The sequence below is a fragment of the Amblyomma mixtum genome, chromosome 8, assembly GCF_055824585.1.
Source record: "Amblyomma mixtum isolate Tamu chromosome 8, ASM5582458v1, whole genome shotgun sequence".
NCBI classification, from domain to species: Eukaryota; Metazoa; Arthropoda; class Arachnida; order Ixodida; family Ixodidae; genus Amblyomma; species Amblyomma mixtum.
In genome coordinates, this window is record NC_143019.1 from 90,727,409 (window position 1) to 90,871,587 (window position 144,179).

A 144,179-nucleotide genomic window follows, 5' to 3' on the forward strand; every position below is an offset into this window, starting at 1 on the left:
TTTAAACATGGTATTTAAGACAGTGAAGCAATGTTCTTTGTATATGAGCCATGTAAAAACCATGAAACAGCCGAAAACCCCAGTCCTGTTGTTGGCCCAGTTTTAAAGTGGACTACAATCTCGCGCTATCCTCTGCACATTGTCGTCTTCACAAACTTCCACCTGCTCCATCGTGCAGCAGTGATGATGATGATGTCCTCAGGCTTAATGGCACATGCCCACCACAGCCCGCTTGTCATCGTGTTCTACGCTGCAGCACAAATCCGTGTTTTCGCACTCATTCGAAAGTGGTGCACATTCTGTGTGGATTTTTTTTCCGTGCCCCATACTTCCAATTTTGAATGAGACTTAAATTATGTACGGGATACGTGCACCTTTGCAATTTTTAACAGGGCATTCGATTGTCATTTTAGACAGCTGTGAACCTCTTCAATCTAGTGGACTTTCTTGGGATGCCTTAGCTAAGCTTTAGAGGGTACGAAAGGTACTTTGCATGCTTGTTTTCGGAGATGAAATCTTTGTGCTCCTTTTTTTTTAGGCTGCAGCCACCTTTTTTCATCTCTCTCAAAGAGCCCTTGGAATGGACTCCTTCAAGAATTTCATCATGTTCATGGTGGCAGCACTAGCGCCTCTGATAACTGTCCCTTGCCGCTGTGCACGAGATTGTCGGCTAAATCCGCAGGAGTGCGGTGCGATGCAGGTAAGATAAAACAATGGTGTTTTATCTTCTGAAAATGAATAAAACTCATGTGTAAAAACTTCTTCCGAAGAATATACCATTTTGAAATCAACTTTTGAGCAATGAATATCCATGCACGCCGAAGGGAGGGCAGAGCGAGGTTTTCTTAGGCACTGCGCGTAGAGACACCGCGGGGCGGATTTGTGACCAAGGTTTTCGTATAATATTGTTGCTCCAGTTCTACTACGCAAAGTTTTGTAGACTATTATTCTCTCTTAATTTGTAGGGATGCACGTATAGTTTCAGCATTACGTCGAATGATGGCAATACGAAATTGTCTACTTGCGGAAGACACTGGCTATAAGCGCAGCCGGGTAAGGCGAGCTGGAGAGGAGCAGGCAGAACTGCGGCACATGGATGACAAGCAGTTCTGTGTTTATGGTGTTCTCAGTTGCCATGTGGTGTTTACGGCATTATAATGTCCAGGTTTAGTGCAGCCGTATAAAGTAATCTTTCTTCGCACAACAAGCAGCTTCTCTTTGGAAAGGGAAAGAAAACCTTCACAGTTCACTGCGAGTTATTCGACACTGGCTGTGCATTTGCAGACCTCTAAGCATTGCAAGGGAGGAATGCGGACATTAACAGATTAATAGGTGGAAATTAATTTCATTTAAAACATGAATACATGTTTTGCTTAGGCTACTTTAAAATCCTGTTCTAAATCTCGGGCATCCAGCCAAAATAGGTGACTTGAATGTCTATTGAGCTAAAACTAAAGTAAATGTTCGCGCACCTGCGAATGTGACATTTCGACGATGGTACGACATAGTTTTAAAAATTATTTTAGCGAGAATCAAGAACACTGAAAATTTAACAAAGGTTCATAGTTGCAATATGATAAGATCTGCTGTAATTCTACTTGCACAAACTTTTTGATGCTCAAGATGAAGAGCTCGATGGTGATCTCATGATTGCTGTTCGGAATCTGGAACTTATATTAAGGATTTCGCAACTAACTATCATTGTGCTGGTGGTTGCCTGCTGGTGGCTAACTGATTGAGCACCCTTACATTTTGTCAACCTCTGAAACACGTGTCTTCTCATCAGTGCAATTCACGTTTCAAACTACCCTAGCTATTGTGAGCTTGCTCACGTGCACTACTTCCCTTCCGCTAACTATGATTCATTTTTGCATATAGATTGGTGGCTTATCTGAAATATTTCATTCAGCCTCCCCTTAAAATGCCAGATAACAAGCTGGCATCAAAGTGCTAAAAATATCGGATTAAACACTGTGAAGAGAGAGATATTTTGTTGCCCACAATGAAGCCTATATCGTCAAGCTGCGACTAGAGCAGCTTTTTTCCCCGTCCAACTTGATCTTCTAAAGAGAGTAAATAATTTTTAACCTCTGGACCAAATATACAGTCAAGTTTATATCAACAGAATGGCGGGTTAGGCAGTGAAACTGGTCAGACGCGACAGTTTCGAGAACTAGGTGGTACATTAGGAAATGTGTTGAATAAATGAATCTACTCTTGATATAAACTACGGCATTGTAACTATTAAGCGACCATTGTCATCAAAAACGGAGCTTTCTAATCTTCGAAAAATCAAACAGTACAATAAGGCTCTACCGGCTGATTTAGCGAGTAAAATATTGAGGTCGACATCAACAAAATGACCCGGATTGCAGAGGCATGTGGTGCACTCAATTTGAGATCCACACATCACTTTGCAGGGAGGGAGTTTGAATAAAAGGCCGATAATGTTTTTAAATTCTCTTTGCTCAGTACAAACAGCATTATTGCTGCAGAACAAACGTTAAAATACTGAAAATGAGCGAGAAGACCATTCCTTTACTATCAACTACATTTAGATGGAGGTGTCGTGGTGCCCTCTGTGTCCCTTTTCAGTACGTGCCAATAAACGCCTGTAGTGTTACAAATGTGCTATCTGTTTAGAGTCTTCGATTTTCTACATGACAACAGTTTAAACCAGTTGTCGTGCTTAGTACCACTGCTGCATTGACTGCGCAGTGTCTGAATCTAGAGAAAGAGCAAAGTGAACTGAGTGTTTTGGGAAAATTTTTTTGCCCATCATAATGAACAGTGAAATAGAGAAAGCACATTTCTTTCTCACGAGAACATAATACAAGGCGGCAATATTTCATCATTTTATTAGCAATACGATGACAAAACACAATATAAAACATGTAGGATGTCGATCTGGCGCTGTCTGCTGCATTTATTGCGTTGATGTGGTCGCAGGTCCTCTCAGATTTTGCTGTGCTCAACGACCTTGCCAGTTCGGAATCCAAGCCGCCTGTGTTCTGCGAAGTTTTCCAGAGAATCTCTTTATCCGAGGACGGCAGCACGGCTCAGTACACTCTGGTTTTTACGAATTCCGGAGACAGAACTCCGTGAGTTGCAATCACAGGCCAGCAGGAAGTTTGAGAGCTGATATATCCTCCTTATCTTCGATATTACGTTGCCGTACAGGACAGTAAATGCTGCAGGTGCAAGAATAAGGCAATACGCGCAAGGCGCATACTCCAGACTGATTTTTCAGTGGAGAAATAACAGCATATTTATGTAACTACCGTATAAACAGAAATTATTTTCAGCTCCAATACAGGGAGACTAAACATATCAGTGTGGACTCGCAGCTGACCTAAGGTCGGATGTCACTTCGAGCATGCGTTTGACTTTAACCGCAACATTCCGAATTTTGTTGCGAAGGCAACACTACGCTAGTCGCTGAGCCATTTTGCGGAGCCGAGGAAATGCCATACTGCGCATTCGCGAGGAGCAGTGACGTCACACGTCGCACAACTGGCCCGCCGCCGCCGTCACTGCGAGGGTAACTCAGAGGTGTCGCTGCCGCGCTCGCCAGATGTCATGCGCAGTAGCGGCGCATAGCTATTGTTGCGGGGCCGCCGACTAGAGCACGCTAGCTGTGCGTAGTGACGTCAATTGCTCCTCGCGCATGCGCAGTACCGTCGTGGAAGAGTACTGGAAGCGGCGAGACTGTGGGCAATGTAGCTGAGGCAGCAATATATGGCTACGCGCAGATGTTTTCGCAATCCTCCAGGTTAAACCAGAGCTAAGCCACAACCAATTTATTTCAATGATGACAGTGTGCATGCTTCCGTCGAAAGTTTTTTGTTCTCTCAGCACTTGAATCTAGCCGCAGAACATTTGCTGTTTTAAAAGGGCGCGTTTATCGAGCAAGCAGTTACCCCAGGGATAAAGAGAAGCAGTGAAAGCGGGCGCGTTACCTGCAGCGGTCCCTTATCAAGGAGTGTGCGGAATGCTTCGAATGGCGCACTGCCTACGTCGGGCGCGAATGAGGGGACAGTTATTCCTTTCTCAGCATTCTGCGTTCTTGCCTTCGATCTAGATGCATATGTAGACTTCAAAGATGGGCATTTAAAGGAAAAAACAGTTTAAGGAATGCAAGGAAACAAAAACATATTTTCCAAAGTGAACAGAAAGCACAATTATTCGATTCACAAGCAAAGTGGATGGATTTCGACCGCGAATGAGGGAGTTTTTTCTTGGCTAATATTAAAGGCAGTAGGGTTTCCTTAAGGCGGAAATGTTTAAAAACACCTGCAGTAAATAAAATGGGCGGGCTGTTCACACTCACGGAAGAAATGCATCGTGCCCCAGGGACAGCAATTTTCCTCGTCGGAAGATTTGTTGTGAACGTGTTAGAGGGGGTGCGACAGTTTAATCGACGTCTTCAGCATAGGGAAGGTGCATTAGCGTAGACATATGCTGGTTTTCCGGACGTCGACTGTTCACGCGCAGTCTCCGCGCCTGCCCCCCCACTCCGCTCCCCCCAAGCCAACGTGGAAGCGCAAGAGGCGTCTCCGGTAAGCTAAAAACATGTGGTGAGTCGCTCACTGATCCGATTCATAGGCCGTAGGCATGAACAGCTCTTTGGTTCGTTGCTGGGAACAGAGTGTAAATTGACCCACTATATTGTGAGCTGTCTTCCTTGGAAAGCAGTGAATAGCAGAAATAGCAGTAAGCAGAAATAGTGCACTATTGCATGAGAGTTCAATGAAAGAAACAAAAATTGCTTGCCAGGTACTGTAACCGTCCTATGTGTGAAGGATCATAGCTAGACCGTCCCGAAGAACGGAGCTCTGTCGGTCGTAGTTCCGGGGTTGGGCGTCAGCACTGTTGGATCCCCGAAGTCGTGCCGGAGTGCTCGTTTAAAACTAACTTCGCACGGGTTTGCTGCCGGCGCTCACCGTTCCTTATATATAGGACGCGCCGCGTGTATTTTTCCCTTCGCGTCAAAGCAAGCGAGCACGAAACTTCGATATTACAAATACTCTCTAATACTCCCACCGGGCTCACTCGGTCATCGCTAACGCGGCCGGGGAATTGTCCAGAGACTTCGAGCTTTTCTTCTCCCGTCAGTCGCCGGCACGGCTGTATGAAGTGGAGACTGCTGCACAGGACAGGCGCAAAGCTTCGCGCTTTCTGTTTCTCGTTGTGGAGTTTTCTCTTTGTTCTGTACCTTCGTACGTCGTGTGCGGTAGCGTTCATTTCGCGCAAAGCCGGCTTCATTAATCTGCTCCGAATGTGCACCTAACTTAGTGAAATCTGGATTCTGTCTTTAGTTACCGTTTTCTGGTGGTAGTCAGTGCTTTCCTAGGAATGCTGCTTCAACAAAATAAAGTTGTGTGCACCTGGATAACGAAAAGTTTCATAAATCCTTAAATATTATAGGTACTAAATACGTGGCTTTCCTGGAATTCGCACAATAAATATGCGTCAGGCAGGGTGCGCCAATTTTAGTTACACGTGTTAATTACAAATACATGAAAACAGAAGCGCGTCTCTAAATGATGATAGAGGTAGGCGTCTAAACATATTTTTTGGTAGCTGCCACTTCGAATGAATACGCTTCAATTGTTTTGGAAACTGTTTATTTCGTCAAAATGTAGATGCAGACGGCTAGCGGCGACCTTAGCGCCCACTCGGTGGACAAGGCTTGAATGCCCGGACCTGAGTTGACACAAGTGGTCTCTCATTGCTCAAGAAAAAGAAATTGCACTAGATCATCCGGTGCAGGTTGTTCTTTACACTGCCATAAAATGCGATCATACGTGGCTGTTTCGGCAAAGAACCTGCACACGGGTCAAAATAATCCGGGTACATTTTTGCAAATAGATACGGGGCCAAGAAAGCACCTCGTTCGCGGTCTCCTGCAGGTCGCCTCTTGTGCCTTATTTATTATTTTGTCAGGTGGTAAAAATTGGTGGCTTTCTAATTCGAAATCTCGGTGGACCGTCCGTGTCCGTGGATTACTCCAAGGGGGAGCTGTCATCTTTTCACGATATCGCAAGCCAATACGCGGCAAGGAAAGGACCGCATTCGACATGGCGCAAAAGACAATCTGCGATCGACTGGCACCTTGAGAATCTCTTTCAATCTCTTCCAACCGATGCTGTAGGCCACTGGTTCCAGGAAAAGTAGGCCACAGGGTCCATAAAATGATTCCAATGAAACCATAGGCTATAAGTATGGCACATGAATGTATGCACAAGGAATAAACACTGAAGAAAAATAGCACGACTGTAGAGAACGAGGTGGTAGCCTTAACATTGGTATTATAGGGCCGGGTGTGTTATTGAGGCCACGTCCAACACGACGACTATCGAGTGATAGCTTTCAAGGCAAAGGAAAATTGTTTCATCCTAGCTGCAGGATACTAAGCTGGCGCCTTTTTGTTTCAATTTTCCGACCACAAAGCCACTGAATATATTCATAATATATGGCCGAGTAAAACTCAGTGAGAGTACAGGCAATGTTTGAGTACTGTGACTGCTGTTGACTCATTTTTTCGCCTTCTTCGTTTCTTCATTTTATTGCAGACTATATGACACATGTACCTTTCAGGCTGCGAACAGTACGCTGATATACATGAGCTGCGCAACCTGTGAGTGGTCTAAGTGCAAAATTTTACCCTTAAACACGTATGGACACCTAATTTTGGTGGCGTATTTTCTTCTCTAGAATGATGCGGAAGACACTACTCTGCTTGTATCGCCACGTGGTATTCACCTACGACCGCTGAATAATTTATAATAAAATTTTTCTCTCAGGCTGTTTCGGTTTTGGTTTGACCCGAACGATGACTGTGAAGTCAAAGTCGGCTTATTCGACACGTAGGGAAGAAAAATATGCAGTATAATCGCTGCTTCTAATTAGTTTTCATTATTTCTCTGGATGCTGGCTGGCTTTAGCATTACAGTGAATTAAAACTACGAAGCAGTGATTACATAGCAGTTTTTTCATGCGTCGCGTGGTCTATACGCACTTTTGTTGTCGGTGTCGTCCTTCGGCCGTTGAAATCAAACCAATATGAGAAAGAAATTTGATTATAATGCATTTAGCGGCATTAGAAGAATATCATGTAATAATCTAGGTATCATGATGCCTTAGGCGGCATTACAAATAAAGTCACCCTCTCAGCAATGAGGCATCTATACCGAGGAGAGGGCTGAGTCGGGCTGGTTGGTTCATGTTGAATGGTGCGGCAAAACAGCGCTGACGGACGGGACGGAAGAAGACGAGACAGACACATGCGCTGAGCACATACAACAGATGAGCGGAGGCAATAGGCAGAAAGGAAAGTGCCCGATGCACAAGAAATGAATTCAAGGGGAGGGCTGAGTCGGGCTGGTTGGTTCATGTTGAATGGTGCGGCAAAGCAGCGCTGATTCGTTCTGTTGTATGTGCTCAGCGCATGTGTCTGTCTCGTCTTCTTCCGTGCCGTCCGTCAGCGCTGTTTTGACGTACCATTCAGCATCTATACCGCTTTAGGAGCATGCCAGTAGTGATTGGCATTGTTCTTTCATTGCTGCTCATTCGTAGTGTCAAGTTTATTTTCATAAGAAAACATACTAAAAAACAAGAAATGAAGTTAACGATCTGGTATCTTAGGAATTACAAACAGAAGGGAATACTGACCATTCCCGTGCATATGTGTCCGAAAACCGGCTAGCAGAAAGGAGGTGAGTATCTTTCAGAAAGCAGTGTATTCAAAACAGAACCACAGTCGGCCAATGTATGTCATATCTCAGCGAAAGTGTGAACGCCAAAGTGCTCTATGTGATGAAGATATAAATAACACCGACGATTACCAAGCATTGAAAACAATATAGATGGGCAGTTGTTTTATTTATCTTCAAAAACTGCTACGAGAAGGAACATAAATTTGGGTTCCATCAGACGAACGGATTTTTTCAAAAATCGTACCCTTCTGAAAAAGCGCATGCCTTCTGGCACGATTTGCCAGAGGACGGCAGCAAATGTTGCAAGGTGTATCTCTTTCTTAAAGGCATACAGCTTAGAAATGAGCACTGAGTTGAGAAATGAGTTCAGAAATATTGATGCTAATCTTCTTTGGAAAGGCAAGAAAACGCAATTTGGCACCAGCTTCAACACAACTCAAGGTTTAGTTGGCGAAAATTTGTGTATATTGGACTGCGACCGGAGCTTTCGAATCGGAACAGTCATTTTGTCTTAGGCATGACACCATGCCGCAATGCGCCTTAAGTAAAGTTTGTTTTATGAAAGAAACTAAACGCGGAATTTAGATTCCTCCTGACAATACTCATCATATTCAATGTTGCTTTAAAATTCGTGCTTTCAACTAAATCCTAAGAACATGAGTCTCTGATACATTTCTTCTTCACCGTTCTCACAGATTTCAACTTCGTCTACCACTTCATAGTCGACTATGTCAACGAAGATCATTGCTTTGTCGGCCACGCTAACTTAACTGAGAACAGCGATTCTAGTAAGTACACAAGCTACGTCTACGGCTTGTAACGGGACCCTGCTGAATTACGTAGCACCATTTTTGGCTTAAACGTCAACACGCAAGGCAGTCTCAGAGAGAGGAAGAGCAAACGGACGGTACTCTGAAGGGCATTCAGACTAGCTACCACCGAGTGGTCAGAGAAACTATGCTGGCATAAGCGCAATCATAAAGAAATGAAGTCTTGGAATTTCGTCTACACTTCGAAGTCAGTTTCTCCTCATCAAATTGATGATACAGTGAATCAGAGCACGTGGGGACGACTGTATTATGATAGCAGCTGATTGTTGAGAATCAGAAAAAAAAAGAGGCAGCCGTCTCGCCTATTATGACTAGCCGTCTAAATAGGTGCTAGTCTAAATTACACCTTCCATAGCCTAACCACTAATGGCGCGGCGGCCATTGGAATTGGTTGTCTGCGCTCAGGTATAGCACTTCTATATTTGCAGTTCTGTGTAGCTTACCAACTCGCGGTGTCTTGGAAGATAATAACGCATGCCAGCAAAGCAGGAAAAGGCGCACAAGAGAACTTTCTCTCTGCATCCAAGTGTCTACAAAGGTCTGACCGACGTAGACCTTCAGTAGCGGCTTTACTATTACTACGTTAGGGAATTGATGATGCGCCTTTGAGCTCACGTTACACACGTAGTCCGTGCAATCGAAAAGCTGACCAGCTAATAGCCACAAAAGCTTGATAGCTTCTCATCACGAAGATGACAAATCTATGTGGATGTTTAGAGACCCGTATTAAGGGAGACTTCGATGTGGTGTTATTGTCGCGATGACTTTTTACTACAAGTGATTACACACCTGCATTAAATTGCCTTAAATAGGTTGCATTTCCTTCCACCATGAAATAGTTCTCGAAAGCAAGCAACTTTTATATCAAGTTCTGCATAATTCTGAAACATTAGAAAGGTCAGAACTTCAACCAGTAATTGTGTTGTTAAGAACCTGCGATCTTCATCAATATACCTCGAGTTTTACTGAATACTTTAAAACTCCAAAAATTACTGACTTGGGTAATTGAAAGAAATTATCTTCAGGAACAAACAGCAAGCCACAGTGGAAGTCTGTTAGGATAGTAAACTGCAACAGTCGTAGATATTGTCACGTAGTGGTTACGGCAGGCCAGGCAGTGAGGAATACAGCGAAAGAATGATTACAAAAGAAGCTGTGTATTGGGCTGACTTGCTTCCAAAAGGAACTGAATGACTCGGCGGCGGCGAAACCAAGAAGCGTGCTCGGCGGTTGTCCAAAAGAAATGTCTGCAGTTCTTGGCAGCAATAAATGTAAACAATTTAAAGCTGAGAGGGAGCATTCTATACGAGCAACCAAGAACAACTATGACAATGTGCAAAAATGTGGTAGTAGTTGTTCGTGGCCACGATCAATCGGTTCGGTCGGATCTCACGTAACAACAAAATAATAAAGCCGCCTGTCGGCTGCTTTCAGCAAAAAAGAACAAACTATACAGATGCGCGGCATCATTTCCTTCTGAAATAAGCATCAGCTCGAAAATTTACCTTGAAAAAAAAATCCAAAATAACAATAAGTAAACGCAGAAGCTAAAAACCAGTAGGACTGAAAAAAACATTTGCGTGCGTTAGCGTCCACAATAAGTCTTTAGCGCACCATGTGCGAAACTTCTTCACGGGAAGGGGGCCTCTGTGATGGTGTCGCTCTGACGGGAGACACTTCGTAGACAACCTCTCGAAGTCGACGAATAATCTTGTATGGGCCGCAAGGCACTCCTCTATCGTCGAATACATATCCTCGAAACAGACTGCGATCGGCTTGCATACGCGATCTCTTTATTCAGTTCATCGTTTTTCTGAACGAGAAGGGCGCCTAGTCCCTCGCGGTGCTTCCGTCGGTATGAATTTCAAACTAGGCGTCTTCATCAAAGCGCATGAGGACCAGAGTAGATTATAAGCAACGCTGAATGTCACTGAAGGCTTCCGCTTGAGCCGCTTCCCTTATAAACGGCAAGCCTGCTTTTGTCATTCGGGTTAGAGGCTCTGCAATGCGGGAAAAGTTCTTGACGAATCGTATGTAATGCGCGCTGTCCAAGCAATCTGCGCAGAGTTTTTTTTTTTTTTGGTCGGCCAGTGGCTGACACTGGGATAGCGGCTGTCTTCTCTGGGTTCGAACGTGCTCTACCTTCCGTTACAATGCAGCCTGGAAACAGCAACTCTTTATAAGCGAAGTTGCAATTATCTGCTTTCAAGGTTAGTACGGGCGACTTGATTGCATCAAGCACTGTTCGAAGCCTTTTCAGGTGGTCATCAAAGTTCAGGACACAGACGACAACGTCATGTGCTACACGAGACAAATCTGCCAATTCAGGCCTGCCAGTACTGGATTCATTATCGATTGGAAAGTTACTGGCGCGGAACTTAGTCTGAGTGACCTCATCCTGGTCTCGAAGAGGCTATCAAGTGTGGTGAATGCGTCCTTCTCTCGGTCTCTTTCATCGAATTCTATTCGCCAGTAGCCGGTCGAGTGTGTCGTCGATACGGGGGAGGGGTAAAGAGCCTGCGTTTTCAGGTTGTTCCAGCAGGAGTAATCTAGGCGGAACCGAAGTATGCCGTCCTTTTTTCTCACCTAACAACCGGTGCCTCCCAAGGGCTCTTCGACGCCTGGATGACGTCGTCACGAAGCATCTCTTCAAATGCACTTTATCCTGGATAGCTTGTCTTTCTCGCGGCGACACACAGTACGGTCTTTGCCGAGGAGGTTGGGCGTGTTCGTCGTTGTAATGCGAAGTTTGGCGTTTGTCGGACTTTCCATGACGACGAAAAGCACTCGCTAGCACTTTGAAGAGCGTTGCGTATTTGAACCTGTTGGTGTAGCTGCAGGGCTGAGTTGATGTCGAAACTGGACCAGTTATCTTGGTCAGGCCAATTTTGTGCGGACCGTCGAAGAGGGCGAAGGCGTCTCGTAGGTCGGATATTTCGTCCAAGAAAGCAATCATCATTCATCTGTTAACATGCCCGTCTTCTTCGCTGAAGTTCGTCACTAGTACGTCAGCTTGTCATTGCGAAAATGTGCAATGCCTCAGTGATATAGACATTGAGCCATGGAGGGCACTTCCCAACCAAATTGAAGAAACAGAGTGGCAGATTCACTGTGGAAGATACAGTCACGGTGAACAGCTCGAGCATCTGGATAGGTAGCCGGCGCTTCAAGGCAAGGCCACCCAAAAAGACGGAGGCATGGGTTAAATCAAACACCGCAATCTCGAACAGGCTAGTACCGAGTCCGAGAAGCCATTTTGCGCAAGCACACGTGCAGTGCAGTTGTCTCTTCAAAGGAACTGGGGTTGTCTCTTCAAAGGAACTGGCCGCTTCTCCAAGTATTGGCAGCACAGAATTCCTTGAAGAGGGCAAGCGGGTCAACCATGGCAATTTCGTCGGGATGTCACAATCTTTGAGTAATACACATACCAGCCTGGCAGACCTATTCCGAATCATTTACACACTATGTCCACAGTGTACGCTGTGCCTCTGCAGGTGCCAAAACAGGTGCAATAAACGCAGGTGTCCAGACGAAAAGGCTTAGATGACACACTGGTCAGTAAGGAGTGGGCTTTACAGTGCTAGCTGCTTTAGATGCTAGAAGGCAGAAAGTTGTAACTGCTATCCGTTCATCTTGAAAAACGTAGGCGGTGCCTCTGAGACGCGAACACACCAATGCGTTGCGTCCTGTGGTTTCCTTTTTTGTGTGTCTTGATGTAAGCACCTGGATCTTGAAGATACAGTAACAGAAGCATTTGGCACGTTTGCTTCGACGGCCGTCGTGCTCACGCATCAACTAACATCTAGAAGGCCGCTTCCTATCCCCACACCAAACATACTGACAACCACAAGAATATGAGCAAATCTTCCGGCTCGTGAGCAGATCACTAGAAGCAGGCTATCCCTCCTTCGATTCTCGTGGAAAGACAAACTGCTCAACTAGCCTCTTACCGGTCCCGCTAGCCCTGACCGTGATGTACAGTACACTTCCATCCTGTTTCGGAACAGCCTAGATGTCGTATAAGCTATTGTTTTGCCACTGGAGATATCAGGTTATCTAGTCATTTACGCTGCTTATGGTTGTTGGCAAAAAAATGTATAGAAAATAACCCTCATTATCAAAAATGAAGCGTGCTCTGGAAAAAATCGAGAGTATTTTAACTCTTCTAAACCTAGTTAGACATAGCGAAAGCTCATTACACTTGGCTACGCTTGGTTAGGCGCTTGAAACGCCTCCAAGGCCTTTCAGGCACACTGTCAGCCGCGCTCTCATATTTGGCGAAACTACATGCGACAGCATCCTCGCATACTGAAGCTAAAGCTGAGTCACGTGCATAATCACATGGCCCCATCCGGCGAGGCGGAGGTCGGCGCACCGCGGCTGCAGCTGCGGCGAGTCACGTGATCTGGTGTCACAGCCTCTCCTCCAGAGCTCCTCCTTTCAAGGTCAAAGTGGAACACCCGGTGACTTTTGCGAAGCGTGCATAGTGCAATTCTCGCTCCAAAACGTTTACTCTAGATCTGCCTCACATTCTAGCCGCGTGGTATTCCTGCCAGCAGGTAGAGCGTACTGGTCCCTCCCTTCATATTATGAAACACATCACGCCAGTGCCGAACACTGGTAGCCGAAATAGCCTTTTTTTTTACCTTCGCTGACATCCCGCCATTTTTTATGATCGCGATATTACGAAAGTGCCGCTATTATTTTACCTTCATGCTACAACACCTTCAGCTGCGTGTGTGTTGCCAAGGCAACTGGCTAAAATAATTGACATTCTGACCTAAAAGAGTGTATTACCAGGTGTTCATTAAACTGAATCAAATAATTCATGTTCAATGCGCTTTTTCTCCTCGTTTCAGAGCACTACTATTTGCTCGCCAATCCCGACTCGGATATCTCAGAATATCATGCGTGCTTCAATAGGATCGATGCGTACTCTGGCGGCATCGTCACTTCTATGCGAGACGGAAAAAAATGCGAAAAGGTTCCTCCGAAGCTACCCTGAGGAACGAAATACATGCTGAAAACCTCCTTGGTTTCCTTATGTATAACGGTGCTTCGGTTTAAAAAGCGTTAAAAACATTACGCAAAGTTTCTCTACCAGTTCTGGTATACTACTACATGTGTTTTATTACACTAGTGCTGGAATAAATGATAAGGCACTTGATTGCTATCGTCGCCTAAAAGGTATGCTATGATGTGCAATAAAAAGTGCGCTACATTCGTGCTTTTCAATTCACGACTTCAAGTGACTGTGATCATTACTGCTATAACGAAGCTAGTGCGATTTATTTTGCCGTGCATAATGAATATCGCTTGCTGATAAAAATTCAATGCAACTAAAAGTTAAAATCATAGCACCAAAGCAAGGTGCTAAGTTGAACTGCTATGGGACGTTTCTCCGAGCGCAGTGAAAACACTCGCACATAGCAAAATTAGCAACACTCTCAATTAGCAACACTCGATTTTAAATGTGGCCCATCGTTTGCCACCTTCATTCACTCAAATATAGACACACTTTTAGCACGTGTCGTTGCTAGTGTGCATCCAGCATCAGTGAAGTTTTGCTGAAGTTCGCATTAAACACGCGCGAACCGATTTCATACTTTCCTTTGTAACGAACAACTGCGTACTGGACTGCCCTGGCCACTTCAGTCATGTAATAGGAGCCTACTTGAAAATCCACACCTGAATTGGTTCTGTGAGCACCCAGCTTAACACTCACATTACCTTTCAAAAAATAACACCTTTGCAGATCCCCAACTGCTTGGTGAGCTGCGGGAGCTCTAATTTGGCACTATCACGGTGGTTATTTCGAACAGCCAAAACAACACAAGTATGCAATGTGTTGGATGGCCGGGAAAAGTAATTAGAAGGCTTCACCAGTGCCACACCTTACTATACGTGGCAACGATGACTTCCTTAAGAAAGATGAATTTATAATGCTGGAGCAGAATCGAAAAAAGAAAAATCTGCAACCTGATTTCATAATAAGGCGGAAGATCGAGCGCAGTCAGTATTGTAATCAATTCTTTAGCCTCCTCGCTTGAAGCGAGTATGAGGGGGCCTCCATTGGGCACAGTCTGGCCAGTTGTCTACATTCGTTTGTATAAATAACGAGGCAAACTTCTTTTATATATGTACCGTCATTTCCTGTTGTGTTTCGCTACTCTTAAACTTCGTGAATATGTGCAGCGCTGTGACAGGCAGATATCCTTCCAAACTATAGAATGCTGGTTATGTGAGACCGCCGGATGGCACTTGTCCCGTCCTTACCGTGTTCTGGCCCTCGTTTTCTTGCGCCATTTTACTCTATTTAAAATCGCAAATAAAACATTTGTAGTTATGCACATCGCATTCTTCTGCACTATATGGAGCATGTTTTGTTTGTATTTTGTTACAGTGTCCCGAATAGGATATCCATAAACCAGTGTGAAAATACAAACTCATTATTGACCAATACTTTAATGCTTCAAGACAGGAGAAAGCGTAGCCACGACATAAAGGCAACAGAGTGAGCGGGATCGGAACGAATGTAATTAAGATGTGAAGGACGTATTTCGCAAAAAATTTGTCCACGGCATTTCACTTCGGACTTTATTTCTATGCCAGAAGTGTATCTATGCGTGTATCTATGCGTGTATCTGCGTGTAAAATGCGTGTACCTATGTGTGTAACAGAGTTTCGCCTTGTAAGCAATCTCTGTTCATGAAGTGCGCGCTCTCCAACTCTGCCAAAATAAGCAGCTCATAAGGTTTGCATTACCGTTCAGGTAAGGACGAAGCAGGGAAAAACTAACACTTAGAATCAGTGTGGATTCTTATGTGACAAGTTATATTTATGTTAAATATGTAATTAATATAAATATTATGTAATCAAGGCCCTAAAATGACGCCTTATGGAGTAGCGAATCCGAGTGTTTTGAATTCTCGCTCAAAACCAATAATGTGAACCCGATGCCGAGGCTTACTTCGAAAGCTTCCCAAAGAGCCAAAAGGTACCACAAAAACAAAATTATTCATTTTTTTTTACTGGAGATACGTGAATAATGTCATCAAAATTTTTGAGTGGCTGACAGACAGAGCCAGCACGCTTTGTTCGCACCCGAATGATAATAATCCATTATGGTGTGTTATTTCACCTTTGTCCACCGTTTAAAAGTGAAACATGAAGAAGGAGATCTTATGATGTTGCTCTTGTTTCAAAAACAGCTCAGTATTTCACGAAATAGATTTTAAATGCCCTTAGAGGAAACAGGCAAAACAATATATTGTAGAGCGCATTTATTACTACCCTCGTGATTTGAAGGCGTAATAATTTAAATGTTTTCTTTTTGAATATTTATTTATTTTTCATTTTCTAAGTCTTCCGTTGTATTGACACACTTCCACATGAGCACATAGTAGTAAGGCGAAGCATATATTGCGTTCAGGTTTTTACGCCAAGCAGCAGCGCGGTTGTTTATTTTTGGACGTAATGTTATTTCTGCCAAACGATTCTTCAACTGAGGGACGTGCAAGAACAGCCAAACTTTAAAACAGAGTGGCTCTTCTTGGTGACGTGCACAGCCTTGCCTCCCATTTAGTGTTCTGTTGCTTTGTCTTTATGAGATGTCTTTCGTGGCGTTTCCTATAATCTTTGTAAATTGATCGTGAAAACAGAACGTATTTTGAGTATAACAAATGGCATTTGTTTTAAGCAAAAGCGGTTTTGCGGCCTATTCTCTGATAATTTGGAGGAACTGCTTTACCGCAACATTTGTAACCAGTGTAAGTCGCAGGATTTGCTCTTACTGAAAGAAGGCTATACAGCAAGCGCATCTAGAAAGAGATTACCACAGCTGTAGCCCTGTGGGTATAGCATACCTCTCGCATGGGGCAGCTGCGGGGTAGGATCGCCGGCGCCGTCAGGCACCCATCGGGGACGTATTGGGTGAAATCTTTCGCCTGGCCTGGTGCCCAGCTTATCTAGAGTAAAATGCTTGCAAAACGGATCTTTGAGCCTGACTGTGCAGACGGAAGTATCTCCTCTCCTGGCCGTCTTTGCTCAACGCTGGCCTTGCGCCATAAGAATATTTCATCATCATCATCAATTCGTGGGTATTACCTAGTCTTAAGAAAGCAATATTGCGTGTAGAAGCATAAATAAGTTAGTGATGGAAACAAATCAATCAAAAATATAATTAAGTTGATCCACTACGACAAACGCGAGTAGTCCTTCACCGCTTGTGGGTCTTTTATATATTGCTATTGAGGACGGGGCGTCGTTTGTGCCTTGGGTTGGTTTTGTCAATCATTATTTCATTTCAGGATCCATCACTATTTTTACCGCCACAGCGCTTAGACGTTTTTAAGGTCGTGAACTTTGCTTTGGTGAAGTAGGCTATACATTCCCATTTTGGGCTTGGTCGGAAATTTAGATCTTCGGTGTTTTTTGCCTGAAAAAACCTCATAAGGGACACTGCTGCGGATAAAAGATTTTAGTCTGCATTAATTATTGAATAATGGGCGCGCTGTATGACAGTCTCATTTATACGGTGGGGAAACATTGAAAACAAATATATTTAATCAGTTCAATGACCGTTTCATACGCAATGTGAGCACTTGCCCTAATTTTCGGGATTGAGACCACTTTTTAAAGGCTATGAAAGTGGCAGGTACTGCTAACACCATTGACTTTAACAAAAAATCTATGCATAGATTTGACTCACGGATAGAATGAATTTTTGTGAAAAGCTTATTGTTCTCCACCCTCCCCATCGTCATTCTAGATTCAAATAACAACGCCAAATTGAAGAGTTGCTCATAGGAATCAATACAGTGCATTTATTAAGAAGCAAGATGCCTGTTTTGCATGCCTCACTGCCCTTAAGCTAATTTATTTTGAGTGTTGTCTTTAACCTTAAAAACCAATACTAGAGAGTTATAGCATATCGTTACCGTGTTTACGTTACCGTTTACCGCGTTACCGGACGCCGGAGTTTCCGGTTAGCGCTGCGCACGCTAAAAGACGTTTTAGCATAGCGTCTCTCCGGTCTCTCCCGTAACAAGTTACCGTGAGGCGAAAACGAATGATGATGATGGTAGAAGCCCCAGCATTAATTACAAACAGAAATACGCATGCATTGAAAGCATTTCATTGCAGTGAGGTGCTACATGCTCTTTAATCATCTCTTTCTCTGTATATAAAGACGTGCTCACTACTTTTCTGCTAACGGCCGGCTCAGTGGCTTCAAAAGTACCCTGACCAGTAGACAAGTTTACTACACAGCACGCACTAAGCTTGTGTACGTAGCGCTTACTGCGTTGCGAATGCTGTAAAAACGCAGCTACAACACCTTCTGTTTGCCGCGCGCAGCGTCGCTTCTTTGGATGTTTGGATGCACGACTTGGATGTAAACATAGTGGCGCCATCTGGTGACAGTAAGTCAAAGCGCTTGAACTCTGGCCTGGAGAAACTTTTTTTTTCTGAATTTAGTGGTGAATATGACAAGCATTACCAGAATGTTTTTGTTGTTCCAGGAAGAAAACTATGAAAATAAAGAGAAGAATGTTAAAGCTGGCACAAAAGCTACAGTGTTGTTGCTTCCTTGGCTACGCGCTTGGAGGAAGGAAAATTTGCGACGCGGATAGTTAGGCTTAAGTGCTCGAAAATCACAGAATTATCTCAACAACATGGGCTAGTTGTCACTTAAACCTCGACGTATGGGTGAGAGTATGCGAAATAAAAGCGAACCGCTACCATTTGAGTGAGCTGTCGCATCAAAGAATCCAGCGGTGACATTCATTTATTCCGAAGCGGGCGAGCAGGGCGCCGCCATGTTTGTTTACAAGCGAACGCTAACTCTCTCCGCAACGCTAAAAAGTTTCCGTAAAGTGTGGGTTCAATCCAACCAGCGCAGTACTCACACTTTTAGCCTGCTGAAAGCAACAACGCTACAAGTCGCACGCATGATCACCCGCATCACCAACAGGCGACATGGCATGCGTGAAGAAGACACACTAAAACTAGTCAGAAGCCTAGTAGTTAGTCGAATCACGTACAGCCTACCCTACCAGTGCCTCAACAAAAATGAAATACAACAAGCGGATGCCCTGCTACGCAAAGCGTATAAGACAGCGCTCCGACTACCACGCAACACGTCTACAGAAAAACTCATGGCCCTGGGATTACACAACACCTTTGAGGAGCTACGAGAGGCGCAGCTTGAGTCGCAAAAACTCAGGCTGTTGCAAACAACGACAGGAAGAGCGCTCCTGCAGAGGCTCGGATACCGCGAGCAGATGCGAGAAATGTCGAGGACGGCAACGATCCCCGACGAGCTTCGCAAGACCCTCAAGGTAGCTCCAATACCAAAAAACATGGATCCCAACCTCCATCGAGGCAGAAGAGAAGCGAGGGCCGAATTCATTGAGAAAACATACGCTCCTCAAGCCACGACCGTGTATACAGACGCGTCTTGGAGAGGAGGAGATACCAAAATCGCTGTAGCGGCGGTGGTCGATTCGTCTTTACGCGAAATGACCAGCGCGTCTCTCCGAGGCTGCACAGCCGCAGAGTCCGAGGAAGTAGCCGTTGCTCTAGCGGTGGCGGAGGGCTATAGAACCGGGCGGTCACTAACAATACTCACGGACTCTCAAACAGCCTGCCGAAATTACATGAATGGCAGGATTGGTCGTCACGCGCTCCGTATACTCCTCGCAGTGAGCGACAGAATTAAAAACCAGGAAGAACAAAACGACAAGATCCCACACAAAATTGTGTGGGTACCGGGGCACACGGGGGTGACAGGGAACGAAGAGGCCGACAGGATAGCTCGAGGATACATTACTTTCCGAGCATCCGACGAGACCGCCGAACTCGCGCCAGCACCCAGGGAATATTCGGCCATACTACAAAACTATAGAGGCAGAAGAATGCGATATCCCCCACCGCACAAATCTCTCAGCAGAGAGGAAGCTGTCACTTGGAGACAATTACAAACAGGCTCTTTCCCAAACCTACATATACTAAACAAAATGCACCCTACGATATACACGGACAAATGTCCCTAGTGCGACGAAAAACCTACTCTATACCACATCACATGGGCCTGCCAAAACATACACGTGGTCCCCAAAATACAAAACCCGAGTGCGGAGCAGTGGGAGACTCTGCTGTCCAGCGACCGCTGTGAAGACCAACAAGGTCTGGTGCAGCGAGCTCAACGGGCGGCAGTGGCCAGCGGAGCCCTGGACTGAGCGCAACCGACCACTGATTAGAGGCGGACGACTTCGACAGAGAAGGCTCCTGGGGGTAGAACCAAGACGTCTCTGAAGGTGCCCTCAAACCGCAGGAAAAACCATTAGTGTAAATAAAGTTTTCCCTTCCTTTTCCTTTCCTTCCGTAAAGTGTTACCGGCCCGGTAATGGGCGCGCATGCGCAGATGTCGCCAGCCGAGCCCGGTAAACGGTAACCGAGCCCGGTAAACGGTAATGTAAACACGGTAACGATATGCTATATCTCTCTAATGCCACACCCTACCTATCGCTAACAACTGTTCTAAAAAGATTCCGAAGGGGGTTACTTTCTGCGGCCTTTCAGTACCTGTATATTCATGCCCTAAGAGCACAAGCAACCCGAGTTAGGAACGGTCACAAAATACACTGAAGCTAAGCTGTACAAGCAAAAAAGCCGACAAAAAACTTACTCGCGCAAACTGTATTTCAGTAACAACTTAGACTAAAATTAAATATTCAAAACAGAGTGCCTCATGCAACTGCGCAATGAACTCGAGGTTCATGATACAGGAGGAAAAGGGCGCAAAAAAACGTGGACAAAGCAGACAAACACGACAGGACCAGCGAGGTGCTTACCCTCGAGGTGCTTACCCTCGCAAAACACCTGGATGGAAAAACTGTCTAGCAGCTTTAAGCTCTGAGTCATGGGTAGTGTCAAAGCGCTGCAAGCAAAATTCCTGCTTTCGCTACTGCGGCCCTACTGCTGTGGCTGTCAGCTGTGAAGACGAAATTATGCATCCCGGTAACATCATAAGAACCACTGGAACATTTTATTGATTGGAACGCTTCTGAGAACTTCGGAAATACTAACGGACATGAGTTCTTGGAAAATCTGTGAAATGCTAAGACGTGCGAAGACTGTCAGTGGCCAAAACCAGCAGAACTCTTATATCCTAGGCGACCACCCCCAAAACCTGTCTTAAGATTTCAACATGTGGGATCGAACTTCGTTTTGCGCGGAATCCGACGAGTGGCCCTTTGCAGATACCTGTTTCTTGATCTGCGGCACGTAAGCAATACTTCTTTACAACGGCACTGCAACTTAAGTCGAACTTCTGTCGAACACATCCAGCTCCTGCATTACTCCATAGGGTGCAGAGTATTTTTACGGCCGAGCGAACTTTAGCCATTGCGAAGTGCAGTAATACAAGCTAGCAACCACACATCATTCGATGACCAGCGGCGTTACAAAGCCCATAACGAAGATCTGCCATAATATACTTTCCATGTAAGCCAGCACCGAACACGAGACTGAAACAGTATCGTGGGCTACTAGGGCACCCATCTCAAAGAAAATTTTTACGAGGCAACATGATTTACGTGAATACATATCGTACATGTCCGACAAGCTCAGACTTGTCCTGATGAAATTTTTCCGAACATTATCAACCATGACGACCTTAAAGTTTTCTCGTGCCTTAGTGCGCCGAAGTCGGTCGGTTGGCTCAATACCTCGGCTTATACTGTCTGAGGCGATTTCTACGTAATTTCTCGAAGCTCAACCCGATCGCCTAAAGTACTTAAGAGTAGTTTGTTTCTGCTAGAAGGCTGAGTGAAAATGAAGAGCGTAGCTTAAAGCTTGTGCCCTGTATCCTCCATGTCGCTTTTATTAGAAAATATTTAGCCATCGTAGCAGACAACATTTATTCGTGCTGTCAGTGAACGTAAAAACGATGACTTTCAAATGAGGCTAGCGCGTAAGGCCATTCGGCGAGTTAGAGAACACTACGATTTCACTCACGTGGAGCTGTTGCACCAATCGGCGCCATCGACGTCGGGAAGTCGAGGGTGCGGATCGTAGCAAGCCTCTTCTCGTGACAAATTTGCCGCGGATGTTTACTTTCTTGAAAACTTCATTTTTCAGCCATTATATCTGGTGATTTTTGCCGGCGCGCGATGGTAGCATGAAAACAGCCGAATGCAACCAAGCTTTCTGTATTGCATTTTCTTTGTCGCTCATTTATTTCTACCACTCCGCGACCGTTGGGCTCAGTACGGAAAGCAAGTTATCACCCCTACGCTCAATATTTGCTTTAATATTGTCCAAGGACAGTTAGCGCCCACCTCCGCCGTGCCATTAATGCGACCCTTGAAGACGTCGCGCGCAATGTATCTTGTTAATTATCAGCCCCCCCCCTAAATAGAATGATGGCGCAGAGACAGTCAGTACATTACTGAACGATCCCCAAATGACCATTCTGATATCGACTCCTACTCCACAGAAGTTTCTTTTTTTTTTTAGTCCAGTTTCGGGACGACTTCACAGTTGCTTTCGATTTAGCAAAGCCATTCCAGTTTACTGCCTATAGCAGCGTCCATGTCTTCTATGCACCAAAGCCATGCATCATTCAAACAGTTCGCCTAGAATCTTTACCTCCAGAAGTGACGAGACAGCGCAACACAAAGCTATAAAATAAAAAGAAGCCGCAAGCTCATGGAACAAGTTTTCCGATAACTGATTGATAAAATCGTTGGATGACTCAATGAATCCCTCTTTACGTAGAGGGGCAGAAAAAGTAAGATAGTGCGAGATTATTACGCACTGATTTCGCGAAAGTTGTAATGGAACAACGCTAAATTTCTGCATTTGCCTTTCATATATTCCAGTGCTTTTTAAGTGCGTGTGGCCGTGTTCTAAATAGGGGTTCAATTATCAGCGGTCATATACCCGGTGTTTCAATTTATACAACACAGATTTTTCTGTTGAAAAGCGTGAGAGATAAGACCATTCGTTGTGTCGGTATGTGCAGGTTAATTCTGCAGCGTGGTGGACGCTATGTACTTGACACAGATATATAACTATACATTTGACCAAAGAATTCACCTAATCAGCATTTGGATTTTGATTTTAGGGCCAACATTATGTAGCCATATTCAGGGCTGAAAGGACCGAGGGCTGGAAAGACCGAATTTTCCTATTTTCAAATGTGGCTAGAGTTAATGAACCTCAAAAATACGCATCTGAATGTCATTGAGTTGTATGTCACGCATTGCATATTTATAAAATACCTCTGCTCGTAGTCGTGTCGCGGAAACCACTTGAACTGTTTTCATTTCATGAAGCACGCAAACAGGTTCTTTAAAGGAGGGAAAAAAGTTGGGCAAGTTGGTAAACATTCATGATGGGTTTCAAAGCGCGACAAGAAGGAGACGAAAGTAAAAGAACACACACGACAAGCGCTTGTTCTGAGTGTTCTTTTACTTTCGTCTCCGTCTTGTCGCGCTTTGGAACCCATCATGAAGGTTGTTTATGTTGCATCAAATGTGCAAGCGGCGACATTTTATCACTGCGTATGTTTGAAATACATCTCAACTTACTATAAAATGCGTACTTTTGAGGTTCAATATTACCAACGATATTACCGATGAAGATAAGTAAGAAAATTTAAAAGCTGAGCTGGGCCGCCGCGGTGACTGAGTAGTTATAGTGCTCGGCTGCTGACCCGAAAGACCCGGGTTCGATCCCGGCCGCGGCGATTGCGTTTCTGTAGAGGCGAAATTCTAGAAGCCCGTCTACTGTGCAATGTCGGTGTGCGTTAAAGAAACCTAGGTTGTCGAAATTTCTGGAGCCCTTCACTACGGCGTCTCTCATAGCCTGAGTTCTTTGGGGACGTTAAACCCCATAAACCATTCCAAACCAAAAGTTGAGCTCGACTTCAGTATTTGCCCGAATTCAGTTTGGCCTCATGATCAGGGCCACTAAAATAAAAATAAAAAGTCGATTAATTATTTTTTGTTTTTTTTTCATGTTTATAGTATAGAGAACAATAATGTACCAAATGTCCTCCATGCTGTAGAATCTACCTCCACAATCTACCGGACTTGTTCAGAGAAAAATCTGTAATGAATAATTCGAAACAATTTACAATCTCACTGAAGCAGCGTGTAGGCTTGCATGGCGAAGACTGTAGCGAGCACATGCGCATCTCTCTGACCATGACTCCTACTGCTATGTTTCTGAGCAATATATGGTGCATATATATACACAAATGAAGTCTGTGTGAATAAGTGCCTAATGCGCCATCAGTCGCCTTGTTTTCTCTTGGCAACCGAAGAGATATACCTGAGGCTACTGCACTACTCTACCCTTATGCTTTATCACCCGGTCTCTCATTTTCATCCTATTGCAACGCGCTTTGCTCTCATATCCTTAGGAGGAGGTTAAGTTCTCACACTGGAGAAAGCACGAACATTAACTGCTCCACCACACCACCGAGGTCGAAAAATGATGTCGCCGGGTGTTACATTTACTGCTAACCTTCCAAGTAGTAATTTCGTTGCCATCATAATCAGCAGCCTAACCACGTCCACTGCGGGACACAGGCATCTCACATATACCTCAAAATAGATTTTCTATTGCGAGCTACGTCCCATTATGCCCGTAACGCTACAATTTCGTCTTTCCACATGTCCCTCTGACTCCCCCTGCGTCGCCCCCTGGAGTCCACTACGTTACCCCAGAGGAACAGTGGCCACATAATCTTCGGCTTACGTGCTCTTCTCATGTATATATGGCTTTCTTCATTTCCGCTTGGATATCGTTACTCGCACTTGTTTCCAGATCCACTGTTCCGTCACAGTAGCTTGTAAATTTGCGCATTGCATTTTACTGTCCAGAGCGCGCTGCACTTTTCTTAATACGCTTTACTATTTTCGTGAGCGGTGATGTTTCTACAGCTATTATGCTCTATACGATATTTTTGATTTGTACATAACTATAACAGATGAAATCTACTTTCCTCTTAATAGAGATTGGTAAGGATAAGTATGTAAAGGAACCTGGCAATGTTCCTATAGGGTAAAATGATCTGGAAACTGTGTCTTTCACGGTTTCTGTAAGCCCAACAGCTAATTCCCTTTTTCTTTTACTGCGAAAGCAGTATTACTTTACGCCGTCCCCCCCCCCCCCCCAAAAAAAAAAGAGAAAAAATGTGGCTCCTAGAGGTGAAGCCTCTATTCAGGCGATGACTCGCAACACAAGCGAGGAGTCGAGTGGAGGTGGAAGTGATCGGTTCGAGTACCAGAACACGAAGACTTTTCCTCTCACCATGAAGTTCGTGGGAAGCTCATTAGCTTTCATTTGTACTCATGTAGCCGCGCATGAGTGACGTCAATGACTTACTACTCTCTTTTACGTTTCCATTTGCTGATCAATTCGCTCTCTCCACAATACATGCTAGCCCTCCTTTTCAGCTCATTTGGTAGGGCGACTGCTCCGGCCAGGCAGTGGTACAGTAATCACGCAATGAGGGTGTAATCACGCAATTTTTAATTTGTTTACAGAGCCTCGGGAAAACATGCATATTATACCTAAAACAAATTTATGCCCAGACCGAGTACGAAACGGAGCGGTACTCACTCTTGGTGTTGTGTTGTATATTGCCTTTTCTCTAGCTCATTGTTGCTTAGATGTTTTCTGTAATGATGTGTTTCCTATGTGCTCCTAATTGAATCTTTTCTTCTGCTTCGCTTCTTTTGCATGTTGATAAACCACTGCCTTCTAAATGTTTGTAAACAGCTTCTGTACATAAAACATCGCATCATTGTAATAAATACAATGCGGAAAAAAATGCGGCGATAGCCTTGTGCTCTCGTGCAGTGGCCAGTGAAGCTCCTCTATTCCCGGCGCCATGCGTTCGCCTCCTAGTCACGCCAATGTTTCTGTTTATTTATTCATTTGTTTGTTTATTCCCTTGCTTGGTTACATAGACAAGTGCAACGCGCCTCAACCTAATCTTAAGAGCTGCACTCTAAAAAATTCTTCTTGGTCTGGGGCTTTAAACTGGGCCCATATTAAAAACATACTTGACCTTACAGGATGCTTCAGAAAACATTCAAATTACACACTACACCCTTGAAGCACCACCATACACGACACCACTCAGCAACACCACACTAGCAAACGAGCTTAGCTCCTACCTTCTATCGACCATCCTACTTGCCCTTCACCCAAATTCACCCTCTATAAACACCTTCCACTACCCACCCTATATTCCAGTAAACCCCGATGCCAGACAGCCACACACAGTAACCAGAAGAAGGTGGGTGAGTGTCCGATCCATATTGGACCCCAGCGGACTTGCGCCACTTCCCGGCACCCTGCGAGTATGGAATGTGCCTGGAGGAGAACTATCAGACAGGTTTTTCGGAGGCGACACCCTTATTGTGACTTGGCTCCGATACAACCTCTCATTGGTGTTGTACCCTGCACCCAGCATATACTACGGACCATGGTCGCACCAAGGTCTTCGTTTGGGCGGCTCTTTCGACAAAAACAGCAGCGATATTGATTTCCAAGACACAGTGAGAAGCCAGCTGCATCTTGAAGCTCAAGCGCCCTCTAAGCTCCCCTCGCCAGAAGGGTTCCAACCTACCCCCCACCATAAGTATCGACGCAGTACATCTGTCCACGTTCGCCCTGTAGAAAAACTGCGAGCGTGCAGGCCAAGTAATTACCGAGGGAAAATTTCAACTGCATTTTTGGAATTTTTCCTCGAGATGTCTGATCATTCCGTAGCACTTTGGCTGTCAGTGTCCATGCTGAAATAAAAAAGCAAGCCATCTAGAACTAGCTGCGCTGGAACATGACGCGGGCTACCCGAGTTAATTGGCAGCGCTGGCCTTAAATAGAGAGCTGTTGCAGTCTAGAGAACTCATGCTAGACCTCCATCGCGTGGACGAGTGACACACCGGTGTGTATTACTCCTGTCGTATAGAAACGTTATTGCTTAATTGGAAACGAAAATAGAATCAGAGCTACGAAGTATTCCCGGAGATTGTTTATTTCTCGTGTTGTTCAATGCGCGCCCACTGCTCTTTTAGTGCGAAAGCACTATTTAGGAGTTCAGAGCCTAGCAAAATCCTCGCTTGCCGATGAATTGCCGGAGGTTCAGAGCCTAGTAAAAAGAAATCGTTTAATCAACGACGGTTGGAAGCCGAACCCAAGGCGGCTTGAAAAGGTGAGCTTCAAAAGCGGTTGCGCAAGCCCACGAGGCTATAGTCGCTATTTCTTTTTAAGCATGCTATTTTTTATAGTGAGGCAATGTATTTTGAACATGAACTATATAAAAACCTTCAAACAGCCGAAAACCCGACTGCTGTTTGTCCAGTTTTCATCTGCACTACAATCTCGCACTTTGCTTTGCTGAGTTTAAACTTCACAAACTTCCTCCTGCTCCACCCGGCAGCACTGCCCGGTCGTCGTCGTCTTCTACGTAGCACAAATCCATGCTTTCACCAACATTCGAAATTATTAAATGTTCGTAGATTTTTTCTCCCTGCCCCAAACTTGCGATTTTGCATGCGACTAAAGTTACTTCAGGGATACGTGCCCTTTTGCAAATAATAACTGGGCATATCGTTGCCATTTAATTCAGGAGTAAATCTCTTTACACTATACTGGCCTTTCTTGGGATCCGTTAGCTTAGCTTTGCAGAGTATGAAAGGTTCTTTTTGTGCTTGTTTTCGGAGAAGAAGTATTTGTACTTCTTTTTTCAGACTACAGCCAACGTTTCTCATTTCTCTGAACGAGCCTTTGAAATGGATTCATTCAAGATTTTCATCATCGTTTTCACGGCGGTGGCACTAGCACCTCTGATAACCGTCCCTTGCTGCTGTGCAAGAGATTGTAGGCAAAATCCGCAGGAATGCGGTGCGATGCAGGTAAGATCAAACAATGGTGTTTTCTCCGCTGCAAATGGACAAAACTCATATCTAATAGTTTCTTACGAAAAATATGTCATTTTAAAATCAACTTTCGGGCATAAATTCGCGCAATGAATATTCATGCACGCCGAAGGGAGTGCTGAGCAAGGTTTTCCATCGCACTGCTCGTAGAGACATCGTCAGGCATATTTTTGCCCAAAATCTTCGAACTGTAATGTTGCTGCAGTTCTACTATGCAATCATTCATAGACTATTTTTCTTTCTTAACTTGTAGGGACGCACGTATGGCTTTAGCATTGGGCCGGATAACGGCATTGCGAAGTTGTCTACGAGCGGAAAACATAGATTACAAGCGCAGCCGGGTAAAGCAGCTGGAGAGGAGGAGGCAGCTTTACAAACTGCGGCATGTGGATGACATGTGGTTATGTATATATCGTGTTCTCACGTGGCTTGTAGTTTTTACGGTATTATAGTATCCAGGCTTAGTGCAACCGCATACAATGAAATTTCTTCGCAAAACAAACAGCTTCTTCTTAGAAATAAAAAGAAGACCACATTTCCCTTCGAGCTATTCGACATTGTATGTGCAATTGGTCACTTTTAAGCATTCGTAGAAAGGAATACAGCCATTAAAATCATTAGGTTGAATTTTTTTTATTTAAAACAAAAACGTTTTTTTGCTTCCGCTACTTCCAAATCCTTGGCTAAAGTTCGTGCATCCCCCCAAAATAGGTGACTTAACTTCCTATCGAGCACAAACTGTAGTAAATGTTCAAGCTCCTGTGAATGTGGTCTTTCGAGGATGCTGTGACATATTTTAAACACATTATTCTACAGAAAATCAAGAAAACTGAAAAATTTTAGAAAGGTGCCTAGTTGCTATATGATATTTGCTGTGATTCCTCTCGCGCAAACAGTTTGGTGTTCAAGATGAAGACCCCGATAGTTATCTAACAATTGCTGTTCGGAATATGGAACTTATATCGATGATTTTGCAATTAGCTATAGTTATAAAGGTGTATACCTGCTAATGGCTAAGAAGTTCAGCACCCTCACGCTCTGTCATGCTCAGAAACAGGCGTCTTCTCATGAGAGGGTGTCTCTTGTATTATCAACATTACATTTCACTTTCCGAACCACCCTAACTATTGTGAGCTTGTTCACACGCACTACTTCCCTTCCGATGGCTATGATTCATTTTTGCATGTATAATGACGGCTTATGCGAAATATTTTTTTCAGCCTTCCTTTAACTGCCAGATATCAAAGAGCTCAAAAATGCCTTAAGCGCTGTCAAGAGAGAAATATTTTCTTGCCCACATTCAAGCCTATATTGTTAAGCGGCGACCAGCGCAGCTTTTTGACCCAGCCAATTTTTTGTTGCAAGAAGAGTAAATAATTTTAAGCTCTGGCGAAAGGTACTGTCATGTTGATATCAATAGAAAGGCGGCTTAAGCAGTGACACGGTTCAGACGGTACAGTTTCGAGAACTAAGTGTTACATTATAAAATGTGTTGACTAAATGAATGTACTCTTAATATAAATAAATTACGGCATTCTAACCTGTGAGAGACCACTATCATCGTGAATGGAGCTTTCGGATCTTAGAAAAACCAAACAGGGCCATGAGGCTCCACCGGCTGATTTCACGAGCGAACTGTGTAGGTCGACATCAACAACTGACCCGGATAACACAAGAATATTCTGCGCCCACTTTCATCCATACTTCTCTTTGCAGGGCGGGAGTTCGAATCAAGGGGCGAGAATGTGTTAAAAAAATTTTTCTCAGTACAAGCGGCGCTATTGCTGCCGCAGGGCAAACGTTAAAATACATAAAATGAGCAAGATGATCATTTCTTTGCAATAAACTATGTTTGGGTGTCCTAGTGTCCTGAATGTCCCTTTTCAGTACGTCCCAACAAACGGCTGTTGTGTTACAGATGTGTTAACCTTTTAGAATCTTCGACTTTACATATGACCACAGTTTAAGCGAGTTGTCGTGCTTAGTACCACTGCTGCCTTGACTGCGCGGTGTCTGAATCTAGAGAAAGAGCAAAATGAGCTGAGTGTGTTTTGTCAATTTTTTTACCCAACATAATGGTCTGTGAAATAGACAACATGCCTTTCTTTGTCACGAGAACAAAATGAAAGGCGGAAATATTTCGTCATTTTATTAACAAGATGATGGGAAGTCACAGTATAAAATATGTGAGATTTCCATCTGGTGTTGTCTACTCCAATTATGGCATTGATGTGGTCGCAGGTCCTCTCAGATTTTGCCATGCTCAACGACCTTGCCAGTTCGGATCCCAAGCCGCTTGTGAACTGCGAGGTTTACCAGAGAATCTCTTTATCCGAGGATGGAACCACGGCTCAATACACCATGGTGTACACGATTCCCGGAGATACAACCCCGTGAGTTGCCCTCTGAGTCCAGCGAGAAGTTTGAGAGATAAAATATTTTGTTTATCTTAGACATGTCAATGCTGTCATCATCATCATCATCATGCTCCAGGCACAAGAAAATCCTAATAGGCACAAAGCGTATATTCCGGACTAATTTTTCAGCGAAGAAAGCACAGCATACATATGTGACTAGCTTTTAAGCAGAAAATATTTAGCTCCAGTGTAGACAAACTAAACACATCAGTCTGGACTCGCACCTGACCTTAGGCCGGATATCACTGTGAACATGCGTTTGACCCTTACCGTAACGTTCCCAAATTTTTAATGACGACAGAGTTTACGATTTTGTCGAAAATTTTTTGTTCTGTGAACACTGAGATTTAGCCGCAGAACATTTGTTGTTTTGGTTTGGTTTGGTTTACCGGGTTTAACATTCCAAAGCGACTAAGGCTATAAGAGGGCTCGTTTTTCGAGCAACCTGTTACACCAGGGAAAAAGAGAACCATTCAAAGCTGGCGCGTTACCTGCACTGGCCCCTTATCAAACAGTGTGCGGAATGCATCGCATGCCGCGCTGCCTACGGGGGTGCGAATAAGTTGAAGTTATTCCTTTCTCAGCGCTCTGCGTTCTTGCCTTCGAGTTAGATGCAGATGCATACTTCAAACATTTTCAAACATTTAAAGGAAAGAGCAATTTGAGGGAAGCAATAAAACAAGAAAATTATTCTCGCAGTGAACGAAAGCATAAAAAAAGCACAAAGGCTCGATTCACAAGCACCGTAGAATGATTTTGACCGCGGATGAGGGAGTTTTTTCTTTGCTAATATTGAAGGCAGTAGGGTTTCCTTGAGGCGAAAATGTTTGAAAACGCCTCCACTAGACAGAGTGTGAGGGCTGTTCACGCGCACGAAAAAAATGCATCCTGCCCCAAGGAAAGCAATTTTCGCGATCGGAATATTTGCTGTAGATATTTAGAGGGGTTGTGACCGTTTAATAGACGTTTGTAGAATACCGAAGATGTATTGGCGTAGACATATACTGGTTTTCTGGGCGTTGGCTGCTCATGCGCAGAGTGCCCGCCTGGCCCCACCCATGATGAAATCGTGCAGGCGCAGGAGGCATCTGGTAAAACTTGTATACATCTACTCTTATACGTCGCCGGTGTGATAAAACAATGTGCTGTGTCGCTGGCTGACCCGATTCGTAGGTCATAGGCACCAACAGCTCTTTGGTTCGCTGTTGGCTGCAGATTGTAAATTATCCCATAATTTTGTGAGATGGCTACCTTCGAAAACAGGGAGTACAAAAGATAGATAAAAACTGGCCTATTCCTAACCACGGCCATAGCCACCCTGTAGCGCCGCAGAGGACGATGACACACGATGAAGAAACGAACAACACGAACAGTATGCGTGTGTAGTCATCCTCTGCTGCTCGAATGTCTTGCTATGATCGTGCAACAAGCCCAAAAAGCCACCCCTAAGCGTTCTCCAGCCTTGTTTTGGCGATTGCACAATAATCTCGCCGCGCTAAGCAAGCACGACCTAGCTCCACCATACATACTGCATATCCGAATCTAAACTGATATGTCATGACGTTTCACGTCTCACCCACCGCGCCCGCTAAACTAAGCAGCGGATCTTGAGTAGGGGCACATGCTGCTAAACCACGCGTTAAGAAACGCATCAACCTGGCGAGGTGGAGAGCTGCCACAGCTATCTTTTGAAAACGACTCTTGCGACCACGAACTCAAAATGGATGCAAGGGCTGCAGTTCTTGTCTAAATCATGAAATAGGCGGTAACAAGAAGCAGAACCAAATGTAAAATTAACCAACTTTTGCAGTCATATCTTTGTATGCTAAGCTTAGAGGTTACGCTTTCTTCTCATCAAAGCCAAAAAGAAAGAGTGTCACAGCTTGGGACAAAGGTAATATTTTTTTTTGTTTTAAAGAAAACCTTCGCATTCGCATGAGAAGCGAATTAGGTCCTGGTGGTATCCCCGAAAAATGCATTGCTGCTTGATTTGTCATTTTACCACAAATTTAGGACAGCCACCTGTCAACGGCCTTACCCCGCGCGGCATATGGTGCTTCTGAGTAGGAGATACTTTCCAATAACTGCTCAATTAATCAGATAAATGCATTTTTTTTTGTTGGAATAGATATTCTAGGTAATCTCCCGTACATATCAAAGACGGCGGCTTTCCAAAGGCTCTCATAACGCATTTTAATAATCATCAACATTTATCAGTGGGTATGTTAAAACAACAGATTTTTATGACCGTGTGATGACAAAAAAAAAACTCTACAATCTTCTATTTAACTGCGCTCTTCTAGTAGCTTTAAATAAAGCAGAGGCTGCTCTGTGAATAGTTCATACGGTATTTGTCCACAGAAATAGATATATCGTTAAGCAGTGATTCTAACAAGACGTCTAGCCCTACTCACGCTTAAAGGGACAGTGAGGAGAGCACTATTAATATTTTTTATAGCAAAACCCGATAGTTCAGTATGTCATGGCTTTGTTGCCACTTGGCCGGCAGCGAAAGATGCATTTATTTCTAAGAAATTTGGATTCGAAGTTGAAAAAGTTTTTCCCGCCGCTCTGATTCAAACTTGGGATTCTCCTATGACGACACAGGACTAAGTGACGTGAAACATGACGTAACGCACACTCCGTGATTTCTAGCGGCCAGCGCTGCCTAGCAGCAGCCGAAACGAAAGCTACCGCCGGCCGCACGTTGAAGGCATCTATCGGCTATTGCGGCCGTCGCTACAGTCGCTTCGCTTACGTTTGCACTGGCGTTTTGCCAGCGTTACGATGGATCTCGTTCTCGAAGTCGTCAACGAAGTTCTCGCAAATAGACACCTTTAGCATACCGTGTACCTTGTTACCGCAAGTGGAATACTGGGAGCCCCCCTAACGCCGGTGAGCAGGCGCTGATTGGTCCCGATGCTTCAGGCGCGCGCGTAGCTGCCGGGCACGTGGCGCCATCTGGCGACGTCAAGGAGATTTGCGCATGCATTGGCTGCGCCTGAGTGATTTGTGGCTTCTCGGGACCTAGAGTTGCTAGGACCATTGGTTCTAGCAACACTGTTTTGTCCTATGACGTCATCACGCTTGTACTTGCGAGTTTGGCCTGTGGCGGCGATACCTGTATTTTGGTTCTTGCTCTTTTCTACGTTACAAGAGCTTTGTTGTCAGTATGAGTGGCGTTTTTGTGATCAGGAGCTGGTATTCTGCCGATACAAGTCAACATCAATTTCTCCTTTAAGGGGTCTTGTCGATGCGCATCGCGGTGCAGCCGTGTAATTTAACGCTTTACTGTAGAGATGAAGCAGTTTTCGAATCGAACCGTCGCTGTCGTCACGTATCTTTTGGCCAGAGAAACGCACATCCATTATAGCCTTACCATTCGCCGTATGCTGCCGACGAAAGGAACTTGGCCATTGTCCCAATTTTTTGGTAACTCACCTATCGAGACGTGCATATCCTTTACGATGCAGTTAGAGAATATTTGCGCGATTGACATCGAAAGCTCGATAGCCGTATGATCCTCTGAACCCTTTTGCTTATTTCTTACGCTTATTGACGGGCTATACGCAATGCGGCAGTGAATTTTTATTCGCCTCAGTGTTGGGCCACTTTGAAGTGAATTGCGATCATTCTTAGATTCTGAGTTGAGTGCAACTCTTAACGGTAATAACGTGAAAAAACACTCCGCTTTATTAACACTTCTCACAGATTAAAATGCTGGCCGACCTGACCACGCAAAAGCATGCGGTTGAAGGTTTATTTCCTTCTCGTGCAATTGTTGGTAGAGCATAGATTCAGGACTGAATTGCCATATGAGGCTCAGCTTCGATGCCCATATTTACGGTTGTTTGTAAGGAGGGAACGTCTGTCGTCGTGCTGAGCCCGCATTTTATTAGTATCATCTAGTAGACTTGTCGACGAGCCCAGAAGATCTGAAATGACCAACGGCCATGCGCGGTATGAACAATGCCCCAACAGATTCTTTTCTCATATGTCTCTGCGCCCATTTGTAAAGAAGGAACCTCTAAGCCAGGGCGGTTCGCCGGAGGGCTTTAGTTCTCGTCTATGCTTATGAGATGATTTCCAGAACCGGGCGAGCATAAGAAGCTAAAACGGACTATAGAAGGAAGATCTCATTTTACATGTGCATGGTGCCAGGCATTGATTTCGAGAACATTAAGGCATTCTAGCACGCATCTAGCACTTTCTTTGCATAACAAGCTTCTCTAAAGCTTGTTCGAAAGGGTAACGCATGCGGCGTCGCGAAATCTGCCACAAGGCGAGATTCAGAAGTTTTGAAAGGGGGATTGTCGACAAAACTCTCGAGGGCCTCAATCTTGCGAATAGTGTTTTGTGCGCAAACTAACCTCACAATTAATGATCGGCTATGAGAGCACCCTGCAGCGAACGGCTGTATCTAACAATATGACATGATCACACCATTATACTTAGTGGCTACATTAAGCGCCATGTGGAAGAACTGGACGCAGTCTGCCATGCGCAGAAGTAAGAACAAGGTTTGTCAGCGCCCCTTATCTAACTCCAAGTAAAACAAAGTTCTCATTTTTGTTCGCAAAAACAAAAGAAGGGCGCGGTTCTTGCGTTAGCCATGAGTGTATTCTGTAGTATGGCCACGTTTTCTCCTCGTATTTCAAGGTTTTTGTTCTTATCAGCCCATTTGCTATTTTTTTTGTCTCTCGAATTTTAAGGACTGTTCTAAGAACAAACCATTTTTACCAGCAGCTATAGGGCCGTGCTGCTCAGTGTAATTCCACAGCGCAGGCGCTCGTTGCCTTTCCCACAGAAGCCTTATTCACAAAACCAGACTAGTTCTCCTTGTGGCCCTCGCTGTTTCTTTTTTTTCCCCCACGGGCTGTTTATTCGTGCAACGGTTCATGACATGTTTGCGAAAAAACGCACTTTGCGCTTGAAACATTATGCGGAGTGTGCATATGTTACGAAATCGCTAAAATTTAAATTGTATTTTTGGACGAAATCACATTGCCATGGAATTACGACGAGAGCATGTTCATGACCCCATAGATTACTTCTTGCATACAATGGCTACTATTCTTAACAACGTGATCGGCGATGCCCGCTGATACTTAGGGGGATCCTGAACATGGCGAAGAGCCCATCCTACGATACCTGTGATAAACGTACAGTTAACACTGTTTCCTATCCTTCGTAATTAGTTCTCTAATGTTACATACGAACGGGAAATGCGTGTACCGATACATTCATAGACTCTGTAGTGGCAGCTCTACTTTCTCAGGAGATACCACCCGTTTTAGAAGCTTAGCCGGATTAAAATACCAAATGACAAGGTAAGTGACCATGTGGTTCACAGTTTTCACCGATCGCCAGCCACAAAATGGGGCGGTCATATGCTCACTACTCGCTCACTCAACAACAGTCTTCGTACGGCAGGTAGACTATGGTGAGTAACTATAAATCGCTCTTAAGAATAGGCGGAACATGTTCTCCAAACATTTCAAAACGTATAACGCTATAGGAAACATGAAAAAGTATGCATTGAAATATTTGGCAAAGAAATGGTGCACTATTGCATGAGAGAGTTCAATGAAAGTGTCAAGATGTGATAAGTGCTGTCGCGTGAACAGAGAAACAGCGAGAATGGCATTTGAACGAAAATCTTTATTTGGGTTGCTTTGCGCCCGCAAATAACTGAACCACTCGGCGACGGCGTAGCAACAAGCGCGCTCGGCGGTCGTCGAACAAAATGCTCGCCGCTCTAAGCCGTGCTCTCTTTAAAACTGATCGCAAACTTTCGAGATAAAGCTTGGAAAGTTACTAGAACGTAGAATCGGCTCCGCCTGGATGCAATCATTTGAGATACATCTAGGGGTGTCTCGCATCACAAACACGACGATAAAGCAGCGTGCCGGCAGCTTACAAGAATGAACAAACAAACCGCATTACTCCCGCCTCAAAGTAGCATCGACTCGACGCTTTAAATCACAAGGAAACACTAAACAAGTGAAATGGATTGTGCGAAAATAAACACCGAGTGTTAAAACACAGCGTCATTTAGCGCGCATGATATAGGCGGACGACATGGACCACTTCTGCTCGTACGCGGCGTCGGTGGGATGCAGTCATTTGGTCAGGGACGACTTCATAGTCCAATTCACTTAGCCGACGAAGAACCTTGTACGCGTCGGAATACCGGCGCAAAAGCTTTTCACTTAATCCGCGGCCCGAATGAGTGTCCAAACGCAGACTCGGTCGCCTGGCTTGTATTACACGTTGCGCCTTCGTAGGTTGTAGCGTCTGGCGTCGGTCCGCTGCTCTCAAGTCTTCGGGTTTCTTCCGCGCGTTGAAGGTAGGCGGCGGCGTTGACGTTATATTCTTCGGTAACATTAGGCAACATGGCGTCTAGCGTGGTCTTGGTCTCTCTGCCATGGAAGAGCCTAAAAGGCGTAATCTGGGTGGTCTGCTGCAATGCGGTGTTGTATGCGAAGACGACGTAAGACAGAATAACGTACCAGGTCTTGTGTTCGGCATTGACGTAGATGGTGAGCATATCGGCGATGGTTTTTTTCAGGCGCTCGATCGGTCCATTGGTCTGCAGGGGGTAAGCAGTTGCACTACGGTGGCTGGTTTGGCTGTAACACAGGATGGCTTGCGTCCGTTCCGCCGTGAATGCTGTTTTTGTGCCCGTGATGAGCACATCGGGGGCGCCGTGTCACAGAAGAATGCACTACACGAAAATTTTGGCGACTTCTGCAGCTCTTTCATTCGGTAGCGCTTTTGGCTTGGCATAGCTGGTCAGGTAGTCGGTCCCTATAATGATTCACTTATTTGCAGATATTGACTTCGGAAAAGGGCCAAGCAAGTCCATGCCGATATGCTGAAAGGGCTTTGAGGGGGGTTCAATAGGATTCAAAAATCCTGCTGGTCGGGTTGGAAGGGTCTTTCGTCGTTGACAATATCGACAGATTTTGACATAATGTGCGACAACGGTAGACAGTCGGGGTCAGTAATACTTTTCTTGAATGCGGAGGAGGGTGCATGAAAACCTGAGATGTCCAGCTGTCGGGTCGTCATGTGAACCCTGGAGAACTTCTCCGCGCAGACTTTCAGGTACAACAACGAGCTGGGCTGTTTTGTACGCTGCAAAGTTCGTCTTCACGAGAACATCATTCTGTAAACAGAACGAAGAAAAACTTCGCACGAACGAGGCGGGGGGTGAAGAAACATTTTCTTCCAAGTACTCGATGAGGAATTTTACTTCGGGGTCAGACCGTTGCTGTTGTGCAAAAGAGCTGGAACTGATAGGTCCCAGGAAGGCGTCCTGATCGTCGTCCGGCGGCGGTGCATCTACAGGGGTTCGTGACAGGCAGTCGGCGTCAGAGTGCTTGCGTTGGGACTTGTAAACGACAGTGACGTCAAACTCCTGGAGACGCAGGCTTCATCGCGCGAGGCGGCCGGAGGGGTCCTTCAAAGTGGCGAGCCAGCACAGTGCGTGGTGATCGCTGACCACCTTGCATGTTCGTCCGTGCAGGTAGGGGCGGAATTTCGACGAAGCGCAGATGATGGCAGGGCACTCCTTCTCAGTTGTCGTATAATTAGCCTCGGATTTGGACAGGGAATTGCTAACGTACGCGATGACCTTCTCGACTCCGTCAGTTTTCTGAACGACGACAGCGCATAGGCCCACGTTACTTCCATCGGTATGAATTTCAGTCCCGCGGTTTTCATCAAAGTGCGCGAGGAACGACGCTGAAGTTCCTTAAAGGCTTCCACTTGCGGCGCCTCCCATTTAAAGGGTACCTCTTCTTTTGTCAGGTAGATCAGTGGCTCGGCGACCCGCGAAAACTTCTTGACAAATCGCCTGCCATGCGCGCACAGTACGAGGGGTCTGCACACAACTGTATCTTACCGGTACTCACCTATGGGGCAGAAACGTGGAGGCTAACCAAGAGGGTTCAGCTTAAGGACAACGCAGCAAGCCACGGAAAGAAAAATGATAGCTGTAACGTTAAGAGATCGGAAGAGGGTGGAGTTGGTGAGGGAAGAAACGCGGGTTAATGATATCCTAATTAAAATCATGAGGAATAAATCGGCTTGGGCAGGGCAAGTAATGAGAAGGCACGAATGCGAAGGCCGCTGCGGAAAGTGCTGACGCTCTGGCTAGCTGCTGCTAAGAGCGGCGGCCGTTCACTTTACCACGGTCAGCGGACACGCTCCGTTTGCTCGAAGCGAAGTTGAGAGCGCTGCAATATGGTAGCGCACGAGCGCAGTCACGTGATATTTTTTTATACATCGCAGGCCTTCCTTAGATGCCGGAAAAAGACCCCGTAGGAGATATGATGCGACAATAAACTGGATCGGTTGTTTATAAACCTGCTCTACAACCTAACGTAACGGTCTTGGCACTAAAATGAATATTTAAAAATTTGCATAATTCATCTTAGTTAATTCGCTAATTAAGGGCAATAAAAAATATTCTGAGGAGCGCCACATGACGGCAAACAATATATCGCTGGTTTCAGCGGGCTGCTGTTTACCGCTTTTTTAAATCCTTGGTTCAAGTTACGTGAAACACACTGAATATTACAACTGCTCTCTAATAGTACCACAGGGACTCACTCGGTCATCGGTAACGCGGCAGGGAATTGTCCAGAAAGTTTACTCCTGTGGTCAGTCGCCGACACTGCTGTATGAAGTGGAGACTGCTGCACAAGACAGGAGCAAAGCTTCGCGCTTCCGTTTCTCATTGCCGAGTTTTCTTTTTTCTTCTATACCTTCGTACGTCGTGTGCGAGCGCGTTGATTTCGCGCCGCGCCGGCTTCCTTAATCTGCTCCGAATGTGCGCCTAACTTAGTAAGATCTGGGTTCTTTCTTTGGTTAGCGTTTGCTGGCAGTAGCCAGTGTTTCCTAGAAATGGTGCTTGAACGAAATAAAATTATGTGCAGCTGAATAACCGAAATATTCATAAACACCTGTAATTATTTAAATACGCTGTTTTCCTGAGATTCCCCCAATAAATATGCGTAGGGCCGGGTGCGTCAAATTTAAGCCTCAATTAACTAATCATTGCTGCGGGGTTATGGCCCAAGAATTGCGATAGGCATTTGCAGAACGGCACACGTGGTAGAACTTAACTGCTTCCAAATATTATTATCGCATTATTCGTCCTGTACTGTTTCATGTGCAGCTAATGAGTTCAAGATTTTAATTACATATGCATCAAAAGAGAAACGCGTCTCAAGTGAGGATAGAGACAGGCGTTTAAACATGGTCTTGTGTTAGCTGCCTGTTCGAATGAATACGCGGGAATTGTATTGAAAAACGTTTAATTCGTCAAAATGCGGATGCGGACGGCTAGCGGCGACCTCAGCGGCCCACTCGGTGGCCAAGGCTTGAATGGCCGGATCCGAGTTGACACGTATGGTGTCCCATTGCTCAACAGAAGGAATTTGTACTAGATCCTCCGGTGGAGGTTTTTGTTTACACTGCCAAAAAATGGCATCATACGTGGCTGTTACGGCTCAGAATCTGCACTCGGGGTCACATTCATCTGAGTACCTTTTTCTCAATATATACGGGGCTAACAAAGGACCTCGAATGGGGTCTTTTCCAGGCCGTCTCTTGCACTTGATCCAATGTTTAGTCAGGTGGTGAAAATTGATGCCTATAAACTTTGTGACGTCGGTGGGCCGTCCATATCCACTGGTTACTCCAAGGAGGAGTAGGCATCTTTGCACGATATCACAAGACAGTACGCGGCAAGGGAATGACGGTATTCGACATCGCGCTATACATAATCTGCAATTGACTAGCACCTTGAGGATATTGTTGCATTTTGTCCAACCGATGCTGTAGGCCACTGGTTTCAGGAAAAGAATCTATGTGAAAGCATAGGCTATAACGGGTGAATATTTGTACGAGAAGTAAAGACGCAAGAAAAAATAACGCAACCGTACAAAACGAGTTAGCAGTGTTGATAATGATATTTTAGAGTAGGGAGTGTCATCCAGGTCACTTCCAACACTAGAGCTCTCGAGTTATAGCTTTCAGGACAAAGAAAAATGGTTTCCTTCTAGCAGCAAGAAACTCAGCTGGCGCCTTTATGCTTCTATTTTCGGATCACAATAACATTTAATATATTCACAATCATTAACAGAGTTAAACGCAGTGAGTGTAAAGGCAATGTTTGAGTTCTGTGAATGCTTTTGCCGCCTATAATCGCCTTCTTTGCTTTCTCCATTTTATTGCAGAATATACGACACATGTACCTTTCAGGCGGTGAACAGTACCCTGATGTACATGAGCTGCGCAAACTGTAAGTGGTCAAGTGCAAAAGTTGCCCTTAAATGAGTTCAGACACCTAATTTTGTTAAGATGTTTTCTTCTCTACAATGATATGGAGGACACTCCTCTGCATGAATAAACACGTGGTACACGTCTAGGAGCCGTAAATAATTTATCGCGGCGGTCGAATTTCGATGGAGGCGAAATTCTCGAGGCCCGTGTACTGTGCGATGTCAGTGCACGTTAAAGAACCCCTGGTGGTCGAAATTTCCGGAGCCCTTCACCACGGTGTCCCTCATAGCCTGGGCCGCTTTGGAATGTTAAACCCTAATAAACCATAAACCAATCAAAATTTTCTCTTATGCTGTTTTGGTTTCGGTTTCACCAGCCAAACGATGACTGCGACGTCAAAGTGTGCTTAACGTGATGCATGAAAATTTGCAATATAATCGCTGCTTCTAAGTTCGTTTTCGTTTCTTCTATTGACGCAGGCTTTATTTAGCACTGCAGTGGAATGAAACATCAAGCAGCGATTATATGGGAGTTTTTTTTTCATCTCTCACACGACCTATAAGCGCACTTTTTCATCATAGTCATCATTCATCTTTTGAAACTGAATCAGCAGGAGAAAGACATTTGGTTTTAATTTCTTAGGGGCATTGGGAGGATACTATGTAATAATTGCAAAGAAGAAACATGCTGTAGAAAAATAAGGCGTCTATACTTCTCTAGGAGTATGCCAGTAGTCATTGTCATTGTTCTGTCATTGCTGCTCATTCCTAGTGTCAAGTTGATTTTCATAAAAAATAATATTAAGAAAACGAGAAATGGCCGTGACCATCTGGCATCTTATAAATTGAAAACACAAGAGGATACTGACCATTCGCGTACACATGTGTCCGAAAGCAGGCTAACAGAAAGGGGGTAGGTAGCGTTCAGAAAACAGTATACTCAAAACAGAATCGCAATCGGCCATTCTATGTCAAACATCAGTGAAAGGGTGAACGTCAAAGTGCTCTGCGCGATGAAGATATAAATAACTCCAAGGAATACCAAGCACTGGAAACAATATGGATGAGCAGTCGTTTCAGTTATCTGGGAAAACTGTTAGGACATGCAACATACGCGTTTGTCCCTCCCGATGAACCGATTTTTACAAGAAAAATCGTACCCTTCTGACAAAGCGGCTGCCTTCCTGCAGGATTTGCAGCCGACAGCAACTGTTGCGAGGTTTAGCCCTTTCAGAGAGGCATATGACTTTGACCTCAGCACTTCGCCCAAAGGATGTATTTAAATCCGGACAGATTCTTTAGGCGCCACTGTCGAATGGAACACGCAGCTGAACCGCCAGCCGTGTCTGACATGGAAGTTATCCGATTTTAATGGGTCATTTGTCGCTGTTATGTTTCATCAGAGTTTACGCCTGTGGGTCTTAAACACTAGAAAAGTTTTCTTTTTGTTTAGTGTATCTCACTCGATAAAAATGATAAATATTGACACTAATCACCTTTGAAAAGGCAAGAAAATGCACTTATACACCAGCGTGAACAGAACTCAACGTTTAGCTGGCGAAGATCTGTGTGCGAGTACACTGGACCGAGACAGCACCTTTCGAGTAGGAACAGTCATTATTTCTTTTAAGCAAAACACCACGTCGCATCGCGCCTTAACTAAAGTTTCTTTTATTGACGGAAAAACACCCGTAATTTTAATACTTCCTAACAATACTCAGCATATTCACTGTTGCTCCAAAATGATTGCTTTCAACTCAAAACTCAATCCTAGGAATATGTGAGCCTGTGATAAATTTCTAGCTCACCGTTCTCACAGATTCAAACTTGGTCTACCGCTTCATACTCGACTATGTCAACGGAGACCATTGCTTGGTAGGAAGACAGCGCAAAAAACGACAACCACAGGGGAGGACAAGACACAAAAGCGGTCTTCCTACCAAGTATGAATTACCAACTAACCCAGCACCATGTTTTATTGAAGTTCAAATTGATGGTGCAGTAAAACAGAGCACGTGGTGACGACTGTAATATGATAGCAGCTGTTTGTTGTGAATAAAAAAAATAATAGGCAGTAGACCCGCCTACTTAGACTAGCCGTCATCACGCTGCCGAAATAAGTTGTATAGCCTAACCACTAGTGCTGGTTTCCTGCACTCAGGTGTGGCCCTTCTATATTTACAGTTCTCCGTAGCTTACCAACCCGTGAAGTCTCGGCACATAATACCGCAGGTCAGCAAAGCTAGAAGAGGCGCTCAGGAGAAATTTTTCTCTGCATCCAGGCGGATACCCAGGTCCTGCCGATATAAACCTCCGGTGGCGGCTATACGACTACGTTAGGGAGTTGGAGATGTGTCTTTGAGCTCATGTTATGCACACAGTGTATGCAGTTGATAAGTTGTCCTGGTAATAACCATAAGAACTTAACAGCTTCTGATCAAGAAGATGACCCATTCATAGGGATGTATAGGGGCGCGTATTGCCGGAGACGTCGATGTGGTGCTATCACCGCATTGACTTCTTTTAAGAAGTGAATACACTACTGCATCCTATTTCCGGAGATAGTTTGCATTGCCTTCCACCTTGAAATAGAGAAAGCAAGCACTTTATAGATCAAATTGTACTTAATGCTGAAGTATTAGTCAGGTTAGAACATCAACCACTAATTGTGTTGTTAAGAACTTGCGACCTTCGACAATATACCACGTGTGTTACTGAATACCTTAAAACTCCTAAACTTACTGACTTGGAGAATCGAAACAAATTATTTTGAGAAACAAACAGCCGGCCACAGTTTAGGTCTATTAAGGCGGAAGCCTTTAATGTCTCATCGTTGTAAGCAGCAGTTGTCGACAGAAATTGTCACGGTTTTCAAGTGGTGGAAACGGTCGTGACGTCACAGTGCGCGAATTTCAAACGGGGCCAATTGTACTTTGGCTAGTAACCATGCAACAACCACTTGACGGGATCGTATAGTGATGCTCCAATTAAGTGGGACTGAGCTTAGTTAATTGCTTAATTACCCAGTTAACCTAATTAGCTTTACCAGTCAGGCCATATAAATAAATAACACCGATTAAGAAATTGGTCGAGCTCAGGAATCGAACCCCGGTCTTCGGCGTGAGAGACGAGCATGCTATCCACTCCGCCATGCCAGCTCGATGGTTTGGAACGAACAAAGGCGCGTCCAGTGAATACGGTGTCTTCACTCACTCTCATCCTCCTCCATTCCCTTCCCGCGAGGTTTAGGTGTCCACCGACAAATGAGAGACAGATACATTTCCTTCCCTCAAAAACCAATTTACTGACGAGCGAGGCGTAGAACCGAATGGGCGATGGCGTTCTATGGACTCCTTGGCAGCATTGCAAGACGCTGCCACTTCCTCCCTTCCTCTACGGTGCGGTTCAGGTGTCCACCCAGATGACAGAGGATTACTGCGCCATTTCCTTCCCTCAAAAAGCGTTGCGTTCAAAGGGCAAGGCATCGCGCTGAACGGGTGGTGTTCCGTGGACTCCCTGGCAGCGCTACAACGCGCTGTCGCGTTCCACTCCTAAAGGCGAAGCTTAAGCGTAATTAATTAGCAATTAATTAGTATTCAGGCATTAATCAGTAATTAACCATTAATTAGTGATTTGTAATCACTTAGTAATTAGTAGTCAATTATATGTGACGCCACCGGTGCCACAGAAACAGCGAAGGTGGTGCGGAAAACGCTTCCGCCTCTACCCACTTTAGACAGTCAAAGTGCCCCCTGAATTTTTATGATAGTAAACTGCATCAGTCCAACACATTTTCACGTAGTGATGGCGTCAGGGAAGGCAGTGAGAAAGACAGCGAAAGAACGGTTCTGAAAGAAACATTTTATCAGGGCTGACCTGCGCCTACAAAGAACTGAATGACTCGGCGGCGGCGGGAGCAAGAAGCGTGCTCGGCGGTAGTCGAAAACAATGCTTGCAGCTCTTGGCAGCGATCAATTTAAAGCTGGCAGGGAACGTTCGATACAAGGAACCAAGAACAATCGAGATATGTCCGGTCGCAAATCGCGTAACAAAAAAAAAATAATAAAGCCACCTGCCGGTTCCTTTAGGCGTGAACAAGCAAACTATAAAGATACGCGGCATTACTGCCTCTTTAAATAAGCATCGGCTCGAAGATTTGCAACAAAAGAAAGAAATGCAAAATAACAGAAGGCATCACAGAAGAGAAAACACTTGGACTGAAAAAAACGTAGCGTACGCTAGCTTCCATAATAAGACTTCAGCGCACGATGTGCGCAGCATCTGTGAGGGAACAGCGCCTCTGTGATACTGTCGCTCTGTCGGGAGACACTTCGTAGACAAGCTCTGCAATTCGATGAATGACCTTGTATGGGCCAAAGTAACGGTGCAGAAGCATTTCACTAAGTCCGCGGCGCCGAACGGGCGCACGCACAAATACATGGAAATACAGGGTCACCTTGCTTGCATTCCGCGTAAAGTAAGCGTAGGTTGTACAGTCAGGCATCGATGCGCTGTTGACGTTTGATCCGCAATCAGCAACTCTTCGGGCTTCTTCATCGCGCTGAAGGTTGGCGGCGACGTCGATGCTATCTTCATCGTTGACGATTGGATCGTGGCGTCTAGTGCGGCGGTTGCCTCCCTGCCATGAACGAGCCTAAACGGTGTCATCTGGGTGGTCTTTAGCACTGCGATATTGTAGGCAGAGACGCCGCGAGGGAGGATGGCTTCCGGGTCTTGCGCTCGCCGTCCACTTGCATGGCGAGATTGTCAGTGATAGTTTTGTTCAGACACTCCGCAAGACCATTCATCTGCGGATGGCACGCAGTAATCCGCCCTTGGCGTGTGCGGCTGTAACTCACAATGGCCTGGGGCAGCTCGACCGTAAACGCCATTGCTCTATCCTTGATTAGAACTTCTGGGGCGCCGTTACGCAAACGGATCTGCTCGACAAAAAATTTTGCGACTTCAACCGCAATACCACTCGCCAGAGCTTTTGCTTCGCCGTAGCAGGTCAGGTAGTCGGTCGCTACGATGATCCACTTATTGCCCGATATTGACGTAGTGATTTGGCGCAGGGAAACCATTCCCATGTGTTGAAAGGGCTTGCTCGGCTGGTATGGGCTTGAAAAGTAAAGCCTGGCTGATCGGCGCCTTTTGTCGTTGACATTCGTGGCATGTTTCGAGATAATGTGCGACGTCTGCGCATAATTGCCACCAGTAGTATTTATCTCGAATGCGACGTAGAGTGCGGGTAAACTCGAGGTCCGCAGCCTGCGGAACCTGCACACTTTCTTCTTGTAAGCTTTTCTGAAAGCCGAGGAGGTGTTCTGTCTTGAAGTTCTGCTTCGCAAGCGTACGACTTCGCAGACACAGAGAGGACAAACCGCTCTTGTACGCTGCTGGGCTTGAGGAAAGTTCTTCCACATACTAGATGAGGACTGTAGGTCGCCGTCCGAGCGTTGGTGTTGCGCGAAGTCACTGGGGCTTATTGGTCCCAAAACGGCATCCTCCTTGTCCTCTTCCAGTGGCGTCTCGACTGGAGCTCAAGAAAAGCACTCGGCATGGGAGACCTTGCATCCAGATTTGTTGACGACTGTGATCCCGACCTCCTCGAGGTGCAGGCTCCGGCGAACAGGGCGGCGGCCGGAAGGGTCTTCCACGCTTTCTTCAGTCCATTTTTTCTAACGAGAATGAAGCCTAGGCCACGCTGCATACGTCGGTATGAATTTCAGCGTCGGCTTTGTCATCTAACTGCCCGAGGACACGAGGGTACTGTAAGCGACGCTGAAGTTCATTGAAGGCTTCCAGTTGAGGTGCTTACTGTTTAAATGGGACGCCTGGTTTTGTCAATTGGGTTAGAGGCTTGCCGATGCTGGAAAAGGTCTTGAGAAATTGTCGGTAATACACGTATAGTCCGAGATATCTAGGCACAGCTTTCTTGTCGGTCGATGGCGGCGACTGCGAGAGCGGCTGTTTTCTGTACGTTTGGGCGTACTTCATCCTTTGTGAAGATATTGCCTAGAAACCGCAGCTCTGTTTAGAAGTGGGACCTTTCGGCATTCAAGGTTAGCCGGGACGACTTCATTGCCTCCAGCACTATTCGAAGCCTTTGCAGGGGGTTATGAAAGTACAAGGTGAAGACAACGATATCATCTGTGTACACGAGACAAATCTGCCATTTCAGACATGCCAGTACTGTATCCATTGCCGATTCGAAAGTGGCAGGCGTGGAACACAGTCCAAATGGCATCACCTTCAACTTGAAGAAGCCGTCAGCAGAAGCAATCGAGGCAGAACCGAAGTATGCCGCCCTTCTTTCTCAGAAAACAACAGGTGCCGCCCAGGGGCTCTTCGACGGCTGGATGACGTCGTAGAGAAGCAGGCATTCAAGTACATTTAGTCCCGGATGGCTTGTCATTCTCGCGGCGACATACAGTAGAGACATTGGCGAAGAGGTCGGGTGTGTTCGTTGGTTCCAATGCGATGTTTGACATTCTGCGTTTGTAGGACTTCTGATGACGACGAAAATAACTCGCTGAACCATACAAGAAGGTTGCGTATTTGATGCTGTTTCTTCAGGTGTAGGGCTGGGTTGATGTCAAAAGTGGGCGAGTTCTCTTCATGAAGCGAATCTTCTGCGGATAGTCGAAGAGGGCGAAGGCGTCTTGTACGCAGGATATTTCGTCCAAGAAAGTAATCGTCGTTCTAATGTTAACTTGCCCGTCCTCTTTGCTGAAGTTCATCAGTAGTTCTTCAGCTTGTCGGGGAGAATATCTGCAATGTCTCAGTGATGCAGTGATGAAACCGCAGAGAGCACTTCCCACCCAAGTTGATGATTCAGGGGGCAGAGGTACTGTGGGAGGTACAGTCACGTTGAACACGTCGAGCAACTGGATATCTAGCTGGCGCTTCAAGACAAGGCCACCTAAAAAGATGGAGACATGAGCTAAAGCAAACACCGAAGACTCGAACGGGCTAATATCCGGTTGGAGAAGCAATTTGGCGCATGCACAGGTGCAGTGCAACCGTTGCACACATGACTGCTTTGTTGTGAAATCGGCGGCGGCGACAGTTCGGTGGCACCTGCGGAACACAAATGGCGAGCCAAACTGCACTGAACTCCACCGCAAGCTTTGTTGAGAAAATGAGGCCGAGAGCACGCGCATTGACGACAACATGTGCAATAGGGTCCCCATTGTACGTGTCTTGTGTTAATGCCTTAAAGGCGTTGGTAGGACACATTGACATAAGACTGATTCGTCCAGTATGTTAACAGCAACTTAGTGTCGACCAACGCCTTCATACCAGGGCAACTGTTCCCCAAGCATTGCTTCTGGCTATGCTGTCGGCACTCTGCAGGAGTTGAGGCATGAGAGAGGCTCCTAGTCCTCCTTTGTTCCTGTACCCCCAATTTTCTTCATCATCGATACATTGGCGGGTCTTGAGCGATTTCCACTTCTAACGTGTGTTGCCCCCTCGCAACATTGATTCCCCAGAAAATAAAGACAGTGCCTATCTCCCGACGATAGGGCCGGCGAGCAAAGACGAGGAGCTCCAGCAGGCTGGAGCCGACAGATGGAAACGAAAGAGACTAGTTCCGATGGCGTAGAGCACGTAGCGACTGGAGAGAGGGAGAGAGAGATAACTTTTATTTTTCAGCTCAAGTCCTGGAGATTGACAGCCAGCACGGAAAGTTACAAGGGCCAGAAGCTGGGCGCCTTTGCCCGCGAATGTTTACAGCATGGTTGCGGAGGAGTCGGAGGGCGACACGGTGAGCTGGGACCTCAGAAGGTGGCCGTGGTGTAGCCAGAGGCCGCATCGACTACATGCCTCCAAACATCAAGAAATGTTAGAAGTGCAGCCGGACAGGATACTTTGCCTATCTGGCCAGGGCCGACAACTGGAAATCTGGCAGCACGGTCTTCCTTGAAGATGTCAAGCATTACATTTTCGTCGGGATGTCACAATTTTTATCTGTAATACGCATCCTGAAAAGGCAGGTCTCTTCCGAGTCGTTTACACACTGTGTACACAGTGCACGCTGTGCCTCTGCAGGTACCAACGCAGGGGTAAAAATGCAGGCGTCCAGAAGAAAAGGCTTTGATGTCACACTTCTCAATAAGGTGTAGGCTTTACAGTCGTATTTGCTTTAGATGCTACAAGGCACAAAGTTGTGCCAACCGTTCATTGTGTAAAATCTAGGCGCTGCGTTTGAGACGCGAACACAACTATGCTTGCGTCCTGTGGTTTCCTGTGTGCGTGTCTTGATTTTAGCACCCGGATTTTTCAAGATACTGTAACATAAGCACTTGGCAGGTTTTCTTTAACTGTCATCGCGATTACGCATCCACAAACACCAAGAAGTCCGCATCCTATGCACAAATCAAACAGGCTGACAACTACAAGCATATGAGCAAAGCTTCATGCTCGTGAGCAGAGCACTAGAAGCAGCCTTCCCCTCCTTCGATTCTCGTGGGAAGGATGACTGCAAAGCAAGCTTCAAACCGGTCGCGCTAGCCCTGCCCGTGATGCACACTATACTTCAATCCTGTCTGAGACCGCCCATACGTTGCAAATAGGCTACTTGTCTGCCCATTGAAGATATCAGTCTATCTAGAGTCATTTACCCTGGTTATGGTTGTTGGCATGAAATAATATAGAACGTCACACTCATTATCTCACAGCAAGCGCGCTCTCGAAAAAAACTGGCAGTGGTTTAGCTCTTGTAAACTTGGTTAGAGCGAAGGCTCCATCACACTTGGCTGCGCTTTAGGCACCTGAAATGCCTCGCAGGTGTTTCAGGCCCACTATAATACGCGCTCTCATACTTGGCGAAACTACATGCGACATCGGCTTCGCATACTTAAGTGAAAGCTGAGTCACATGCCTAAACACATGACCACATCTGGTGAAGCGGCGGTCAGCGCAGCGCGGTTGGAGCAGCGGCGCGGCGGCGGCAGCTGCGGCGAGTCACGTGGTCTGACGTCACAGCCTCTCCTCCGGAGCTCCTGCTTCTGAAGGTCCAAATGCAACGCCCGATAACTTGCGCGAAGCACAGCATAGTGGAACTCTCGCTCCAAAACGTTTACTTCAGATCGGCCTCACATTCTAGCCGCGTGGTATTCCTTCCAGCAGGTAGAGCGTGCTGGTCCCTTCATATTATGAAACATTTCAAACTAGTGCCCTGTATGACTGGCCGATATAGCCTTTTTTTACCACAGCTTTTCTGATGTCGATATTACGAAAGGCGCCGCTGTTACTTTCCCTTCTTGATACAACTCCTTCACCTGAGTCTGTGTTGGCAGTGAAATGAGCTATAATAATTTTTATTTTGACCTTCTCCGGAAATAGTGTATTACCATTTGTTCCTTCAAATGAATCAGATCATTTATGTTCTATGCACTTTTTCTCCTCGTTTCAGAGTTCTACTATTTGCTCGCCAATCCCGACTCGGATATCTCAGAATATCAAGGGTGCTTCAATAGGATCGATGCGTACTCTGGCGGCATCGTCACTTCCATGCGAGACGAAGAAAAATGCGAAAAGGTTCCTCCAAAGCTGCCCTGAGGAACAAAATTCGTGCAGAAAACCTCCTTGGTTTCCTTATGTATAACGACGTTTCAGGTCAGAGAGCGGGAAAAACATCACGCAAAATTTCCCTGCCTGTTCTGGTATACTTCTACAAGCATTTTATCACACTACTGCTGGAATAAATGATAAGGCATTTGATTGCTATCTTCGCCTAAAAGGAATGCCGTGATGTGCAATAAAAAGTGCGCTACATTCGTGCTTTTGAACTGACCACTTCCAGAGACTGTTATCATTACTGCTATAAGACGCTAGTGCAATTTATTCTGCCGTGCTTGATAAATATCACGTGGAAACAAAAATTCAATGTTATTAACAGTTGATATAACAGCACCAGCGCAAGGTGCTGCTCTGAACCGCAACGGGACGTTTCGGGGAGCGCAGTAGAAATAAGTTAGCTACAGTTGATTTTAAAGGTGGGCCATCGTTTGTCATCTTCATTAACCCAAATAAAGATGCACTTTTAGCATGTGTCACCGCTCAGGTTGCATCCAGTATCAGTGAAGCATTGCTGACAGTCGCATTAAATATGCGCGAACTGATTTCATAATTTCTGCCGGAAACCATAAACGCATACTGGAGTGCTCCAGCCACTTCAGTCAAGTACTAGGAGCCTAGTTGAAAAATCACACCTAACTTGGTTCCGTGAGCGCCCAGCATATTCCTGACAATACTGTTCAAAAAATAACACTGCTTGGACGTCCCCACCTACGTGGTGAGCGGCGGTACCTCTAATTTGACACTGTGACGATATTTATTTCGAGCAGCACATACAACGCAAGTATGCTATGTTCGGGATGACCAGTCCCACACTTTACTATACATGGTGACGATCGCTTCCTACAGAAAGATGAATACAGAATGCTGAAGCAGAAAAGAAAAAAGAAAAATCTGTAACCTGATTTTATAATAAGGCGGTAGATTGAGCGCAGTCAGTATTGTATTCAATTCTTTAAACTCAACGCTTGAAACGAGTCTGAGGAGGTTTCTATTGGGAACAATTTGGCGAGATGACTACATTCATTTGTAAAAAAAACGAGGAAAACTTCTTTTGTATATATATCGTTATTTCTTGTACTGTTTCGCTACTCTTAAACTGGGTGAATATGTGCAGCTCTCTGACAGGCAGACGTTACAAACTACAGAATTTTGGTCATATGAGACCACCGGATGGCGCTCGTTCTGTCTTTTGCGTGTTCTGGTCTTCGTTTTTTGTGCCATTGTATTTCTTTTACGACGCCAAATATAACGCTTGTAGTTATACACATCGCTTTTTTCTGCACCATATGGAGCACGTTTTGTTTATGATTTAGACTGGCGCAGGTATTTTCTTGCGCTGTATCCTCGTTTCTTCCCGCAGTTTAAACCATGAATCCCCACCAACTCGCCAAGTCCTCCGTCCTTATTAATGTTTTGTTTGTTTTCTGTTGTAGTGCCCCAAATAGGATATCAATAAATCAATGTGAAAATACACACTAATTATTGACCACTACTTGAATGCATCAAGACAAATATAGCGTAATCACGACATAAAGGCAACCGAGTGAGCGAGAGTGTTACGAATGTTACTAAAATGTGAAGTGAAGGACATATTTCGTGAAAACTGTGGCCACGACATTTTACTTCAGATGTTATTCCTATGCAAGAAGTATAAAACACATATTTATGCGTGCATCTATGATCTTGTTTCCTGAGCGATATAATACAGTTCCGTCTTGAAAGCACTATCTATTCATGAAGTGTACGCGCTCCAACTCTGCCAAAACAAGCAGGTGATAAGCTTTAAATCGCAGTTCACGTAAGGGCGAGGCAGAGAAAAACTAACATTTAGAATCAGTGTTGATTCTTATGTGACTAGTTATATCAGTGTGGAAAATGTAATTATTTTACACATTACGTAAAAAAGGCCTAAAATGACTTTTTGTGGAGGAGCGCACCTCAGTGGTTTCAATTATCGCTTAAAATCAACAATGTGAACCCGATTATGAGGCTTACTTCAGTAGTTTCCAAAAGAGGCAAAAGGTACCACGAAAGCAATATTATTCTTTTCTTTTAACTTGGAGATTAATGAACGATGTGATCAAGTACTTTTTGAAGGGTTAATAGGTAATGCCAGCAAAATTCTGTTTGCGCCGAAATGCTTCAATATTATTCAGTTGCGGTAAAATATGGCACCTATGTCCAATGTTTAAAACTGAAACAAAAGGTAGCCGATCGAATGATGTTGCCTTTGTTCCAAAAACACCACAAGACTTAATGGATTAGATTTTCAATGCCCTGAGAGAAAACAGAAAAGAGCGAAATATCATAGAGGCATTTAATACGGCTTATGTGTCTTGAAATACGAAATGATTTATTTTATATTTCCCCTTCGATTATTTTTTTCATTTTTTTATTTTTTCCTTTTCTTTCCTAATGACACACTTTTTCATGAGCACACGGTAGTAAGGCGAAGCATATGCTAGGAACAGGTTTGTTCGCCAAGAATAAACTTGGTTTCTTTTCCACAAAATCTAATTTCTGCCAAAGGATTCTTCAACTGGGGGAAGTGAAAGAACAGACGCACTGTAACCTAGGTTTATTGAGGTTTAAAGTCCCAAAGCGACTCAGGCTATGAGGGACGCCGTTGTGAAGGGCTCCGATAATTTCGACCACCTGGGGTTCCTTAACGTGCTCTGATATCGCACAGTACAGACCCACTGTAACACCGAGTGGCATTTTCTCTCGGGGACGTGCACAGCCTTAACTCCCATTAAGTGCTCATTTGTCTGCCTTTTTGAAATGTCTTTCGTTGCATTTTCTAAAATGTTTGTAAATTGGTTGTGTAAATAGAAGACGTTTTGAGAGTAATAAATACCATTTTATTAAAAACACCGCGTTCGTGGTCTATGCGTTCGGTGCACTCCTGACTTTCTGAAAGACAAGGATTCCATTTCCGGCACCTTCAGAAGAGATTTAATTTTTCTTTTCCACCACGGTAAGTAACCTATACGTTATCGGACGACTACTACTGGTCAACACCTACAACGGCGGGTTTTGTTGCCGATAAGCTGTATGTTGCTTTCGAATCAAACATGGCCAGCAATTAAACATTGAGCTTGGGCTTCCCGTTGTGATTACCGGAAATATATTAACCTTTAGCATTTCATGTAAAACACCTAGATTTGGTGAAAGATGGCTGATAATTTGGAGAAACTGCTTTACCGCAACATTTGCAACCCGTGCAAGTCGCAGATTTTGCTTTTGCTGCAAGATGGCTATGCAGCATGAGCATCCAGGTCGATTACCGCAGCTGTAGCCTAATGGTTTAAGCATACCCCTCGCATGTGGTAGCTCAGGGGATGGGTCTCCAGCGCCGCCGAGCACACATCGGTGGCGCGTTGGGTATAATCTTTCGCCTGGCCTGGTGCTCAGGTTATCTCCAGTAAAGTGCTTTCAAAACGGGTCTTGAACCCTCACTGTGTAGACGGAATTGTTTTGTCTCTTGGCAGTCTTTGCTTAAAGCTGGCCTTGCGCCGTAAAATTATTTCGTCATTATCATCGATTCGTGCGTATTACCTATTATTAAGAAAGCAATATTGCGTGTAGCAGCATAAAGAAGTTTGGGATGGAAATAAATCACTCACAAATATAATTAACTCGATCCACTGCGACAAATGCGAGTAGTCCCTCAGCGCTAGCGGTTCTTTTACATGTTGCTGTTGAGGACGGAGCGTCGTTTCTGCCTTGGGTTGGTTTTACCAAATCATTTCGTTGCTTTCAGAATCTATGTCTTTTTACCGCCACCACGCTTAGAGGTTTTCAATGTTGCGACCCTTGCCTTTGTGAAGTAGGGTCTACATTACATTTGTAGGCTTTTTCGGAAGTTTAGATCTTCGGCGTTTTTGGCGACAGCAGTCTCCTTCATACGGGCGACTGCTGTCGATAAAGAATTTTAAATAGTCTGCATTAATTACTGGATAATGGATTCTGTGTAATAGTCTTTTAAAACTTGGGAAAACATTCAAAACAAATATTTTTAAACAGTTCAGTAAGTGTTCTATACTCAAAGTCAGCACTTGCCCTGATTTTTGTGATTGAGATGACTTTTTTAAGGTTATGAAAGTTGCAGTAGCCAGTGTTAGCGCTGCTAACATGATTTACTTTTGAAAGATATGTACATGGATTGAACTCGCGGATAGAATGACTTCTTCTGAAAAGCTTTTTGTTCTCCTCCCTCCTCTTCCTCATCCTGGAGTGACATAACAAAGCCAAATCGAAGGGTTGCTCCTAAGAATCAATACAGTACATTTATTAAGAAGCAAGATGCCTGTTTTGCATGCCTCACTGCCCTTAAGCTAATTTATTTTAAGCGTTGTCTTTGGCCTTTAAACAAATAATGCCACACGCTACCTATCGCTAACAACTGTTCTGAAAAGATTCCTAAGGTAGCTACTTTCTGCGGCCCTTCAATACCTGTACATTCATGCGCTAGGAGCACAACGAACCCGAGTTAGGAACGGTCACAAAATACAACGAAACTAAGCTTTACCAGCAAAAAAGAGAACAAAAAAACTTGAAGAACACTAGTGCAAACTAACACTAACATTAAAAACTAACACTAACACTAACACTAAAACTAACACTAACATTAAAAATACAAAACAGAATCCCCCATGAAACAGCGAAGCTTACCATGTGCTTACCCTCGCAAAGTACCTGGATGGCAAAACCGCTTAGCAGCTTCAAGCTCTGGGTCATGGGTAGTGTTAAAGCGCTGGAAGCAAAATTCCTGCTTTCGCTAGTCCGGCCTTACTGCTGTGGCTGTCATCTGTGAAGACGAAATAATGCATCCCGGTCACATCATAAAGACCATTGCCACAGTAGATTGATTGGAAGGCATCTGAGAACTTCGAAAATGATAATCGCAAGAGTTTCTGCAAAAATGATGCGAAATTCCAAAATGCGCCGAGTCTGTCAGCGCTGAGCACCAGCAGAACTATTAGATCCTAGGCGGCCACCACCAAAGACCCTCGGACGATTTCAAGATATCCGACCGAACTTCGTTTTGAGCGAAATCCGTGGAGTGGCCCTTTGCAGAGACCTATTTCTTGATCTGCTGCGCGTAGGCAACAGTTCTTTAGAGTGGCGCTCCAACTCAATACAAGCTTTTGTCGAACAAATGCAGCTCCTGCATTGCTCCACAGGAAGTACATTATTTTTACGGCCGAGCGAACTTTAGCTATTGCGAACTGCAGTAATACAAGCTACCAACAACGCATCATTCGATGACCAGCGGCGTTACAACGCCCATAACGAACACATTTCTTGCCATGAAGGCCAACACCGAACACCATATTGAAACGGCATCGTGGGCTACAAGGGCGCGACCACCTCATATCTCCGACGCCTCGGCCCCGTTTGACACGTTGGCTGCTGAGTTCATCAAGCGAACAGCAGCAAACTTCCCACGACACGAAATCCTCAGAGCTGATTTGCTGCGCCACTGCAATCTGCTGGTCAACATGCACAGCAAGTGTCTCCTGGACCCCGCGACAAACATCTCTATTCACAGCCTCCGTCTTCGAGAACCGTTCGCCAGTATATCCAGCCCACACCAGTCCACCTACGAGATCCTCCTGGATGAATACCCTTCTCTACTCCGTCCTTTCAACTTCTTACTGCCCGTCAAACACCAGGTCACGCATAACATTGTGACCGCTGGCCCGCCCTAGCACGCTCGAGCCCGTCGCTTTGCTCCAGACCATTTACAGATCGCCCGCAACGAGTTCGAACACATGCTGTAGCCCGGCATTATCCGGCCTTCTTCTAGCCCATGGACGTCCCCTTTACACATGGTACCGAAGAAATCCCTAGGGGACTGGCGGATCTGTAGCGATTACCACGCCCTCAACAGCGCTACCGTTCCGGACCATTATCCCCTACATCACATCGCAGATTTCACCGCCACGCTGCATGGCACCACAATTTTATATAAAATCGATCGCGTGAAGGCCTAGCACCAAATCCCTGTCGAAACATCTGATGTACCCACAACTGCAATGATTAGACTATTCGGCCTCTGAATACCTACGCATGCCATTTGGCCTGCGTAACTCTGGCCAGATAATTGAACGCTTCGTTGACAATGTTACACGGGGTCTACCTTTCTGCACGGCCTACATCGATGACCTCCTCGTATTCAGCCGCGACACGGAGCACACTTGCAACACTACCGGCAGCTGTTTCAACGTCTCTCTGATTACGGCCTGATCATGAATAGAAGAAAATGTGAATTCCGCAAGTCGAAGCTCGACTTCCTAGCTCCCCGCGTCAACCGATCCGGCATCCGGCCTCTTCCATCAAAAGTCGACGCTATTCAAGACTTTTCACAGCTTGCCTCAATCCGCATGCTGCGTGAATTTCTCGGCCTTATCAGTTTTTATCGCCGTTTCATCCCTCACTGTGCTGGCTGGAATTGAGCTGGCTTCTCGTGCGGCGTGACGCGCCGTTCGTCCGCACGCCATCTTACATTCTAGCACCGGTCAGTAAATCAATCATTTCCGTCGTCGTGCCAGCCTCGTACTTTTCGGGTGCTTTAGGCCCTCGCCGCAGAAGCCGCAGCGAGATTGATTTCCAAGACACAGTGAGAACCGAGCTGCATCTAGAAGCACAAGCGCCCTCTAAGCTCCCCTCGCCAGAGGGGTCCCAGCCTACCCACCACCATCAAAATCGATGCACCTCTGACCGCGTTCGCCCTATAGAAAAATTTCGAGTGTGCAGGCTATGTAATTACCGAGGGCAAATTTCAACTGCATTTTCAGAATTTCCCCTCGAGATGTCTGATCGTGCCGTGGCGCTTTGGCTGTCACTGTTCGTACTGAAATAAAAAGCAAGCCCTCTGGAGCCCGTTGCCCTGGAACATGACGTGGGCTACCAGAATTAATTGCCAGCACTGGCCTTAAATAGAGAGTTGTTGCAGTGCAGGGAACATATGACAGACATCCAGCGCCTGGACCAGTGACTCCTCGGTGTGTATTACTCCTGCCGTACGAAAAATGTTGCTGCTTAATTAGAAACGAAAATAGGAACAGAGCTACGAAGTGTTCCCGGAGATATTTATTTCTCGTGTTGTTTACTGCGCAGCCACTGTCCTTTTATTGCGAAAGCACTTATGCGGAGTTCAGAGGTTAGCAAAGTCCTCGCTTGCCGATGTATGTACGGAGGCTCAGAGCCTAGCAAAAAGAAATAGCTTCAATATCCACGACTGAGCGCTGAACCTGTGGCGGCGCGAAGAGATAAGCTTCAAAAGCCGCAGCGTGAGCCCACTTGGCTATCACGGTTGTTTTGTTATTAAACATAGTATATAACTATGTAAAAATTTTGAGGCAGCCGAAACACCCGACGTTGTTTTTATTCTTGGCCCAATGTTAAACGGCACTACATTCTGGCGATGTGCTTTGCGAGGCGTCATCTTCACCAACTTCCATCTGGTTGGTTGGTTGGTTGGTTGCCCTCAAATAAAACGGCACATACCCTCTATGGGGGAGTGGCCAAGACACAGGCGGCGAATTCTGCAGCAGTGCTCACTCCTCGTCGTCTTCTACGTGCCACAGATCCGTGCTTTCCCACTGATTCGAATGTAGTGAGCATTCTCAGTAGATTTTTTTTTGCTGCCCCTAACTTGCCATTTTGCAAGTCTCAAGTTTTGTCACGGATACGTGTAATTCTGCGATTTTTAACTAGAACTTTCGTTTGCCATTTAATTCAGGAGTGAATCTATTTACACTACAGGTCTTTCTTGGAATCCCTTAGCTCAGCATTAGAGGTTACGGAAGGTTCTCTTCATGCTTGTTTTCGGAGAAGAAATCAATGTACTTCTTTTTAGACAACAGCCACCGTTTTTATTTCTCTTAAAGAGCCTGTGGAATGGATTCGCTCAATCATTTCATCATCATTTTCACGGTGGTGGCACTAACGCCTCTGATAACTGTCCCTGGCTGCTGTGCACGAGATTGTCGGCAAAATCCGCATGAGTGCGATGCGATGCAGGTAAGATCAAACAATGGTGTTTTCTGCTCTAGAAAGAAATATAACTGATGTGCGGAACTTCCTCTCAAGAATATATTTTTTAAATCAACTTTTACGCCTGAACTTGCACAAAGGATATCTATGCACACCGAAGGGAGTGATGAGTAAGCTTTTCCGTCGCACTGCGCGAAGACACTTCGTGGGGCACATTTTTCCAGATTTGCGAACAGTTTGGTTCTTTCAGTCCGATTAAGCAATGATTTACTGAATTTTATTTTCAGTTAACTTGTAGGGACGCATGTATTGCTTTTGCATTAGGCCAGGTAACGGCATTGCAAGGTTGTATAGTTGCGGAACGCACTGATTACAAACGCAGAGTGCTAAGGTGACGTGGAAAGTAGCAGGAAGCTTTAAAAACTGCAACATGATGATAACATGTCTATATGTATTATGGCGTTTTTCAGTTGGCATGTGGTTCTTACGGCATTATAATATTCGGGGTTTATCTATGCGTGTAAAACAAAATTTCTTTGCAAACCAGGCAGCTTCCTTTAAAAAGCAGAAGACATTTGCCTTTCAGTTTCAGTTAATCGAGCTTGTGTGTGCATTTGAGGACTTTTAAACATTGTTAGTGAGGAATACGGAGGTTCACAAATTATTGGGTTGAAATTATTTTGATTCAAAACGTAAAAACGTTTTTGCTTACTCCACATCGAAATCCTCGGCTAAATCTCGTGCATCCCGTCATAAGAGGTGACGTAAATGCCTATCGAGTTAAAACAGTACCATTTGTTCGCGCTCCTGTGAATGTCGTCTTTCGACGATGATATGACACATTTTAAAGAAACTATATTTCCGATGATCAAGAAAACTAAAAATTTCAGAAAGGTGCGTAGTTGCAATATGATTATATTTGCTGTGATTCCACTTGCGCAAACATTTTGATGCTCAAGATGAAGATCCCGTTGGTGATCTGTTTGGAACCTGGAACTTATATTGAGAGTTTCACAATTACCTATCTTTATAAAGGCGTTTACCGGCTAATAGCTAAATGATTCAGCTCCCTCACGTTCGGTCATGCTCAGAAAACAGGTATCTTGTCATGAGGGGATGCCTTTCGTATTCTCATCATGCAATTCACTTTCCAACCACCCTAACTATCGTGAGCTTGCTCACGCGAGCTTCTTCCCTTCCGCTATATTTTTTTGCATATATAATGTAGACTAATTTCAAATATTTAGTTCAGCCTCTCCTAACCGCCAGACAACAAACTGGCATCAAAGCGCTAAAAACGGCAGTAGGCACAGTGCAGAGAGATATCTTTTTTTACCCACAATGAGGCCTATATAGTCAAGCTGCGACTGGCGCTGCTTTTCGCCCCAGCCAATTTTTTGTTGCAAGGAGGGTAAATATTTTCAATCTATGGGCTAAATGTACTGTCAAAATAGAAAGGCGGCTTAGGCAGTGGAATTGGTCAGACGCGACAGTTTCGAGGACTAGGTGGTGCATTATAAAATGTGTTGAGTAAATGAATATACTCTAAATATCAACTACGGCATTATAACTAGTAAGATACCACTTTGATCGCGAATGGAGCTTTCGGATCTTCGAAAATCCAAACATGCTCATGAGGCTCCGCCGGCTGATTTCGCGAGTAAACTGTGCAGGTCGACATTAACAACTGACCCGCATCCCACAGGCATATGTTACATCCGGTTTCACATCCATTCTTAACTTTGCAGGGAGGAAGTTTGAATAAAAGGACGAGAATGTTTTTAAATTCTGTTTGCTGGCTACAAACTCATTATTCCTGCAGGACAATTATTACGATGCAGAAAATGAACTAGATGACCATTCCTTTATTATCAACTATATTTGGATGCAGGTGTCCTGGTGTCCTTAATGTCCCTTTTTGCGGGTCCCAATACATTTTTTTAGTGTAACAGCGCCCATCCTGTCATGTCTATCTGTGTGTTCGTCTGAAAAGTTAGAGCTGTTTAATTTTGCAGAAAAGAAAATGCATCACTAACTAGCCCCGCAACGTGTTTTACTAGTGTTACAAATATGTCAACCTTTTAAAATGTCCGATTTTACATATGACGTACAGTTTAAACGAGTGGTCGGGCTTAGTACCACTCTTGCCTTCATTGCGGTGTCTGAATCTGGAGAAAGAGCAAAATGAGCTGAATGTGTTTTGGCAATTTTTTTCCCCAATATAATGGACAGTGAAATAGAGAACGCATCATTATTTGCCACGAGAACAAAAGATACGGCGGATAAATTTCTTCTTTTTACCAACAAGATGATGACAAAACACTGTATGAAACATAGAAGATACCTATCTGGCGTTACCTACAGCAATTATTCCGTTGATGTGGTCGCAGGTCCTGTCAGATTTTGCCGTGCTCGACGACATTGCCAGTTCGGATCCCGAGCCGCCTGTACACTGCGACATTTACCAGAGAATCTCTTTATCCGAGGACGGAACCACGGCGCAGTACACCCTGGTTTATACGATTGTCGGAGATACAACCCCGTAAGTTGCCGTCACAGGCCAGCAGGAAGTTTGAAAGATGATATATCCTGTTTATCTTGGAGATGGTCGTGCTGCACAAGACAGTTCATGCTCCGGGCACAAGAAAATGCCAATACGCGCAAGGTGCAGACTCCCGACTGACTCTTAGTGAAGGAAGCACAGCGTTTCAGCAGAAAATATTCTTAGCTGAATTATAGGCAAACTGAAGATGTCAGTGCGTACTCGCAGCTGACCTCAGGCCGGAAATCACAGCGAGCATGCGTTTTACTGCAACCGCAACGTTACCAATTTTTTAATGATGACGGTGTGCACGCTTTTCTCGAAAGTTGTTTGTTCTGTCAGCACTGCAATTAAACCGCAGAATACTTGCTGTTTCAAGGGGGCTCGTTTTTCGATCAAGCAGTTACCCCAGGGAAAAAGAGAAGCATCGAAAGCTGGCACATCACCTGCACTGGCGCCTTATCAAACACTGTGCGGAATGCTTTGCATGCCACGCTGCCTTATCGTGCATACTATGGCTATTGTTCTCAGCAACATGATTGTCCATATCTGCTGATACTTTAGGAGTATTCTAAACAGGGAAAGAGCCCGTACTCCGATACCTGTGTGTGATAAGCGCGCGGTTAACACCGTTCTTATCCTTAGAAATTAGTTTTCCAGTGTTACATGCGCACGGGCGATGCCTGTACCCATACATTCTTAGACTGTCAAGTTGTAGTTGCTCCACTTTCTCAGAAGATACCCTCCACTTAGCGCGATAAGCTTAGCCATGTTCTAAATAGCAAGTGACAAGGTAAGTGACCGTGTAGTTCCCGGCTTTCATCGGCCGCCATCAACAAAATGGATCGAAGTCAAGTACTCACTCAACAAAAATCTTCGTACGCCAAACTGGCTATATAGAGTAACTGCCAATCGCACTTAAGAACAAGTAGCAAAGGTTCTCGAAACAATGCCACACGTGAAGCGCTATACGAGACAGGACCAAGTATGCGGTGAGATATTTTACAGCAGTACTGCGGTATTGCTTGAGAGATTTGAACAAACACAGCACACATTGAGCACCAGGCACTGTGACGGGACGTTCCGAAGGCGGGTTCTCTCGCTAGTAGTTCCGTGGTTTGGCGTAAGCGCTGCTGGATCCTGGAAGTCGTGCTGCAGCGCTTGTCAAGTTAACTGCGCACGGACTGGCTGCTAGCGCTTACCGTTCCTTAATTATAGGGCTCGCCGCATGTAGTTTTGCTTTCGCGAGAAGGCGGGCGGGGAGCCCGCACAAAACTTCGATATTACAAATGCTCTCTCTAATACTTCCACCATGAGTTGCTTGTAATCGATTACGCGGCAGTGAATCCTTCTCCGGTCTTCTTTTCTTCTCCGGTCAGTCGCCGGCACTGCTATATGAAGTGGAGACTCTAGCACATGACACGCGCAAGGCTTCGCACGTTCCGCCCCTCAGTGCTGAGTTTTCGTTTTGGTTTGATGCCTTGGCATATGTGCGGTTTCGCTGCACGCCGGCTTCCTTAAGCCTCTCCGAACGTGCGCCTAACGTACTGAAATATTAATTTTGTTTTTCGTTGACATTTGCTAGCGGTAGTCAGTGCTTCAGTAGAAATGCTGCTTTATGAAAATAAACGCATGCGGAGATAAATTCCCAACAATCTCTAAAACATATGCATCTATCATAGGTGCTAAATACGCTGTTTTACTGGAATTCACACAAAAAATATGCGTGAGGCAGGGCGCGTGCACTTTAAGCCTCAATTATATCTTCATTCCTGCGGGGCTATGCCCCATAAAATTGTGATCACAGCATCTGCAAAAAACGACAGATGGGGTACAACCAAACTGCCTCGGAGTATCTATGGCGCATTAAGCGTGCTTCGTGGTTTCATGTATGAATTCAATTTATTATTTACAAATACGTCAAAAAAGATGTGCTAGTCCGCGCTAGATGGCCTCCAGCTCATGACTAGCGGCAGTGGCCAAGGCTCGAATACCCGGGTCCGAGCCGACCAGAACGGCCTCCCATTTCTCAAGAGAAGGAATTTGTACTTGATCCTCGTATGGAGTTTATTCTTTATATCGCCATAATATGTGACCATACCTGGCTGTTTCGCCGCAGAACCTGCACTCTGGATTAAAGTCATCTGGGTAGATTTTGGCCAATAGATAGGACGAAGAAAAGACGTCGTTTGAAGTATCGTCCACGTGGCCTCTTGCGCATTACCCTACGTTTTGTCGCTTGTTGAAAATTTGGGCCTTTCCAATTTGAAAGCTCGGTGGGCCGTCCGTGTCCATGGATTACTCTAAGGAGGATCTGGTATCTTTCCAAGATATCGCAAGCCAATACGCGGCAAGGAAAATACGCCATTCGACATCGCGCTATCGACAATCTGCGATCGATAGGCACCTTGAAAATCTCTTTGAATCTCTTCCCACCAAAGCTGTAGGCCACTGGTTCCAGGAACAGATTCCAAATAAAAGCATAGGCGATAAGAATGGCAGGTGAATATATGTATGAGAAGTAAACACGAAATAAATATCACACGACTGTAGACAACGAGGGGGGAGTACTGACAATGGCACTATATTGTAGGGAGCGTTATTGAGGTCCCTTCTGTCGAGTGATAGCTTTCAGGACAAAGAAAAATGAATTCCTTCCAGCTTCAAGAAACTAAGCTGGCGCCTTTTTGCTTCAATTTTCTGACAACAACAACATTTAATATATTGATAATCATTTACTGATTTAAACGCAGTGAGTGTAAAGGCAACGTTTGAGTTCTGTGTCTGCTATTGCCTCCTGTAATCACCTTCTTTGCTTTCTCCATTTTATTGCAGAATATACGACACATGCACCTTTGAGGCTGCGAACAGTACCCTGATATACATCAGCTGCACAAACTGTGTGTGGTCAAGTGCTACGGTTACCGTTAAAAAAAATATCGACACCTAATTTTGGTGGTACGTTTTGTTCTCTACAATGATGCTGACGACACTACTGTGCAACTTTTGCGCATATAACTAATAAGAAGTTTGTGCAGTTATTTTCTTATCATGTTAGAAAAAATAATCTAAAAATTGTTGATACCTTCAAGTATATAGGTGTCACAATTACACATAATCTGCAGTGTCATACACATATTAATAATGTGTGCTCGATGGCTTCCCAAAAACTTTACATTCTCATGAAGAATTTGGAGCATGCAACACAATATGTCAAATCGATAGCTTAGAGAACACTCATCCGCCCATCCTTGGAGTACGCTTGTGTTGTCTGGAGCCCGCACCAAAAATTCTAAAAGATAAACTGAAACGAGTTCGATGAATGGCCGCTCATTTTATTTCGTGAAGATACATTAGAAAGGATTCAGTGAGAGAAATGCTAAACTCATGTTGGTTCGAGTCACTTGAAAATCGATGGAAGAAATCAAGACTAAAGCATTTCTTTCAAATAATTCAAGGGCACTTTAACATAAAAACAGACAAATATTATCAGCCTCCGGTAAGACGGAACGCGAGAACAAACCACACTCGATCAATCAAGCCTTAGGACTCACGTGCTGATGCTTTTCTGTTTTTCATTACTCTTTTTTTCCTGATGGGATCGAAATTTCGAATGCTTTGCCTGTTGAAGCTGTCGAGCAATCCGACGTGCACAAGTTTTAACGTTCCATCGATATTTTGTGTCGAGGGCGCCCAACTTGAAGCTATGAGATGAATTTTGTCTCTTGTACATTGCATTGTATACCCTCCCTGCAATGAGCCTCAAGCGAGGGTCAACAGTCTCAATAAATAAATAAATCACCTCGTGGTATTCGCCTAGGAACGCTGAATAATTTTTAATCAAATTTTCACTAATGCTCTTTCGGTTTCGGTTTCTACAGCCAAACGATGACTGTGACGTCACAGTCTGCTTATTGAAAACGCGACGCATGTGCAATATAATCGCTGATTCTAATTCGTTTTCTTTAAATCTCTTGATTCAGGCTGGCTTTAGCATTGCATTGAATCAAAACAACGAAGGAGCGATTATGTAGCAGTTTTTTTTGTGTCTCGCGTGGCCTGTAAGCACACTTTGTCGTCACAGTCATCCTTTGGCTGTTGAAACCGAATGAGCATGAGAAAGAGTTTTTATTATAATTTATTTAACGGCATTAGGAGAATACAATGCATTAATCTAGGTATAATTATGGCTTAGACATGATTACAAAGAAAGAATATGCTCTCAGAAAGGAGGCGTCTGTACTCCTTTAGGAGTATGCCAGTAGTCATCGTCATTATTCCGAGATTGCTGCTCATTCCAAGCGTCAGGTTAATCGTCATACAAAAAGATATTGAAGAAAACGGGACATGGCCGTGACCATCCGCCATCTTAGGAATTAAAAGCCGAAGAAAATAATGACCATTCCCGTACACACGTGTCCGAAAACAGGCTAACAGAAAGGAGGTGAGTAGCTTTCAGAGAGAAGTGTATTTAAAACAGAATCGCAGTCGGCCAATTTATGTCACATCTCAGTGAAAGGGTGAAAGCCAAAGTGCTCTATGTGATGAAGATATAAATAACACCAACGAATACCAAGCGCAGGAAAGAATATGAATGGGTAGTCGTTTCATTCATATGCGAAAACTGCTAGGGCAAGCAACACACGTGTGGATCCCGCCAGACGAACAGATTTTTTTGAAGAAAATCGTACCCTTCTGAAAAAGCGAATGCCTTTAGGCACGTTTTGCAAGAGGCCGGCAGGAACTGTTGCAAGGTGTAGCCTTTTCTCAGCGGCAATAGATCTGCCTCGGCACATCGCCCAAACAAGGCAATAAAATCCTGACTTAATCTTATTTCAGCACTGCAGTATAGAACAAGCAATTGAACCGTAAGCGATGTTATGCGCCTTCAATGGGTCATTTTACTTTAAAAATTCACTTTTATGTTTCAGCGTAGTCTGCACCTGTAGATTTTCAATACTTAAAAAGTTTTCTTTTTTGTTTTCTACTTCTCACTAGACGGCATTTTGATACTAATCTCCTTTTAAAAGGCAATACAATGCATTCAGAAACCATGTTCAAACATAACTCAAGGTATAACTGGCGAAAATCTGTGTATATATGAACGGGACAGCAGCTTTTGAATCGGAATATAAATTTTTTCTTTTAGGTTAGTTACCTCGCCGCATCGCGTCTTAGCTGTATTTTCTTTTCAAAATGAACATTAACCGCGAATTTAGTTTTTTTTTTTGCAATACGGATCACAATGACTGCTGATTTAAAGTTAGTACTTTAAACTCAATCCTATGAATATGTGAGTCTGCGATAAATTTCGCACCCCATTCTCACAGATTCAAGCTCCGTCTACCACTTTATACTCGACTATGTCAACGGAGACCATTGCTTCCTCGGCCACTCTAACATCACCGAGAACAGTGATACTAGTAAGTACAAAATCTACGTCTATGCCTTTCAACTCGACCGTGCTGCAGTACACTGCAGCATTTTTGCCTTGAAGTCGCCATGTGAGGTGTAGTGTGAGAGGCAGAAAGAGAAAAGGTTGGCATGCTGAAGGGTATTCTTACTGGCTGTCACGGAATGAGGAGAGGAATTATGAAGGCAAAAGCGAAACGAGAGAAAAAGGAAATCTTGGAAATTGGTGTACGCTTCAGTGTCAGTTTCTCCTCATCAAAGTAACAATGCAATAAAGTTGAGCACGGTGTCACGACTGTAATTTGTTAGGAGCTGTTTGATGTGAATAAAAAACGAATCAAAGAGGCAGGAAACCCACCCACTTTCACTAGCTGTCATCACGCAGACAAAATTACACCTTGCATAACCTAACCACTAGTGTCGCGTCGGCGTTAGGTATTGGTCTCTTTAACTCAGGTGTGCCACTTCTATATTTGCAGTACTGCGTAGCTTACCAACACGTGTAGTTTTGGCAGATTATAACGCAGGTCAGCAAAGCTGGAAGGGGACCTCAAGAGAACTTTCTCTTTGCGTCCAAGTAAATACCCAGGTCTGGTTGAGGTGCACCTTGAGTGGCCGCTATACTATTATGTTAGGGAGTTGATGATGTATTCTTGAGCTCATGTTCTGCACGTAGTCTATACAATTGAAACGTTGACCTGCTAATAGCCATAAGGGTTTAAGAGCTTCTGGTCAAGGAGATGACCCATCTATAAGGATTTTTGGGTGCGCGTATTGAGGGAGACGTCGAGGTGGTGCTATCGTCGCGGTGACTTTCTTCTACAAGTGAGTGCACGACTGCATGATATTTCCGAAAATACGTTACATTGCCTTCCGCCTTGAAGTAGTTATAGAAAGCAAGCGCTTTATATATAAAATTCTGCATAGTGCTGAAGCATTAGTAAGGTCAGAACATCAACCAGTAATTGTGTATCTTCAACTTGCGATCTTCAACAATGTACCACGTGTTTTACTGAATACATTAAAGCTCATAAAATTACTGACTTGGGTGACCGAAACAAATTTTCAGGAGCTAAGAGCCGGCCACAGTGGAGGTCTGTTAGGATAGTAAACTGCATCAGTCGCAGATATTGTCACGTAGTGGTGACGGCAGGCCAGGCAGTGAGGAAGAGAGCGAAAGAAGGGTTCGAAAAGAAATTGTTTAGTGGGCTGACCAGCGCCCACAAGGGACTGAAAGATTCAGCGGAGGCGAAAGCCAGAAGCGTGCTCGGCGGTAGTCGAAAAGGATGCCTGCTGTTCTTGGCAGCCATCAGTTTAATGCTGGCAGGGAACGTTCGATAGAAGGAACCAAGAGTAACTATAAAAATCTGGAAAAATGTGGAAGTAATTATTCGTGGCCACGAACAATCGAAGTAAGTCTGGTCGCATCTCGCGTAACAAACAAAATAATAAACCCCCCTGCCAGCTGCTTTAAGCACGAATGAACAAGCTATAAAGATACACGGTATTATTCCCTTCTCAAATAAGCATCGGCTCGAAGCTTTACTACGAAAAGAAAGGAATGCAAAATAACAGTGAATAAACACAGAATATAACAAGCAGTACGACTGAAAAAACGTGGCGTACGTTACGTCCATACTAAGACTTTAGTGCGCGACGTGCGCAAAGTATGGGTGTGAACGGCGCCTCTGTGATGCTGTCGCTCCGTCGGGAGACACTTTGTAGATAAGCTCTCCAATTCGAGGAATAATCTTGTATGGGCCGAAGTAGCGTCGCAGGAGCATTTTAAGGCGGATGCCTTTAATACCTCATCGTTGTAAGCAGAAGTTGTCGACAGAAATGTCACGCTTTTCAATTGGTCGAAACGAGGGTGACGTCACAGTGCGCGAATTTCACACGGGGCCAATTGTACTTTACCTAGTAACCATGCAACCAATTAAACGGATCCTATAGTGATGCTCCATGTAAGTGGGACTGAGTTTAGTTAATTGCTTAATTACCCAATTAGCCTAATTAACCTTTCTAGTCAGGGTTGATAAATAAACAACACCGAGTAGGAAATTGGTAGAGCTCGGGAATTGAACCTCGGTCTCCGGAGTGCGAGACGAGCATGCTAACCACTCCGCCATGCCAGCTCAATGGTTTCGAATGAACAAAGGCACGTCTAGTGGATACGGTGCCTTCGCTCACTCCCATCTTCCTCCCTTCCCGTTACGGCGAGGTTTAGGTGTCGACTGAGATATGAGAAACAGATACATTTTCTTTCCTCAAAAACCAATTTACCGACGAGCAAGGCGTAGAACCGAACGGGCGATGGCGTTCTATGAACTCCCTGGCAGCGTTGCAAGACGCTGTCGCGTTCCACTCTTAGAGGCGAAGCTTAACATCTTAACCACACATCAGTGACACAAGCAGCCACACCGCGCTTAAAGCTTTCGCCTCACCGCACTGTAGGTCAACAAAGAGGCCCCTGAATTTTTTTACTAAGTCCGCGGCGCGGAATGGGCGTCCACACCAATGTACGGTCACCCGGCTTGCACCCTGCGGGATGTAGGCGTAGTATGTGCGGTTAGGCATCGGTGCGCTGAAGGTAGGCGGAGATGTCGATGCAGTCTAGCGTGGTGGTTGCCTCCTTGCCATGAACGAGCCTAAACAGTGCAATCTGGGTGGCAGTCTTGCTTTGAGGTATTGTAAGCAAAGACGACGTTAGGGAGGATGGCATCTCGGGTCTTGTGTTTGGCATGCACATGCCTGGCGAGCGCGTAAGCGATAGCTTTGTTCAGACGCTCCGTAATACCGTTCATCTGCGGATGGTACGCAGTAATCCGCCGTTGGCGTGTCGCTGTAGCTCAGGCTAGCTTAGGTGAGCTCGGCCGTAAGCGCCATTTCGCTATCCGTGATGAGAACTTCTGGGGTGCCGTGACGCAAAAGGGATATATATGCTCGACAAAAAACTTTGCCACTTCAGCCACAATAACATTCGGCAGGGCTTTTGTTTCTGCGTAGCAGGTCAAGTAGTCGGTCGCTACGATGATCCACGTGTTGTCCGATGTTGACGTTAAGAATGGGCCGAGGGAGCTTATTCCAATCTGTTGAAAGAGCTTGCTTGGTTGCGGCATGGGCTTCAAAAGTACAGCTTGCCTGATTGGCGGTGTCAATCATCGCTGCCACTTCTGGCATGTTTGGTCATACTCTGCGACGTCTGCACATATTCGGGACCAAACAGTAGTGTTTATCTTGAATGCGATGACGGGTGCAGGTAAACACGAGGTTGGTTATCCGTAGGCAACCTGCATAATTTCTTTTTGTAAGCTATTTGGAAAGACGAGGAGGTTTTCTGTCTTTCTTGAGGCGAAGCTCTGCTTCAAAAAATGCCATTTTGCAGACGCAGAGAGGAAAAACCGCTCTTGAACGCTGCTGGGGGTCAGGAAAGCTTGTCGCTGGTGCTTATTCGCTGGTGCTTATGTGCCCCAAATGGCGTCCTCATCATCCTCTTCCAGTGGCTTCTCGACAGGGGCTCAAGATAAAGAGTTGGCATAAATGTCTTTCCCTCCAGATTTCTCGACGAAAGTGATGCCGAACTCCTCGAGGGTTAGGCTCCACCGAACGAGGCGGGGGCCGGAAGGGTCCTTCAAATAAGCAAACCAACAGAATGCGTGGTGATAGCTGATCACCTTGAATGGTCGGCCGTACAGGCAGAGCCGGAATTTCGACGTAGCCCAGACAATGGCGAGGCACTCCTCTGTCGTCGAATAGTCATCCTCGGAGTTCAATTGCGATCGGCTTGTATACGCGATCACTTTCTTCACTTCATCGCTTTTCCGAACGAGAATGGCGCCTAGGCCCACGGTGCATAGGTCGGTACGAATTTCAGTGTCGGCTTTTTCATCAAAATGCCCGAAGACAGGAGGGGACTGTAAACGAAGCTGAAGTTCATTGAAGGCTTCCGCTAGAGGTGCTTCCCATTTAAATGGCACCTCTGTTTTATCAATTACGTTGGAGGCTGGGTGATGCCGGAAAATGTCTCGACAAATCGCGGGTAATACGCGCATAGTCCGAGGAATCTGCGCTCTGCTTTCTTGTTGGTCGATGGTGGACACTGCGATAGAGGCTGTTTTAAGTGGGTTTGGACGTACAAGATCCTCTCTGAAGATGTGGTTTAGAAAAGCAGTTACCTATTGAATAGACACCTCTCTGCTTTCAAGGTTAGCCCGAACGGCTGCATTGCCTCCAGCACAATTCGAAGCCTTTCCAGGTGGTTATGAAAGTGCAAGGCGAAGACAACGACGTTGTCTGTGTACACGAGACAAATCTGCCGCTTCAGACCTGCCAGTTCTGTATCCATTACCCATTAGAAAGTTGCTGGTGCGGAACAGAGTCGAAATGGCACCATCTTGAACTAAAAGAGGCCATGGGGTGTAATTAATCCTGTCTTCTCTCGGTCTCTTTCATCGACTTCTATTTTCCAGTACCCACTCTTGAGGTTCATCGAAGATAAGGACTTGGCGTTGCTGAGCCGGTCGAGTGTGTCGTCAATACGGGGGTGGGGCAGACACCCTGCTTTTTTATGTTGTTCTAGCAAGAGCAATCGACGTAGAGCCGAAGTATGCCGTCCTTCTTTCTCACCAACCAACCGGGGCCGCCCAGGGGCTCTTCGGCGCCTGGATGACGTCGTCGCGAAGCATCTCTTGAAGTGCACTTGGTCCCGGGTGGCTTGTATTTCTCGTGGCTACACACAGTAGGGGATTTGGCGAAGAAGTCGGGCGTGTTAGTTGGTTCCAATGCGAAGTTTGGCAATCGGCGTTTGTCGGACTTTTGATGACGAAGAAAAGCACTCGCTGCAACTTTTAAGAAGGTTGCATATTTGATCCTGTTTGTTCGGGTGGAGGGCGGAGTTGACGTCGAAAGTGGGCCGGTTCTCTTGTTTAGGGGAATGTTCTGCGGATCGTCGAAGAGGGTGAACGCGTATCGTAGGTCGGATATTTCGTCCAAGAAAGCAATATTCGCTTGCCCGTCTTCTTCGCTGAAGTTCGTCAGTAGTACGTCAGCTTGTCGTTGCGAAAATGTGCAATTTCTCAGTGATGCAGTGATGGAGCTGTCGAGAGCACTTTCCACCAAAGGTGATGAACCTGGGGTAGATTCACTGTGGAAGGTACAGTCACGGTGAACAGGTCGAGCAGCTGGATATGTAGCCGGCCCTTCATGGCAAGGCCTCCCAAAAAGAAGGAGGCATGGGTTAAAGCATACACCGCAGACTCGAACAGGCTAATACCGAGTTCGAGCAGCCATTTGGCGCAAGCACATATGCAGTGCAGTGCGACCGTTGCACATATTATTGCTTCGTTGTGAAATCGGCAGCGGCGGCAGTTTGCTGGCGCCAGCAGAACAGAAACGGTGAACAAAACTGGACTTCCCTCCACCACAAGCTCTGTTGGGAAAAGGAAGCCGAGGGCATGCGCACTGACGACTAGACGTACAATGGGGTCAAATAGGATGGAGATGAACGCCCCGTTTGAACACATCGTATGTGTCTTGTTTGAATGCCTGAAAGAGGCCGGTAGGACACATTGGCATAAGATTGATTTGTCCAGTATGTTAACAGCAAGTTAGTGTCTACCAACACCTTCATAGCAGGGGAACTGTTCCCCAAGCATTGCTTCTGGCTAGGCTTGGGCGCACCACCAGAGTCGAGGCATGACTGGGGCACCTAGACCTCCTTCGTTCCTGCGCCACCAGTTTTTTTCATCATCGTTACATTGGCGGGCCTTGTACAATTTCCACTTGTGACGCGTGTTTCCTCCCTCCCCACATTTACTCCACAGAAAATAAACACAGTGCTCACGACACGACGATAGGGCAGGCGAGCAAGGAGGAGGACAACCAGCAGGCTGGAGCCGAGGTATGGAAATGAGAGACCAGTTTCGATGGGGAGGAGCCGGTCACCTGTCCTCCTCATCGTGGTCTAACTCTTCTAAACATAGTCAGACAAAGCGAAATCTCACTTCACTTCGTTACGCTTAGTTAGACGCTTGAAACTCTTCGGTGAAACTGCATGCGATAGCGGCGTCGCCTCCTGAAGCGAAAGCCGAGTAACCTGCTAATCACACGACCACATCTCGAGAAGCGGCGGTCGGCGCACCGCGGTCGGAGCAGTGCTGCGGCGGCTGCAGCTGCGGCGAGTCACGGGGTCTGACGTCATAGCCACACCTCCGGCGCTCCTCCTTCTCAAGGTCAACCTGCTACACCTGATGACCTCGGCAAAACATTGCGTAGTGGAAACACACTCCAAAATGTTTACTGTAGATATGCCTCACATTCCAGCCGCGTGGTATGCGAAAACCTCCGTCTCTACTTCCGGAATTGTTCCCTTACTGCTTTTTCAGCTTCTCGTTTGAAATATCTTTGCTCATCAGACATCACACCATCTATTTGCCCCTCCCTTCTCTGAGGCGCTGCTGCTTGTGCTCTTCTCCTTCAAATGTCTCACCTCCTAACACAATTCTTAATTATTCTAGCGGATTTCAATCTTTCATTGCATTTATTTTTTCCACGCTCTTCACAGAGGAGGGCTCCGTGCACTTAGGTTGGGATAGGCGCTTTAGTAGTGGCCTGTATACTGTGCTTTGACGGTGTGACTGTGACTGTCCTTGACTGTGTTGTGACTTTGGTTTTGTTTTGATTTTTTTCTTCTCTGATTTTCCTTGTGGCCTGCACTCTGATTTTCTTTACTGTTACTGAGACCATGACTGTAGTGTGACTTGGCTCTCTCACTTTTTATTTATTTATTTCGCGGACTGCACGCTGTGCTTTTTCTGTCTGCCTGTGTGACTTTCACTGTGATGTGCCTTTTGTTTCCTCTTCTTTTCAGTTTATTTGTTTCTGCTCTCATTTTCTTGTTATTTTTTTTTGTTACAGCATTTACCACTTTTTGTTTCTCTTGAACTTGAGAAATCAATTCCAGTCCGGGCACCATCTCTCTTCTTTTTATGTTTTTTACCTTTTCTGAGAGGAGCGATAAAAAGGTAAAAGGTAGAGCGAGCTGGTTCCTTCATACTATGAAATATTTCTTGCTTGATATGACTGGCCGAAATAGGTCTTCTTTTACCGCCCGCTGACCTTCCGCAATTTTTATGTTCGCGATATTACGAAAGGCGCCGCTGCAATTTTCCATTCATGCTACAACACCTTCAGCGGAGTCTCTGTTGCCAAGGCAACGGATAAAAGCAATAATTTATATTCTGAGCCTCTCCTAAAACACTGTATTACAAGGTGTACATTAAGCTGAACCAAATCATCCATGGCCATCGAAACCCCCCAATTATAGCTCGAAGAAAATCGAGATTTCAGAACTAACTTTTCCTGACGTTTTCTCTTCCTTTCAGAGTACTACTACTTGCTCACCAATCCCGACTCGGATATCTCAGAATTTCAAAGCTGCTTCAGTAAGATCGATGCATACTCTGGCGGCATCGTCACTTCCATGCGCGACGAAGAAAAATGCGAAAAGGTTCCTCCGAAGCTACACTGATGAAATACAATATGCGTCGGTATCGGAGAGCATCAAAAACATTGCGGAGTTTCCCTACGGTTTCTGGTATACTTCTAGAAGTATTTTGTCAGCCTACTACGCGAATAAATGATAATGCACTTTATTGTTATCTGGGCCTAAAAATCATCGCCGTTATATGCAATAAAAAGTGATGTACCGCTACATTCGTGATTTTTTTTTTAATAATCAAGAAGGTTTTATTGTTTGACACAAACAAAATGTGCGCACAGATATTTGACCGATAGCCAATGAGGCTAGTCAGCGGTCCAATGCAAAATAACATGTAGGTCAGCAGTCACAAACACACCGAACAAAAACTAATTGTGTAGCCTTGCTTCGGCTCCAAGAAAATGTCTCTTGCATGTCATTCTGAAATTTCTAGCTTGCTTTATTTCAATTGGCAACGAGTTCCAAATTTTCGCTAAAGCAAATTCTATTCGTCTTTCTCTGTACGCATTATGGCCAATAGGAAGATTAAAATTGCCATTACTGGCTTGTCAAGAGTTGCGGACGGGAATACTGAATGTACTAAGAGGTAAGGGGTAGCTGCTATTTTGAATATTATTAACCATAACAACTATTTTGTATTCGCGTAAGATTGTGAAGGACATAGTTTGCATTGCGTCAAAAATGTTATTGTTAGAACTATACGAATTAGGTAATCCCATGGTTTTCAAGGCACGTTTCTGTAGTCTCAGCAAATGGTGACAAATACGTTTTGCATGTGATTCCCCATGATTCGCTGCAATACGTGAGATGACTTTGACATAATGGAAGAATAGGGATTTAAGAATAGCACGTGGAAAGTGCCGCCGTGCCCTTGCCAACGTAAAACAACCGTATGCAACCTTTTTATACACACTGTGCACCTGTTCCTTCCAAGACAACTGGCAGTCGAACTTAACCCCTAAATATTTAAAGGGAGACACACTGTCAATAATATCCCTGTCCGAACCAGTGACCTGTACACTAGACATAAGAGTAAAAGGAATGGAGAAAAACACAGAAAGGCTAAATCAAAACCGAAACCATTTCAACGTCTTCCGGAAGGAACGGGGAATACCTCGATCATGCTAATTGCTTTTTCGAGCAAATCTTCTTAGGAGGGGAGTACAGAGTAATGGCGTGCTCCACGAGAAGCCCACCGCGCGTGACCTGCTCTGGTAGATATTTTCTTTTGAAGTTTTCTCTTTCTGGTACTCATTTAAATAAATGCGTGCTAGTTAACTAAACAGCATTTGAAACAATGTGGTCAAAAGTGTGTCCTAGTTAAGTGTAGTTTTTGCGCAATGCGATGATGTTTTTATGTCCAGTGCAGTGGTAACTAGGATTCAATTGGCGCGTATTGTTCAAATATCCGTGCAAGCGGGTTATGATAGAGTTTCAATATTTTTTTGGCGCCAAATATACATAACTTTCAATGTCGTTGAAGAAACACCGCGATGTGGATTTTGAGTGCAAGTAACACGATTTTGAGCACCAGTTTACTGTTTTATTATCAAAAAAGACACTCAGTAAAGAGGACTTTTGGTCTGATAAAGGTGGTGTTGCAAGCTTTTTAAAGTGTGAGGGCGCTTGCCTTAATCTATGTTTCATGATTCCGAGTGAGCGATTAGCAGTTGTAAGAGTAACGTTGATACGATGATGCCATGTTAGGCCCATTTGAAAATTTACTCCTCGGTATTTGTATGTGGTAATGAGCTCTACAATATTGTCATCTATAAGGTAAGAGGTTAGAATGCGGGAAGAGGAACGTGTAAATGACATGCTCTTAGCTTTTGTACGATTTAGGGAGATTTGCCAATAAAAACACCACATATTAATCGCGTTTACGTCTGATTGCAACCCTTGTTGGTCAGTTTAATTAGTATTTTTACAGCAAATAACACACTCATCGGCAAATAGCCTTACTAGGGTCTAGATGCTGTTAGGAAAATTATTGATATATACTAGAAAAGTAGGAGGTGGGCGGTGAGAGGAGAATAAGTTTTTAAAAACCCAAGGATTTGGGCTGGCTTGGCCTGAAGGGTGATGTGGGCACTGGTGTTGGGGGAAAGTTGTGCAGCGGAGGTGACTGCGGCGAGTACGTCGTAGAGAGGTAGCTTGGGGGTGAGGGTCCCAGGGGGAAGGTGGATGGCAACTGTGATGAGCTCGGCGCGGGGTCGGGTTGCGGAGGCAAGCTTACGGTTGGCACCGATGGGCTCCAGCCGATTTCCGGGGATGGAGTGTCGTCTACCGGGGAAATCGTAAGGTCCATGTCTGAGTCCTCAGCTGGAGTCTCAATCTGCGACGCGGGTGCCGGGCTGCAGGTCTTGGTGTCAGTGGGACATCTGGCTGGAGTAGGTGCAGCGGCTCCAGCGGCGGCGACGAACGCAGCCGGCTGCGACGCGTCTATGGCCCTGAAGCTCTTGGCGTCCCTTAGAGCGTGGAGTTGGCTAGCAGCGGACGCTGCGCCGACGACGAACGCTGCCGGCTGCGCCGCGGCCGTCGATCCCGTGCCCCCAGCATCGCTCAAGGCGTTCAATGCGGCAGGAATAGGCTCGGAGGCGTGGGTGGCGTTGAACGCAACCGTGTGAGAGACAGCTGTCGGCGTGGTTGGAGGAGGCCCCGCGGTGGCGGCATTGGTGGGTCTGGGCTGCAGGGCCTTGGTCAAACGCTGCATTGCGGCGGTGCAGGGGCGGTGCGTCAGGCTTAGCGAGGAGCCGCGCCACTTCACAGTTTTGGAGACGCTTGGAGGGCCAGTTCGGCAGCGGGCCGTGATGCCGATGGTTTCCACGTGCTTCGGAAGCCTTCCTGAAGCGATGGAGTGTAAATCCAGGGGCGGGCGAGGCCCTGGACCAGGCCAGGGCAGGCTAAAGCAGAGCACGGTAGGCAGCCAGCTAACCAGGGCGGCGCCACCTAGCGGAATCTTTCTTTATCGCTATCGATCGGACCCTTCCTGTCCCAACTGCCCTTGTATCTATGCGGACCTGGCCCATTGCCTCTTCTATTGCCCGGCTGCTTAGCAGTCGGGTTCCTACCCCACCTTCTTTATCCATCACCACCTGGCTCGACTGGCTTGGCGCTTAAGGGGAGGAAGAACAGCGACTTCCGTTCACCCAGGCGGTCGAAATGCTCGGCCTGTAAATTATGGCCGAATAAAGGTCTTGCACTATTACTACTACTAGAAAAAGTAATGGACCAAGCACGCTCCCTTTTGGGACGCCGCACATGGTTGCAATAACATAGGAATTGCAGTCGCTTATATTTGTGAACTGTGTTCGGAATGACAAAAGACCTTTATCCATAAAATAACTTGTGTGTTAATGTTAAGATGTTTTAGTTTCGTTAGTAGCCTGCGGTGAGGAGCGCGGTCAAAAGCTTTAGAAAAATCCAAGAATATGGCATCCGCCTTGTTGCCGACGTCAATATAAGATAGCAAGTCATTAGCACATCTGCTAACTGCCCATCGCATGAATATCCCTAGCGAAAGCCGTGCTATTATTTTAAGATAAGATTATGTTATGCTCTTCCGCGTATGCTATGATTTGCGAATGTAAGATGTGCTTCAGTAGTTTACTGGCGGTACTAGTTAGAGAAATGAGTTGGTAGTTAAGAGATGTGCGACCGCCAGCTTTAAAAATTGATATGACCTTGGCTGTGCGCTACTCATTAGGAATCCGGTCGAATGACAATGACTGTGAAAAAAGTGCGCATAAAATACCCGAAGTGCTTTGTGCTGTGCTTTTTAACAAATTGTGTTTGAAGCAAACCTGGTCAGATGCAGACGAAATTTGCGATTATTAAGTGGTAGCATGATACCGGACTCGCGGATAGTAATCTTCTGCATAATCATATCTGAAAGTCTACCTGTATTTGGGCATGAAGAGACGTTCTCGCCGGTGACTAGAGACGAAGAAGCACTGTTTAATATCTGTGCGCACTGTGACCTGAGAAAAGTGGGGCCTGTGTGATAAGTAAGCGTAATTTCAGGATGGCTGCTGGCGTTTATCACTTGCCAATATTTCCGAGGGTTGTTAGCATAGATTATAGGTCATGGTTAAAAAAGTGTGCACGAGAGGAGTTAGGTAAATCCTGGTATTCTTTGTCGCACTAGTTGTATTTAAGCCACGATGATGTGTGATCGCGCGTGACGGCTTCGCTGCATAATCGTTCTTTTTGTCGTTTAAGCGTGTAAATTGCTTGTTAAACCATGGTGCAGAACTGCTACTCCTAATTGTTTTCTAATGGTTGGTTATCAAAAAGGACGAAGAACACATCTTTGAACGCAATCCAGTTTTGTTGAGTGTACGGGAGGAGAAGCTACTAAGAAACACGTCAGCAAAGAGAGATAGTTCAGCAATTATTCCATTAAAGGTGGCTTGGCTATAGGAGTTAATTTACTTATTGGTCACCTTCCTACTTCTTTCTGAACAAACAGTGTTTCTAGTGATGATGTCATCATCGGAGAGCCCATCAAGATAGTTGATGTCGGTGAAAATGTCAAGAATATTACTAAGGATTAAATCAATTATGCTGGAGCATGCGGCAGTGCGCCGTGTGGGTTTCATGGTGAGTTGAGATAATGAAAAATCTAAACATGACTCAAGAAATGCGTTAGATTATCTTTTACTGACCGCGACAGGTAGTGTTGATAAATTAATATGGAGGTAATAAAAGTCACCAGATATTCATAAAGCACAATTCGGTAACCGGTTGCACACTTCACAACGAATGCGATAAAATTATTCAGCGAAAACACTGCCTAAATCTGGAGGCCGATAAAAAACACTAATAAGCATGTCTGCAGTACAGCATTTCAGCAATGCCAACACACATTCAAAAAACGTACTAACTATAATGGGTACACAAGATAAGATATTTTTTTTTATTGCAAACCGAACACTGCCGCCTCTCTGATGCTATCTATCGCAGAGAAATATATTGAACGCTGTCTCAGTAAAGAAAAAGTTTTCGTCAGAAACGTTATCCATAAGTCACATTTCCGTGAGAGCGATTAATGATGCAGAACAGAAGTAGATGAGCGAGTAAATAGGGAGGGCTTTCGAGAGGATACTGCTGATATTTGTGCAAAGGAAACATAACGCGTTATCACGACTACGCTTCTGAAGTGGCTGCAAGGAAGGGTTACTTGAATGTGGTAAGGCACGTAGGTGATTGAATCAGTCGTCGGGACTTCCCGGGGTCCGAGCTTCTACTTGTGTCGCATCCTTTCCTGAGGTTTCCAGAAGAACTGCGCAGTTGGCGTCCATGTCCCAGACGCAGCATTATCGTTTATAAACAGCTTGTTGAAGACAAGGCGGGCACGGCCACTCTCCTTCTGTATTGATTTGGAGAACTGTTGAAGTTTTCGACGCTCATCGCGCACAACAACCGAGTAGTCACGTGCTATCCTGAAGTGGGCTTCGTTAAGCTTGTTGCCGTTGCTTAGCAAAGTGTCGATTTCTTTTACATTGTAGAATTTCGCTATTATTGGTCGATTTTTATCAGTTGAATAGCGGCCGAGACGGTCGGCCTTTGCAATAGACTGAACTGACACACCTAGTTTATTTTGGCACAATTCACGAACAAGAACCTCGGTGTCTTCCCACGTTTCTTAACAGTCGGTATTTTTAGTACCGAAGAACAATGCATTCAACCTTCCTGAACGTTTTTCCAGGTCATCAATTTTCTCTTGGAGTTTGCGAACATCGCTGTTGCTGGTTTCTCGGGGCTGCTCACAAGGCACAGGCACGAGCTTGGTTTCCAGTTCTTCGACACGTTTAGATAACGTATCTAAGTCACTTTTAAGGGTGGTATGCAGTTCTAAAAAGTTAAAGCTGACAGAGTTCCAGATTGCCAAACAAAATGTGCTGCCGAGTTTGAAAGGGGCGGTGAAGGTTTCGGTCGGCTCGAAGATAGGAAGCATTGATCCATTCCAGGCACGGCTGTCATCGCTGCTGCGTCAGCACACCACCCGCCCGGTGTCAGAGGAAGCCCAGTCGATGAAGCTGGCATCAGAAAACCAAGCGCAGTCACAAGCACGTGTACAAATTCGAATGGTGAGAACAACATCCCAACTGCAGTGGCGTGACCCCCGTGTTTGCGTGGTCTCCGGTTGCGTGGCCCCCAATGTTGGTATTGATGATGGGGCGTCGTTTGTGCCTTCCTTCGGATTAATCGAGCCACTTCATTGCTTTCAGAAGAGATTTGCCCTTTTACCACAGCAGTGGTTAGAGGATTTTAAGCTTGCGAACCTTGCTTGTGTGAAGTAGGCTATATATTCCATTTATGCTCTTTTTTTGGGAATTTAGACCTTCGATGGTGTGATAAAACCTCATACGGTTGATTGCTGTCGATGAATGATTTTAAATAGTCAGGATTAATAGTTCTGTGATGAGCGCTGCTTGTCAGTATCTTTTCTACGTCCGGAAAACATTGTACAGAAATGCATCTGAACAGTTCGATAAATGTTACATACGCCAAGTGAGTACTTCTATTGGTAAATGATTTTTGTGATTGAGGTGATGTTTTTAAACTTATGCAAACCGCAGTTGCCACAGATGATGGCAAAATAGTAGCCCATAGATTCAGCACCTAAACATACGCATTCATATTGGTATGTTCTGTTGTCACGTACCCGACGTAGGTGGAGTGTCGGCGTAAACAATGAAAATATTCTTGTGATGATTCTTCTGATAACAACCTGTAGGCGGTGATGAGTTAGCTGGCGTTTGAGCCGTAGACAAGAGACTTGGGTCATCTATTGTCTAAGAGCAACATAGGGAGCCATATACCACGGAAATTCTAATCCATGAGAGCGTTATCACGCGTGCTCTTGAAGGCATTTCACGAGCATCCAGTGAAGAGTTCTTATGTTCCGTTTTCGGCAATAGGATTCTGCTTAGAGCTCGACGAAAATTTAGACACAGAACCAGGTCACTCTTGAGTTCACAAAAAAAAATTATACATGTTCGCTATACGCCGTCTCAGTCGCTCTGCACACATTGTTTGAAGAGAGAACTCCTCCACAGTTTGATTTATTATTACAGGAAGGCTAGCCAGCATTGAAGCAGGCTAACGATGTGTGGAAGCAGACCACGGAATCTCTCTGGTGAAAAATTAAGCGCAAATACAGTTTCCATTTGTAGATCACTTGGAGCTTGCAAGGGGTACAAAGAGGAGCTCTAGCTATACGGATAAGGAAGCGAGAGCGTCACTGTTTGCATAAAAAAAAATTGTTTAGCGCATACACTTCATATGCTAAGTGAAAGCAGCGAATGAGAGGGATTTAAATGTCTTAATGCGAACATACATGACTCCAACTAGCACCATTTAAGAACGGGTACCTTCTCATGCATGTGACCAGATAATGAATATTTTTTTAATACTACTTATCTTCGTATTAGGAACCAGCAGTACAGGTAAATAAAGTTCCTTGTTATTGTTGGACATGTAACAAGCATTACTGCCGCTTCGTTACCACTTCGTAATTTGTTTGTCATTGCTTGCATGTAACATACAGGTTTGTGAAGCTTATCATTAGGTGCAGGAATACAGCATACTGGGCGAGTTGTTTATGCATCTTGAAAGACCGCGACCGCGCGACTAAAACGAACGACTAGGGAAAAGAAAGACACGCACAAGTGTTGTAGCAGTAGCTTTGGCACAGATGTGCGGCGATGAGTTATAAGGTAGGCGCACCATTGCCTTGCAGATACTAATAGGTTGAACACAATGCATTTCAAGAGGTCGATGCACAGCTTCCCTCCAATGCCCTGTTTTGAAATTAAATTCCTGTCTATCTTTGGAGTGCACCAGTAAGTCACGTCAATCATTTGAGCTAATAAAGCAAAAAAATAAAAAAAAACTAAAGAAGACAAACGGACAAACGTAGAGGACGCCTGCATTTTCCGCCGTAATGTCATTTGATCTGCTGCTACCTCGAACACGAAAAGTAAAATTCCTCATTTTCCGACAAACTGGATGTTCTTGAGCGGCCGTATTCGGAACAATGAAAGGCATGCCGCTGCGGGTTATTTCATCTAATACGCAACTGGTTTGCTAAAGAAAGCGAATCTAAGTGATAAGAATGAATCTAGGACATGAGACTTGCACGCATTTAGTTCTGAGCGTTGTTCTCAGTACCGAAAAACTGAAACGCTTGTGAACTACGTACTTTTAATGGGCCAATAAACTTCTCTTCAGATTCTGCTCTGGGATAACAGCCTCAGGTTTTTTTTTATATTTTTGCCATTCACTTTCTTTCAATGGAATTTAATTGCGTTATATACCCCCATACCGGCATATGAAATTTACAGCGTGCGCTATGTTGCACGTGATAGGAAGCCATAGCGATCAATGTGGTCCGCTTACTACAAGAACAGAGCCAGAAGCAAAAAATTATCTTTAATTTTCGCACAGGTGTTCGTTACAGAGGAAGGTGCAGTTGTGTACAAACACGTACGCGTCTTTTGAGAACAAGCCTAGCTGAATGCATTAAAAGAATACAGTAATTGGGATTAACTGTTACCTACTGAATCTTACTAGCATTCAGCCTCCTCTCCAGTTATTTCTTTCTTTACTGTTTTATACGTCTTAAAACCTTTTATACTTCTACGATAAATATTTAATGGTTTAATTGGGAACTTCCACTTAGTGTTTTTGTGGCTTTGTGTGCCCGGGTAGCCGTAATGCACATTATTGCCTTCCTTTTCATTTCGCATGCTTAGTGTATAGTGGAGCCTTGTTTGCGGTGAAAAAGCCTCCCACTTCCGAGGGATTCGCGAACGCTGGTATTGCTCGGCGAGTAAAACACCGCGAGCAGTAGACAACACCGTTCATTAGGAGTTAGCAAACCAGCATTACAATATACAAAAAAAGAGATGCACTTGCATCGCCGTTCATAAAAGATACAGCACTCACATTAGAGTCACACCACACCCGCGCCCAAGCCCCTCAAGCACAACAGTCCAGTAGCCATGGTACACGAGACACACCTGACGACGAAGGTACAGCCTTTGTCAAAAGTTTAGAGCCCAGGGGTTTGCTTCTAAGCACTATTGTGGCGCTCGTGTAGCACTCGTGGAAGTCCTACGCATCGGAGGGAGCAGGACCAAAAATCTTCTTACCTTCAGGAGATTCAGAACGCCGAGCGCGCATTACGAGCAAAGCAGTGTGGCTCAGAAGCAAACCCCCTGGGCTCTAAACTTCTGACAAAGGCTGTACATCCCCACACGCGCTGTACCGATGAAACAGTACTCGGCTGCTTTTCTCAGAAAAAAACACCATTCTAGTACGCGCCGACAAAATAACAATACGCTATCCGCTCAAACAATTACTTGACGATGATCAAAGTCAACGTTAGACAGATAACGGGGCTGCTGGTGTCCCAGCCTCTCACGCTGGACACCAATGGAGTCCGTTCTTACCGTATCAGTAGAATGCAGTGCCGGGTCCGTTAAGAAGGCTCTCCCGCAGAACACGAACCATGAGCATCTCGCCGGCGGCTAGTCTGCACCGCCGGAACCACCATGTGCGCGGACAACGCTCCCTCTCTTGAACTCCCCCTGTGCCCTGCTTGCCCTGCAGTTAACTAGCCGCCGGCGAGACCACGAGGTGCTCATCGCGCTTCCAGCCGAAAACAAGCCGGACATGCGCAGTGGTGTTGTACCCTGGTGCACCTGCTCACACCAGACGACGCAGGATGACGAGCTTCGTTACGCGCAGCCCTGTGCGCCCAGTCAAAGACGCCGTGACCACACACAACGGGGGTCGGGAAGGCTGCGCTTGCAGCTACGGAATACAGGCCAGCTTCACAGGATTCCAGTTCGGCATGGTGGTTGCCGGAAGTCTTCCACCGCCCCCTGTGGCGACCTGCTTACAAACTACAACACACTGCTGTGGGCGCTCCTTTTACTTGCATAATGGCCGCTCCATAAACGAGCCGTGCATATGCACAAGCTGCGTCTGGGGAATGCCACGTTGAGAACAGCCTACAGGACATGACCTGGTCCTGTCGGCTGCTCATTTCCGGGCCGAGGGAAGCGCAACAGCGCATCGGATCTTTCTTCGCTCTTGGTTCGTGGTGGCGGATGATCGAACTTTGCCTCGACACGCTGTATCCACAGTGGCGGGAGTAGAAACAGTGCCTCGATACCTTCCTTCAACGGTGGCATCCTTCCTTGACGCCCTCTTTCCAATGTGAGGGCGGAGGAACTTCGCTTCGACGAGCACTTTTACCCATTACTGTGGCACGGGGACAGCTTTGGCGTCTCGACCCTTCGTAGTAACGGCCGGTGATGACAAACTGGCCGCTGCGTCGAGCGCGCTCACGGCTTATGTCGGCGGTGGCCTTACTGCACGAGGTCTCTGCCGCAGCACGGACATTTTCTGGTCGCGGGTTCGCAGGGATATGCACGTTTCCTTCGAACAATCTTTCACAACCTTAATCTTATGGTGCGCCTCAAGTACTGCCGTAATTTCATCCGATTTGGGAGCGCGAAGAATGTGCACCTAGCCTGCTGTAGCTGTACCAGAGGTTCTCGGCAGAGTCAAGGCCATGAAAAGCGGGAACAAAATAGCCTGTGCATAGTGGGTATACCGCAACCCATGCCAAAAAAGGAATTCGAGGGATATGTATTCCTCTAGGATGAAATGATTTTTTTCTCAACACCCAGACCATGGTAACAGCGAAAAAGGGACCTCCATGACGCATGTGTGAAGGGCTGCTGCTAAGAATGAGCGCAGTACATTTATCTCTTACGAAGCAAGATAGGAGGTTTCCATGCCTCATTGTTCTGTATTCACTTTAGTTTCAGTTTTAACTTTAGCCATTATGTAAATAATTTGGCTTGTTCTCACTCGGAACGCACTGTTATGAAATGACTCAGAGGCGGTGGCTTTTAGCAGCGCATCTGAGCCTACACTCTGATGTGCGAGGAACAACGAACCCGACGTAGGCGCCCTCATAAAATACATCGGTGTCAAGTTTTCCTACCGCAGAGACTCACGATAAACACTTGAAAAACATTCCCACAAAAATATACTTTAATATCAACCTTGACTAGCAGAACAAAACCCGAGGTTGGAAAACTCATAAAACGCATCGCGGACAACCTTTCCTAGCCCAAACAACCCGAGGTACGAAACCTCATAAAATGCCGCGAAGGCAATCAGTCTGGCAAAATCAACCCGAGGCCGTCACCCTGATAAAATATCTCGATGGTAACAGTTGCTGGCAGCTTTCAACTTTTCCTTACGGATGCTGCTGATGCCCCTGAAACAGAATTTCTGCCTTGGCTATCGTGTGGCCTTCGTGGTGTGGCTGTCAGCTGCCAAGATGAAATTATGTACCCCTGTACCGTACAAACGGCTGTAGCAAAACTCGATTCATTCGCCTGCTTTTCAGATCTTTCGAGAGGAAGAAATCGTCAAGACCGCCCGCCGAAATCACGCACCATGTTGTGTTGTGTGGAGACTGCTAGCGTCGAATAACGGCACCAAGGGGTCCAGCAGGACTTAAATATTAGGCCAACAGCGACAAAGCCGCTGTAATATTTTGAATATAACTAATAAAACTTTCTTCTAAACACAGGTCTGGCAAGTGGACCCTTGCGTACGCCTATTTTTTGTCACCTATTCGTAAGCACAATTGTGCAAACAACAGCGTAAACAAAACACGAAAAATATACTATGCGTAAACAAAATGCGATATAACGTTAGCAATTGCGCACCCGAGTCACAGAACCAAGCAAATATGCACTATCCGGTGACAAGCGGCCTTGGAAGACACACAAAAAGATTTTGGTCGGATATGTTCGCCATGCAGGTCGACGCCGAGCGCTAGACTGAAAGGACATTGTAGCCTACGTCAGCCCCACCACAATTATTATTTGGTACCAAGCAACAAAAATTACGCGAATAAACACCGTTATCAGTAGGCAACCTATGACTTCACAGGGTGAAATGTTGTTACTGAGGATAAGATGAATATTTTATCTTCCATACCATGCGCGGAAGCCCGACGCCTCACTTGATACGTGGGCAAAACTCTCAGAAGAGATTTTAACATGATTCCTTCAGGCTCAACCAGTTCGCCCCAAAGAGCTCTACCGTATTTTAAAATTACTAGATGGACAAGTTCATAATTTTAGCTCGATCCGTCAGTCCTGCTCATAGCTTTCATTAGGCAATAATTTACCATCGCAACAGGAAACATTTGTCGTCCTTTTTGGCGAAAAGAAAAGTGGTGATCTTCAACTGATGCTACAATGCATTCGGCCATTCGACGGCTCGGAGAAATTTGTGAATTCATTCCCAAAAAGCGGTACCACCCAAGCCCCGCTACACACGGATGGAAGAGGCGGGTGCAGGTAGCTGCAGCTGTATTAATGTGCACCAACTGAAAGTAATGCTTGCGTTCTTGAACACATGTTGTTTTTGTCCTCATATATTTGTTCTGTCATCACGGCCATGCTTGTTTGAAAACACGAGAATGCAGCCTACTTATTGCCACAGTCCGGCAACAAATCTCGTCGCTGCGGAGCGCAAATCATTTGTTTATTGAAGAAATACAGGAGGCCCTAAGTGGGCCCTAGCAGGAGGAGCGAAAACAATACAGCATTGTGAATAGGAAATTCGTAATCGGTATTTCAATGAAGCAGCATTTCGAAGACGAAAATTTTCACGCAACAATTTAAGTGCGCTTTGTAAAATAACCATGGAAAAAATTATGTGACATCTAAAATGACTCACCATCTTTTTCATTGTTTAATATTTTGCACTCAGGCATTTCCCATATACCAAACTCTATATCGTTTAAAACACGTTGGACGGTCTGTACAGTGCGATTTTTTTTTTTGCTATCTGAAGAGAACCTGATTGCCGCCTTCAGCGCATTCGCTAATTATATGAAGCCAATTACAAAGAATGCAGCTATGCTCGCAAATTTTTTTCTTTCATCGTGAGAGCTCCAACGCCGTCAGAGCTTCAGAAGTCGTGGTAGGTAGGAAAGTATTTCTTGAGTAATGGCTTTTACAGCGTAGCCTGATGCGCACGTCCCACGATGACACTCATGTGATTTCATTCCGTGATCACATGACCACCCTCTGCACGTACCTCGCGCTGTCGTCATCGTCCGCAGGTATAGTGCTTGCAGGGGGGGGGGGGGGGGGGGGGGGGGCAAGTGGTGCGCGACCACACCTACTATGCGACCTGCCTTTGGATTCCTGCAATCTTTCCTGACATCAGGTGGGCCGCGTGACCGATAGACACACCAAACGCTTTGAAGCCCGTCTCAGACATCCTACGGAGCCAGGAGATGAGAGCCCAAAGGCACGCGGTGGGCCCAACGTACGTAGCATGCCCTTGGGAAGCTCTTTATGAGCGCTGTGCTGATGCCTGCACATTTAATAACCAGAACAGGACGGCGTTTATGGCAGCCGGCGTAACGGGGTACTCTAAGAACTGAGTATCGCCTTTCTTGGAATTGTGTGACTTCCAAACGCCCATCATCCCAAAAAATGTTTTTCACGCTACTTATTGGCTGTGTCGCACCCACAGGCTTTGCATCTTTATTTTTATTTTTCTTTCACGAAATACCCTATTATTTGTGATTACTTGCGCTGTTTTTTTAATTTCCGGTTCCTGCAAAAGTCCTCCCCCCCCCCCCAAAAAAAAAACACTTTTCTGCAAGAAAGCTGAAAATATGAGCATTCGTAATTTTTCTTTAAAATTTTTATTAAGATGGTAATACGAATTTTGACGAACGATGTATTTTGATGAGAGAGAAAAAAATCGCTTTCATATGTTCCAATTTGGACCGTTGGCAAGTAAAGATTAGTCAGGACTTTAGCATGCTGAGACAGGTGGGCAACATCCTGTCTATCTACTCTACCCTCTACTTATATTTATGGGATTCGTCATCTACTCAAAACTAAAGTCATCGTTGTCTATGAAAGAGAGCATCTATTCTCAAGCAAAATTTGGAATTTCGCCGTGTTCCCTTTAGCTGTAAACCATGTTCTTGCTTGTTTTTTTACTAGTTTTCCATTTCATCCTAATATGTGGGCTAATTTAAACATTGCATTTCTCTTGTCTCTACGTCTGACCATTCCAAGCACTTCTGCCTCCTGCACTATACAAGGATACGCAAAAACTGCAAATATGCGTTTTTTTTTGTCGCTCTTCCCACTCTCCTAAATCAGCGTCCGACTCTCAAGTTTGCGAAAAGAAGGTATTCACGAGCCGTAAACTATTTTTGTCTGCGAGCTCCACCAACTGCTACCGCCTGCCATACTTAGAAACATTTCCGCCGTCCCCCAGTACATAATCGAGTGTTGTTTCTTGCCTACCTTAAAGCTACATTCGCGGTAATCAGGAACGCATATGATGTTTTTCCTGCACCCACTGCTGATTGCAGGCTCCTATGAAATCTTTTGCCCATATGATTATTACTGGATTTAGGTGTGCAGGTTTGACAATATTCAACGAGAGCCACTTAATCATTCAGCTACATTACAATAGCTGTCTAGCCGCCGCGTTGCCTCAGTGGTTATGGCACTCGGCTGCTGGCCCAAAAGACGCGGGTTCGATCCCGGCCCCGGCGGTCGAATTTCGGTGGAGGCTAAATTCTAGAGGCCCATGTACTGTGCGGTGCCAGTGCACGTTAAACAACCCCTGGTGGTCGAAATTTCCGGAGCCTTTCACTACGGCATCCCTCATAGCTGAAGTCGCTTTGGGACGATAAACCCCCATAAACAAAACCAAACCAATCACTGCCACCCTTTGCTGAATGTTCGCATATTTCCGCTACTTTTCCACCTGCATTATTATTATTTCACAATTCCCACAACTACCCCGCCCGGCCCGCTAAAGCTTTCTATCGTATGTACGTGCCCACCTTTCAATACTACACTTGCTTCATCGGTCCTCAATTAACTAGGCCTAACTAGGTCCTAAATTATATAGGTCTGAAATTATGGCATCAAATTTATTACCAACTGGTTCCTCGAATAGTAATCTAGCCTCTGTTTATCAAGCAGAACTGTGCAGTCGTCAAAAAATAACGAATTGAATTAACCGCTGCGAGAAACGCGGATAAATAGAAAGGGTTGGACCTGTGCTTTAATGTGCCAGATTGTACTACCATTGTTGTTATCGATCGGCCTTTTCCTACAGAAACAGTGCTATTTTTACCCTCCCTTCCCCCCCCCCCCCCCGCCTCTTGCTGTCACTCTAGTGTCTATTGAAGTGCAGACTTCAACCCTAAACGAGGAGCCACTAAACTCTACCCCTAAAAGCACAACCAATCAGCTGCACACACGTGCCAAAGTACAGCCCTAACCGTATTCCCTGCCCGTCCCCACCCCGTCCCAGCTTCACCCTCAGGAAACCGCGGCCGTGTTTCAATGAAGGAAAACGCGAAACGATGTCAGTGCACGTTAAATATTTCCAGCTAGTCGAAACTATTGCGGAGCCCTCCGCCACGCCACATCTCTTTCTCTTTATTCTTTCACTCCAAGCTTTCTCCCCTCCCTCACGGTGGGGTAGATGCTTGCAAAGAAGTGACACTGTTGCGTCGCTTTTCGTTTTCCTCGAAGCGAATTTGCAGTTTTTAAATTTTAATTCCGCAATCCGACTCTACTCTCCAGAAGCGACGGCAGCGCGGTTGGTGGCGCTTCCGGAGAGTATACACCCAACGAAAATTTGATAATTGGAGCAGATCCGAGCTACTTAGAAGCACCTGCCAGGTAGGGAAGGGGCCCAGAGGTTAACCCACTGGAGGGTGCTTTGAAGGAGGCACCTTGCAGCTGTCGAGGCAAGCGATCGAGGCACTTCCGAGCACCATCCGGGTATAAAAGCAGCCCTTAAGTAAACCCACCAAAGGGTGCTTCGGAGGAGGTATCATGCGGGTCTGGAGGGTGCGACAGCAATCTCCTTCGGGTGCTCTTTCACGGACCTGAGAAATATTATGGACCGTGGTAACATGCAGGCTAACTTCGGGCTCCATATATGGGCTTTCGCCTTGTAACGGACAGCAAAATAAAATTCAAGGACACAGCGGAAATGCCAGCTGTCAACCGAAAAGTACTAAGCACCTCAAAACTAGAAGCTAGAGGGCTCCAAATTCAGCCAGCAACACCTTCAGACACCCTCTATCTACCTTAACTCTATAGAAAATTTTTGTGCTAGAGTGAAGCCAGCGCTTTCAGAAAAAGCACGCGGATGAGTAAAAGTATGAAAGGTAACTGCAACTGCTTCTGGACAATTGCCGATCAGCAGCCTCATCGTCCCGTAGCAATTAGTCGCTGTCGGTCACCGCAATGAAAAAAATAACAGCCCTAATCCGCCAAATGCTACGGAACATGAGATGGCCTGTCAGAAGAAATTGCCAACTCTGGCCTGAAATAGGGAGTAGTTGCAGCCCTCAAAGTACTGTTGATCAGCTACGTGCGCCTCCCTAAGTGACTTCATGGTGCGTATTACTCAGGCCATCTGGAAAACGCTTGAGCTGTCTAAGATCCAAAAAGCTGAATACAGAAATCTAGGAGCCCGAGATGTTGTTCAGTGCGTGTGCTAAGACGCAGCCATCTTCGGTTTTGCATGCCTCTAACTTGGGATTTTGCATGTGATATAAGACGTGCGAGCGATAGCGTTCACACTCCATAATTAAAAATGGAATATCATACATGCCTAGGGAGCGAAGGCCCTCCCATTGGCGGTCTTTCCTTGGAACCGGTGGCTTAAGATTGCGCAGTATGAAAACTTATTGTGATGTTTGTTTTCGGAGCGAAAACTTGTGTACTCTTTTTTTTTTCATTTCAGAATACAGGCATCAATTTTCGTCGCTCTCGTAGAGCCCTTGGAATGCACTCCTTCCAACATTTCCGCCTTTTGATCATTTCTGCGATGGCAGAAGTGGCACTGATCACTCTTCCTTCCGCTTGCGCACAGTACTGCCAACGAAATTCCCAGCACAGCATTGCGATGCAGGTAAGAACGCCGGGTAATAGTGTTGTCTGTGTTGGAACTTAATACAGTATATTCCTAAAAAACTGCATCAACAGTTTCACATATCTTGCAGCGCAGCTTTTCTGCATAAAATCGCGTAATCATATGCATGCACGATGAAGCGAGTGCTGAGCAGAGTTTTTCGTACATGTGTGCGCATAGGGACCAAAGCGCGAATTGGCCTTACGTTTTTAGAACAATTTTTGTGTTGATTTTCAATTACCGAATGCTTTAAAAAAAAGTTTACCTTGTTATGTCGCGATGCATGTATCGCTTCAACGATACGCCAAATCATTGAAACCGAGATGTGTTCTCTGTTACGATGACATTGACTGCAAGCGCAAAGCTGTAAGACGCAGCGGAGAGGACGAATTGGCATCTGTATAGAATTTCGGCACTTTGGTGACAGTCGTTGAGCCATTCATGTTCCCCTCATTTGAAGCATTAAATTATCGTGGGTGGATATGTGGCTTCGCAAGCCTAAACATATCCGAGGTTTATCTAGCCGTATCAGATTAAATTTCTGCTTAACATAAACGCCTTCCTCCTAGGAAGTAGAGACCAACATATATGACTTTTATTCTAAACGTTCGCAATTTTTTAGCATCATTAGGTAGGTATACTGATATCTAAAAATATTTAACAAAGGTATTATTTTATTGAAGAAAACATGAAAAATATTTCATACACAGGTGACTTCAAACTACTGAACGAGATCTCGCGCTTCGCACCCAAAGAACTGACTTAAGTGCGAAGGCAAATATTGCCTACAAGAAATTCCGGAACTACTGCGAATCTGATCCATGGACCATCCTATTATACGCATCAAAACTAATTACCATGATAAGAACTGTGAATACTGAATAATTTGAGGGCATCGGCCAAGTGCAATAGGGTAATGTTTCTGTGATTTTCATTGGTGAAACTACTACGTGATAGACGTGAATACTGCAGTGGTGATCTCCTGATTGAAAATAAACCTTTAAATGTTTTTCGCGTCTGGCTGCGTTTGAAGTCTTATAATAAACTCTAACACATCTCCCACCAAAGGCTTTAAGTTGATACCCAACGTTTTGCAGCTGGCTCGGCTCTTATTCTGGGGGACTAGGAACAGTAGCTAGCTTCTTTAAGTATGCATGGAGAGAAGCCGGAGCTAAAAAAAATGAATGGTTTGGTGCGAAAGGCGCGGGGGAGAGGGGGAGAGGGGTTAAGTCTCTAAGTCACGTTGTCGGACTGTGGGGAGGCGGTCAGTGGCGACTTTTCTTCTTTGAGCACACAGCGAAGTCCCTGTGCAATCTGTGAGTCACTTTGTTCGACTGTGGGGAGGCGGTCAATAGTAACTTTTCGTCTTCGAGCTGCAGAGAGAAGTTCGTGCCGTATTCCACATGGACTTCGCTCTGCAGCTCAAAGAAGAAAAGTCGCCACTGACCGCCTCCCCTCAGTCCGACAAAGTGACTCACAGCCTTAACTCCCCTCCCCCGCGCCTTTCACATCAAAGCTTTAATTCTTTTTGACGTCCTGCTCCCCTCCATGCATACTTAAAGACGCTAACGACTGCCCCCAGTCACCCCTGAAGAAGAGCCGAGCCGACTCCGAAATATTCGGTTGCAAGTTTTTGGCCGGAGATGTGTTAGAGCTTATTATGAACTACTGTGTTTTAGACAAGCAGATGTATGCTTTCCCTCGTTTGAATAAGGAATCGTCAAGCAGGTGCCTCCCTCTTATGTTGTAGAGTTGCAGCAACTTCGCGTCCTTATGCTATTCCAGCCAGGAGTATTGCCACCCGTAGGGATGCTTTAGGAATTGGAATTTTTACGTTTTCCCTTCCAAAGCCCAATGAATATTTTGAGCAGGTTCACTGCTTCTACTATTACCTTCCGCTAGCTGAGAGACATTGCAGCATATACGGTTGGCTTGTATTCATTATTTTGTTCAGCCTCCCCTCCAGCTGGTAGGCTTTAAATTAAAACTGAAGCGCACCGGAATATTGGGCAAGCACTCTGAGAATAGCTATTTCCAGTTAAGAGCATTAAAATATTTAGTTTAATAATGTTGTTACCTTATCAGTAATTTCTAGGGGTTTCTTAACTTTAAAAGCCAGTGAAAACTGTGGTGATGTTGAAAATGAGAAGGGTTAGGCAATGAAACTGCTCAGACGCATCAGGTGTGGAAAACCAGGTGGTTCATTATGAACAATGCGCCAAATTCATCATATACATTACGGCATTCTAACGGGGAAAATATCTGTCTCATTAAAATGCCTTGTGACCTCGAGCGTACCACAAGCTTAGAAGAACGCTACCATTATCTTAATTCATAGGAAAGGAGACGTCAAGGACTTGAAAAACTACAGACCGATCAGCTTACTGTTTGTTGCATACAAGGTATTTAATAAGGTAGTCGCAAATCGAATCAAACAGTCTTCTTAGCCTTCAGCCAGCAAAATGATTAGGCAGGCTTTCGTGAAGGACAATAGACAATACACCATATTCACACTATCATTCAGGTGACACAGAAATACGCAGAATATAACCAATCTCTATCTATAGCATTAATTCATCACGAGGAAGCATTTGATTAAGTTTAGCCTCGGCAGTCATGAAGGTTTGTGGAAACAGGGAAACTAGAATATGTCTATAACAACTCCAATCCTGCCATAGTCCTCCATAAACTCAGCAATAAAATTCCATTAAGGAAGGGTGTCAGGCAGGGAAACACGATCTCGATAATGCTATTCACCGCCAGTTTGCGAGAGGTGTTCCGAGGTCTGGATTGAGTACAGTTGGGGATAAGAGTTAATGAGGAATACCTCAATATTCTGCGATTCGCTAATGGCATTGCCTTGCAGAGTCACCCATGAGATGAATTGCAAAGCATGATCAATGAGTTAGAACGGCAGGCCTTAAAATTAACATGCAGAAGACCAGAGCAATTTTCAGCAGCCTCGTAAGAGAACAGTGGTTCACAACTGGTAGCGAAGGGTTGGAAGTAGTAAAAGAATATGTTTAATTTGGCAGGTAGTGGCTGGTCATTCGGCTCATAGGAGGGAAATAACAATATTAATAACTACAAGAATAACTATGAGAATAACTATAAATATAACTATAAGATTAAGAATGGGGTACTCACCTACGGGGCAGAAACATGGAGGCTAAGGAAAAGGGCTCAGTTTAAGTTCAGGAAACCACAGCGAGATATGGAGAAAGAAATGATTGGTGTGTAGTGTGCCAACTGTGACAGGTTCCGCTACCTCCATGCGCCGACACTACGCTGCACATGACGACGACGAAGTTATGCACCGACACTACGCTGCCCCGACGACGACGAAGTTGCCCCGCTCTCTTGGTGCTGGCTACGCCCGTCTACGCTGCCAGATCCTGCACGGCGGTTCGGTCTCTTGAGGACGCCTAATAAACGCACCCCCACAATTGGTGGAGGTGCTGGGCACATCCCCTACCAACCTGGAACTCTGGAGCCGTACGCTGCCGCCTGTGTCGACCATGCCAGATGAGACTGCCCCAACACCGGCGACCAGTTCAACCACCGTCATTTCTTCTGGCGCCATCCGGCAGCGTGACCCTGCCCTCTTCAATGGCACTGCCGACCAAGATGTTGACGACTGGTTGTCATCGTATGAGCGAGTGAGCAGCTATAACAAGTGGGGTGACACTATCAAGCTGACTGACGTCATCTTTTATCTCACGGACGTGGCGAACCTCTGGTTTCGAAACCATGAGGCGGACCTACCCACTTGGCCCGTATTTAAGAAGAGTTTTGCGGAAGTGTTCGGCCGCCCTGCGGTGCGCAAGCTCCGTGCCGAACAGCGCTTACGGGACCGCGCTGAACACACCGACGAGACCTACACAAGTTACATTGAGGACATCGTTGACCTCTGCAAACGTCCCAACGCCGCCATGACAGAAGCGGACAAGATCCACCACATCCTCAAAGGCATCGCTGACGACGCATTTCAGATGCTCCTCGCGAAAAATCCCACCACCGTCAGTGAAGTTATTAAGCTTTGCCAGAGCTACGACGAGCTCCGCAAGCAGCGTGCTTCTACACGGCGTGCCCGTGTCTGCGACGAGGCCCTCTCCACACTGGCCCTGGGTGGTACTACTCCTGAGGACTCCCCTCTCCTCAATCAAATCAAAGCCTTCGTTCGTGAAGAGGTCGCTCGCCAGCTGTCCCTCATATCACATTTTCAAGACCCCGCCCGCCAAGTTCTGGACTCGACCCCGTCTTTGGCTCCTACCATTCGCCGTGTCGTGCAAGACCAAGTCGCTGATCTGCTACCGTCCAGCCCTGTGCTCCCGCCTGTGACAGCACCCCTGACGTACGCCCAAGCGGTGGCCAGGCCACGACATACGCCGGCACCCGATTCCTACCAGGCCGCCCCTTCTTTCCGTCCTCCGCCACCGTCTGAGCCCCCGTCTCAAGCTCCGTTCTCAAGGGTTCGCCGACATCCTACGAATCCCTGGCGTACTGCGGACAACCGATCCATCTGTTACGCCTGTGGTCTGCCCGGCCATGTCGCGCGGCCTACCCGTACGATGCCGAACTATCCTCGCCGAGAAGGCCCCCTCTGTTTCCCCTGATCGCCAAATTTACACCACTCGCCGATCGCCTTCCCCTCGACGCCGTTCCCCTTCTCCGATGCTGCGACGTTCTAGCTCCGCGCTTGAGGGAAACTAACAGCCGCAGTTCCGGGGTGTAACGTTAAGAGACCGGAAACAGGCAGACTGGGTGAAGAAACAAATGCGAGTAAATGACATCTTGATCGATTCCAAGAGAAGGCCAGCGTAGCAGGGGGTGGCAGAAAGTTAGGTGGGCGGATGATATTAAGATGTTTGCGGTGATACGGTGGCTGCAACTGTTGAAGGAGAGGGTTACCTGGAGAGACATGGGAGAGGGCTTTGGCCTGCAGTAGGTCCAATCAGGCTGATGATCATGATGAGAAATGAGGCGTTGCTAATCTTGAAAAAAAAAAGAAAGCGCTGACCATCCCTGGCCCATTTCGCATGTAAACTCTGTAGGGCGACAGCAAAATATTCCGCGGATACTATAGGCATATGGTACGCTCCGGTTCACTTAAAAACTTGTGAGTGGATTTTCCAATATTAAATAAAATGGTAGGCTTGTATTGAATTAGTTGAATCATACACGTCTTTTTTGTTGTCGGATTGACGTTAGCATACATAGAAGGGGATAAACAGTTTTCGCAATGAACTCTCTTTTTATGGAGGTGTCCAAGTGTCCATTTAGTATTTGTGGTAAAAAATGCCTTTTCTTAATGCATGAGATAAGGCATACATTGTACATTTATAGCATTTGCATGTTAACATTGGAACAGTGAAAACAAGCAGGTGCTTAATTTTAATCTCGCTTTGACTGCGCACTTCCCGAAGTTCCAAAAAGAAGAACGTAAGCTCACAGTGTTCTGGCAGATCTTTTAACCATTAGAACGATCCGTGAACTATGGAATGATTTTTTCTTTCTCACAAGGACGAAAAAAAAGGAGGAAATATTGCCTTGCACAGCCAACTTACTAAAGATAAAAAACAGCATAACATTTTTGGGATGTCTGTATGAAGTTTACGTCAGCTCGGCTTCTGTTGAAATTCTCGCAGGTCCTGTCAGATTTCACCTTGTTCATCGACCTGGTCTCCTCCGACCCCAAGCCGCCTCAATACTGCGATAGGTACCAGAGAACTTCGTTATCCGAGGATGGCACGAAGGCTGAGTACAACATGGTTTATGCGAACGCCGGAGATACCACGCCGTGAGTTGCTGACTGATCGCTCGAGATCAGAAATCTATGGCTTTACTTAGATTTAACATTGTGTCGTGTGCACGTCCCTGTACGCTTCTCAACAAGATCTTCGCGGGCGTGCGACATGTACATATTTAACTGTGTTATTATGTAAATAGATTTATTGCCCAGTGTACCTCTCCCCCTGTCCTTTCTACTATCCCCTCACTTCTTTCATTCCACTTCTACACACTGCCTGCTATCCTTTCTTTCCGCTGCCCCAGCTCAGGTGCTTCCCGCAGCAATTTCAGATACCGCGGCAAGCTAAAATATTTTCGTTCCATTTATGATGTGTTATTGAAACCAGTGCTACTACTCAGATTTAATGGCACAATAGGCGAAAAATTTCAGCTATACGCACAAAAAAATGGTAATGCATGCATGATGTAGGCTCTCAACTGATTTCTTATTGAAGAAATCACAGTAGACATAAATTGTCACGAGTGTAAGTATAAAATACTTTATAGCTCCGAATTTGAAAAGCTAAGATATCACCAGCGTGAAATGAAATATCAGTTCAGAAGAACATGTATTCAATTCTCTGTAATATATGATGATATAAAATTCGAATATTCAATAAGTATGGTAACCAACAGCAGAAAATTGGAGGGGATACCTAACAACGCGTTAGCGTGGCTTAATGCCCATATGTGCACAACTGTCACTCTCTACTCTGCATTCATAGATCTCTGGGAGACCTCATGCAGTTCTGGCTGAGTTGTGCAGCAGTTAGGGGATAGGTTGCCCAGCGATGGTAGGTGCTGCCAACGGTAGTCCTTGATCTTTCTCGGCAACCTCGAGCGACCAATCATTAGTTTCACCACCCGTTTGCACGATGACGAATATTTAAAATCCGGTGGGCAGGTTGTGATGACGTCACAAGGTAACGGGACCTACGTTGCCCACCAAGTTTGCTTCTCTGGAGATTTTTCTTTTATTTTTCGCTCACAGCCAGCGAGACCAACGGAGACGACAACGCGTAATTTCCTGCGACACGGGCTCTTTAACATATCAAAACGCATTCACCGTCAAAAGAAGGCGAAAACACAGAATCTTCGTTTTCCCTTGCTCTGGACTCCGCAAGCCCCGGAACGACTATTGCTAAGTTTTGAAAGTGATCTGCTCCGCCGCGATACGTCAGAAAGCGTCTTGTCATGGTTAACTGATAGGTTCTGTGTCAGCATGGTTTGCTACTGCCGCCCATGAGCGGGAGAGAGCTTTTGTGCGTCAGGCAGCATAAACAGCGCTGCCATGAAGTTAGCACTAAAGAAACGTGCTGCTGAATGCGATTGACTAGCTGATCCAAAAGCGCCAATGGAAGCTCCGATGGAAGCCGAGCGCTTTACCTGCCGCAGTGGCTCAGTGGTTAAGGCGCTCGGCTACCGAGTCCGAGTTCTCGAGTTCGAACCCGGCCGCGGCGGCCGCGTTTTGACGGAGGCGGATCGGAAAAGGCGCCCGTGTGCTGTGCGATGTCAGTCCACGTTAAAGATCTCCGGGTGGTCGAAATTATTCAGGAGACGTCTACTACGGCACCTCTTTCTGTCGTTCTTTTTTTGCTTCCACCTTCCTCCCTTCCCTTAAGGGTCGGTTCAGGGGCCCATCGAGATATCTGAGACAGATACTGCGCCATTTACGTTCCTCAAAAACCAGTTTAAGGCGAGCGCACTATCCTGGGAAGAACGCCAAATGACATCGGACGCTGCATAAGACGTGAAAGTGGCTTGCTAGGCCTGGAACTCTGTTCAGGTTGGAGAACACAAGAGTGCTGTGGCGGGGGGCACATAATGAGCCAATAAATAAACGTCCACTATCAGAATGCAAACTTCATAAAATGTGCGCCTAGAATGTACAGTTCTTTCTAGCTGCACTGCATTTTTGCTAGCATCAGTTAGCGACGACGAGAGAGAGATAGTATATAATTTCTTTGGATAACCATGGCTCACACAGCGAAAAAAATTGCAATGATAGCATTACTCCTGAGAGAGGCAAGCGCGTATGACAGAAAATAACTTCTGTAAATGATATTCTGGTGCACAGCTTAATGAATAAAGCTGCTTTTCCAGCGCACGTATCCACTTCAGATTGATCCACTAGAACAAGGATTCTCATAGAGGGCTCCGCGTAACCAGGCCTTCTGTGGACTGCTTTTTGTTCGTGCATAGAGCATGTAAACAGGCCTGTGTCTCTTGCCCGCTACACTTTTATTCCCCTTTTATTCGCTTTTCTTCCCCGCTTCACATCTTCCTTGAGAGTGGCCGCGCTACACTGATAAGAGGAGAACAATGGAAGCGGCCGTGAGACAACTGGACTGTCGCCGTCTATCTGAAGAAACTCTTCTAGGCACCAGGGCGAAACGTGCTCACTGGTGGTGTGTGATGAATGTCATGCTCAAGTTTTGACGTGAAACAGGCCTGGGTGCCCGCCTATGACCGCCTGTGCATTACCTACTTGCTTCACTCAGTTTACGCGGTTTACTCTGTTTACCGTCTGACACGGCTGAGAGTGCGCATTTGTGTTTACACGGAGCCCCTCTTCCAGTACGTGTTAATGACGTGCGTCGGTGTGTGTGTTGGAGACATGAATTTCACGTGCGCCTACTCACCGCGATGCGAGTGCCAGCCAGTGTGTGTGCCTGGAATCCCCGGGAAACTCATTGTATTATGCCATCATCAACCTTCATTAGAACTTTCTCTTTCTTCCCCTTTCCCCAGTGTGGAGTAGCAGGCCAGCGTCATGTTACCAAGGGCCAACCTCTCTTTATTTTACTCTCATTAAAATTCCTCTCTCTCTCTCTTTATCTTAAAGGCATATTAGTAAACTGCCATTCATGATCTGAGAGAACCTGTCATATGTTCTCCACTTCATTCTTATCCTTCTGGTTATTTTTCTCTCTTGATTCGTATCAGCGGTGACTACCTGCCCTAAGTCGACATACATGGTCTGTTCTGAATTTAGTAGGACTCATCTTTTAAACAAAATTTATACAAGAGAATAGTACAAACGATTACAATTTTTCAAGGTAGCACCCTTCCGCACCTACACGCAGCTGCCAATGAGCTTTACAGTTTTAGTACGCCTCCAGGAACGCCTGGACCCGAATGCTGTTTAGCTCCCTCGTCACGTCCTGTTGAACCACCTCTACCGATCCGTGATGTTTCCCCTTGAGCGTCGATTTTATTCTCGGGAATAGAAAAAAGTCTGGCGGGGCCAAGTCGAGGCTGTGGGGGGGGGGGGGGGGCTGAGGCAGCGTTGCCGCCTTGTGCTGGGCAAAAAACTGGCGCCCTCATTCACATTATGAAGAAGATCCTACCGGTTCGCCTTTTCCTCCTCTGACAACACTCCCGGCACCAACTTTGCGCACGCTTTCCTCATGGATACGTTTTCTGTCACGATCTCAAAAACTTGGGTTTGAGGAATGCTCAAGTCATCAGCAATCATTCTGATACTCATTCTACGATCACTGTTAACTAAATGTTTCACTCGCTACACATTTTCGTTGGTCTCGCTGGTCGAAGGGTGTCTGGAGCGGTCGTCTTCCTCCACTCTTTCCTTACCTTCTCGGAACAGCTTTTGCCACTCAAAAAACACCTGATCTACCCATGGAAGCGTATCCGTAGGCCTCCTTAATCATGTCGTGAGTCTCTTTGCCCGTTTTACCAAGATTTACTCAAAATTTTATCGCGTATCGCTGATCCAGTAAACGCTCGATGATTCTGCGTGACGGGACGTTTCGACAGGGGTTCACAGTACAAGCGACCTCCTCTCATCAACGGCCGAGAGCCGACTGCCGATTTTCCCCAGCATTCCCAATATCACCTTTCAACGATCCTGCACGCGCAGACCACCTTTCGTCCGCCCGTTCGCCCAGGAAAAAACCAGTCCTACTATCAGAACAGACCTGTATTCCTTTACTACTTCCAGCCCCTCGCTACCAATTTGAACTTCTGTCCCCTTTTTAAACTGCTCAACATTACTTTGGTTTTTGCACGTTAATTTTCAGACTCACCGTTCTGCTCTGCCTGTCTAACTCATTCATCAACTTTTGTCTTACAACAGTAGTATTCCTCGTTCCTGTCATGTAGTTAGATGTCTCAGCTTGAGGGTGAGATGAGCATTTATATATAAACTGGTTGCGGAAATTAAGACAAAAATGAAACGCTTAGAGAAGTGAACGAAATACAAAAGAAAAGCACTGACGATTCCTATATAACACCGAGCGATTGCGACCACTTTAATCGGTTGTGGTGCATTTGTTCTTACTAAAAGAGGTGCTTTGTGGCAAAAACATTTCATAAGTTCCCCTCCTCACACGGCCGTTTGCGTGGGTCACACGAAAGGGCTGTGTTTACCGTGCCGCACGAAGAGCCAGTTTCGTCGTTGATAGGTTTGATGTAGACTGCTGATGAGTAGTACGGCTCTTTAGTGTGTCTTGGAGTGACCCGATTTGTAGGCCAATTTGGAAAACATGAATTCGGTTTGTTGTAAAACGGAGAACGCAAAGATGCCCATGTTGCTTGCAGATGAGTTCTATGGAAAGCAGTAAGCGAGACAGGAGAGAGGAATATGGACCTCTGCAACCACAGACTAACAAGTGGATGACGATGACGCATTACTTGTGTAATTAGACAAAAGAACCGTTATATTACACAAAATCATAAGGAGAAGAACAGAATGAAATTGGGCTAACATTTCATAGCATGGGCCTTTTCAAAAAAAGAATTCACTGTCATCAAAACCAAGGAATGAGGGTTAAGCGATGGCTGCCATTTTTGTTATGTGTGGAAGAAAATTTTCATTCGACCTGCGATTGCAATGTAGATCGTATCCCCCAAAAATCTAATGCTGCTTAAGGCTCTTTGGCACTCTGTATTCGGAATATGGGGCAGCTACTATACTAAGCGCCACGCCCAGTGGCACTTAGTATAGTAGCTGGCAGAGAGAAGTGGTCTTGAAATAACTATTCGTCCAAATAACAAACTATTTTTGCATGGAAAGTACATCTAGGTTATATCCCACAGACGTAAAAAGTGGCGGGACATCTAAGCCTCAGAAAAAAATTTCTCAGAAACGTTCCAGTTTAACTAGGCTCGTTTCTGGAAACAGCGACAATTATTCCCACTTTCGGATGACAAAAACATGTTTTTTGGAGGATCCACAGCTTCGATCACTTATCTTTTGTCTTCAAAGAAAACAGACATTGTGCATGCCAATATTTACAACTGTCTCTGTTTCGAAAGAAATAAGTAAGTATTGAAAAGCGATTTCTATAACATGGTTATTCCAATTCATGCTGCAGGAGTACAGACGAATGAACCCTGATTAATGGTCCGGCATGCCGTAGGGGGTTAGTCAAATGTTAAATAATACGGATAAGGTTCCTTAATCGAATCTTCACTGTAATCATGTATTTCTTAGAAAAATATACAGCTAGCAGCTTCTTATCACGCGCTGCAGGGTGGCAACCGACTGAACTCAACCACTGTCCAAAAGCTTTGTCAACGTAGGTATCGACACTTTTACAGGCTTCCAGATGCAGTTCGAGAACCTTTGTGGGATTAACACTCGAAGCACATTAGAAGCACAGACACTTAAAAGCGCCCCTTATTCCTTACCTTTATGCACAAGCTACGCGCCGAGCGTCTCCTGCAACGAACAGAGCAAAGGCTGTTCACTGTGCCTCTGTGCTAAGCCACTTGCTAGTGACCTGCTAGCATTCTGTGATTGTGAACAGAGTTCAACTGGTCACGATAACATTGTGGGAAAGACAGCTTTGTTCAGAATTGCGTATTGATGTAGATATTGGAATACCTGACCAGCAGAAAGATGCAGGTGACGCTTCTTTCTCGTCTGTGCAATGGTGTGAGAACATGGGTTTAGAACGAATTGCTACATTTGGCAAAGCTTCAATTCGCGGACATGCGAGTACTCTTAAGGAGGCAGCACCTCTACTGATTCCACGCCTACTTTAAGCGTGATTGCGCTAAAGGACCTCTCTCCAGAATATCGGGTGTCGGTGTCGCCGGCGTTGGCGTTGAGAACGAGTCATGACCATGGCTCTGGTAGGTGGTCCCCATAGTGCAGCCTAGGAGGGAGATGGGCCATCTAGGTCACGTGACCTCGCGCCATCATCACATCATTCCGACCATAATGCGAGCAAACAGCCCATCATCGCACGTAGCAGATAAATTACCTATTCATCGCTAGGGATCATCAACCTCTGTCGCACAAGTCTCGCCGCTCGGAGCACCTGCCATCGCCGGGCAATGGCACATTGTTTCACCGCTAAGCCACTGCGCCGGGAGGTGAATGAGGACTCCCGGGGATCTATGAATGTAAATTAGTGAATGAACTTTTGCGTATATGACAGTTAACCCCTTACGCTAGGCGTCAAACTTTTTAGAGGGAGCTTGGGTTCCCTCCAATTTTACTGGGATTCTCTAGCGCTCTCGTCAGCGCACACAAACCGAGAAATGTGCAGTGGTCATGTGGCATCTGAACAGTGCCTCTCACAAATTTTCTCACATCGGGGAGCGGGAAACATTGCGAGCGCATTTGTAACGAAGGGGCATATATCATGAAGTGGTATTATTGGATGGCGTAAGTTTTAGCCTGATCCTATGAAATATTTTCCCTGAACAAGCAACCAAAGAAATTATAGCAGACTAACAGCCTACATCAGCCAGGTATCATTTCTCAAGTGCACCGCGTCAGAGTTTGGTTGAAAAAAAAAACAGTCCTCAAAAAGAAATCAGTCCTCAAGTCATGTGAGCGAACCAAGAACGCTGCAGCCGCCCGTTCTCGCGTGCGGACCCACGGTGCAGCCGCTCACCACGGAGTGGAGCCCATTGTTAGCAGAGAGGGCACTGCAATCTTCCACCTAAGCTAGACTGCGGACTGCGGACGAATGGTTGTGTTTGGCCGAGACCACACCTTCCCTTGCAACGATGTTTAGTCCCTAGAACATCGAACATCGGTACCAGAAAATATTTTATTCTTACGTCTACTCTCGACCCCAAGTCAGTGTTGGTCTCGAGTGAGTGAATGAATGTTGGTTTCGTTATTAGAATTTTTCTGTCATTTTCGTTCGTTCAGGGACTTTAGGGAGACAGGCCCTGTCGCTCCGCGCCAGCTTCCCAATGTGCGTTTCAATTTGAGACACCTTGGTAATTGTTTTTCTTAGTGCTTGCTCTCGGAAATTAGTCTTAAACCTCTAGGGCCCCCGTAGCAATACTGTTTTAACCCAAAACAAAACTGCAAACCACACTCCCTCTCTTGACGTGGGATGCGTTACTTACAGAAGATGCCCCACTACCAACGAACGCTATGAAGCCCACCGAGCGCGTTAGGCACCTCACGCAGCGAAGCATGCCCAGGGGGTCCAGGACTTCGACCCTTCCTAAATTCTAGCCATTTATACAGACATTACTACAGACCCGCCCCGGTGGTTAAGAGGTTATGGCGCTCGGCTGCTCGCCCAAAATACGCGGGCTCGATCGCGGCCGCGGCGGCGGAATTTCGAAGGTTGCTAAACTGTATTGGCCCGTATACTGTGTGATGCCCGTGCACGTTAAAAAACTCCAGGTGGGTGAAATTTCCGGAGCGCTCCACTACGGCGCCCCTCATAGCCTGATTCGCTTCGGGACGTTCATCATCATCATCATCAGCCTGACTACACCCACTGCAGGGCAAAGGCCTCTCTCATGTCTCTCCAATTAACCCTGTCCTTTGTCAGTTGCCGCCACTGTTTCCCCGCAAACTTCTTAATCTCATCCGCCCACCTAACTTTCTGCCGTCCCCTGCTACGTTTGCTTTCTCTTGGAATCCACTCCAATAAACCAAACCAATAAACCAAGATATTACTACAACCTAAATCTTCCACAGCTCCCGACCACAGTGCGCCGGCTGCGCACGACTTGTACAACCTTACCCCAGAAAAGAATTTCACCTCCTGCCTGTGCTCCTTAGAACCGTCTACCACAGCCCTCGAACTGCTCTCCATCAGATCATCAACTGACGATGATGTTGATTACGTCCGCGCGAGGAAAAGCAGGTACCACCCACATGCTCTAGCTATGACCAACTCAGTCGTACATTCCATTCATCACGACGCAACAACTCTGAAGCATGAGCAAAGCACGCCGCGAGAGGTAACCTGGATATGAGCCTGCGCCAGCGTAGCGGGTATTAAGTGAGCCCACAGTGCAGCGCTTGCATGTCCTTCTTGCGTGCTTTACAACCAAGACATACTGCACAACACAACCGGCGCTCTCGACGGCACATCAGTCAACTCCACAAACAGTGATCCTAGTGAAATAATAATTAAAACGAAGCAATCGTAGAGAGATGTTGGTCAGATGGCTGTGGGGAATCACAAGGTGAAGGGAGGGGAATTCCGGCGTGCCGCCAAGAGGATTTGTCTGGGAAAAGTGTTTATAGTTGCCCGGGTTTAAATAGGGTCATCTCTTCATGGAGGAAGACAAGATTCACCCTCCCTGTCCTAACACCATTTTCACTTTACACCGTCCTCCCCTTCACCGGGCCTTCCTCTGTTAGCCACTGTTAGGGTCCGTAACCAGTGATAAACACTTTGCCCAGACGAAGACCAGTATCCTCGTCGAAACGTTGGCAAGCAACCTGAAGTTTTGCCCCCCCCCCCCCCCCCCACCCTCCTGCTCACTTTGTGATAGAGCAAAGCAAGGCAGCGTAACTTCATCCTAAACTTTCGCTAAGAAGCTGCGACCCTCGCAGACAAACCTATTGTTCTCACCATGCCACTAAGCCTGGTCCGAGAAGGGGATGCAATTCGGCGCCTTCTGACAACTACTGTCCTAATTCCTGCTTTCGGTTTTATAATAGTTGAAGACGATCCGACAGGCAAACGCTACCCAACATGACAAGAATTGGTTATGACCGAACAGCTGTACAGCAACTCTAACTAGCCCCAGTCAAAGGCAGGGCGAACACTCCTGGAACATTGCACCGAGCACGAAGTTAGCCTGGGTATTTCCTCAAACCACATCGCCAATAGCGCTCCACTGCCGTGGAAGTCCGTACTGCAACTTACCCCGAAACTATCGATTAACGGCATTTTTGAACGGGAAGAAGCTGATGAACGCACTGTTTACATATATCCTAACATTTCGCTATAACAAAACCACTAGAATCGCAGATCTCTCCCCCCCCCCTTCCCCGGCATGCTTGCATATTTTCTATTAACTTTCTGTCTACCATCAAAAGAAGTTCCCCCTTTGGTTTTCTAAATGAGTCTTAAATACTAGTTGTGACCGATGGAAAAACTTTCATGGTTTCCTGAGCATCGAAAAAATAGGCCATTACCTTCAATATTTCCATACCTACCTTAAAACTGTCCATAGTTGCTTCAAAAATAAAAATGACGTCCAATCACCCAAGGCTAGCTACAGAGCGGATGACGGCCCTGGAGGAGGAGGAGGAGAAAACATTTATTTGCAACACTGTACTGAATTTCGAAATGGAGGTGGGGATGGTTGTTGCACTGGGTGGCAGTCGTCATTCTGGGACGCCATTGGCTGCCGCCGCTGCGCGCTCTCTCCACCAGGGCCCGCTGGGCCTCCAGGTCAGAGCTGGACAGGGCCGCCTCCCAGCCCTCGTTAGTTGGCTGACTTATAACGGCTATATGAGTATTGCACTGGCAGGCCCACACTATGTGGTATAGGTCAGCATACTGCCCTCAGAATTTTCACCTGCCCGTGAATGTCGGGTCCACGTGTTTTAGTAGGCGGGTATTTAAGTAAGACCCGTTTTCGAGCCGTCTGAGGTGGCACTCCTCGGTTCTGTCGAGACCCGGGGGTACCCTCCTGCAGAGGCGTAAATGGCTTGTGATACCCGCGTAAGAGATTAGCGGAGTCGGCATGATTGCCGCGGCAGAACCAGGGGACTGAGCGGAACCCGGGAACGAACGCTCGGGCAGCCGCGTGAGCGGCCTCGTTCCCCTCAACCCCCTGGCGACCGGGAACCCATACTATCGGTTTTAAGAGCGTTATCACGTTTTTCAATTTCTTGGGGTTTGCTATGACCTCCCTTCGGATAAAATTTTCCATGTCCGAGGAATTTAAGATGGCGGCTCCCATAGGAAGTCGATATAGCAACCCAACTGATGATTAATTGGGGACGTCATCAGTGTATCAAATTTTCGATTGCTGATGTCACTGATTTTGTGACATCATAAATAACTAGTCACATGACTAGTCGCTTTTAACACAGTAATTAATGATGCATCACAAAACCAATTAGATATTTAGAATCCCCTATATAAGTAGAACATGTTAGACACCAAAATTAACTAATGAAACAAATATTTAGTTATGTTAGTTAGTTAGTTATATTAATTTTAATGGCGCAAAATCGACTGATGCTATTAATATATAGTTATGGTTATGCTTATTTCCAATTACTTATAATTAACTAACCAATAACGTCATGATCTCACTAATGAAAATTCTTAGCGGCCTCGATGAATAGGACATTTTAGACACCGGCATCGTCTAATTAGGTTAATATTTACTTTAGGCTGAACATAGAGGCCATGTAGTCAGCACTCGGCAGCTCACAATTTCATACCTTTCGGTGACCGGGCACCTACCGCCTTAAGGCGAGGAAAAATGGGCCTCTAAAGATTCTGAAAGCTTTTTCGTCCCTAATTGGTCAAAAATATCCGACCGCAAGGCGGTAGGCGCCCGCTCACCGTAAGGTATCAAGTGGCAATACATAACATGAACTATATATAGCGCTTCCGAACAGCTAACGCTCGTTACTTCAACGTCTTCCAGACGGTGGCGGCAATTTCTTTACTCAAAGCCGAATCCGAATTGCTCTCAAATCTCATTAGTATTATGCGGGTGAGTGGCGCTATCCTACCCCGCACGCAGCGTACATAAAGTCGGACTGGCACCAGGCTTGCCGAAATTACGGCCCTCGAAGAATACTTTTTTTCCATAGCACTAGCCTCCAGCCGTACAAACCGCGGCATACGCAGCTTCTTTGATCCAAACGCCTGGCTGAAGTAGAAAGGTTTGGTTTGGTTTGGATTATGGGGTTTAACGTCCCAAAGCAACTGAGGCTATGAGAGACGCCCTAGTGGAGGGCTCCGGAAATTTCGACCACCTGGGGTTCTTAAAGAGAAAGTGGAGGCCATAATCAGAAAATGCGTCAAACAGGCAGTTGGGCTACCCATGCACACAGCGACTGAGAAAGTGTTAGGTCTCGGTCTTCATAACACCCTACGTGAGATTATTAGAGAGATATAGCATATCGTTACCGTGTTTACGTTACCGTTTACCGGGCTCGGCTGGCGAAATCTGCGCATGCGCGCCCATTACCGGGCCGGTAACACTTTACGGAAACTCTTCAGCGTTGCGGAGAGAGTTAGCGTTCGCTTGTAAACAAACATGGCGGCGCCCTGCTCGCCCGCTTCGGAATAAATGCATGTCACCGCTGGATTCTTTGATGCGCCAGCTCACTCAAATGGTAGCGGTTCGCTTTTATTTCGCATACTCTCACCCATACGTCGAGGTTTAAGTGACAACTAGTCCATGTTGTTGAGATAAATCTGTGATTTTCGAGCACTTAAGCCTAACTATCCGCGTCGCAAATTTTCCTTCCTCCAAGCGCGTAGCCAAGGAAGCAACAACACTGTAGCTTTTGTGCCAGCTTTAACATTTTTCTCTCTATTTTCATAGTTTTCTTCCTGGAAAAACAAAAACATTCTGGTAATGCTTGTCATATTCACCACTAAATTCAGAAAAAAAAAAGCTTCTCCAGTCCAGAGTTCAAGCGCTTTGACTTACTGTCACCAGATGGCGCCACTATGTTTACATCCAAGTCGTGCATCCAAACTTCCAAAGAAGCGACGCTGCGCGCGGCAAACAGAAGGTGTTGTAGCTGCGTTTTTACAGCATTCGCAACGCAGTGAGCGCATTGTACACAAGCTTAGTGCGTTCTGTGTAGTAAACTTGTCTACTGGTCAGGGTACTTTTGAAGCCACTGAGCCGGCCGTTAGCAGAAAAGTAGTGAGCACGTCTTTATATACAGAGAAAAAGATGATTAAAGACCATGTAGCACCTCACTGCAAAGAAATGCTTTCAATTCATGCGTATTTTTGTTTGTAATTAATGCTGGGGCTTCTACCATCATCATCATTCGTTTTCGCCTAACGGTAACTTGTTACGGGAGAGACCGGAGAGACGATATGCTAAAACGTCTTCTAGCGTGCGCAGCGCTAACCGGAAACTCCGGCGTCCGGTAACACGGTAAACGGTAACGTAAACACGGTAACGATATGCTATAACTCTCTATTGAGGCGGTAACCGTCTCGCAGTACGAACGACTAACGGCCACACCAACTGCCAGACACATTCTGTCCACACTAGGCATAACATGCGAACGACAAGGCGGACCAACTACTGACCTTCCCAAACATATACACCAGCTTCTGGTCATTCCTCCACTACCTCGGAACATGCACCCAAATTTCCGCGCTGAACGTCGTGCAGAGAGAGCCAGATCATTAGGCAAACGCTTCCTTAATGATACCTCTGTGATATATGTTGATGCAGCAGATTCTTAGGCTGACAAGATGGTAGCTGTGGTCACCACGGAATGTGGTACACTCATAACTGGGGGCACTATACGCACTCAGCACACACATGTTGGAGAAGAAACACCCATTGCTCTAGCCATTGCGGGATCCTCGGCAGAAACCATTCTCAGCGACTCAAAATTGGCGATACGTAACTACATGTTTGCAAGAATCTCTCCACAAGCAGCACGGATTCTGCTAAATTATCAGCCCACGCGGCGCATTCGCCTAATCTGGACGCCTGCTCATGCCTCCCTTGCTGGTAATGAGGCGGCTCATAACCTAGCTCGAGGACTGTCCCGCCGAGCTGGGTCGTGCAGTCCACCCGCCCTATACTCCGGCAAGGACAGGTTGTTTTCTTACAGAGAAATCCTGCAGCGCTACAGGCTTGCAAGACTCAGGTTACCCCCAGCAGATAAAACGCTTTGCAAGCAACAGGCCAAAGCCTGGCGTAATCTTCAAACTAACACCTATCCAAATCCCCAATTGTGTAGCTTCTATTTTGATGGACTCTACTCAGACAAACGCAAAAATTGTGATGCGGATGCCGATCTAAATCATATGATCTGGAACTGCCCACAGTCCCTACCCGCGAGTCGATTCATTACCGACTGTGATCATTGGGAGGCTCTATTGCTCAGCCCCGACCCGGGGACACATATCAAGCTCCTCCAGCTGGCTGAAGATGCCGCCGCTGCCCAAGGGATAGCGGCCGCCGTTTAAGCGGGGGGCGACTTCGAGTCGCTGCTCTATATCCGCTGGTAATAGAGTTCCACCACCACCACCACCACCTGGGGTTCTTTAACGTGCACTGACATCGCACAGTACACGGGCCTCGAATTTCTCCTCCAAAGAAATTCAACCGCCACGGCCGGGATCGAACCCGCGTCTTTCGGGCCAGCAGCCGAGCACCATAGCCACTGAGCCACAGCGTCTGCCTTCAACTAGAAAGCGAAGCACTCTTTTTGTTTTTGAGCAAATGACGACGTTTACGAACAGCACGAAATTGGAATCCATGCATTTGTTCTGAAGCTTGAATTTCACTATGACTATAAAATATGATTCATTTATGGAATGCACTAAAGATGTACGAAAGGCTATGCGCGTGAATTCTAAGACAGAAAAAATTCTGAGGGCACTTAAGTCCGCTTATGTGGAGGAATGAGAAAGCATGCGTTTTGAGGAAAGGAAGGGGCGCTGTAGCTCTGAAATCTCGACTTCTCCGTGTACATCTCAACCGCACCTTAGAGCATGCAACTGAAGATGCATGTGTGATCGTTCTGAACCCCTGTCGCATCTAGCCTACAACTTCACATCTCGACATTTTGGTCGCCACCTGAACCGCGCGGCTGCCACCTCTGCGTTACGTCTTCCACGGACGGTTAGCACGAAACGTCTCCTGGCCACTGGTACCCACAATACAGTGATCGAATTAATGGAGGCTCAACGCACCAACCAATTAGTCCGCCTGAGCCGCACGGAAACAGGACAATGCCTACTGCGACAGCTACGTCTCAATCCACCAATTCCCACCCCAACAAGTCCTACACCTTACATGATTTCTCTGCGCACGCAGGATCACATATATCAGACGCCCCTACCGCGCAAAATGAGTGCTAGTCTCCATCACGGTAGGCGGCAGGCACGAGCGAGCTATTACAGCGAAACATACAGCAACCGCTCCGATATCCTTTATGTCGACGCGGCACAAAATTCTAAACCAGGATATTTCACGGCAGTCGCAGCCTATGAAGACGGCACAGTGGGGGCCGCCGCCACTATTCGAACTAATTCGCCTGCAGAGGCGGAAGGAGCCGCCATCGCACTTGCTCTGGCCCACTCCATCATTGACAAAAACATAACCGAAATTTGCACAGATTCACAGGCCGCATACCGCCACTTCCTAAAGGGCGTGGCGACTCCGGCAACACACCGTATTCTTACTACGGCCACCTCTCTCGACCGAACGGTTACTCTGTCGTGGGTCCCTGGGCATGCCTCAATCCCCGGTAATGAGCGCGTACATACGCTGGCCCGAGAACTCTCCTCCCGGACCCCGGAGGATCAGGCACCCAACCCTGCGCAAGAAGACCCTTCGGTCCTCTCTACATATCACCAAATTACCACATTTTACAAATTCAGCCGCATGACACTGCCACCACCCCACAGTACCTTGTCGCCCTTATCCAGCGCCACATGGCGGCAATTACAGACAGGCTGCTTTATTTCACCCCACCGCTTCTCATGCTTTCATCCCACCTTTCCTCCTGATTGTAACACCTGTGGCGTGCCCAAATCCACACTTTTCCATTACCTTTGGGAATGTCCTTCCCCAAAGGCAGTATCCCCCATCCCCAATCCCACTCATTCTTCCTGGGAGGCTGCTTTACGGACCACTCAGCCCGCCGGCCAGAAATGGCTAGTGGATTGGGCTTTACGTGAAGCACTAGCCCGTGGACTCCTGGACCAGTAGGGGACCACCCTGAAAGGTTTTTTTTTATGTGTGTGTAATAAAGTTGTTTCCATCCATCCATCCATCCATCCAACCGTACCCTAAGGGAAAAGTGTTTGGTTTGGTATGGTTTATTGGGGTTTAACGTCCCGAAGCAACTCAGGCTATGAGGGACACCGTAGTGAAGGGCTCCGGAAATTTCGCGAGAGAGAGAAAAACTTTATTTGAAGAGGAATTCGGGGCACGCCCCAGGGTTTCCGCACGACCCCACTGCATTCAAGTGTTTATGTTCGTAGGGTCCATAACACTGGCAGCCCGGCCGGTGGCGATGGTCTGCACGGCCGGGTCCTCCGAGCGTAGCAGGGTCTCCCACGTCTTGAGGTTCTCTAGGTCTCGCAGGGGAGGGCCCGCCGTGCAGAGGGAAAGGATGTGGAGGGAAGAAGCGAAGTGTTCTGGGCATAGGGCGCATGCCGGAGTGGGCAAGGATGGATGATAGTATGCTAGGGTAAGGGGTGAGGAGAGAGAGTGTGTCTGTCTCTGCCAGAGTGTTGCTTGTTTGTTGTCTAAGGAGGAGTGGGGAGCGGGGTAGAGCTGGGGTGAGGCTCTGTAGGCCTGCGTCAGCTCGCTGAATGAGTGCATGCGCTCCTTTGCGAATCCTCGATCCGAGGCCACCTCAGCCTCGTTTAAAGAACCTAGGGCTAAAAGGTTGGCGGCCTCGTTTCCAGGATTCCCGGAGTGTGCAGGCACCCATATCAGCTCCACTTGGCGGGGTGGGGGTGCATCGGACGAGTCCAGTATGGCAAAAGCAGGCACATGGATTCAGCCTCGTGCAAAATTTAGAATCGCAGTTTTAGAGTCACTTAAAATGTACCGGGCTTCCGTGCGGGTGACAGCAAGTAGAGTTAGTGTGAGGAGGGTGGATGAAGAGGAGTCCACTACAGCTGCTGTCGCTTCATCACCCGTACAGGCAGCGTCCACCCATACGGCATCCGGCTCGGAGCCGTTCGCTCGATGGAGTGCCTTCGCACGGGCTCTGCGGGGCTGCTCATGGTGGGCGCAAATTTCGACCACCTGGGGTTCTTTAAGGTGCACTGACACCGCACAGCACCCGGGCCTCTAGAATTTCGCCTTCATCGAAATTCGGCAGCCGCGGCCGGGATAAGAGAATATTTAGCCTCACGAAGCATGCAATTTAAGGTGCATATGTCACTGGATCGAACAACTGTCGCAAGCTAGCTTCTAACTTGACTAAAACATGTAAGCTGTATGCAAAGAGAATTGTTAAGCCACCACCCGGAATGGTGTATGACGAACGGTAGCTAAAAACTTTGGTGAATGTATTGGGAAATACTGCCACCACACTGAGGGCAACCAGTGATGACATCTTTGGGGTTTCGTCTGTACCTGCGATATGGGTTACTCAAACCAGAGTCGTCGCTTCGGCCGTCGTGTTCTTGTTTCATAGCTTGTTTGTACCGAGCGGCACTAGTCGCTGCCTTGTTGTTTTTGTCGTTGTGAGGGACTATGGTGCCTTTTTATGAATAATCAGTCCAATAAACTTCTCTTCGAGGCTTGGCCTTGCGCCGCACCTGTTTATCTACCATCCAACTCATCTGCACGTGGCAGAGATGGGAATCAGTGTGGGTGCAACGTCATCACTCTGTAAATTTTGCCTAATCGTGTCAGATCATCACGAACGCTGGCGGCCCGGGTTCGGTTTCTACCCAGACCCTAGTGTCCTTTTTTGTTTTTATTAAATTTTCTTCCCATTATAATACCGCATGACGTCATATAACCGATGACGTCACAGGGCACCAACTTCCGGCGACATATTTTGTTGACACTTCCGGTGTCCCATAGACTTCTTATGCTTTCGCATAAATGAAGTGTCATTTATTTACATTTCAAAACTCAGCCGCGCAACACGCATCCTGTGCACAAATCTTTAACCTTCGAACTACAAAGGTTTTGTTGCGGTACAAAGAAATGAGAACAGAGCGGCGCCAACATTCTACGCTCTTCGTCTGTCTTATAATGCTGTTTTTTTCTCTTCAGTTCTAAAAAAGAACTATCGTCATTTATGATTGTATCGTGGACGACTATAGCGTCAATGTTCTTACCAGTCATGTCCGTCTTTCCCAAAAGCAACAAGGCAAAAATGGTTTGTGCCTAAGCCGCGTAGCCAAGCACTTATGGCTGACCTTCGGCTCTGGATCTGTGCAGAGCGAGCTAAACCCTTGTGCTCACGTTTTGACACCTTTCACTACGTAAAGGTTCCGTAAAGTATTCACTATACGGTCAGAAAGCAAAAACCTGTTGCTCGGCTACTTTTGAAAGGGAGGGGGGGGGGGGGTGTAAAAGGCGATAAAAATAAGCGCGAAGAGCGGCTCCCGCAGCCGCCGCAAGGCTCCAATTTCTTTGTATCACCTCTGTACGACGAGAAACGAAGACATTTGCGGTACAACTGAACTTCATGTCTCCACCTATGCATATCCCACTGTTCTTCGTGCTCAGTTTCACGTACTGGAAATGAATTCTTATTTATAGTTTTAATTCACCTCAAGAGTTCTGAAGTTCTGCAGTAGGAAGGTGGCTTAGTTACTCTATTGCTTTCTCAGGGGAAGAGGCAGCAAGAATACGTCAGCGGCGAGGAGTCAGTATGCGCCATGGTGCTATAGATCCTTCACAGTCGACTAACCAACCGAATTTTAATTTCATTGCGCTAGACTCCCTGAAAAGTCATGCTGCTTTTATCTGCCACGTGACTACGGGCAAACAATTCAAAAAGCATCCATACCATCTAGAGGTATTCAGGGCATGTATGTACGAGAACTTAAAGGGCGCGAAAAACACCTCACGACTGAGCGCCATGACAAAGACGTTTTCAGAATGGTTTTCGAGAGTTGTGAATGCTTTGAGACCCTGTCTCGCATTGGAGCTCACGAGTCAATGCTGTTCAGAAAAAGAGAAGTTGCTTCTTCCATGCAGCAAGAAATTGAGCTGGCGCTTTCGTGTCTCATTTGTGGGATAACTGATTCATGCAAAATGTTCACACGCAATGCGCATAGTCAGGGCATGTATGTACGAGAACTAAAAGGGCACGCGGTTAGGAAAAAGAAAATATTTGAGTGCCTACACTATTGACTGTTGAACGTAGAAGTGCTTAGTATGTTTTCACTATTTTTATTGCAGAATAAAGGTCACATGCTCCTTTGAGGCTGCCAGCAATAATATGCTTCACGTCTCCTGCGGACACAGTAAGTGAACGAACGCAAGGGTTATCCTTGAGCACATGCCAGTAATCCTTGTCATCCTAGCTGCTCACTCGGAGTGTCCATTTATATCGAAGCAATGACAAATTCACAAAAAATGGTTATATGACTGTACCCTCTTCGCATGTTACGAAGACATTTATGCAAACTTGTTTCCCAAGACAGGATAACATGAGCGAGGTATGTGCGTTCGTGGAAGGATGGCTTGCAATAGTGCTCTATATCGCAAAAATACCAGCAACGCTGATAAATACCAAGACACGCGAACGAAACTCTTGTTAAGATCATTCATTCATCTCCGAAGACTCCTAGAAAAACAACACTTTCGAGAGGCCCGCCAGTTTTACAGTTTTTTTCGAACAAATCTGCTTCCTTCTGACATACAAGGTTGCCCTTGCAGAAAGGTTTTGGACTGTGGCACGTCTTGCGAGAGGACAGCTGCAACAGTTACTAAAAGAGTATTAGTCTCACACTCGAATACTGTCGGGACTAAGAACCTTCCTGAATCAGCACAGCTTTTTTTACTGCTAGCTGCTGGAGTTGAAAACATGCGAATGAATGAGGAGCCATGTCTAAATGAAAATTTCGCACCTTGAACGGGAATTTTAGGTAACAAGCGGCGTTCTCAGATTTTGCGCATAACCGTGCACCTGTGAACTTTGAATCATTTGAAAATGTCTATAGCATTTGTACTTAACAAACGATAAAGTTTTGAACCAAACTTAGATACTAATCCCATTTATTTAAAATGCCAAGACTGCATTTCTGATGTAGCGTCAAACTACACTTATTGTTTGAGTAGCGATATTCCGGGTTAAATTTTACCTTGCCAGTAGCTTCCCAATAAGAAAGTGTTTGTTTCATCTTCAGGCACTCCTGCATGCCGCTAAGCGCTTTCGCTAAATTGTGTTACTAATCATCAAAATGGAGCAAAAATCTTGACAGTCCTTAATATTTCTTTTCACTTAAAGTGCATCTTTTAAATTATTGTTTTAAACGCAATCCCATCATGGGAGCCTCCGATAAATTACTTGCTCCTCGTTTCCACAGTACCTGATTATGTCTACCACTTCGTACTGGACTACGTCAACGGAGACCATTGCTTTGTTGGCCACGTTAACATCGCCGAGAACAGTGATGCCAGTAAGTCCGCTTTTCAAGTTGCGCTCACTGCGATCGCCGTACTGAACTTGAGCATCCCTTACTTCTTGGCACGGAACCTAAAAACAAATACCCGGAAATACGAACCACTTTGAAGGCTCCCTTCCATCTGCGTTTGCCCATGGCTTGCTCATGCTGCGAAGTGCATCCATCCCACCCCGCGAAGACGCATTGCTCACACCCGCAATCATCTGATTCATATGGTGGTAGCGCAGTTTGTAGGAACACTTTCAAGGAAACAAGGAATGCTCAAAGCGCGTTTTTTTACTTGCAACCAGTAAACTCCGAAGCAGGTGCAGAGTGGCCGGCGAAAGGTTGTTTCCCCAATGAGGGTGTGGTCGGAGTGCCCAATATTTTACTGTCTAAACCACCTACCTAACAGGGAGATCTTTTTCAAAACTTCTACTTTCCGCGTCGACCCTATCTGATGTGCCTTCGCAACTGGCAACACTGTGCTTACAATATGGCATCAGGACGAATAGACTTTATTATAAAGCAAGTCAGTAAGAAGTTGTTTTCACCGTGCTACAGTGTTAACGGTTTCAGTGGCAAGGAAACAGAAATCTCACCTAGATACTATATATTCAGTTTGAAAAGATACAGGCCCTCACATCAAGAGGCGTAAACAAGAAACAAAAAAGTAGTGAGTCAAGCGGCGTGCCTCGAAGTTAGCGCCTGAATTTTCCCGCATAAATGTCATAGAAAGTTGGGGAGGTTTTTTTGTACAGCAGTTCTCTTTAACCGTCCGCGAACAGGCTCGCAAGCCTGCTTCCCGTCCCCGAAGTAAAAAGAACGACAAGCGCATACATACGAGGGGGTACCCAAAAGAAACCGGACTAAATTTTTTGGTCGGCAAATCTTCTGTGGTACCACGTTTTGCCACTAGGAGCGCATAGAACGAACATTCCAGAGTCAGTAAGCCGAGTGCCATCGTTGAAGGAGGTCAGACTAATTTAGGCAGAGTTTTAGAGTGACGACTGTTTTGTGCGAACGTCGTTTTTGCAATGGCTGATTTTCGTGAACAGCGTGCGCCGGTGAAATTTTGATTTTTGCCCGGAAAAAGTTGAATGGAAACTCTTGAAATATTAAGGAAGACGTACAAGAACGATGCTATGGGGACAACTCAAGTGTTCCTGAATCGAATCCTGAATGAAAGCAACAATCATGCCAATGGAAAACTTGAAATTCACCTCGCCTCAAGAAAGCTCGTCAGGTGAAACCAAACCTCAAAACAATGCTGATTTGTTTTTTCGACGACGTGAGAGGAGTCGTCCATTGAGAATTTGTTCCGCAGGGTAAGACAGTTAGCCAGGCTTTTTACTTGGATGTTTTGAAAAGATTGGGCAACAGTGTGCGGTGGAAGCGGCCAGATTTGTGGCGGTCGGGTGACTGGTTTTTCCATCATGGCAATGCCCCTGCTCACACAGTTCTGTCTCTACGACAATTTTGGACCAAAAATGGCATGACCCCTATTCCTCAACCCTCATACTCTCCCGACCTTGCCCCGTGCTACTTTCTTTGTTTCCTAGAATGAAAAAATAGGTCAATGGAAAGCGTTTCCCTGATGTTACTGAGGTGAAGAAAAAAACGACGGAGGCACTGTCAAGCATCACAAAAGATGAATTTAAACAATGTTTTGAAAAATGGAATGAAAAATTCGACAAGCGTATCATTGCAAATGGGGAATACTTTGAAGGAGATTGAAGGTCTGTGCTTAAAATGTGAACAAATAAGTTCAAACAAAAATAAGTCCGGTTTCTTTTGGGTACCCCCTCGTATAATAAGTGTTTCCAGCGTGTGAGCACAGCCACTGTAGCTAGACTTTCCTACCTCCCATCCTCATGAGAAGTTCAAATTAGGCAGCCGGCTTCGAACTAGAGGTGCATGCCCAAATCGTGATCAGTATTATCTCCCAAGTCACTCACAGGATACTGCGGCTGTTTCTGTTCGTTTGCTGCAAGTCCCATCATTATGTTAATAATTCCGATAACACGCCAGCGCTGATTACTCGTCTTGCTGTGAAGGTAACCTCATGTAATTTTCCTAGCCATGGGACAACGCAGGGGCAGCGATTATGCCTTGATTTTAACGCAAAAGATTTTAAACAGCTGCTGTTTTATTTAACCTTTTATTCCTCTATGAATTTCTTCTGTGGCTTGAGGCATTATGTGGTATCGTGATCAAAATCTTGCAGGCATGGTCTAGGAAGAATTAATATTTTAGATATACCTCACATTCTAGCCACGTGGCATTGTTGCCATCAGCTAGAGCATGCCGACCTTTCATATCTTGAAACACTTTATGCAACTGGTTAACAAGACTAGGAAAAATAAATTTTTTTACCGCGCGCCCATCTCCCGCAAAAAGTATTATCGTGATAGTATGAAAGGCAATGTTGTGATTGCAGCAGTCATGCTACAACGCCGGTTGCTGAGTATTTGCTACCATGGCAAACAGATAAAAATGTTTTATATTTTTAGCTTTTCCTAAAATAACATAACTTAAAAAAAAATCCCCTGTGCCCCTTGGTTTCTGTGGCTGTTGGCTTCTGTCATATTTATAACGAGCCCCTCATCCCCTTCCCTTGTTTGCTTAATTGCTTAGCGAGGGCCTCGATTCTGGCAGCCTTGACGCCTTAGGAAGCATAAGAGGGTTCTCACGCAGCTTCCACCCTCTCCGTTCGATGACGTTCTACGTCACACCTGCGGTAACTCAGGACGTTCTACGTCCGCCGCTTGTGAACGTGGGTGGCGCTGATGAACACTCTCAAGGTTAGGTTACTTGTAAACATAAATGCCCCCGAAAGCAGAAGAATTGACAGCCGTCGCCGTAGCTCAGAGGTAGAGCACCGGACGCGTAATTCGGAGGTCGTGGGTTCGGATCCCACCGGCGGCAGGTGGTTGTTTTTTCTTCTGCTTTTCTAATCAGTTATCTTTAAAAACGATAACATATTCAGTAATATTCTAAATTGATCAACACCACAAAATAAGTAACTTAAAAAAAATCCCCGGTGCCCCTTGGTTTCTGTGGCTGTTGGCTTCTGTCATAACACGACGTGTCCATTAAATCCAACCAAGTCATCAAAAATTTCAAATTTCAGGAAGTAACCTTGTCGCACTTCGTTTATTCGTTTCAGAAATCTACTACATGCTCGGCAATCCAAACTCAAATATTTTAGAACACAATAAGTGCTTCAAAAATATTGATGCCTACTCTGGAGGAAGCATCACTTCCATGCGTGACGGAGAAAAATGCAAAGACGTTCCTCCGAACCCACAATGAGCAAATGGAAGAAATACGTATTGAAAACCTCATCCGTTTTCTTGTGTATACCAATTCTTTGGTATGTGAGCGCGTGAAAAGCTTTGCAGAAAATGTCCCTGCCATTTCTAATATGATTTTGTAACCATTTTTCAGCTTTCTGCACAAATAAATGATATAGCACGTAACTTGTATCTCGGTTTTAAGGAATTTCATTATAAACAGAAAAACTGATCTTGGCCTACATTTTTTGTCATACAATGACTTCATGTCACTCTGGGCGTTACCTCTTTAACAAGACTAACGAGATGTTATGCCATGCTTCCTATGTTTCAAACGGGAATACAAATGCTACTTCATCAAAAGTATTCATGACTGCAAAAAAAAAAATATATGCAACTTTGAAAGAGTAGGAAATGTTTGAGAGTGCACTGAGGAATAAAATTCTAACTGTCGTTTTCAAAGCTGGACCTCTTGATACGAACACAGACGCATTTTTTTCAAGTTTCACTGCCAAGATTTAATTTATTATCAAAGAAGTTTCCCCGTAATTTTCTTAAGAAGAGCGCGAACCAATTAACTACATTCTGCAGTCTACAACCCCTGCATGCTCGGCCTCGTCCACCTCAGCTGTCATCTAATTTTAGTACAAACTGAAAACCCACGCTCAAATTGTTCCTGTCTACTTGCGGGTTAGCCCTTAGACTTCCTGCCACAGAAATTATTACCTCTGCGTATTGTGCCACCCCAACTGTGGCATTATCATAACATTTATTTAAAGAATCACGAAACATGTGTAAATTCAATATCAAGGCTGACAGGCCAAAAGCCTTCTGGACTCTTCACTAGTGGTGCATCTGGCTATACACACGGGAAATCAGCATCGATGATGACTTCTTCAAGAAAATAGAATTCGATAAGGGACGCCGAAATGAAAACAGAAAAATTCGCAACCTCTTATTATTAACAGGAGACATGTTCAGGCTGGAGAGGTGTTAGTAAATAATTATTTACCACTTGTCGTCCCAAACTTTTGTAGAGTACTACAGAGAGGCCTTTGATTGGCGAGCTGTGTACATTCGTTTGTATAATTATTCAGGCAACCTATTTTACATAAGCATCAAAATTTATTCTACTCCTTTGGTACTGTAAAACAGGTCCGTAACTGTGCAATGATGTGACAAGCAGAGCTGCCGAAAACTGGATTGGCAAGGCAGTCAAATAGAGCATCGATAATTATGCCCTTCCCTTTTTCTGCAACGTAAGCACAATGGGCGTGTTATTTTATGGTAGGGCCGCAAATTCAATAGCAAGAAAATAACTCGAAAAGCAAAATGATTCACATATCAGCATTTTAATGCTATGAGACAAAATAACCAGTTTTTTCGACATCATGCCAAATTGCGAGCGTGTTCGGAGCGAATGTATGTAATATATTGAATCCAGGGCACATTTTCCTCACAAATGGGCGTTGACTTTTCACTTCACACATTATTCTTCTCATGGAGCGAATAATAAATATTTTAAGCTTGTATCTTTTGGTGCAGTTTCGAGAACGACACATTACAGTCCCAGACTGGCAAGCATCTTTAATTGCTGATTGATTGCCCTCCCAATGGCCAACAAAGCTAGTACCTTATAAGTCTTAATTCGCAGTTCTATCCAGGACAGTCCTTGGAAAGGCGCATTGATATGATGAAAAGAGATTGCTATGTGCACAGCTGTATCTATATTAAGATGTAATTAATATATTCGTTTTAGAATGTAGGTCTCGAAAGTTGTCCTGTAGTTGAAAGCACCTTATTGTATTGAATTCATAATTAATATAATTTATATGAACCAGCTGTTGGCGCACGAATAGGTCGCTTCAAAAAAGGACGAAATTTACCGCCCAAATGATTTACCGCCCATTTGTGAGGAAAATGTGCCCTGGATTCAACATATTACATACATTCGCTCCGAACACGCTCGCAAAAAACTGTAGCATCCGCCTCACATGCGCGCGTTGCGAGGCTCGATCCCATGTTCTTCCAGACACCCCCCGATACTACAATCGACAAAAGCTTTCTTTTCGCCTGATACTCTGCTTAGAATGCGTAAAACGGTTGGTAAAAGGGTCTTTGACCCCAACGTGTACAACCAAAATCACTTTCTTCCACGGGGCGCCTAGACCAAAGCTAACACGTAGAATTTATTGTAACTACAATTAGGTCTTCGTGGCTTTTGGTTCTGCTATAATTTCACACAGAAGATTTGCGTCGTTATTCCTTTTAAACGTTCAGTATTATTTAAAGGTTGACGGCTGCTGAGTGGCGGCATCTTTTATGCGTAAGGAAAGCATCGGAAAAATATTTTTAAGCTATTCAAATAAAACTTCCTTATCTTAGTCAGCACTTTAGCTGTGAAACACATTTGCCCGTAACGCTGACCAAAATTTGTTTTCAAACTCATGCCGACTGCTGGCCTTTATTTTTCATCATCATCATCAGCCTGACTACACCCACTGCAGGGCAAAGGCCTCTCCCATGTCTCTCCAATTAAACCCTGTCCTTTGTCAGTTGCCGCCACTGTATCCCCGCAAACTTCTTAATCTCATCCGCCCACCTAACTTTCTGCCGTCCCCTGCTACGTTTGCTTTCTTTTGAAATCCACTCCGTTTCCCTTAAGGACCAGCGGTCATCTTGCCCTCGAATTACATGCCCTGCCCAAGCCCATTTCTTCCTCTTGATTTCAACTAAGGTGTCATTAACCCGCGTTTGTTCCCTCGCCCACTCCACCCTCTTCCGATCTCTTAACGTTACACCTATCATTTTCCTTTCCTTAGCTCGCTGCGTTGTTCTTAACTTAAGCTGAACCCTCTTTGTTAGCCTCCACGTTTGTGCCCCATAGGTGAGTACCGGTAGGATACAGCTGTTGTATACTTTTTTCTTCAGGGATATTGGTAAGCTACCATTCATGATCTGAGAGAACCTGCCATATGCGCTCCACCCCATTCTTATTCTTCTAGTTATTTCCCTCTCATGATCCGGATCTGCGGTCCCTACCTGCCTAAAAAAAACAATTTTGCAGCCTTAAGTCGAGTCTTTTGCGAGAACTTAACTGATATAATAGAAAATGGTCACGTACGTAGTTCACCAAAATGCTTCACCCATGTCGCGCATTACTACTATTTTTGGTGCACATATCAATTGGAGTTTGCGCATTTTGTTTCGTGTCTGTCGCTATGTTAGTTGCGTTAGTGAAAGGAAATGTTTCTAGCAGCTTGCACTCGTCAGCTTTGCAGTGTAGAACTTAGAGACTATATTGAAATACCCTCCTTAGGTTAGAATGCAGTTCTGCTCATCACACAGGCTTTATTCTTTGCTTTTATACTCCACTTGCCAAACCACGTTAATGAAGGAATCAAAATTACGTAGAAAGGTTTTTTTTAGAAATGACAAAAAAATTGGCGCAAAAAGGCTAAACCTTGCTGCTACCTTCAGTATGCCTTCCATGCGGTAGTTTCTGTTTATCCGACCAATAATTCCCCAGAAAGCATTTCACGAATAAGTTAAAGATACATTAGCTAAATGGGGGTGGAGCGTGGCGTAGAGGTAGAGCTTCTGCCTCGCGTGCAAGAGGACCGGTGCTCGAATCCCAGTGCCGCGCTATTCCACACTAGGTATAACAAACTGTAGCGCCCGGCGACGCTATAAAGCGCCGGCGCTGAGATCGGCGTTACAGCGCGCGCTAGAGGAAAATAAAGACGGACAGCGCGTGCTCGTGGCGCACGCCCGGCACGGGCAGTCCGGAACTAGAAGCCTGCCACGCTGGTCGTCTCAGTCTGGTGCTCCGCTGCGACCCCGCTAATACTTCAACAGTGGTGACCCGGCGAACCGTGCCTTCTACCCAGCGGCGTCCTAGCATGGCGTACTGGCAGCACCCAAGTTTCGACCCGCCGCTCCCGGCGTTCCGGCCTGCAGGCGTCGGCGGGTGGTTCGCCCAACTGGAGGCTGCGATGTACCTGAACGGCATCACCATCCAGCCGTTCAAACACGAAGTCCTTTGTGACATCCTCCCGGCCGACCTCCTGCGTCGGCTCACCTACTCTGCTTTCGGCGGCCGGCCATACGATGAGCTGCGTGCGGCCGTCTTGGCGGACTTCGGCGCCTACTACGTTCCGCCGCCGCTCTACGACGCAGCGGACCCGTTTTCGCCGCCGCCAGCCTCTGTCCCTGGACCGGCCTCGCTCGCGCCCACGCAGCCTTCATCAGAACCCGGCCCGCCTCAGCAGCCCCTCGCCGCATCGCCGCCACTCCCGTCCAGCGTCTCCAGCCCGGCTGTCTCTCTCGACGCCACACCAGGTGGGATCCGCACGAGCTTCGCCTCGCGTCCTTCTCCCACTACTATCGTACCCGCGTCTCTGGCCCTGCCTCTTTGCGCTTCAGTGGCGTTGTCGCCAGAGCCTCCTGCAGCCAAAGACGACTCTGCGGCAGCAGCCGTGCCGAGGCTTCCGGCATCTCCATCTACCTCGTCACTACCGCCAACAGCTCTGCAGGCCTCTTCTTTGAGGTTGAAGCCGTCGCCCGCTGATGCTAAAGAGCCCTCGACAACGACCAAGCCTGCTTGTCACACTCCCAGCCCCTCAGAAGGTCCGCAGAGCACTACTCGTCATCAGGAGCAGGATGAGAAAGCCAACCCGATGACAGCAGTAACAAGCACGGCGATCGCCTCCAGCCCCACTTTGCCTGAAACAGTTCCTGACCCAGTGTCAGCGCTTGCTCTCAAGGCCGACCATGCCCACACGCGCATCAGCACTGGCCAGTCGCTCCGGACGGCCACTCCCGATTTACCCCAGCACCTGGAATTGAACCCAGCAACTTCCTCCGTCATCACCACAGCTGTCACCGTTGTCTCGTCGGTCACACCTGTGCCAACCCTAGTGGCCGGACCGCACTGCTCGCGCCCTACATCAGGGGCACCTGAGCCATGTAAGCCAGCCATTTCCACCTATTTTGACGATTTGAAGCTGGCGCTACAGCAGCGACACGACACCACGCTAAAGACTACATCTGTCCACGGAGCCGTTTCGACCGCTCCCTTGCTTGTGACGGCGTACTCTGTGTGCCAGCTTCCCGCCGCCATCAGCTGCAACGGTCCAGCACCAATGACACTTGTGCCAGCGGGCAGCACTACTGTCGGTGACGGCCCCACCATGGCCTCCATTGCCCTAATATGCTTTGTCAGCTCGGCACCCTGCATCATTCGCCCATTGCGCAGCAGCCAGGCTCGTCCACCTGAATCCGCGCCCTCCACCCGATGGCTCTTCCCGGACCTTGACATGAACTTACCGGACCCTCCCTCCATCGCGTGACCTCCATCTGTACCCCGTCGGCGCGTACATTTCGCCGTTCCGTCTAGGCGGGGGGCCCTGTAGCGCCCGGCGACGCTATAAAGCGCCGGCGCTGAGATCGGCGTTACAGCGCGCGCTAGAGGAAAATAAAGACGGACAGCGCGTGCTCGTGGCGCACGCCCGGCACGGGCAGTCCGGAACTAGAAGCCTGCCACGCTGGTCGTCTCTGTCTGGTGCTCCGCTGCGACCCCGATAATACCTCAACAAAACAAAAAGAAACTCGTGTCGATGGAATTGCATAAACAGGCCTGGGGTGTGGCCTGATCCCGGTGATCAGAACCGACAAAACAATCCCTCACTCGAGTAGGATTTGGTCACCGTGGTGAAATATTTGGCCGCAGCCTCCTATGATTAAACCATTTAACTCTTTTCCTACTGTCCCCAGTGGAGGCGGAGCAAATGAAGAAGGCGGGGGTCAGACGTGTGCTAAGAATCTCTGGCTCCGGACAGTCCGCCTTTATACACTGAACTTGGCAGCGTTTAATGCTAGAACCGTATCCAGTGAGGTTTACGGAGCAGTGCTGTTCGAGGAACTAGCGGGTGTTAAATGGGATGTCATAGGGCTTAGATAGGTTAGGATGGCAGATGAGGAATACACAGAACTGTACGGTGGTATCGTGGGTTAGCGGAAAGGTGAAAACTAGGTGTGGAATTCCTCGTCAATCAGGATACGCAGGTCTACGCGCCATAACCAGCCATGATGATCAGATCGTTGAAAGCTTCTATGAACACGTGGAATAGGCAGTGAACAAAGTAAAATCAGAGTACAAATTACTGATGGGTGAATTCGGTGCGACGGTAGGCAAGAAGCAGCCAGGACACCTGTCGGCAGGCGACTATGCAACAGGCTCCAGCAACAGCCCGGGGTAGTAATTAATATAGTTTGCAGATAGAGGTGATTTACCTCTAAAGAATACCTTCTTCCGGAAACGATAGAACAGGAAGTTGACGTGGAAGAGCCCCAAAGGTGAGACAAGAATGAAGTAGACTTCATGCTGTGTGCTCAATCTAGTATTGTGCAGGATGTTGAGGTGCTCGGAATGCTACGTTGTAGCGACCACAGAATGGCAAGCTCTCTAACTAGACTTGAAGAGTAAACAGAAGAAGTTAATGATGCGAAAGCCTTTAACAAGTTTGCGGTGAGAGGGAAATGACAGGAATGCAGGATATCGCTGCACAAGCGATATTCTGTTCTGAGGAAGAGGATCTTAATGTTCAATCTAGGGACAATAATCTCACTCAATCTAGGGACAATAATCTCACAGCTATCATTGTGGAGTGCGCAATACAATTAGGCGGTAGGCTGGTTAGTGAGGATACCGGCCAAGCATGAAAGCGTCTAACCCTGCAGACATAATTGAACTGACAGATGTTTCAAAGTTAGGATAGAAGCAGCCTAAAAGCTGTAAGGAGGAAACTAGGCATAACTAAAAACCAGATGTATGCGCTAAGAGACAAAGGGCAATGTATGACAGAAGCCAACAGCCACAGAAACCAAGGCGCACAGGGGATTTTTTTTTAAGTTATTTATTTTGTGGTGTTGATCAATTTAGAATATTATTGAATATGTTATCGTTTTTTAAAGATAACTGATTAGAAAAGCAGAAGAAAAAACAACCACCTGCCGCCGGTGGGATCCGAACCCACGACCTCCGAATTACGCGTCCGGTGCTCTACCTCTGAGCTACGGCGACGGCTGTGAATTCTTCTGCTTTCGGGGGTATTTATGTTTACAAGTAACCTAACCTTGAGAGTGTTCATCAGCGCCACCCACGTTCATAAGCGGCGGACGTAGAACGTCCTGAGTTACCGCAGGTGTGACGTAGAACGTCATCGAACGGAGAGGGTGGAAGCTGCGTGAGAACCCTCTTATGCTTCCTAAGGCGTCAAGGCTGCCAGAATCGAGGCCCTCGCTAAGCAATTAAGCAAACAAGGGAAGGGGATGAGGGGCTCGTTATATAAATATGACAGAAGCCAACAGCCACAGAAACCAAGGCGCACAGGGGATTTTTTTTTAAGTTATTTATTTTGTGGTGTTGATCAATTTAGAATAATATTTAATATGTTATCGTTTTTTAAAGATAACTGATTAGAAAAGCAGAAGAAAAAACAACCACCTGCCGCCGGTGGGATCCGAACCCACGACCTCCGAATTACGCGTCCGGTGCTCTACCTCTGAGCTACGGCGACGGCTGTCAATTCTTCTGCTTTCGGGGGTATTTAGCAGAAGAATTGACAGCCGTCGCCGTAGCTCAGAGGTAGAGCACCGGACGCGTAATTCGGAGGTCGTGGGTTCGGATCCCACCGGCGGCAGGTGGTTGTTTTTTCTTCTGCTTTTCTAATCAGTTATCTTTAAAAAACGATAACATATTCAATAATATTCTAAATTGATCAACACCACAAAATAAATAACTTAAAAAAAAATCCCCTGTGCGCCTTGGTTTCTGTGGCTGTTGGCTTCTGTCATATTTATATAACGAGCCCCTCATCCCCTTCCCTTGTTTGCTTAATTGCTTAGCGAGGGCCTCGATTCTGGCAGCCTTGACGCCTTAGGAAGCATAAGAGGGTTCTCACGCAGCTTCCACCCTCTCCGTTCGATGACATTCTACGTCACACCTACGGTAACTCAGGACGTTCTACGTCCGCCGCTTATGAACGTGGGTGGCGCTGATGAACACTCTCAAGGTTAGGTTACTTGTAAACATAAATACCCCCGAAAGCAGAAGAATTGACAGCCGTCGCCGTAGCTCAGAGGTAGAGCACCGGACGCGTAATTCGGAGGTCGTGGGTTCGGATCCCACCGGCGGCAGGTTGTTGTTTTTTCTTCTGCTTTTCTAATCAGTTATCTTTAAAAAACGATAACATATTAAATAATATTCTAAATTGATCAACACCACAAAATAAATAACTTAAAAAAAAATCCCCTGTGCGCCTTGGTTTCTGTGGCTGTTGGCTTCAGTCATATTTATAACGAGCCCCTCATCCCCTTCCCTTGTTTGCTTAAAGGGCAATGTAGTTAGAAATAAGGATAAGACAGTTAAAGTAGGCGAAGCGTTTTATTCGAATTTATACTGCAGCCAATGTAATCAGAAGTTTAGGACGAGAGGCATTAGCGCAAAGCAGCGGGACATCCTGCCAGTAAAGAGGAAGTAAAGGAAGCCTAATGAATAATGCAAAGGGAGGAAGCTTCTGGCGACGATCAGCTAAAAGCAGACCTGTTGAAAGACGGAGGGGATATTGTGCTAGAAAAACTAGTAACCCCTGTATAGGCAATGCTTTATAACTTCGATCGTGCCAAGAGGTTGGAAGAGTGCTAACGTTATCATAATTTATAAGAAAGGAGACGTCAACGAGTAGAATAATTACAGACCGACCAGCTCACTGTCCGTTTCCTACAAGGAATTTACTAAGACAATCGAAAATAATATCAGGACAGCTTTAGACTTCAACCAACCAAATAATCAGGAAGCTTTTCGTAAAGAACACTCGATAATATACCTCTTTCACACTATGAATGAGATGATAGGAAAATGCACAATACTGGCGAGATCCTGGCCGTTCCGAAAACGCCTGTGTTGAGCTGAACCGAAATCGGCAATAAGCAGCTCAAAACTCCCGGCGGCTTTTTATTGAGCGTCTAAGAAGCAGCCACGGTCGTTTTTAATTAAACGTAACTTACAGTTTTTCCCTTCATATGAATGTGTACTGCGTACTGCGGAAATTGGTAAGTCAATCTTTCCGTTAGAATAATGCTCCGGCTCGATGCGATTCACACTGTTGGTGTTTCCTAAGATGCGGTGATCTGTGTTCACTGTGAAGAAAATTTATTAATATGCTTCTTTCAGTGCAGAGATAATTGTGCCTTTCATTTTGAGTACAAAGCCATTACTTTTTGGTCAATCTCATAGAGTCGTCGGAATGAGTTCTCTGGCGCCGAGGAGTCCAAAGTGACGTCCATCGCCTACGGTGAAGATCCGGTACCGATTGTGAATTTGTGAAGAGGGACAGAAGACCTCTCAGCATTCTCTGTTGCCCCAGAGGTGTCTGGTTAGTTGGCTTCTGGGATGTTGAAGATTGGTGGAGCCGGTGGGTGCTTCGTGGGGGGTCGAAATGGGCACGCATCAAAAAGCTGTACGACGTGCCCACTTAGTCTAGTCGCTTTCCCTCCCCCGCGTCAGCGTGAGATCATCAAGAGGGAAGAGAAAGCTTCTGGGCTTCAGTGAATGCTTTATTTGCTCTTTCTTCTCGTTGAACTACATTCTTCGAATTTTTTAACGTTCCGCAAGTTCTTGAGTAGACGGCCTTTGACCCGTGACAGCTGGAGGATTCTGTTTGAGTGGCACTGCAGTTTTCGGTGCAGTGATCGTGTTCACCGCAGTTTCTTGCATAGGGGAGTTCCCCGCGACAGGTATCCGGGCCATGGTCGTACATTGGCACCTGAAGCATTTTAGTTGGCTCGGGATATACGGTCTCACCTTAAAACGATTGAATTCCGCGTTTACCGATCCTTAGTGTGCGATTAAGTGTGAGGACAATATAGGGCGCCGTTACCTCTTAGCGTTTCCGTCTTACTGTGATGCGACGAAGGGCGACGACGCCTTGGTCGCGGTTGTCTTCCAGGAGGTCGGTTTTTTTTCAAGGATAAGGTCATGCTAAGATATCAAACCATGGATAGTGTTTAGACTAAGATATGGGGTTATGGTTACATGTAAGACAGCAAACCACCGCTGTTTCAGGAGGGTGAGAGAATGCTCTTTCTTTGTAATTTCTGGAGTAGGGCACGAGAGAGAATTTTGCTGCGATTTTTTTCCAGATTTTTCGAGTATCAGCAATGAGGAGGACAGACATCGAAGCTTCTTGGAACCTTGTAATTTAGCTCATGTACAGTTTACAAAAATGCGAACTGGTCAGAGTGAGCGCAATTATCTTCTAGGGGTGCCTCGATGCCGCACCTTCTCAGGTAACGACAAAGTTTACATCATGACAGTTTATCCATACGGTATGTATACGTTGACGGTTTCTAGTAAGTCACCAGTGATTCACCGTATTATGCAGTGCAAGATCCTCCAGCCCCCAACCTGGTAAACGGCAGGGAGCCCATCGGCCCGGCTTGGTGGCCCCAACCGGCGTTCGTCATGGTCTCTGCCCCAAACGTTACCATCTTTTTGCTACAGTGCATACGACAGCTTCGGTATGGGGGCTAAGGATCCGTGGTGGCGCCAAGCACTATCACCTTGAGACTGAGGGTTCCTTTAGGAAGATTGCTTTAAGATAAAAAGGGAGTACAGATCCATTCTCAGCAACACAGCGTTAGTCATATTCGCCCTCGTCTGTAGTTCATTCCGCCATTTAAGCTCGTATTTTTGACATGATCTTAATATGCACCAAGTATTTAGCCGTAAAAATCATATCGACCACCTTAATTTAAAGGGAACTGCTTGCACAGAAATAATTTCTGCTGATCATTACCTTTGTTTCTTACTTCGCAACCTCAGAGCCTTTTGTACCAATATTCCGCGAATTTTCATCAACGGGGTACTATTCGGAGCAGTATGAAATGCATGGCATGATTAGAGCCCAGTCACCTACTACTACATGAAATGAATACAAGTGAGAATATTATTTTGTTTAATTCTTAAGGTAGAATAAGTCTGTCGGTAATCTCACTCTGATTCACTTTAATGTCCGATGCGGTGCCATAAATGTACTCCTTTCTGATTTCAAAATTGTGATATTTCCAGGCTATACAACCACATCCAGAATCTATCGCGCATAACAAAAACGCCAGCGCAGCTTTTTAATATTTTCTTGCAGCAAGTCACGCGACACAAAGGTAGGGATTCTGCTGCGTAGCGTCGACAGGCCGCAGCTGTTCTTGCAGTCGGGTACAAAATTTGCACCACGCTGCGTCGCATTCGCTCCACCACACGTACGCTTCGACACAAGCACAACAGAGCTGCTGTACTTATGCAAAAAGAAACATTCGCGTGCACTGATTTTTTTTTCTTTACATCGGATGGTTCCGCATGGAAAGTGAAGGACATTTTAGTTTCCCTTCAAAACAGCCTCAGGGCTTCGTTGCACTCACGAAACGAAAAACAACTGCATTAATTGTGAAGTTTTTATCCACCCGACGTGGAAGTATTGCTTGGAACGCTTTACTTGAAATGAAAGTGCTCTCTAAAGAGAGACACTGCTTTTTTGGTGGTTCCAAAGGAGTGTAGAGTGCAGGATTGGCTATCAGAGAAAAGAAAGTCTCAACTAGGGTCGCTTCTCTATCTTGCTGAATACAAATGCTGCAAAGCTTTGGCACTGTGCTTTTTTTAATCAGACGCTTCGACACAAGCACAGCAAAGCTGCTGTACTTATGCAAAAAGAAATATTCGCGTGCATTGATTTTTTTTCTTTACTTCGGATGGTTCCGCATGGAAAGTGAAGAACATTTTAGTTTTCCTTCAAAAACAGCCTCAGGGCTTCGTTGCACTCACGAAACGAAAAATAACTGCATTAACTGTGAAGTTTTTATCCACCCCGACGTGGAAGCATTGCTTGGAACGCTTTACTTGAAATGAAAGTGCTCTCTAAAGAGAGACACTGCTTTTTTGGTGGTTCCAAAGGAGTGCAGACTGCAGGATTGGCTATTAGAGAAAAGAAAGTCTCAACTAGGGTCGCTTCTCTATCTTGCTGAATACAAATGCTGCAAAGCTTTGGCACTGTGCTTTTTTTAATCAGACGCTTCGACACAAGCACAGCAAAGCTGCTGTACTCATGCAAAAAGAAATATTCGCGTGCTTTGATTCTTTTTCTTTACATCGGATGGTTCCGCACGGAAAGTGAAGGACATTTTAGTTTTCCTTCAAAAACAGCCTCAGGGCTTCGTTGCACTCACGAAACGAAAAACAACTGCATTAATTGTGAAGTTTTTATCCACCCCGACGTGGCAGCCTTGCTTGGAACGCTTTACTTGAAATGAAAGTGCTCTCTAAAGAGAAGCACTGCTTTTTTGGTGGTTCCAAAAGAGTGCAGACTGCAGGATTGGCTATTAGAGAAAAGAAAGTCTCAACTAGGGTCGCTTCTCTATCTTGCTGAATACAAATGCTGAAAAGCTTTGGCACTGTGTTTTTTTTAATCAGAAGTCGGCCGTGTCCCCTGCAAGGTGTCTGCGATATACAAGTGCCTAATTACGTCACCGTAGTAGGGGCCAGAACAAACGATGTTTCGAGGCACCTGCATGCTTGCCACGGCATGACAGAGATGTGTCCAGAACAAGCGGATCTTTCAGCTCACTGAAAACCCAATGCTTGTGATCTTACTGCGTGCCGCCGAAAACATACTCAACTTTCACTCGCAGATCCCGTTCAATGAGCACATGGGTTCAGATATCTGGGGCAAATCAGACAGTTTTTGTTTTCCGTTGTGCTCACCTCTGCATGAGCTTCTTCCCTTCATGTTTCTTGTATTGCAATTTCTATTTTTGCAGCTGCAGGTGGCTGAATATTCTAGTGCAACGCAAGCAGCATTACCCATCTTCTGTTACAGTAAAATACCCCGCAGGCCCCCGTCTCGTTTTGCGGAGTACCCTAGAGACTATCGACGCCGGCCCATTTGGCTGCTTGAGGGGCTAACTGCGCCCATGACTCTTCCGGACGATGCAGCTGGGTAGTCTGTAGCGAGTGCTTGCAAATCGCGTAAAGGATACTTTTCAGACAGTGGCGGCGAGAAAGAGTCATATATTCTTGCGTTGTTACAGCTTTAAACATTTTATGTACAATCCCCTGGAGGGGAAGAATGCAGTAAGATAAATGGCTGCTTCGCTATAAGAGGATTGTGGTGTGGGCTATTTGGTTCATGCTTAATAAACAGATTGACAAGAGCGCTATGGAACGAGGACAGAAGGAACACGAAAAACACAGGACGGGTGCGCTATAAAGCATGCAATAACCTTGCCCCTTATGGCCAAGGCTTTTTTTGTGAAGGTTTTACCGTACAACTGAAAGGGTGTAAGAGAAACACAGCCCCAGAAACACAGAAACACAGAGTGTAATAGAAACACAATTAAACTTGGCGCGTTTTTTTTTATTTGAATTGTGACGCACTGGAATAACCAGAAGCGCTTCCAGTGAGGGTCGCCCGCTGTGCTTTGAAATTTTGCAGGCATTGATTCGACATAAAACGAGCGAAAAGAGTGAACCACGAATTGATAAAAATGAGGTATTTAAATTCTACACATATAAATGCGTAAACATTTCTTACCGAGGCATTTCCGGCCTGTAAAAGATTACCACTTAAAAGATTACTCCCTTAGCGTGATATCCAATAAGAAGGTGTGATTGCGGCGCGAGACAAACGTTCTACAAAAAAGTCGTGTGAAAATTAGTCTTCAAGAATGATAGCCCGAGTTCAAGTTCCCCTCTTGGCAACAGAGATGCGTTGGCCAATATCGTGATGAAAAAAAGTTGGCTCCTCCGCATTTGCTGTTAGCACACATTCAACCGCAGAGGCCCGCCTGTGTTTTCGCTATTAAGTGGTTATTTACAGGTAAGTTTGTTACATGTCACCACGCGCACAGATTACACGACAAAGAAATATCTCCGCCGAGTAGAAAGTCTGCACTAGTTGGAAGTGGTGTATCGCAAAATTCCAGATCTTGTAACTACGCTTTTTACACGGCTGCATGCAAACAGGCAGTCGCGAAGATTAGAGCTGCATTTTCATGTCTTTTAATGGAAGAAGCATGCATTTAAACGCTTTCGTAGTTTTTCGGAAACTCTGTAGCTTAATGATGTTGGATATATATTCAGCACCTTTGAAACCTCTCAAAAAGCATGCATTTTGATTTCATGTTTCGTACAAGTAGAACTAGTGATTCGTAACCCAAGCCGGACATTCTTTGTGGTTCAGGATGCAGGTTATTTTATGTTTGTGTGGAAGTCACAGTCCAATTTTGCAACCGAAGTGGCGGAGGAACTTGATAGGTGGACTTGCATCGCTTTATGTGTGTTCATGGAGCCTTCCAAGTAGATAAATACACAAAGGTTAAGTTATCGCCTGCAATGAAGACGCGTCATCTTTCAAGCCACTTAGCACCAAACATAACATCGAAGAAGCGTCTGCATCATGATTTTTTGCCTTTTGCATTTTGCCTGTACTTTTTATTATGTTTTTTTTTTTTTTTTTCACCCACCCCCACTATAGCGTCCTGCGAACCTTGAGGGCGTTGTGAAAAAGAATAAAAAACTCTAAAAAAAAACCTACTCTCTTTTTTGAAATGACGACAAAATTCTCGTTCCATCGATTTAACGCGCGCAATATGCATAATTACCGAAGGCAGGTAAGGACATAGGCAGAAAAGAATGCTTCAACTGCATTTTGAAAAAAATGAATATATGCAAAATAGGACACTAATGGAAAGTTTTGAACTAATGTGCCGGCGCCAGGTACTTGTACTGAGGAATCGAACAATGGGTTGAAGAGCTTTCGATAAATAATTCTTGGTTACGTCCAAAAGCTCAAAATAAAATAAACGCCAAATAATTGTGAACACAAACGAAGGTTAATTTTTCTTTACGAAATACACTTTTTGATATCCGGTGGGAAATATATTTCTTGTACGCAACTGTCAATTTTGTAGCGGGCGAGTCGAAAGCACCAGACGTTAAAAAGAGGCGGTTAGATGGGCATTCCCATTGGTATCGGCTCGTATATACAGTTCAAAACCGAACGCTGGCCCTCCAAAGCAAAGTGTATATTGGCTTTTAAGAATACTAGAATTTTAGACCCGGTCCACCAGATCAGGGTCGTGGAGTGTGCCACCAAGGTCGCCGTCAACGATGGGTCGCCGCCAACTAGCACAGAATCGTACGCAGATGCTTTCCGACGAAAATAAAGTTTTCCCATCCATACACCTGGTGCACATTACTACCGCACATGTAGTGTTCAAGACAGCATGGCTTGAAAGGCGCAGCCTGAAGTGAACAGCAGTTTCACACACTGCCAGCTGCTGTACCTGAGGTTGTCGACATTCTGCATCCATAAAATCACTAAGAAAAACTAACCTGTGGCACTCTCCCGTTAACGCAATCTACATTCAAAAAGCAATTCCAGGGACCTATTTGTCAACATGATTAAGTGCTTTTTTCTAAACATCTAGACCGGAGTAACGAAGAACAACGGCATACATCATGTAAGTAGCAAGATTTGGTCCCATCATTACAGCACAATTAAGAAGAAGCCAGTTAACGGCTTTCCGTAGCTCAGTTTGAAGCCTTTTCATTAGGCACTAAAAAAATTAAGTTCCACCCGCTCTCTTTCACTCCATTCATCGTTGTGAAATGACTCCAAATGTGGTAGCTTCCCGAGACCCATCATTCACAGGACGTTCATACATTCCGAACACATAGAACCCGAATTATTAAGCCTGATAAAACACCGCAACAAGCAACTACGCGTAGTAGCACGACGTTTTCAAACGATGGTACTGCTTATTCGCTTGAAAAATAAATGTGCTTCCACAATGAAATGAAGCACGACAAAAGGCTGTAAGCCTTCCTGTGGTGGCACTCGGATGGGAAAAGGGCTTCTGCATCTTTGGCACCATTATCCGTACGTCGGAGAAAATGGTTTCATGAGGATGATTCACAGAACTACATAACTACATGTGGGTGATACTGCCCACTTCTACCCGGCTAAATCAAGCACAATGGTAAGGCGTGCCAACAGTGTCAGCGGTGGAAGCCAACACCTAGAGTACCAACAGCACTATTAAAGTTGAGAGCAGCTCGAAAGAACATAGTCCAAACATTCTAATGTATCTATCGGCCTCTCTTTGATTTTCTGTTCTTATTTTCGATCGACAACCATAGCGGGGCTTCTGTAAGAGATGCAATAAGCAGCGTAGCTTTCTACGTTTCATTATTTGTGTTCTTTGTTTATTACTGCAGGCTAGCGACCATTCACTTCTCTAGAAAAGACAAATTATCACTCGTACGGTCGTTAGGTGCCTCCGCACTTTCGAAAGATTAGGACCACCCACGTTTACTTATGCGGTGATTGCGATGCCTCAATATATTGGTGGCGCATTATCTCTTTGGTTCGCAGTCATCCTTGATTAGAACACCACTGAAGAGACGTGCAGTATTGAAATGAACAACTATCGTATGTACCTACTGCTATCCAATCCGCAAGGTTTTTTCCTCTGTGAGCCTAATTTCGACCATCTAATGCGCTACTTGCAGTTTTGTGTAAACATTTTAATTCCAGGCGGTGTTTGTGTCCTTCGCCAAAGAAACGTGTCAGTACTTGAGTTAGATTAATATTTTTGTCTCTAGACCAGTTGAGAGGGCACTGCAACGCACAGTGATTAAAAAAGTAAAAAGAGTAAAGAAGGACAGAGATTGACAGATCGATTTCCTGAAGGAATTAATTAACGCTCTTTCTTTTTACTGGTACTGTGAAGAGGCCTGATGCGATAATATTACGTGGTGAATTTATGCTACCTCTGATGATTTGTATTTAAAGTTGTTGCCTTTTAGTTGCCTGCGTTTTATTATTGCGGTCAATGGCTACGACAAGTCATTCTCTGCTTGAGGTTTTGAAATATGCTGTCATATATATGTGATCAAACAAGTGGCTTGTATCGTAGTCTGTGGTATGCAGAATCGCTTCTTTCCAGAGGTGAGCCACGCAAATATCACGGAAGTTCTTTAGAACAGCTAATCATATACAAACAGCTAGCGCTATGTGGATGAGGGCCTGATGCGGCAAGAATCGCCGGATTATTTTTTGAGCAGCAGGTCAGACATATAGCCCAGGGTATTGTACCGCTCAGCATTTATGTGGCAGCCTACAACGTGAACGGCAAAGGGACCTTCAGCAGTACATTAAGGTCTAAGAGTGGTATGCGATATCGCTCTTACATGTGGCAAGGTAAACGTGAGTCAAACTGGATGATGGGTCATTGAACATGCTAGGGAACAGAAAAGATCATTAGGAAACGCATCAGATTAGTTTGAAAACATAACGACCCATTGACGCTCTTCCACCAATGAAATTGAAAAAAATAACTGTGAACCGCGACTTGGGGAGATCAAAATTCTTGCTAGAAATCAAGATAGATTAGCTCGTAAACTGCAGAAGCCTTTTTTATCAAAAAGAGAGGCGACATGTACGTCAGCACCACTTCTATCTCCCTGCGAGGAAGTCAAGATAGACTGCAAAAACTGCGGGATATGAATAGGTTTCTTCTGTGGGGTGCTTTTTTTTTCGCAGTATCTGAAATGCGCATGCGTTCACCTTCTTCGGTCTATATATGTGCAATATGTGGCCCTCAATAAACACAGTTGGAGTCAGCATCCGTCCTGTCCGTGTTTGTGTGTGATTTGCGTTAAATTTAGCGCTGCTTTTACCTGACACAGCAAGGAAGTGCCTCATGCTTGCAGAGTTCCTAATCTTATCCATCCACCTGTCCCTCTGATGTCTCCTACGACGCTTCCCTTCTCTTCTAAACCACTCTGTTACTATAACATACATGTATGTCTTCTTAAATACAACTCTCTTATCATTACCTGGTCTATGCTTTCTCGCCGATTTTATGTTGAAATTGATGCTCCTCATCAGGACTGTGTTTGTCGTGCTTACAATACTCATTGCCAGGTCCGCATTGTGATCGGACCTTTTGATTACCTCGTAATAGCTGAATCTTGAATTTGTACCTCTCATTAAGCTCTATTACTACAACTACCACCCTCCCGAACAAAGCATGGATGGCGGGCCTCGTCTGTTAAAAGGTATTGTCTTTTGTGCCTTCACCTCGGATCTAGTATCTATTAAATTAATAATCAGTCATTCAATCAGTCAGTGCTGAAGAATGTCACTGAGTTTTAAGCTATGTTATTGATCGTGAATTCCACGCCAAGGTATCGCCGTTCTGCTAAACTGCGACAGCATAGTACGTGCATGCCAGTTTACTTTGCAAAAATTTTCCCCTGTCCTTCAAACCCCAACCAGTAGTTACTCAAACGTCATTGCTAGGCTGGCCGCGGCAGATAACGCTGGTATGTGCAGTTATTCAACAAAGAAAAAGAGTATAAACGTCCAGCGTACTAGGAAGCGGTTGGAAATAGTGTGTTTTGGTATGCCCAAGGCTAGATTTCTGAGTGCACCTGATTCGGAAAACTAGTACCGTTCTCACTTTTTTTTCACGCTGTGTTGCCGTGCAGGTAAAAACAAGTGCCAGCTGCGTTGGAGCATGAGGTGGGCTGGAGGAAGAAGCTCCCAACCTTTGCTTTAAATGTGGAGCAGCTACAGTGCCAAAACCACATTTGATAGAACGACTGCGCCAGGCAAAGTTACCTCGTGGTGCGTATTACTTCTGCCGTCTGTGAAACGGTTTGGTTTCATCTGAACCTGAGGGGAGCAATGAAGGAGATTTGGTGGGAATTATTGTTGGCGTTAAGATTCATTCGAGGCCCTTTTCCGCTTCCCTTAAATTAGAATTTTGCGGGCGGAATAAAATGTATGAGCGTTTACGTGCACAGTTCAAATTTAACACTGCGAAGTAACTTTGGAATATTACTCAGCTGTCAAGCCCTTTACGCGGTGTGTTTTTCCTAGGGTCTGGGCAATTACCTTTACAGAATATGAAAACTCTTTTTGATGGTTGTTTCGCTAAGGAAATTGAGACGCTTTTTCTTTTTTCAGAAGAAAACCATCATTTCGTCGTCTCTCTCAGAACCTTTGGAATGGATTCGGCCATGCATTCTGGCCTCTTGGTCATTTTGGGGATGACACTAACATCTATGTTAGGTGTTCCTTGCGTCCGTGCACAAGACTGCCAGGAAAGTCTCCAGGACTGCGACGCGACTCAGGTAAGAGTAGCGGCAAATAGTGTCCTCTGCGCCTTTAAGCACTGACTCAATATATCGCTCGAACCTGTGTTTTTTATATGAATTCATATGATTATTATGGTACATATCCCCCAAGGGAATGCTGAACGAGAATATGAACAGCAGTGAACATTGTTTTTCTTGAGACTGTGGCATAAAGTTTTATTCAGCTCCGATCCCCAAGGGTTTTCCTGCCTCTAAAGTTTTATGTGGCATGCATTTCTTTAATAACTGTACGGATCTAACTTTTCTGCCTGCTGAAAACACTTTCTGAAAACTGAAAGTGGTAAGGCAGTGTAGACGAAAGCGGGCCGCTGTATTTTTTAGCGACCCTGTCATGACATGGGATAAGGTACTCGTGGCCGTCTGAAGATACAAATAGATTATACTTAAGGCATACATTTGGTTTGTCAGGTCCAAACGTTTCAGGGTCTACTTAGCTACATTAGGTGAAGTTATTTTTTCTAACACTGGTACCTTCCTTTTAAGGTGTTACAAAACATCCTTCACATATTACATGAATTTATTCGAGGTTATCAGTGACCTTCTGCATGCTTTTTAGCGTGTTTAGGAAAAGATATGAACAGCCATATGATAGCTATGGAACCGTCCAGAGTGTCGTATTTCATGACCTGTTCTTTGTGCACTTGCCCACTTGATCCTCTATCAATGGTCACTGAGACATACTCGCTGCTTTGAAGTGTCTGCGCGAAGCAATTGATCATTGGGTGGTTAGCGACCAGACGTCACTGTTAGCAGAATATCGCAGATAATTGCGGATAATGGTGAGGACCGGCCGCTTGCTGTTGAAAGAGCGCTGCGATACACCTGACCAGTGGCTACCGTTGGATGCACATCGCCGCCGATGACAGCCAATTATGAGGTCTGGTCGCCAACCATACAACGGCCCGGTCGCTTCCCACGGACGATAGAAAGTTCCTTGAAATTGGCAAAGCACAGAGGGGCCAATTGGACAAATGGACAATGTACAGTTAGAGAATATGGCCCGTGATTGCTGTTCAAAGTCTGGCTTGTACAGGGTGTTTCAACGCAAGTTTCTAAGCAGTTATTAAAGGAGCTCTGGAACACCTTCCAAAAAGAGCAGATAATCTCCGCAAAACACTGCACTGTGTGTCATGAAAACGTGAGCCAAATAATACACTTCTGCACATATCATAGGACCCACTATCAGGCGTGAGTGTTGTCGAGCACTTCTCGGCCAATTTTCATGCTCGCACCCTCCTCCGTCACTCGCACCTGCGTATACGAGTTGACAGGTGGCTATTGGTTAAATTCCTTCCAACGTCGGGCAGCTACCATGACGGCGCGAATAAGCCGCTTAGGTCCGGAGGGTCTGGAAGCTCCGCCCACGGAGGTGGGGCCTGCGGAGGAGCGTTGCCCTTCCAGTGTGCAAAAAGTGACGAGAGGAGAGGGAAAGGCAGGACGACGTTGGAATTCAAATTTTCACTACAGATAACTGAGCGTCTACAAAACGCAACAAAAAAATTTTTGCTGGGCAATATTCGTGCAGCGGCGTACTTTAACATCCCTTGCATACCGCATCTTCAATAGAGCCGCTTTCAGCGCCCCTTTAAGAACGGGCTTTTTCATTGAGAAAAGTGCTAATCTAAGCATTCTTTACGACCGTAGTAATGCATCACAGTGCACCTAATTGCAAAGAAAATAAGGGAGGGAAAACCTCAGGGTACTTGCCGATGTTTCTATAAGAGGACTTTGACTACATCGCGCCAAAATACAGGTGCTTTCTAGAAGCTTGCAGAAGAAGACAAAGCAACCGCCTCCAGTGCACGTAACACGTCGAAATAGCTAAAATTTGTTGGGCCGCATTTTTGAAAGTCTAAAAACTGATATGGATATTAGTTTAGGTGTGCTACACGCCTCCCAGTTATTAAGGAGCCTAGCAGCAATAGTTAGAAAGGTAATTATTCAAAATTAGTTAACAAGTCTGGTAGTTAGCACTTAGCAGTATTCTATAAAGGCCGCCTATTTGTTATATGAAGCACCTTAGTCTCGAAACGTCAAACGTCAAACGAAGAGCATAGCGCGAGAGAGCACGGAATGGGCGCTTTCAGCAAAGCTGTTTTCCAGGAACTACATTAAAGCCTACATAATATGCGCATGCTAGTCTCTCTTCAACTTTTATGCTTTTGTTGTTCACCGAAAATAACATATGGTCGGGGAGATGCCAATGTAAAGCCAGCTTAGACAGCGAATCTCCTGTCGCACTCTCACGCGGTAAGCAACAAAAATAAACTTGTACAGAATGCATATACTAAGACACGCTTGTTTCCCGCTTCCATCGCCTCCAGTACAAACGGCGACTTCTTTAAGAATGCTGTAACCGATTTTAAATTGTAGTGCTGCGTTACCTGTTCTGTTTTTGTTGTGTATCACCCACTGCTCTCTGTAATGCTTCTGCCCTGAGAGTAAATAAATAAATAAATAATGAAATTTAAAACATGCATGCATCATTCATAAGCTTTCAGTGTTACGCATAATAATAATGAAAACACGGAAGAGTATTCGATTTGTGCTGGACTCCATTTTACATTGTTTGTAGGTACTATCTCTTTTTTGGCGGTATTTTGAGACAATTTAATTGAAAATCAACTGCATTATCAGGCATTGTTCCCCACAAGAGAATTCAAAGAAAAGCTGGTTTTATAGAGGCGATTTAGTAAAAATTTCATGAGATTGCACGGGGTCAGATTTGTGGCTTGCATACCTGGCGTTATCAGCTAATAAAATGTTCGTATTGCCGCAGGTACTGTCAGATTTTACATTGTTTGACGTTCAAGTCACTTCGGACCCCGAGCCTCCTACCTACTGCGAGAGGTACGACAGAACCTAGCTATCCCAAGATGGCACCACAGCTGAGTATGACTTCGTTTACACGACCACCAGCGGAAATGCCACGCCGTAAGTTGCCTTCGCAAGCCGTCAGGGAGCTCTGCAGAAAAGTTAAGCGTGTGTGCAGGGGAGGCGAAAAAACACGCTATCTCGTGGTCTAGAGCAGACGTAAGATTGAAATACTTTGTAGTACCGGAGTAGCGCATTGCAGGCACTGAACATCGTTGCGATGCACAATGTCCTCTTGGTCAAACATAATCATACGGGCGCAGCGTCACTCGGAAGGCAAAGTAATCCCCTCGTGTAATCCCCTCGCTGTTTAGAACTGGTTCCGCGCCGTGCTTAAGGACGACGCCATTACTCCGCATGGCTCCGCACGAAACCGAAAGGCGCACAGATTACGCAACCCACGCGGCGCTTTCGGTTCCCTCCAACATAGCGAGGGCTGCGCATGAGTCTCTCGGGCTGCAAGACACCTGGTAGGCTTCTTCATCTCTCGCGATCGCTTCGCTGCACAGGGTTTCTCATTATTACCGAGAAGGAAAGCTGGCACCACCGTGTAAGATATTTCTGAAAACGGCTGTTCTTCCACATGGGAATGCCGAGAAGACGAGGTCTTGCCTAATTTGGCTAGTGTAAGTCCTAAAACTAACTTCGGCTGCAGAAATAAAAAGTTTTCCAACAAAATATTACAAGCTAACGGCATTTTATTATCAGTATATCCGGCAGCAGGCTTGCTGTACTTTGCCGTAAATGGGCAGAAAGGCAGAGAGAGGTAAGTGACCACTGTATTAGCCCATGGTTAAAGAGGGCTTCCTGTAATTGTCGCCAAATATAGCTTACCATCGAAAAGAATTTTTTAGCCTTCTAACATACTCACTTTTTAAAGCAAATATTCCTTAAAAAATTGTTGGCGTTTAAAATAGCAAACTTTAGGAGCTCCGATCTGGCATAGTGAAAAACAGCAACGCTTCATTGTTGTCGCCCACTTTTGCGCGTTCTCGCCATATGGTCGTCCACAGAAACTTGCCCAAACGTTCACCCTTCTGTGAGAAACCTGTTTCCAAGTGGTATGTGCTGGCTCTCACCATTTCCTGGGGCTGCGCTACCGGATTTTGGGAAAAGAATCCTTCAAGCACGACAACAGTGAACTCTTGCGCATGAGTATATACAAAAGCCTGGCGCACACCTAGGCACCGTGCCACTGACATCAGCGACGTCTCGTCACACTTACGCTCTGGTGCCCCTTGCGTCAGCACATCCTCCTAGGCACCCTACGCGACAATCCCTGTAGGGGCGCCACCAGCGCCCCTCGCTGTGCCGCCAGCGCAAGCTCTTGTAGTTGGCTGCCGAAAGAATATGCTCTCCTCCTCCCACCTGTGGACAACGCCAGGCGTGTGTTTGTCCTCCAGACGCTATCAAAGCTGCACTGCAGCCGTATTACGATGGGGCGTTTCGCTCGCGGCAGCTATTATAGCTTACGGCTACTATAATCATAGCAGAAGGCCGAAAAGTGTCACCTTCGATCGCGTGACGACACAACTTTTGGGTTTTTCTGTGTTCTGCGCTTAATTACTGTGTCGGCGTTCAGCTCCTATTTTTCATTTCCTTGCTATAAACTCTTTGCAAAGGGACGCAGATTCTAACAGCGCTTCTGCGCGATTGACATTGGCTGTTTATGCCACAGTTTTGTTTGTGCCCTATGACAATTCGGGTAACACGTGGCAGTATAATCCGTGAAACACCTAGATTCACTCTTTGCAGGTATACGTGAGCACTGTCCAGTGTTTTGACGTCACTCATAAACTAGCACAAACACTAAGAATGTTGGTAAATGCAAAAGGTGCTCGTGTCCTGTGCGCGGTCACTGCGAGTTAAAGACCCTCAGGTGCTCAAAATTAGTCTGGAGCTATGAACAACAGCGTCTCTCGTAGCATATGTGTGGCTTCGGGACCTCAAACCCCACAATATGAAATTTACCCCATACCTTGCAACTTAATAAATAAACGTTTATTAAGGCGAAAGCCTTTAATGTCTCATCGTTGTAAGCAGCCGTTGTCGACAGAAATGTCACGCTTTTCAATTGGTCGAAACGGTCGTGACGTCACAGTGCCCGAATTTCAAACGGGGCCAATTGTACTTTGGCTAGTAACCGTAGTGGTGCTCCAAGTGGGACTGAGCTTAGTTAATTGCTTAATTACCCAATTAGCCTAATTAAATTTTCTAGTCAGGTCTTATAAATAAATAAAATCGAGTAGGAAATTCGTCGAGCTCGGGAATCGAACCCCGGTCTTCGGCGTGCGAGACGAGCATGCTATCCACTCCGCCATGCCAGCTCGAAGGTTTGGAATGAACAAAGGCTCGCCTAATGAATACGGTGTCTTCGCTCACTACCATCCTCCTCCCTTCCCTTCCGGCGAGGTTTAGGTGTCCACCGAGATATGTGAGACAGTTACTGCGTAATTTGCTTTCCTCAAATACAATTTTCATTTTCTTCATTACGGGTTCTGTTTGTCTTCTTTCACTCCCACTTCCTCCCTTCCTCTACGGTGCGGTTCAGGTGTCCACCGAGATGGCAGAGAATTACTGCGCCATTTCCTTTCCTCAAAAAGCGTTGCGTTCAAAGGGCAAGGCATCGAACCGAACGGGTGGTGGCGTTCTGTGGACTCCCTGGGAGCGCTACAACACGCTGTCGCGTTGCACTCCTAAAGGCGAAGCTTAGAAGTTAATTAGTATTCAGACATTAATCAGTAATTAACCATTAATTACTGATTTGTCATCACTTAGGAATTAGTACTCAATTATATGTGACGCCACCAGTGCCACAGAAGCAGCGAAAGTGGTGCGGAGAACGCTTTAGCCTCTACGCACTTTAGGCAGTCAAAGTGCCCCCCGAATTTTATTTTGTTCAGTTTGGTAAATGCACTTCAATTGGGCATGAGCTCTGTAGCGTACTTAATTGGTAAACAAAGCCTCACTTGGGCGAATCGCTTCAAGACAATGCGATACGCAAGAAATAAGCACAACATTTCGTCTTCTCGTTCCGTGGCTTTTCGAAAATCGAATTTCTTTTCTGGATGCTCCCTGATGATAAAAAAAACTGCAACAAGACGCTCTCCTATTTTTATCAATGAGTGCTTCGCGTGT

General features: G+C 45.7%; 4 protein-coding genes and 1 pseudogene across 5 annotated transcripts in view; all 5 read left to right on the forward strand.

The window, feature by feature from the left end:
• Positions 1-580: 580 nt before the first annotated feature.
• LOC149333471 (uncharacterized) lies at positions 581-13,553 on the forward strand. Its single transcript, XM_089557728.1, has 5 exons — positions 581-700; positions 2,950-3,101; positions 6,576-6,640; positions 8,414-8,506; positions 13,408-13,553. Exons 1-5 carry the CDS (start codon positions 581-583, stop codon positions 13,551-13,553), a joined length of 576 nt encoding a protein of 191 aa, XP_089413854.1.
• A 13,792-nt stretch (positions 13,554-27,345) lies between these two features.
• On the forward strand, positions 27,346-49,792 carry LOC149333472 (uncharacterized). Its single transcript, XM_089557729.1, has 6 exons — positions 27,346-27,489; positions 29,755-29,906; positions 40,181-40,245; positions 42,045-42,100; positions 47,885-47,996; positions 49,647-49,792. Exons 1-6 carry the CDS (start codon positions 27,367-27,369, stop codon positions 49,790-49,792), a joined length of 654 nt encoding a protein of 217 aa, XP_089413855.1. The 5' UTR covers positions 27,346-27,366.
• Positions 49,793-57,721: 7,929 nt separating this feature from the next.
• LOC149333473 (uncharacterized) lies at positions 57,722-73,299 on the forward strand. Its single transcript, XM_089557730.1, has 5 exons — positions 57,722-57,844; positions 60,208-60,359; positions 63,195-63,259; positions 65,690-65,782; positions 73,154-73,299. The coding sequence occupies exons 1-5, from the start codon at positions 57,722-57,724 to the stop codon at positions 73,297-73,299; spliced, it is 579 nt and encodes a 192-aa protein (XP_089413856.1).
• An 8,981-nt stretch (positions 73,300-82,280) lies between these two features.
• LOC149333474 (uncharacterized) lies at positions 82,281-118,907 on the forward strand. Its single transcript, XM_089557731.1, has 7 exons — positions 82,281-82,310; positions 82,891-83,032; positions 84,896-84,900; positions 95,943-96,094; positions 114,385-114,449; positions 115,515-115,607; positions 118,762-118,907. Exons 1-7 carry the CDS (start codon positions 82,281-82,283, stop codon positions 118,905-118,907), a joined length of 633 nt encoding a protein of 210 aa, XP_089413857.1.
• An 18,636-nt stretch (positions 118,908-137,543) lies between these two features.
• Positions 137,544-144,179, forward strand: part of LOC149333475 (uncharacterized) — a 20,400-nt pseudogene continuing 13,764 nt past the window's right edge. The window contains exons 1-3 of the transcript XR_016284938.1: positions 137,544-137,634; positions 137,977-138,143; positions 140,947-141,101. The product of XR_016284938.1 is annotated as an uncharacterized LOC149333475 (transcript). The remainder of the gene's footprint in view (positions 137,635-137,976; positions 138,144-140,946; positions 141,102-144,179) is intronic.

Excerpts from the sequence above, each read along its gene's own strand:
- LOC149333471 (XM_089557728.1), top strand. The coding sequence starts at position 581 with ATGGACTCCTTCAAGAATTTCATCATGTTCATGGTGGCAGCACTAGCG. Across the intron at positions 3,102-6,575 it reads AATTCCGGAGACAGAACTCC|ACTATATGACACATGTACCT; the intron begins GTGAGTTGCAAT and ends ATTTTATTGCAG. Across the intron at positions 6,641-8,413 it reads ATACATGAGCTGCGCAACCT|ATTTCAACTTCGTCTACCAC; the intron begins GTGAGTGGTCTA and ends CCGTTCTCACAG.
- LOC149333472 (XM_089557729.1), top strand. The coding sequence starts at position 27,367 with ATGGATTCATTCAAGATTTTCATCATCGTTTTCACGGCGGTGGCACTA. Across the intron at positions 27,490-29,754 it reads AGGAATGCGGTGCGATGCAG|GTCCTCTCAGATTTTGCCAT; the intron begins GTAAGATCAAAC and ends ATGTGGTCGCAG. Across the intron at positions 29,907-40,180 it reads ATTCCCGGAGATACAACCCC|AATATACGACACATGTACCT; the intron begins GTGAGTTGCCCT and ends ATTTTATTGCAG.
- LOC149333473 (XM_089557730.1), top strand. The coding sequence starts at position 57,722 with ATGGATTCGCTCAATCATTTCATCATCATTTTCACGGTGGTGGCACTA. Across the intron at positions 60,360-63,194 it reads ATTGTCGGAGATACAACCCC|AATATACGACACATGCACCT; the intron begins GTAAGTTGCCGT and ends ATTTTATTGCAG. Across the intron at positions 65,783-73,153 it reads CACCGAGAACAGTGATACTA|AGTACTACTACTTGCTCACC; the intron begins GTAAGTACAAAA and ends TCTTCCTTTCAG.
- LOC149333474 (XM_089557731.1), top strand. The coding sequence starts at position 82,281 with ATGGTACACGAGACACACCTGACGACGAAG. Across the intron at positions 96,095-114,384 it reads AACGCCGGAGATACCACGCC|AATAAAGGTCACATGCTCCT; the intron begins GTGAGTTGCTGA and ends TTTTTATTGCAG. Across the intron at positions 115,608-118,761 it reads CGCCGAGAACAGTGATGCCA|AAATCTACTACATGCTCGGC; the intron begins GTAAGTCCGCTT and ends TATTCGTTTCAG.